The following is a 143,406-nucleotide window of genomic DNA, read 5'->3' on the forward strand; positions in this document are numbered from 1 at the left end:
GCTGGAAGGTGAGGTATCAGCCTTGTAGCAAGGTCTAAATAAAAGCCTCTCAACTGTATGTGAGTACAAATCACATGTAGCCGAGGAGAGCAGTCTCCGAGTAATGTTCGGAGAGTGGTCGGGACAGTCCCCGAGCATGAGAGTGGTCGGAAGACTATCTAGACCACCGTAGTGCTCGGGGACATTAGTATGCTGGTCGGAGCTTGATGGAAGGCGAGGTATGAGCCTTGAAGCAAGGTCTAAACGAGAAAAAATATCCTAATTGTATGCGAGTCGCCAGTCGCATATAGTTGAGACGCAAAGTCCCCGAGCTGTGGTCGGAGAGTGGTCGAGGCAGTCCCCGAGCATAGGTCGAGGGGCGAGCGGCGAAGTCCCCGAGCTGTGGTCGAAGAGTCATCAAGGCAGTCCCCGAGCACAGGTTGAGGGGTGAGCAGAGAAGTCCCCGAGCTGTGGTCGGAGAGTAGACGAGGCAGTCCCCAAGCACCGGTCGAGGAGCGAGCGGCGAAGTCCCCGAGCATAGCTCGAAATTCCTGCAATATAAATATGTAGAATGGTAGTACATGATATACAAAGTAATAAATTATGGAGAAAAAATCAGCAGTGAAGAAATAGCGTATGACGCTCAACAGTCATTTGCAAATGAGCATGATGTGACAAAGCAGTTGGTGCTTTGTAAACATCAGTGTTAATGTGAAGTTTGTGTTTATACTTAATATAAACTGTCCGACCAGTTAGTATGTAGTTGAGTCTCCAGCCCTAGCTAGCCCGTGAACCATAATGCGGGGCGCGAAGCCCGTGCACGTGTAGGAAGAACAAAGCGTCGCTAAGGAGCCGCTGTCGACCACCCATAACGCAGAGGGCAGACGCTCGTGCACGTGTAGGGAGGAGCCAGAGACAGGGCCATTTTTGGAGACATCGAGCATCAACATGACTGGTCGAGGATTTGTATTAAGTATAGCTATATGTTATCTTTAAGATGGTATACATGGACAAGCGTTATTTGAAGAATAATCATAATGAGGACGTTGTGGAGAAACGTCGTAATGAAAATTATGTTAAATATAAATATTAGAAGTGTACTTATCTTTGGATAGAAATCTGGTCGATGGCGATAAAGTTGTCCGATCCTCGTATTTTTTGGCCTGTTGTGACGGTGGTCGCGGTTGTCATAGCGCCGTTCTTCGTGGCGATCATCATTGCGACATGGTCTGGTGGTCGAGGTGGTCGGAGCTCGGCGAAGCCGCTCAGGACATGGTCGACGTGGTCTGGTGGTCGAGGTGGTCGGAGCTCGGCGGAGCCGCTCGGGACGTGGTCTTGTTGTGCATGGCATGGCTCTGTAGATTGCATGTACACCTGGTTCTTGGTTTGGCATTATTGGATCTTTGGCCAAATAAACACAGACACATGACCAATTACCGCCGCATGCCTGCATGATTAATCCTGTACATCATGCATCTGTAGTCCGTATGGTGGTTCTTGCTTGTCACGTACTAGATCGTACACCTCCTTTTTTTTAATTGCTTGGAGCTTTCCTTGACCACACATTGCGGCGTCGTGAAGATCTGGCATGGAGAATTTGGTCTTGCATGCTGGTCGGAGTTGACAGAGGCTGAACGCCGGGATCGATCTTGACTAGGATAGATCGTTGCGGCAGCTGAAGTCACCACGGGTGGTGTTGATAAAGAGGATCCCATCTGATTCGCCGGAAGATCAGCACGCACAACCCCTAAAAGGGGACCCCTACCTGGCGCGCCACTGTCGACGAAATATGGTCGGCAGTCCATCTAGGGGTATGCCCATGATGGTAGATTGTCGGTAGACGATACGTGTAATCAGGAACCAGATGGTTACAGAGGCACAAGACACAAGATTTATACAGGTTCGGCCGCCGTATTGGCGTAATACCTACGTCCCGTGTCTCATTATTCTGTATTGATTGAGGTGAGATCTGTTATGATCTATATAATCTAGATGATCTGTCTTCTAGGGGGACCCTTGTCCCTCCTTATATACTCCGAAGGGACAAGATTACAAGTAAAGTATCCAATTTGGTACAATTACAATGTAGCGTGCTTCGCACGCTTTATCTTGCGGACTGGGCCACCTCCGGTGGTGCGACCCATGTATACCCATGAGGGTATAGGGGGTCTATTCCCCTACACCATCTTTCTCCTTCTCGTTTGTAACTCCACTGCAAACTTCGAGCACCTGGGCTCAGGAATAAAGTCACCGACCGACTCAAACTGGACGTAGGGCACGTTGCCTGAACCAGTATAAACCCTGTGTCATTGAGTGCTAGGCCACCTCCAATCACAACGTATGGCAAAACTACAAATATTTACGTGTTAGTCATTTTCTGCACCGACAACATGTTTACTGTAGCACCATATTGTCAAATCATGGTCTAATTAGGCTTAAAAGATTCGTCTCGTAAATTAGTCATAATATGTATAATTAATTATTTTTTAATCTATATTTAATACTTTATGCATGTATCATCCGATGTGATAGAGGAAGACCTAAGACGAGGAGCAGAAGCTCTACCTATGCGGCACTAGTACGTAGAGACGGTTAGGGTGTGACTCATCATCCAAAGTAAAGCAAGCGAGCTACGTATGACAAGGTGACGAGCCTGAGTTGCCAATTTCCAATTAAGCCCTTATTTAGTTCCACCCCAACTTCCAAAAGGTTGCTACAATACCTGTCACATCGAATATTTGCGGCCCGTGCATGGAGCATTAAATGTAGACGAAAAGAAAAACTAATTGCACAGTTTGGTGGAAAATTGCGAGACGAACGTTTTGAGCATAATTAGTCCATGTTTAAACACTATTTACCAAATAAAAACAAACATGCTACAATAGCCCCAAAATCCAAATTCCTACGACTAAACACAGCCCAAATCAAAGTTGTCGTTGGAGGATTTGGTAACGCTGTGTGCTGACAACGATGTTTGCGGCTTATATATAGTTACTGTCAGTGCGTGCGGGTTTGAATGGTTGACGGCGACCGAGTGAGAGCGCTGTCCGCCAACGTGCTGAAAGAGTCGCCGTGATCCGTAAACGCTCCTGAGCCCTGTGAAATCTATCACAGTATCACTTGCCACGTAGTTTGGTTAAAAAAATCCATCAGGTACGCATATATACCACTTCTCATTCTGAAACACTGTATTGGAACTGCACGCGTGCAACACTTGTGCACCAAATTTTTTTTTTTGCACTGCACTGTGGCCCCATAAGATGGTTGTGACAGAAAGGACACCAGGTGCAGGAGGGAGGAACCGAGAAGGTCCGCACGCACAGATGCCGTTTTAATCTGACATATAGAACGAGGTGATGGTAATCTATTCTTACCTCTTGACAATTACCCTGCAGTGAAATGTGCTCTCTTACTTACCTCTAGTGACGGGAGGGAGGGACTAGTATGGTCTGCAGTCTGCTCTAGCTCTAGAAATCGTTACATAAAAGAACGTAAAGAACGACAGAGGAAGTGTCTGCGAGTGTGTGATAACGGAGTCTGGAGCACTGTCTCCTCTCTAGTATGTTGGATTGCTTGCCGCCGTCGCCGGTTCTCTCATTACATAGCGTGTTTTTGTCAACAAAATGGAAATGGGGACCCGGTCTTGAGAAAAGAGAGGACATTCTCCCTATCTCTTACGTTCGCCTATTGTGGTGTTGTGGTTGAATCCTAGTCCTGTTGTGCTCAGCCCTGAGCGCGAGTGCCTGACTGCGTCAAACAGCTTTTAGAAATTCCCTGCAGGCCCAGTACCGAAAATAATGGCATCACTAAATTTTATAATAATTTTAGAAAAAATATATAAAAATCCGTGTCAAGTCGACGTGAATAAGTTTAATCACAAATATGGCTAAGCTACACTTAGTTCACAGAAAGACATCGACCTTCGTAATAACTATTTTGGTACCTATATGGATTAAAATAAAAAAAGTTACTTTATAAAGTTGTAGATACCATCACGGTATCCAATTTTCGTGTAAATTTTATCATCAGACAAGTTTGTACGGACAACAATTAGCTTCTAAAACTATGTTGACCTTGGAGCACGCATCATAGCTCGCTGAATCATAAGTCGAGAAGCATAAGAAAATGACACGTGGCATGCGATAAGTCACCATTAATGCGTGTAGTTGGGGATGAAAATGGACAAAATCATAGAGGATAATGCTTTCTTCATATTCTAATTCATTTTCCTTTGTCGGATTCGTAGCGAAGTGGATGTTAAATAAATTCAGTTGTGAATATAGATTGCTCAGTTGGATCGATGTCAGAGCAAAAATGGACTTGAATAATTAGATAAGACATAGTTACGTGTGGTTTTTATTGCGGTGGTTGTCATGTTGTTGCTTTCACCGTATGGCTGGTTTTTTATGTATTTTTATTGTATGATGCTTCTTCTTTATTAATATATATGCCCGATAATTTTCGTGCATGGATAGCTTTTTGAAAAAAGGTGACGCGTGTCTTTTTATGATGAGAATCAATCCATAGCCGGAGTCATAAAGCAATAGCAGAACACATAACTTGTTTTAGTCCTAGCCACCATGTCTCATAATTTATAAGAGCCAAGATAACTAGACATACATGATACATGTTGTGAAGATGGCTACAAAATAATACTTGTAGGGGGTAGCTAGACTTAGAGCAAAACTAATGATGTAGCCTATTACTGGCTATAAAGTTTCTTGGTTTGTATGCATACAAGCCGACTGTGAACTTACAACTCGCTTTTCTCATCTCTCATCTCTCCTCTTATCCACATCAATATATGGCCCACTTACAACTCTTTACAGTACTTGCTTTTAAAACGTTGAACATGTAGACTCTTTAAAGTAGTTGACTATTCTATATAGGCCAGGGACTCTTAGGTGCCGTTCGGCTGGTGCAAAAACGAGCCAGAATTCACTGTTCATGGCTGAAAATACTGTTCATGCTCTCACAAATTCCTCCAGATTCATCCAGATTCCTCTAAATTCCTCCGAGCGAACAGGGCCTTAAAGCGTTGAACACGTAGACTTTTTAAAATAGTTGACTATTTTATATAGGCCTTGGATAATCCGTATTCATTTGATTTTACCAATTCTATATCCTACTTGCATCTGCATACAAATCAAATTTGGATTAACTGTATCCACACATTTCTCCATGATTATAATTCACACCTTTCTCCATTTTTAAAATTCAAATTCGAATAGGAGAATTATCAATGTGAGTTGCATCCCTAAGATTAACGGTGAGCCCACTATTTCGCCATTTCATATGGAAATTTTAATAAATCTCAAACTAAAACAACGATATTTACATATCACTGTTTCAATTGGCGAGGAAGGTATATTATTTCTGATATTTTGGTTCGAAGAACTATTTCTACAAAAAAAAAAATGAGAAAACGACGCCTTTGTTTGGTGTCCACCTCAAATTGGGCTAAGCAATGCTGTTTGGTCACATAGGGTATATTTGGTTGTATGATCAATCCCTAGCCTAGTTCCCAGGAGCTAATTTTAACACGTTTGGTTAGCCGCAAAGAGCCCCCTGACTAGGACTAGCCATCCGTGTCCCGATTGAACACTCCAATTGTTCGTTCCGTCGGGCACACCTCAAGGGAGAACCCGAAAATTCATATTTTTTCATCAGGATCACAAATGAGAGAATAAAGCTTACATCATTCTTAACCATTTCTTACATCACTTTTAATACAATATTAGAGTATAATATTTATTATTATAATAGCAGAATGTAATCATATTATCAGAGTTATGAACAATTTAATGTAACAGCGGAATATACACATGTGATCAGAATTACAGCGGAAATAATTATCTATTAATGGCATGATGAAGCATTGATATGTAAACTATGACAACAAATTATAAACTTTTATTTATAAAAACATTTAGTGAGAGTTATAAATAAAAACTATGATCGCAACATAAAGAAAATCCTCTCTGAGCCCATCAGGAGGAATCCACACACAAGGGTCAGCCCTAGCATCCACCTGTCACCTGCAACAGGGAGAAATAAAACCCTGAGTACTCAATTATACTCAGCAAGACTTACCCGACAGGAGGAAAGAAAAGACTCCAAGAATATGCAAGGCTATCTGACTTGTGAGTTTATTGCATCTGCAGGAAGCATTACTAAATGTGTGTTCTTATATTTGATTTTTATTAGCAGTGCATTAGTTCATTAACTAACCATTCTATGTAAACACATGTACTACTTTTAAGCCGATGATAAGCAATCAGAGTTCCTTTTTTCATCTTTCATCTTTCAGTTTTTACTACGATGCTAGAGTTAAGACAAGTCGTACCGACACGGCGGCGATTCATGAATTAATGTCCCCAGCTGGATACCCCAAAACACACACCTCGTTTGTACCCTAGGCACAAGCAGAACCAACCCACTACCCTCCTGTCACAGGGTTCAGGTCCCCGTCCAAACTAGGAAGCCTCCGCCCCTGAGTCCTGGACTCAGTGCGGTGCAAGGACCTCCTAACCTAAAAACCACCGAGACAGTCAGTCCAAAAAGAGTCAAAACCCATAACAAGAGAGTAACAAGTCTTTCCAGCGCCCATACACAAGTATGTGCTTAGGATAATAAATCTGTGACTTGCCTAGCGTCTTATGCAATGGCCAGTCCTTAATCGACACAGACAGGGAAAGTAGTGTAACCAAGCTATGTCCCATTGGCCGCATGACACAACCTCTTACACCCACCAATACCCAAACCATATCTCTGCCCGGTTACCATTTTTCTTTCCACCATTTATATTTTCTAAGTGATAATAATATAATATAATAATATATTTCCTATATCTCGTGACTGACAGACAATCACTCGATTTCTACCGGAGTCATGTAGCATAGCAATCTACACGATCCTGTCATACTAGTAAGACTCATAGGATAAAGATATATTTATGCAAGTGGGTTTCATTCAACTCCTACAAATTTAATGCACAAATACAATTTAAAGTGCAAAAAAGTAGGGGTTATGCACCAGCGCTTGTCTGGGTAAGATTTAATCAGAAGTTAGCTTTCCATTTTGGCGACACGATCCTTAGCACCATCGATTCACCGTCGTTGTTCCTATTATGATATGCAATGCAATACAGAGATGATGTAATAGTTAATTAACACGACAACAACAACTCTTAAACAGAGTACATACTGCGACCTAACAAGCTAGCTCTAATAACTAACGTACTAATCTATGTATCAACATCGTCAAGAAAGGCGTCATTTTCCAAATAGTATTTCAGTTATACAAACCCCGTTGTTTCGTTGTTTCATTCTATCGATTTAATCTTTATTCGAAATAGGGCATCATTATCTACCAAGCGAACTAATTACTCTGGAGCTATAAAAATTACAGTGAGCAGCTAATAATATTAGTAATTTACTGTAAAAATTTTAGAGCTAACACTATCACCGATTTATCACGAAAATTCCTACAATTTTATATTTTTACAATATTAAATATCTCAATTTAATTATATAGCTTCCAAAAATATTATCAGACTATATGAACAAAATATACTATCAGATATATCATAATTTTAGGAACTTAACAAAATTAGTTTTATTATTTTTGGATACCTATACAATTTTATTTTAAATTTACAAATTTACCTTGTAAGCTAAATTAGAAATTGCTCTACAAATTGAAAAGGGCCGGCGCCAAAGTCCTTGGCCCAAAGCGAACCGCGCGCACATAGCCTAGGAGGCCAGCGGCCCACGCAGACTATTTAGGCGCGCAGCAAGCTGGACCAACGAACGGCCCTGGCGGGGCGCCGAGCAGGCCAGTCCAGCGCGCAGCGCGGGCAGCCCAGGCACGACGGCCACTGGTCGGCCCAGCACGCGAGCGCAAGCGGCCCAGCAAGCCAGCCCACGCACGGCCTGCCCAACCGACCTGGCAATCTCACAAAAACGACCCTGCGTTTGTCCTTATTTAACCCGAGATCCAGAGCACTATTCAAATGAGTCACGTATTTTGCACCTAGAACCCTGAACAAAAATTCTACTTCGATTCTTACCCTTCTCTTCATCCTCAAAAGTAGAGGACAGACAGGGGAGCACCGATTGGTGGCGGGAACGGCGCATCCCGGCGTGGTGGCTGCGCAACGGCAGCACGCACGGGGGGAGGAGTGCGTTGCCAGGTGGTGGCGACCACGGCTCATCGGGGTGGTTGCGGGGCACGGCGGTTGGCGAAGCAAGCTCCTTGGCACCGGTGGCCATGGCGTGCGCCGACTCGTCGAGGCTAGCGGCGGGAGGCGAGCAGCTGTGGTCAGCCGGCAGCTAGGCAATTGCGCCCAGCGCGAACGACGGTGGAGGAGGAGCCGTGGAGCAACAGGGCAGCGCTGCGGGCACGGGCGCGACCAAGGAGCAGCGGGCCTAGCGTAGGATGGGGGGTACGTGTGCGCTCGCGCGGGGAAGGGCCGGCACCAGACGCCATGGTACGACTGTAGTGGCGGTGATGGCGCTGTGGTTGCGGCGCTAAGGGGACACAATGGGGCTGGGGAAAGAGCACGGAAGGGATGGTGCTCCAGCACGACCGTGGGACCTGTGCGCTCGCGCGCGCATGTGAAGGGAAACGATGGGCGGGCGGCGCGTGGGGCGTCGGCGGGCTCGGCCCTAGGCGGGTGCTGTAGGGCAGCGGCAATGGAGGGGAAGAGGCACGACAACACGACCTAGGTGCGCTCGTGAGGGACCGGCGGCGGACGGCTTGGCCACAAAGACGTTGGTGACGTCCGGGTGAGGCTGCGCTGGTGGAGGAGCGTGGCGGGGCGCCTTGGAGGGCGCGAATTGTGGCTCTAGAACAAGGAAAAGGGAGGCGGGGTTACGGAGCTTGCGCGCAAGCGCACGCACACGCGAAGGGGTAGCGGTGATGCGATGAACGACAGCGTGGGGGAGAAGCGGGCCGGAGATGCGCGTGGCGCCGTGGAGCTACAGCGTGCGGAAGAGGTGCCTGGGAGGGCAACGCCACGGAGCAGCGGGTCCAGCGTGGGCCACGGGGCTCGCGCGGGCGCGAGGCAGGATGGGGGAAAGGGACCGGTGACGTCGGTGCTAGGCAAGCAGCGGAGAGGAGCTGAGCGAGAGAGCAAGCGAGCAGGGTGGGGGCGCCTCCCTACGGCAGCAGAAAAAAGGGAGGAGGAGCATCGCTGGGGGAAACTGACGACGGTGGACATAACCAAAGCTGGTGCTCAGCTCGAAAGAGAAATCAGAGACAGAGACAGACAGGGGCAGGGAAAAGCGACACAAGCATTAAAGACAGGCTCAGTGGTGGCAATCAAACCAGCGTACACAGCGACGGGGCCGACACCGCGGCGCGACGCTAATAAACCAGAGCTGATTGATTTTGAGCAAGGGGAACGTACCACCGACGTCTCGCGACAACACAGGGCAGGGAGATGTCCCGTCCTCGCTGTGGACGAACCACCGATTGAACGCAATAGCAGAGGACGCGGGTAGGCGCGAGGTAGGTAAAACGAGTGGCCAGCGGCATTTTCGTTTTTGTTTTTGTTTCATTCCTATTTATTTTTGTTTCGTTCCTATTTATTTTTAACTAACAAACATCACACTGACACTCGAACAAGTATACCAACATATTCACTATGTTCATACCTTACTAATAATATAATTTTTCCTGTTTATAATTTATATTATTCTAACTTCCAATTTTTTGTCAGTTTACTAATTTAGACAATTAGTAATATCTAGGCAATATATATATCGTTCTATTTATTAATGGCTTTTTTATTTATAAAAGTTGTTTTTTATGCTTAATCTAATAGAACAAACCGTTCGATATCTATTGGCTAGAATTGTTGCCCGATATTCCTAAATATCTTTACGCACTGAGTAACTTAACTTGGACATGTATTTGAGTCCCCAAAACTGAGTCATACAGGATTCGCTTAACATTTCAAGTATGTTTTAAATAAAAAATCCGAGAAACTCGTTTCAAAAATTTTACTTAGACCTAAATCATAGTGCTAAACAAGATCGTAACACCAGAGTTACACGACTGGGTGGAGAATGAGCGTTGCCGCAAGGGGAAGACGCCGATCGTGAACGATGAAGACGACGCGTGCGTAGCGGTCACTTGCCGGCCTCTTGCTGGATCCGGACTTGGCAAGCTCCTGAACCATTCAGAACGAAGCCCATGGAGCCACGAACGAAACCCAAGAAGCCAAAGAAACCATGAACGAAACCCAAGAACAAGTGTCGTGCATCGTGAGTGGCAGGCTACGGACCACTGCGGTGATGGCTGATGGCGCCGTGCTCGCCATGGTGTTGGCTGCCGCTCTGTGCTCACTGCCTCTGGGCTACCCTCATGCTCGCCGTGCTCGCCGTGGTGATGCCCACCGTCCTCGGCGTGGTGATGGCTGCCGCGCCGTGCTCATCCTGCTGCTCACCAAGGATGAGCACCACCTGTTCGATGCTCAAAAGGGGTAACCGATTCTACATGAAACAAACCAGGCAACCAAATAGAGCCATTTGCTAGCCATGCTTCGATAATACAAGAAATCAAACAACTAGCGATTGCTTGTTGGAAACAGGGTAAAGCTTCCCAGGCTTAGATTATAGCCATGCTGCTAGAACTAAGCTTCCGAGGATCGTAGCCACGCTAGAAATAGGCCATGAAACCAAATGCACACGTAGACCCCACAAAACAAAGACCCATAATTTGGGCCCATTCACCGTAAGGCACAGTCCGAGAGGGGCACTGGCAGAGACCGGGATCACAACGATTCGCGCGTGTGGCGACGGTGGTGGCGGCCGATCGGTGTGATGGCGTGTGGGCACTGGGCAGGACGAGGAGGGAGGTGGTTCAGGGCCGTCGGGGCGTACGTCGGCGCTCCACCACGAGCGTGTCGATCAGGGGAAGCCGACGCGCGACGCGCGACGCGGCGAGGGCACGATGAGGCTAGTGCGCGGCGCCTGCGTCCCATCAGGTCCTATGCTCACCACCAGGCTCCTAGTTCTAGGTGGGCGGCACTGCCAAGTCGTCAACAGTGTACATCATCGACTAGGAAGAGAAGCGCCGTCGCGGTGATGGCGGGCGACAGAGAGGGAGCCGCGAGCTCCACCGCCGACGAGCGGTAGGGCGTGCCCTTCGCTCTGGGCGGCCCAGTGTTCGTGTTGGATTTATTATGGGCTACGCCCATTTATATATTTAATAAATCAATAACTCTATGGCTTGTAATTGTGGGTATTATTATTTGTACCGGATTGGAAGTTAAAAGGACGTTGACTCAACTTAAATGATTGGAATTAATCCGTCTAATTTGAGAAGTTGAGAAACGAACAAAGGCGTGCCACGCGCGCGCGCGCCGCCGCCGCTGCCGGCCGAGCCGGGCTTGGGCTCGGGGCGTGTTAACTTTTTAGCACCCACTAACCATGGGAGTTTCAACTAAAAGCCGACCTGACTCCTGATCTCCCGAGGTCTCTCTGTCTTCCCAGCGCATGCCTCTCCGATTTCCCTGCGAGTCTTCCAACTCCAGTTAAAGAGAGAACACACGCATTCCGGAAGATTGATTCAGTTGCTTGATGGCTTTCCTCATCTCGTAACTCTACGCGCACGGAGGAGCGAGAGGGCAGGTGCCTCCAAAGCCCTTGTCGTTCGGGACCTTGCATGGGGGATCGACAATCAGGTTTTTAGGGAGCGTCTACGCGACTGCCCGAAGAGCCGCCGTCACCAGTCACCATACGCCGTCTTCTTCCTGATCGCTGATGGAGGGAACACCTTCTTCTTCTATGGCATGTCGAGGGAAGTTGCTGGAACTTCAGAATTGTGGATGGGAGGGTATGATCATTTCATCTCCTCTCTGTTTTACGTTCTACATGTTTCAGTAGTTCATCAGTTTATTTCATATGTTCAGTCATGTCAGTTCATAAGATATCTTATGTCTGTTCCTGCTAGATATATGCTCTATGTATGTGTTTCCTGTTTATAGTCCTGTTGTTTCGTATGTAGCTTTATGCTTGTTGCAGATATGAAATATATATCTTTCCATGTATTTCTCTTTGTTATGTTTCATGATCTTCATATGTTTCACATGATATATGATCTAGCATGTATTTTTATCATGGATATAATCAATATCATAATTTCAATGATTAATAATTCTTTATATATCATCATCATGCTGTTAATTTATGGAATTAAAATGACATGGAAAATGCCTATTATCCTAACCATGGGAGTTTCAACTAAAAGTCGGCCTGACTCCTGATCTCCCGGGGTCTCTCTGTCTTCCCAACGCATGCCTCTCCGATTTCCCTGCGAGTCTTTCAACTCCAGTTAAAGAGAGAACACACGCATTCTGGAAGATTGATTCAGTTGCTTGATGGCTTTCCTCATCTCGTAACTCTGCTCGCACGGAGGAGCGAGAGGGCAGGTGCCTTCGAAGCCCTTGTCGTTCGGGACCTTGCACAGGGGATCGGCAATTAGGTTTTTGGGGAGCGTCTACGCGACTACCCGAAGAGCCGCCGTCACCAGTCACCATACGTCGTCTTCTTCCCGATCACTGATGGAGAGAACACCTTCTTCTTCTACAGCATGTCGAGGGAAGTTGCTGGAACTTCGGAATTGCGGATGGGAGGGTATGATCATTTCACCTTCTCTCTGTTTTACGTTCTACATGTTTCAGTAGTTCATCAGTTTATTTCATATGTTCAGTCATGTCAGTTCATAAGATATCTTATGTCTGTTCCTGCTAGATATATGCTCTACGTATGTGTTTCCTATTTATAGTCCTGTTGTTTCATATGTAGCTTTATGCTTATTGCAGATATGAAATATATATCTTTCCATGTGTTTCTCTTTGTTATGTTTCATGATCTTCATATGTTTCATATGATATATGATCTAGCATGTATTTTTATCATGGATATAATCGATATCATGATTTTAATGATTAATAATTCTTTATATGTCATCATCATGCTGTTAATTTATGGAATTAAAATGACATGGAAATTACCTATTATCCTAACAATCCAAAAACCTAGTTTTAGGCATTTTTCTGTCAGAGGTTTTGCTGTTGTGTTAAAGCCTGATCCTTTTGATGGTAAAAACTTCTTGATTTGGAGAGCTAAGATGGAATTGTGGCTCACCGCAATGTCATGTTATCATATCTCTGATGGTAAACCTGCTAACTTGCCTCCTGAGGATGAGGCTAAGTTTAAGGCTAATGACAACCTCTTTTGAGGTGCAGTGATTAGCGCACTTGATCCAAAATTCCAGAAAAGCTATATCATCCTTCCTACAGGGTAAGAGCTATGGGATGCACTTGTGGGAAAGTTTGGAGTTACCGATGCTGGTAGCGAGCTGTACCTCATGGAGCAGCTGTATGACTACAAGGTGGTTGAGAACCGATCTGTAGTGGAACAGGCTCATGAGATTCAGGCACTAGCTAAGGAATTTGAGCTCTTTCCATGTGTCTTACCTAACAAGTTTGTGATTGGCGGTATAATCGCCAAGTTACCACCTTCTTGGAAGGACTTTGCTACCTCACTCAAACATAAGAGACAAGAGTTCAATGTTGAAGAGCTCATTGGTACTCTTGATGTTGAAGAGAGAGCGAGAGCAAAAGACAATGGAAAGAGTGTTAAGACCTCTACTGCTAATGTGGTACAGAAGAGAAACTCTGGATTCCGCAAGTATAAAAAGAAGAAAAACCAGAACAAGCAAGAGAACACAACTAAGCCTGTTCAAATAGCACAGTTTAAAAAGAAGAACAACAATAAGAGAGATGGAGGCTGCTTTGTTTATGGCAGTGAACAGCACTGGGCAAGTGGGTGCCCTGAGCGCAAGTTCAAGCAGGAAAAGAAATCAACAAATGTTGTCACTACTGATACTGGAGAAGGAGCATCTAGGTATGGTAATTCTTTACCATTTGTTCTTTCAGTATGTAATTCACCTGAGTGGTAGATGGATAGTAGTGTAAATATTCATGTGTGTGCTGATGTTTCTCTGTTTTCTTCCTACCAGGTCAAGAGGTCTGGCGCCTTGTTGATGGGAAATGGGTCGTGTGCTCATGTTCTTAGTGTTGGTACGGTCATTCTGAAGTTTACTTTAGGAAAGACAGTGCCATTAAAGAGCGTGCAACATGTGCCTTCTATCAAGAAGAATCTTGTTAGTGCGTCTATGCTATGTCGAGATGGCTACAAAATTGTTCTAGAGTCGAATAAATATGTTGTGTCGAAACATGGTTCCTTTGTTGGTAAAGGATATGATTGCAGAGGCTTGTTCCGCTTATCACTGCATGATGTGTGTAATAAAATGGTGAATTATGTTAATATTTCTGATGAGTCGGATTTATGGCATTCACGTTTCTGTCATGCAAGTTTTGACTGTCTTATGCGGTTAGCAAATCTAAATTTAATTCCTAAATTCAATTTGGTCAAAAAGTCTAAGTGCCATGTATGTGTTGAATCAAAACAACCCCACAAGCCTCACAAGGCTGCTGAGGCGAGGAATTTAGCACCTCTAGAACTTGTCTATTCTGATTTATGCGAAATGAATGAAATTTTGACTAAAGGCAGTAAAAGATACTTCCTCACGTTTATAGATGACTCCACCAGGTTTTGCTATGTGTATCTCTTAAAAACAAAAGATGAAGCGTTTAATTATTTTAAGACCTATAAAGCTGAAGTTGAGAACCAACTTAAGAGGAAAATAAAGCGGTTAAGGTTCGATCGAGGTGGAGAATATTTCTCTAATGTTTTCGATGAGTTCTGTGTGGAACATGGTATTATTCATGAAAGGATACCGCCATTCTCACCACAATCCAATGGGGTTGCTGAAAGGAAAAACCGCACTCTAACAGAGTTAGTGAATGCCATGTTGAGTACTGCGGGATTATCCAAGGAATGGTGGGGTGAGGCGATTTTGATAGCATGTCATGTCCTGAACAGAGTTCCAACAAAGAACAAAGAGATCACACCATTTGAGGAATGGGAAAAGAGAAGATTAAATCTCTCATATTTGTGCACTTAGGGTTGCTTGGCTAAAGTAAATGTGCCAATCAACAAAAAGTGTAAACTTGGGCCTAAAACTGTTGATTGTATTTTCCTTGGCTATGCCTTTCATAACATTGGGTATAGGTTCTTAATTATAAAGTCTGAAGTTCCTGATATGTATGTTGATACAATCATAGAATCCAGAGACGCTACATTCTTTGAGAATGAATTCCCAATGAAGAATACACCTAGTGAAACAAGTCATGAGACTAATTCCCCATGAACATGAACTGTCTATTCTAATAGACCATGCTGAAGAATCTCATGTATACATCCTTGAGGAGGATGACACTATAGTCACTCGAAAGAGTAAGAGACAGAGGGTTGCAAAATTCTTTGGTGATGACTATTTAGTGTACCTTGTGGAAGACATACCAACCACCATTAGAGAGGCATATTCTTCTCCTGATGTTGACTTGTGGAAGGAAGCAGTAAGGAGTGAGATGGATTCTATTATGTCTAATGGAACTTGGGAGGTCGTTGACCGTCCTTATGGGTGTCAACCTATAGGTTGCAAATAGATTTTTAAGAAAAAACTTAGGCCTGATGGTACAATTGAGAGGTACAAGGCAAGGCTTATGGCCAAATGATATACCCAAAAAGAGGGTGAAGATTTCTTTGACACCTATTCACCAGTTGCTCGATTGACTACAATTTGCATCTTAATTACCGTGGCTGCCTCTTATGGTCTTATCATTCATCAGATGAATGTTAAGACAGCTTTCCTGAATGAAGAGTTAGAAGAGGAGATCTATATGGATCAGTTAGAAGGGTTCATTGTGGATGGTCAAGAGAACAAGGTGTGCAGGTTGTTAAAATCATTATATGGCCTAAAACAAGCACCTAAGCAATGGCATGAAAGGTTTGATAATACTTTAACATCTAACGGTTTTTTATGAATGAAGATAACACGTGTGTGTATTATCGATATGGTGGGGGTGAAGCTGTTATGCTGTGCCTATATGTTGATGACATCCTGATCTTTGGATCAAATCTCAATGTGATTAAGGAAGTAAAGAAACTTCTATCGAGCAATTTTGAAATGAAAAATTTGGGAGAAGCTAATGTTATTTTAAACATCAAGCTTATTAGAGAAGGTGATGGTGGGGTAACTCTATTACAATCCTACTATGTGGAAAAGGTATTAAGTCGCTTTAGTTTTAGTGACTGTGATCTTGCTCCCACGCCTTATGATCCTAGCGTGCTATTAAGGAAAAATCAAAGAATAGCTAGGGATCAACTAACATACTCCCAGATCATTGGCTCACTCATGTACCTTGTAAGTGCGACAAGGCCTGACATCTCATATGCTATGAGCAAGCTGAGCCGGTTTGTGTCAAACTCAGGAGATGATCACTGGCGTGCTCTTGAGAGTGTTGTGTTATCTGAAAGGTACTATGACTTATGGTATTCATTATACCGGACATCCAAAAGTGTTGGAAGGCTATTGTGATGCCAACTGGATTTCTGATGCTAATGAGCTTTATGCCACGAGTGGATATGTGTTTCTGCTTGGAGGTGGAGCTGTTTCCTGGAAGTCTTGCAAGCAGACTATCTTAACGAAGTCTACAATAGAAACAGAACTCACTGCATTGGACACTGCTGGAGCTGAGGCCAAGTGGCTTCATGATTTCCTGTTGGATTTACCGATAGTTGAAAAACCGATACCGGTTATCTCAATGAACTGTGACAACTAGACTGTGATCACAAAAGTCAATAGTTCCAGGAATAACATGAAGTCCACAAGGCATGTTAAAAGAAGACTAAAGACTGTCAAAAAGTTGAAAACCTCTGGAGTTATAACGTTGTACTATGTCCACACGTCGAATAATCTGGCAGATCAATTCACTAAGGGGCTGTCACGAAATATGATAGAAAGTGCATCGAGAGAGATGAGTATGAGACCCATGTGAAAGTCTACTGTAGTGGTAACCTGCTCTATGTGATCGGAGATCCCGTGAAGTAGAGTGGTGAAACAAGCTATAAGTAGATTGAGACGAAAGTTCCCTACGAATCTATCTCTGATGCATATCTTTCTTTCTGTAAGGTAGGATGGTATCTACCTTAATGTATTTCGAGAGTCTCATAAAGATAAGATGTTGTCCTACAGAACATCTTTTGAGAAGTACACCTATATGAGTCAGACTGCTAGTCACAGTCTATGGGACCTGGGTTATCCCTAAACACTCATGAAAGGCATAGAAGTGTGACTTATATGCTTCAAACAGCGGGGATGCTTGTTGCAACCTAGTACCAGCGAAGGATTTGAGTGAATCTCACCTCACATAAAACTGTCAATTCAAGGTATAGTCCATTGTTCAGTTGTGACTGAGTGAAACACTTGTTCTAGGTAGATGTTCAACTTAACAGTCTCCATCAAAACACTGGTATATCAAAGAATTGTGATTCTGAAACTATACAGTTACAAACCCTAGAGTTTGGTGGGGATTATTGGATTTATTATGGGCTAGGCCCATTTATATATTTAATAAATCAATAACTCTATGGCTTGTAATTGTGGGTATTATTATTTGTACCGGATTGAAAGTTAAAAGGACGTTGACTCAACTTAAATGATTGAAATTAATCCGTCTAATTTGAGAGGTTGAGAAACGGACAAAAGCGTGCCACACGTGCACGCGCGCCACCGCCGCCGCCGGCCGGGCTTGGGCTCGGGCTCAAGGCGGGGCGTGGCGTGTTAACTTTTTAGCACCCACTAACCACGGGAGTTTCAACTAAAAGTCGGCCTGACTCCTGATCTCCCGGGGTCTCTCTGTCTTCCCAACGCATGCCTCTCCGATTTCCCTGCGAGTCTTTCAACTCCAGTTAAAGAGAGAACACACGCATTCTGGAAGATTGATTCAGTTGCTTGATGGCTTTCCTCATCTCGTAACTCTGCTCGCACGGAGGAGCGAGAGGGCAGGTGCCTTCGAAGCCCTTGTCGTTCGGGACCTTGCACGAGGGATCGGCAATTAGGTTTTTGGGGAGCGTCTACGCGACTACCCGAAGAGCCGCCGTCACCAGTCACCATACGTCGTCTTCTTCCCGATCGCTGATGGAGAGAACACCTTCTTCTTCTACAGCATGTCGAGGGAAGTTGCTGGAACTTCGGAATTGCGGATGGGAGGGTATGATCGTTTCACCTTCTCTCTGTTTTACGTTCTACATGTTTCAGTAGTTCATCAGTTTATTTCATATGTTCAGTCATGTCAGTTCATAAGATATCTTATGTCTGTTCCTGCTAGATATATGCTCTACGTATGTGTTTCCTGTTTATAGTCCTGTTGTTTCGTATGTAGCTTTATGCTTGTTGCAGATATGAAATATATATCTTTCCATGTGTTTCTCTTTGTTATGTTTCATGATCTTCATATGTTTCACATGATATATGATCTAGCATGTATTTTTATCATGGATATAATCAATATCATGATTTCAATGATTAATAATTCTTTATATATCATCATCATGCTGTTAATTTATGGAATTAAAATGACATGGAAAATGCCTATTATCCTAACAGTTCGTCCCCTTCATGGTGGGCCCCATCTCCACCGTACCAGAGTTCATGTCCTCCGCCCTGCACGAGCTCCAGGTGCGAACCGAGCCTGCTTGCAACTATTCTAAAACCCTAACCAACCTTTATATTTCCCCCAGAACCTTGGGTATGATTCCCTCCTCTTTCGTTTGTATCCAGGCCTTGGAAGACGAATTGGGAGACCCCGGCGACGAATTCGACGATGAGCTTTGGTAATCCCATGATTCATTCTGTTGTGTCGAAGTAACAATCCTTTTCCCTGTGCCTATTAATGTGTGGATGTGTTTTTGCAGTGTCGATGAGCTCAAGGTGCTCTCTGAGGAGGAGTTGGTGGAGCGCGCCCTCCAGGAGGCTATGGAGGTCGCCTCTACTGATAATCAGCTTCCTTTAATCACTTTGTTTTGGATTGCATTTTCATTTGAAGCTTTGATGTTTTTTTCTTTCTTTCTAGGACTCCGATTCTGGCACTCAGCCACAATCAGAGGATCAAACACTTGATGGAGGGTAAGTGGCTGCTTTGACCATTGCTGGTTGGTCCACTTTGTGGTTCATTTGTTATGTTGTTATGGTCATTTAGGCAAGTCATAGATGCAACATTGGCATAGGACCTTCATTAGCAGCTAATAGTTCACAGCTAATATTAGCTGGCTACCTATTAGCTTGGTATTGTTTGATTCCACTAGCTAAAAGGTGGATGCATTAGTGATTTTGTCTATAATTTCCTTCCTTTTCCATTTGCTATTGGTAGGGCATGTGGATAGAAGTAGGTGAGAGAACAATAGTGCCTTTTTGCAATCTATTAGCTGCTATTAGATGAGTTGGGACTTGGGATAGCTAGTGAGATAATTGTTAGATGGGTGCCGAGCTAACAATCAGTTGACCTTTTAGCTAGGTTCATTTGGATCCACCCAGCTAATTTTTAGCAGATAACTATTAGCTGGTGGATCCAAACAGGGTTTTAATGCCAGTCATTTTGGCATTTGTGTCCAGTCTCTTTCTCATGATGTGTTATTTGGCTGTTAGAATCTGATGTATCCTTGGATTTGCCATATACAGAATGTCAGCGAATCCAACACCTACAAATGAGGCCCTCACACTAAGCCCATCGGCTGAAAGAGAGAGCTCTGGATTGCCTGCTGAAGATGTGGCGGCCGTATTAAATGAACCACAAAGCAGCAATGGCAAGCCCAGAGGCAAAAAGGCAAAAGCCAGATGCAGAAAGGGGAAAACTGGAACCATCACACTAGATTCTCCGGTCGAAGGAGAGCGCCATGGATCAGCTATTGACATGTCAATTGTACCATTTGAACCAGAAGGTAGTGAGGGAAATGGAATGGTGCCTTCAAATCCACCAGCTGAAAATGGTGCCTCTGAATCACCTGTTGATGGTATGTCAATTGTTCCAGAGGGAACTAACGGACAAACAACATGTAGGAAGGGCAAAAAGAGAGGCAGACATTTTGATAGAGAGGTTCGAGCAGAGATTTTACATGTACGTCTATGTCTTTTGACCACCTTTTGTTTTTGTTAACAGCAATTGTTTGAGAATTCTTCTAACGCAGCTGCAGAATTGTTACATTAATTTTTCTCCATCCTGAACGAATTATGTTCATTATACATGTAACCTGTATTTGAGTAAGGTGCTATTGCTGATTAATCCATTCATCCATGTCCCTTGTCACTGATACAAATGCATATAGGACTAGTCTATTTAGGTAACACAGCCATCTGGCTACGAAAATTAATTTTGCAGTTACTCCTAATCTGTAAATCTGAAGACACTAGAAACCACAAGTCCATGGTAGATGTAAATGCTATAGTTTGTTGTTACTGTAATAGATGCAATATTCACAAGTTAAATTGTAAGGTATGCTTTTATTGAAGATTAGGTCTATTTTTGTATTAGTATCTGTATCCTTTATATTCTTCTATGCAAGTGGAACCTGCGATTTCTGTCATTTAACGTTGAAGTACATATGCCACCTCTGTAAAAAAAAATTTATGTTTTTGCATAATTATATCTTTTTGTTATTTCCATGTATCAGGGAAGCTATCTTACTAAAGCAGAGAAGTGGGTACAAATCAAGGTCAAGCAAGACGAAGACAAATTTGCAGCAAGGCTGCATTCTTTTAGGTGAGGCCGTTAAAAATCCATCACTGCATATTGTTAACAATCATATATCACGATTCTAGTGTAGTAGTGCACATACTTATTTGTTGGTTTTTAGTTATTCTTGATCAAATCTGGAATGTTATTATGCAAGCCATGATGAGTTGGCAATAAGATTCTAGAACAGATTAGAACTTTTGCATGTTTTTATCATTATGCACTTGACACCATGAATAAGTCTATTTCATTTTATCTCTTGCCACAATTTTATATGAATATGATTCTTTGGTTCAGTGGCAATTCTGTGAAGCCCAAAGGTTCCAAGTCATCATCTGAGCGTGATCTCTTAAACTAATCGGTGCACCTTGGAAGGTTTGAACCATCTCAGTTCATCTTAGCACCCATTTACACAAGCTCCTGTCTTTGGAATTTTAGTCTTACAATCTATTTTGTTCCCAGAACAAAGCTTTAAGATCTGACGAGCACAGACCTGTGGTCCATCCAGAAGTAATTCTTTGTGTTGAAATTTATCAGAAGACATATGCCTCTGTTAAGGTATACCTTATCCTTCAGTTACACATATTTATTGTTAATGTGAAGGCCTTAATTTTATGGTCACTACCATGCCTTGCAGTCCCAGGAACTTCTTGTGCTGGGAAGCCAATTCCTTATCGATCTGAGGGACAACATTTGTTGTTTGACTGAGAAGCTGATGAAGGTGGCTGGGCAACACGATCATTCTGGCTATTTCCTTATCGAGGTATGCTTTTCCTTTTTTGAAAATTGAATACGTTTCTGGATATTTGTTCTTGAAGAACTGTGGATAATTTTGGAATCTCCACTTTCTATGTCAGGACACGTTCTACAATGATACAAGACATTATTCTGCCACTGATTACAGTAAGCCTATACTAGATTGGCTTGAGAATTCCAGTGATGAGGTAGCAGAGAAGTGGGATGCTATAACATCTGGTGTTTTGAAGAAACGGCAAAAGGACTTGCTGAGTGTTTTTTTAGTATTTCTAATGTGTCTGAATTTAAATCTGAAAAAATGCAAATGACTCGTTTCTGTGACCTGCACTTCCGGCCTGGTGCTGGGTACCTCTACTGCCATCAGGTTCTCATCTTCTTTTGTCTTACTGTTTCAGATAATTTCATTTTCCTTGGTGAAAAGTTTGTGTGGTGGATCTGATTTTCTTCGTTTTTCCAGATCTTTTATATTAAAATTTTTATTTGGCTGTCATATCTCATATGTTGAAGTTGAATGTTTGTCGATCACAATATGAGATATGAAAACATTGGGCAGGGGTGCTTTATGGCACATTGCGCTAACCAGACAGGCTTGGTTCTTGTCTTTATTTACTTTCAAGAAAAAAAGATAAAAAGGATAGAATGTGATTATAAGTTGCTTTCTTATGCTATGTTTTTTATGGAATCTAACATTTATTATCTGAACTGCAATGCGTATGATTCTCCATGTTTGCTCATTGCTAATTTTAACTGCACTGCATTATTCATGGTGCAGCCCTACGGGGCCGGCAGCAAAACAAAGATATCAGATCGTTCAACCATGTTTCTTTCTGATATCTTGTTGCACGTTTTCAGGGCAACTGCAAGCACACAATCGTGATAAGGGACATGAGGTTGATCCACCCAGATGACACACAGAACCAAGCGGAATACCCTCTCCAGACATTCCAGTTGCAGAAGTGCTCGGTGTGCCAGATCTATCTCGCGACGAAGGTGACGGTCGACAATAAGTGGGCTCTGAACAACCCCTGCTACTTCTGCATCAAATCCTACTACCTCCATTACAAGGAGGACAGCACACTGCTATATCCTCACACTGTATATGATTTCATCCAAGAGTAACGTTTCTCCTTTTTTTTGTCGGGAAACAGTCTATAGTTTGTACTAGACTGTACATTCTTGGCTGCAAGAAATCCACGCGGAGTTATCAAGGTCTTGTTTATTTTCTCTCCTAAAGTTTACTTCCTATCCCATCGAATGTTTGGACATATGCATGGAGTATTAAATATAGACTAAAAATAACTAATTTCACAGTTTGTGACTAATTTGCGAGACGAATCTTTTAAGTCTAATTAAGCTATGATTTGATAATGTGGTGCTATAGGTTTAATAAATTCGTCTCGTGGATTACTGTAGACTTCTGTAATTTGTTTTATTATTAGCATCCGAACACTCTCACGTGATAACCCAAAACTTTACATTCTGGATTTAAACAAGGCATAAATGACTAGATGACTTGTAACTGGGTCAGATTTCCGTGTTCCAAACCAAACATTGGCGTGCGCTGGCAGTACTTTTATCGAGGGCTTAGGGCTCGAGGCTTTGCGCTGTCAAGCTCTGACGACCTGAATACTCGTTATCTGACGAAACTGAAGAGATGTTAGAGACTTTAAGCTGGGAAGACAGTAAAGATCAATGAACGGATGTGATGCGTCTAGGTTGTCGATGATCTGCCCGATCAATGCATGTCTGGCCGCATGTTGTATGAAAATCAGAAAAGTGGCACTAGCTTTTAAATACATTGGTATTTTTCCGAACTACTGGAGTACTCCGGATTTACGAAGAGAATGGGAAGTTGGGCTGAGAAGAAAGCACGCTCACTAGAAAATGCTAAAAAGCTGCGTCCATTTTCCCACGAAAAATAGGCCGTTGGGCGGGCAGCGCAGCGCGGAGGCCAGGCGAGCACGCAAACGAGAGGCCGTGGCGCGCCGCGGCCTTATCCGCAGTGGCCAACCCCCGCGCGGCCGCGCGTCTTCACGCCGCGCCACGCCGTCCGCGCCATGGGCCACCAATGGCCACCCCCACCGCCACCGCGCTCACCTGCTCCTGCCGCCCCTCGCCCTCGTCCCCCGCCGCCTTCCACCGGCTGAACATCTTCGCCCCCGTCTCTCCTCGCCGCCGCCTCCGTCTCCCGCCGTTGCACGGTGAGTCCCAAACCAGACCTTCGCGCGAGCCTTCCCTCCCTGACGAGTGACCCGTGCCGCGACGTGTGTTCGTGCGTGCGTGCTGACGACGCGTTGAACCGTGTGCGCAGTCGGCGATGACTCCAAGGAGGTGGAGGCGACGGCTGCCGCCTGTCTCCCCGAGGAGAGGTCTCAGGCGGATAAGATGGTCGACGGCATGGACTTCGGGGTGCTCTGCAACGACTTTGAATGCATAAGCAGCCCCTACGTGGAGTCCACGGCGAGGCAGATCGCGCGGGACATCCTCGAGCTGCGCGAGGACAACCGCGCATTCAACAGCTACGCCGTCTCCGTCAAATATAAGGTGCTGATCATTGCTCATGTGATCCCGTCTCATCAGTCGCTCTGCTACGCGAATTATTTTACATTTCATGAACACGGCTCTGAGACTTTCAATTCGAGTTCTCTTACATCAATATTCACTTCGGATTTTTGCACTTGAAAACTTGAAGGCGGTCGTTTCCTTAATGAAGATTTTTGCACTTTGGGTTTCAACTCTAGCCTACCCCAATTTGTTTGGGACTTAAAGGCTTTGTTGTTGTTGTTGTTGTTGTTTTCCTTAATGAAGTTGAGAGCATAAACGAAGTGTCAAAATTTCAACTACGTAATGTTAGACAGGAGATCGTTTGTCGTTACTAGTAGTTGACAGTGACTGATCACTTCGTAGCAAATCCTATGTTAGTATGTTACCTCTTTGCCTTCGTGCATAAGTTTTTTGTAAGGTAATTGCTCGTATTGGTTGAGTGGAACAATTAGAACATGGAAATAGGCAAAACACTAAGACGTTAGTAATTATGTGTTCGTTCCTTTCCATGGAAGAGAACATATTACCTGCCTGTCTCTCAATTTGCCGATGGCCTAATTTCATCCTTCAGATGCTTGTATGCATGCTTCATGCTTATACTTGCTGTGCATATCTTCTTTCAGGACCCACTCAGGACATTTGTTGGGCGTGAGAAGTACAAGAGGCCATTATGGATCACTAAGGCATTGGAAAAGCCTGTAGTGGTAAGAATCGATCAGATTGTGATAGTGTCTACGACTCATATCATTGATCATTAGACTGGTTCCAGATAATCCTGCGGAATTAGATACTTCAATCCAGGATCTTAACCCAAATTTGTTGCACAACATGCCATCATCTTAAATGTTGGATACTTCAATCCAGTATCTTAACCCAACCTTGTTGCACAACATGTCATCATGTTAAATGTTAGATACTTCAATCCAGTATCTTAACCCAAACTTGTTGCACAACATGTCATCATGTTAAATGTTTCCAGCATGCCCCTCTACAACATTCAGAAGCATCTAATCAACACTCTTATTATTGTGTCAGACAGTCCAGGAAATGTCAATGCAATCGACAAGCAATCTGACCATTAAATGGGCATTCAGAGGGAAGCCTAAGAATCCATTCTTTGCAACCATGGGAGGAAATGTCATTGTCCGTGTTGAATCGCAGTTCGTCCTGAACCAGATAAGTGGACAAGTACTAGAACAGGTCGACTCCTGGGACCTCTCTGCCTCGTCTCTTCCAGCTCAAGCATATTTTTGGCTGTCCAGAAGGGTTTACTCCACTGTTGAGTCCGGGAAGGATACAATCGAAGCTGCTAAGAGCACGGCATCTGGGCTAACAAAGGGAGATCAGAATTTCGAGGCTTATCCAGATCCTTCTAGTGATCCTACAAAGGTACATGAACCTTTTCAGTTTCATAATTGTGCTGCTACATCACCAATCTCCAGATTATTTGGCTATCCTCGCTTCTGATACTCCAAAATTCTGATGAGGTCAGTTCAGTTACGCTACGCCAGTTATTCATTGCGTTGTTTTGGTTTTATTGGTGCAGTTCTTTGAAAGGCCAGATGATGGCTTCAATCAGGACGTGTACCAGATTGGGCTTCTCCTGGCCGTGATCTACTTCATTGTACAGTTTTTGAGAACGACTCTGTGACTGCGGACCAACTTCATCGTGAGTCGCAACCTGTCGAATCCTCCGCATGTAGCCTGTGTGTATGTATACATATATGCATGTAGATGCAGTTGTGTCTAGCAAAATAATATCATACAAGCATTCTGCCATCTGACCTGCAAGAGATTTGTGAGCTTCACTGCAGTTGATCTATTTCTGCTGATATTAGTTTGGCACGCCTTCCCTTTTTTTTTTTTTGTAGAGATATTTGAAAGAGAATATAATTGGAGGAATATTAATATATTGCATTGGGCCCCATGGCCTGATTATATAGAGTACATGGGACTAACATCTCACATGATTAGGCAATGTGGTACTATTCCTAATACTCTAACAGCCCCTAGGCTACCAGCCGAACAGGCTTGGTGCCGGCCCATAGCCGGCCCCTTAGGCGTCTATTCTAACACACCCCCTCAGTTGAAACGTCAGCCACTCTGCACGTTTAGACTGGACCTGAACTCCGTGAACACTGAAGTAGGCAGCCCCTTGGTGAAGATGTCTGCATATTGCGAGGCAGTAGGAACATGCAGAACACGAAGATCACCAATAGCAACTCGCTCCCGGACGAAGTGAAGATCAATCTCAATGTGCTTGGTACGCTTATGTTGCACCGGATTGGAGGACATGTAGACGGCACTGATGTTGTCGCAGTACACCAGTGTGGCGCGCCGAAGAGGGGCACGTAGCTCCAAGAGAAGCTGTCGCAGCCAAGTCGCCTCTGCAACTCCGTTAGCCACTGCGCGATACTCGGCTTCACCACTTGATCTTGACACTGTATTCTGGCGCTTGGATGACCACGAAACAAGATTGTCGCCGAGGAACACTGCATAGCCCGAGGTGGACCTGCGAGTGTCCGGACAACCAGCCCAGTCAGCGTCGGTGTAGACAACAAGATCAGTCAAAGTAGACGATCGCAGCAGAAGACCGAGGTGGAGTGTGCCCCGAACATAGCGAAGAATCCGCTTCAGGGCAGCAAGGTGAGGCTCTCGAGAGTCATGCATGTGAAGGCAAACCTGCTGAACAACATATGCAATATCTGGGCGAGTGAATGTCAAGTACTGAAGAGCTCCTGCAAGACTACGAAAGTCTGTAGCATCAGACACTGGGCCCCCCCTCAGCTGCAGCAACCTTAGAGTTGGTGTCAACTGGAGTAGAGCACGGCTTGCACTTAGCCATCCCGGCGCGATCTAAGATATCCAGCATGTACTGTCGCTGTGAGAGCAGAAGTCCATCGCCGCATCGTTGAACATGCATCCCGAGGAAGTGATGTAGTTCACCAAGATCTTTCATGGCGAACTCCCGCTGAAGAGCTGAGATGATCCGCCGAAGAGAATCTGAAGATGAAGCTGTGAGGACAATATCATCAACGTAAAGCAACAGGTAGGCTGTGTCTGATCCGCGCTGATAGATGAAGAGAGAAGTGTCTAACTTGGCTTCAACAAACCCAATGGACAGCAAGTAAGAAGCCATCCGACTGTACCAAGCACGAGGAGCCTGCTTCAAGCCATAGAGTGACTTCTTCAGAAGACAGACAAAGTCAGGATGAGCTGCATCTTCAAATCCAGACGGCTGCTGACAATACACTGTCTCGGTCAAGTCGCCATGAAGGAAGACGTTCTTCACATCCAGCTGGTGAATGGGCCAGCGGCGACAGAGCGCCAAGGAGAGCACCGTGCGAACAGTGGCAGGCTTCACGACAGGGCTAAAGGTTTCATCAAAATCCACACCAGGCCGTTGGGTAAAACCACGAAGAACCCAACGCGCCTTATACCGCTCGAGGGAGCCATCAGACTGAAACTTGTGCTTGAAGATCCACTTCCCAGTGACAACATTGGCCCGAGGCGGACGAGGCACAAGGTCCCAAGTGCAGTTCTATAGGAGAGCACTGTGTTCTTCTTCCATAGCTGCTCTCCAATTGGGGTCGGCAAGAGCACTACGGAAGGTCTTCGGCACCGGTGAGAGAGGCACGACGTGGTAGATAGAAGGCATCCTGAAGCCGCTCTTCGATCGTGTGCCCATGGAGTGCTGGTTGGCTGTCGGAGGAGCAGGAACCGCCCCTTTGGGCAGTGGGGCATCGGTAGCAGCAGTGGGGGCGGCCGGTGCAGCAGCCGGGCCGGCTGGGGCCGTAGTCGGGGCAGTCGGCAGCTCCCGTTGTCGACGACTGTAGACGTACGTGAAGTCGCTGGGCGGCCGGGGTGTCCGGAGGGGTGGAAAACCTGGTGGTGGCCCACGGGGTGCCTGAAGAGACACCAGAGAACCCGAGGAAGACGAGCCTGCACGCAGCGCGTCGGGCAGCTCTAGGGCCACGCGTGGCGCGGAAGAGAGACTCCTGGTGGCCGCGTGTGGCGCGGTAGATGTCCCTGACACCCGTAGGGCGGGGGGAACGTAGAGTGCGGGCGTCCGAGGATCCTCAGCATCCTCGGGAGGCTCCAAGGGCGCCCCAGGCACGGCCGCACGGGGACCGGCAGGGGCGCGGGTGGCGTCGAAGGTGCTGGAGGGAGTCCCTGTAGGTAAACACTTGTGCGACGGTCCAATAGGAGCGGGCACAATATCAGTACTGTCATCGGCAAGAAACTCGAGGTCTACTGGAGTACTAGGACCATGACGCTCAGTGAAAGGGAAGGCCGTTTCATCGAAGATGACGTGTCGGGAGATGATGACTCTATTGGATGATAGGTCAAGGCAGCGGTACCCTTTATGATGAGCTGAATAGCCTAGGAAGACACACAGGACAGACCTAGGAGCAAGCTTGTGAATAGTAGTGGCGGACATGTTGGGGTAGCATTTGCAACCGAAAACTCGCAGATGATCATATGTGGGTGGCTTGCCAAACAAGGCAAGATGAGGTGTGGAGAACTCTAGAGTCTTGGTGGGCAATATGTTGAGGAGAACAGTCGCCGTGGAGAGAGCCTCCGCCCAGTAGGAGGGAGGCATGGACGCCTGAAAGAGTAGGGAGCGAACAACATTATTTGTAGAGCGAATAATGCGCTCAGCTTTACCGTTCTGAGGCAAGGTGTAAGGGCAGAACATGCGAAGGTGGATGCCCTGGGTGAGGAAGAAGTGGCGGGTGCTGGAGTTGTCAAACTCTTTCCCGTTGTCGCACTGGATGGCTTTGACGTGGGCGCCAAACTGAGTGGAGGCGTGGGCGATGAAGTGAGCAAGCGTGCTGAAAGTGTCAGATTTAAGTCGTAAAGGAAATGTCCACAGATAATGAGTGCAATCATTAAGTATAACCAAATAGTATTTATAACCAGAGATGCTGACAACTGGAGAGGTCTATAAATCATAGTGAATAAGATCAAACTTGCTAGACGCACGAGAGGTGGACACATGAAAAGGTAGACGAACATGACGTCCTAGCTGACAAGCATGACATAAATCTGAACAATCCTGAATAGAAAAAGACACACTAGACACTAGCTTTGACAAGGCCTCATGACCGGGATGCCCAAGACACCGATGCCACAGTGGAGAGGAGCCCTGAGCGGCAAAGGAGAGTGCTAGTGGAAGGCGAAGTGGGTACAGTGGCCCGGAGCTATTACACCTGACGATCTCTTTCCGAGACGGAAGAACCTTCACAGAACAACCAGCGGGGTCAAACTCAACAGAACAATTATTGTCAATAGTGAATTGGCGAACAGAGATAAGATTCTTAATAATTTGTGGCGACACAAGAACATTATTAAGACGTAGAGAAGGTGATAACTCTGTGGAGCCAGTTGCAATGACAGGAATAAGGGAGCCATTACCGACAATAATAGATGAAGGGTTAGGGTACCGCAAAGGTTGAATATGTGAAAGAGAAGAAGACTGAGCTGTCATGTGTGAAGAAGCACCTGAGTCGAAGTACCACTCATTGTTCGAAGGAGGGGTCAGCGACGTCGTGCTGAATGATGCCGCGAGGTCCGTCGGGTCCCAGGAGGGGAGACCGGTCATAGGGTTGTAATACCCCAGAGCGACCCACTGACCGGCAGCCTGCTGGTGGGCAGCAACAAGCGCCCACTGCTGCTGCTGGTGTTGTGCCTGCTGCTGCGCCTGGAGGTGAGGAGGCACCGGGATAGGCGCCAGAGGTGGTTGAGGGCCCCCTGGCCACATCTGGATGGAGCTGGACCAGGGGTTGTAGAAGCTCGGCCAAGGGCGCCCCCCTCCGGCCTACTGCTGCTGCTGTCCAGCAGCTTGCTGCTGCTGGTTGTTGCTGGTAGGAGCCTTGGAACCCTGTCCTAAAGAGCCGCTGCTGCCCTGACCTTTGCCGCCGCCGCCGCGCTTGTTGCGGCGGTTGTTGGAAGGCTTGGAGCCCCCGCCATCGCCTCTAGAACCGGTGCTGGACGAAGGAGGAGCTACTGTAGGAGTCGTAGTGGCAGCAAGGGCAGCTGCTGGAGTCTCCTTGCGGTTTGCCATGGTGAGTTCCTCGAGGATGAGGTCCTCATGGGCCTCCACGAACGTGGGGAAGGGCTTGGCGCGGTGTAGTAGGGTGCCGACGTGGGCGAAGCGCTCGTTGAGGCCGCGGATGACGTTGAGGACAAGGGTACGGTCGGTGATGACCTCGTCGAGGGCCGTGAGATCATCGACCATCTTCTTCAGCTTGCGGCAGAAATCGGTGACGGAGAGGTCGCCTTGGACGAAGTTGCGGAACTGCGTCTCCAGCTGAATGGAGCGGGCCTCCCGATTTCCGAGGAACTGCGACTCGACGGCGAGCCAGGCGTGACGAGCTGTGGAGCCCTGGGCACGGATGATCTCGCCAAGATCGTCCGTGAGCGTGGCGATGATCTAAGACTGGAGGCTCTTCGCGGACATGGCCCTGAAGCGAAAACTTGCCGAGGATGAGCAGGAATTGATCGCACCAACGGTTGAAGTTACCGGAGTCGACGTCGAGGACAGTGGTGACGTGGTTCCGGATGTTGCCGACGGCGACAACCTGGGAGTGAAGCTGGAGCAGCGCCACAGCCTCGTGGTGGAGCATGGCCGCTCGGAGATCGGCTGACATAGAGGCGCCTCCAGGCGGTGGAGAGGCGCCGCCCGATGGCTCAGGTGCGAGTGCAGCAGCGGCGGCTGCGCGTTCCATGGCCGCGTGCGCAAGGGCTTCGCTGGCGCGCAGGGCGGCGTCATCTCGCTCCTTGGCTGCGGCTGCGGCCTGCTGCTCGGCCTCGAGAGCGCGTGCCAGAGCAGCATCACGCGCCTCCTCCTTGGCCATGCGCTTACGCTCCAGGCGCTGCGCGGTGGCGGCGGCTTCGCTGGCCTGCTCATTGGCGAGGCGCCGAGCGACCTCGTCACCCTGGAGCGAGGTGGCGGAGCTATCTTCGTCGCCCTTGGGGGTTGGTGGAGAGGACGACCCCATGGGCGGGCTGCGCGGCTGTTTGCTAGCGCGCGAGGGCGCTGCGCGGCTGGTGCCAACGCACGTGGGGTGGGGTGGGCAGCGGAAGACCTAACCTAGTCTGATACCATAAAAGAGAATATAATTGGAGGAATATTAATATATTGCATTGGGCCTCGTGGGCTGATTATATAGAGTACATGGGACTAACATCTCACATGATTAGGCAATGTGGTACTATTCCTAATACTCTAACAGCCCCTAGGCTACCAGCCGAACAGGCTTGGTGCCGGCCCATAGCAGGCCCCTTAGGCGTCTATTCTAACAATATTAATTGGGCACTCAATATTTCAAGTTGCCAATTTACAGTTTTTTTTAATCCTCAACTCTTTTAGTTAGGTTCTTTTTTATGGAACATATCCATCAAAGTTTAATTTTCAACTCAACACGTGTGTTTATATTTATGGTTAATTATTTTTATACTTTTAAGTGGCAGATGGTGTGCTTACCGGCAATGAGGTGTCTAGTGGCATTTTGTCTACCTCAAGATCCCTTGGAGTCATAGGCTCTGTTCGTGTGCCTTTAAACTCGGTTTGATCTGTTTATTTTTTTTCATCTGGAACAATATTTTTCTCTTACAAATTCCTCTACCATTCCTTCAAACCATTTCCTCCAGAATTCAGACAAGCGAACAGGCCCACAGAGGTAGGGTGAATGTGTGCGTGTCCGTATGAGCAAGTGTACGGTGTATGTAGCTTTTGCATGTGTACTGTATTTGAATTAGTAATATAGGCCTTGTTCACATGTCCTTAAACCTGGTTTGATACACTTCTTTTTTCATCCGGAACAATGTTTTCTTCTCACAAATTCCTCCAGATTCATCCGGATTCCTCTAGAATTCCTCCAAGCGAACTAGGACATAATATAATAAAGTTGCGGTGCGTTGGTGAAAATCCGAGCGTGTACAAAATGACTTAGGCCTCGTTCGTTTCACGTCGTTCCTGTCAGGAACGATTCCTGGGAAGCTTGGCCTATACAAATTGTGTAAGCGTTCCGGCCAGGAACGGTTCCATGAAGTCATTCCCTGCGTACCGAACGTGGCCTTAATCGGGTTTTCAAACTATAGTAAGCTGACATTTTTGTTGCCTCGGAACATACGGATGCAAATAATCTCTTCCTTTCAAATCCTGAGCCAAGCTCGAGCACCCGCTTAGGCCACGTCGCCACTCGCCAGTTAGCCTACTAACTGTTGGATCCGGCAGGCAAGCAATGTGCTCCGTCCGATGCTTCAGCGGTTCGGGTCTCTGCCCGCTACTATGCCCATCCGACAGCTCGCGATGTTTCTCGGGCCGTTGGCCCGTCGTGCTCCCTGGTACCCTGCCCCCCTTCTCGATGCAGGGGAGAGCGGGCGGCAGCGAGGGCGCGGCGACCTTGCGAGGAGACGCGAACGCGTCCAGCCTAGGGCACGGGCGCCGCCGCCACAGGTGGCGCCTGACCGTTGGCCACCACTCAGCTCAGCTGCCTCGCGCGCCCCCCTCGCCAGTGCCCGCGCGGCGCCGGCCGTCAAATCTCGAGTCACACGCCACAGCGAGGACCTACAGCGGCGCGCGCTCCTTCCCCGCGGCCTGGTGCGGGGCCAAGAGGGCCGCGAGAAGCACCCTGTGCTGTATAGACGCGAGCGCGGCGGCGGCAGAAAGCGCGCCGAATCACGCCTCGAGCGCCGCCACCCCCCGCTCCTCGGCGTGAGGCGACGGGCAAGGCCGCTTCCGAGTCACAGCAAGAGGACCAAAAGACCACGAAGGGCTTACAGTACTCCATCGTCACCTTCGCCGAAGATCACGCCCACAGAGAGCTCTGCGCTCCTTCAACAAGGTAATCTCTAGCCAAATCCCTCCTATATGGCTATATCTAGCTCCTTCAGCTGGTTGCGCATCCCGTTTCTTGATGTGGATCTATGGCAGGTGTGGTTCTTTCTTCTCTCTATGGTTTTGCTGCTACGACAAGAAGATGAACAGTACAAGCTAATAAGAACTCGCACATTTGGCACTAATCCATGCAGAAACTTGTGAAAATTATAGGAAAAATAACTATAGATCCAAATATTGTGAAATTAATTTTGTTAGATTCATAACATAATCCTGTACCTTTTTAAAATATGTTTGCACATGTTACTCTAACCATGGCTCAGGATTCGTATTAAAGAGATTATAATGCGCACAACTTGAAAAGATGCAAAATAAATTGCCGAGGTCTCTACATATTTCAACACCAATTTTATTGGATCTGTTGTGATATGCCCTTAGCTTGAGATATCCATATGCACATGTATCTTTATGTTACAATGATTTATGTGCTTTAGTTGCCTTATTTTGGCTGGTTCATGTTCAAGTGTACAATATCTCTCTCTGAACATTGCAAATCTCATAGTATTATCTTTCAGAAGAATAGAGTTCTCTTTTGATTATGACATCAAGATTCAGGAATAAAACCTGCCTCGTACCTTTTTGATTGATTTATTAATAGGTCCACATGTATCAACAGTGGTACTTTACTATCTACCTAAGCTGGCATAGGACTACACAATTGCCTACATTTTACCAAAATCAATAAATACTTAACTATGCCATAGTTTACCATCAAATTTTTTATTTCTTTAGTTTCAGACAATTTGCAATTGTCGAATTCTCTTCTTCTTTATATTATTTATATTCTGCATATATTCTTAAGATATTTGCACTAGAACTAGAAGGCATTCGTGCGAGGAGCGAAAAAGCCCCTTGAACTCTTAAATTTCAACCTTAATTACCACATGCTGATGCTAATGATGTTGTTGCTTTGATGGTTGCTAATTTGATAATTGTGCAACTTGTTCTTGCTGGGAGTAGTCGTACTCATGTTGCAGCAGCAGGTGCCACTACTTTCTTGACCTTGGTATAAATTTTCAGATTGATCTCATGAATATGACTAATTTGGATGATGGCTGATCGTTTATGTCATATATGAAAACTAAGATTTGTTTCTATTTATGTGATACTACGAACTCCAGTATCATTTAGATTTTTATATAATTTTTCGGGTTATCTGAGAGAATTTGTCATGAAAATAGTTATAGGCAGAATAATATGATCTTGTGGTTAAAACACTATTTTTTTTCATTACAACCACACTTATGCCCTATTGAATGATTTGACAAAGGACCATACTCTGATCTACAGCCGATTTGTTTATAAAAGTGGATTGGTTTAGCAAGTATAGAAGTAGAACCTAGGTAACAGAGTTAAGTTCTAGCTTACCTCCTGGAACTTTGCTTTTCCTGTCAGTTGATGCTAACTTTTATTTTCTTTAACTGTAGACTGCATCTAAAAACTGATTGCTTCTTGGTGTGATCATATGTGAATGATTATTTTTGCCTATGCCATTTTGTATTTCAAGCTATCGTCCCATTGTCGTGACAGGTCAAACAAGGATGATGATGAATCGGAGAGTATGAAGGACAGTGAAGCTGACCTGGACAATGCTTGTCTTTGCACTATGGTACTGAAGTTGCATCACTGAAATCTTCCTCTCGGCCATGCCTTGTTCTTGATTAAAAAATCTTAATTGCTGAATTTTGCAGAAAGAAAAAGACACTGAAGATTTAAACATGTTCCATCATTACAGTGCCTGGGCAACGCCATATGAACTAGGGTCTAGGAGGGACAGATACTATGTCAAGCGCATTTTTAAAAGCACTCATAAAATCATTTGGGTTGAATTGTTGATCACTTGAGATTGCATTTAATGGCATGCTTTTAAACAGAGATGAAGATCCTATGTAAAGTACATTAGGCACTGATTTGTGCCCATGTAAAACCATTTGTATCTGTGATTGCATTTGACTACCTATTACTTTCAGTCATCAATATTGGTGTCTATCTACTTCAACTTTCATTTATGGATTCCTAGTAAGATTTTCACGGTTTGTGTTTGGTTACTTTGTTACACTGAGTCAAATATCGACATTTATCAGAGGATGATTCTATGAACAATTGCCCAGTTTGTTGCAAAAATCAGAGTTGTAAGGTTCCTCTGCAGATGGACATAATTAGAGACTTCAAAGACAACAAGTCTCGGACAGTAAAATTTATGCTGGTGGTTAACTTTTGCTACCTTCCGGATCAAGGCATTTTATTATATGTTAATATGTGTGCACCTGCCTTTTGCTCCCTTGGCTCAAATAATTGCACCAAGAGTATGCTACTCCATTTGCAATATTCAGGCATACAATATATATGTTTTAATATGTCTTAAGATCAGACAAAGCATTTGTGTCGAACACCACTGGCCCCATGCAGAGTAAGCGCGGCCGCGCGCATTTCTAGTTTATAATGTATTTGTATCTTCAATAAGTTATTGTTTATGGTCTGATTCCAGACAAATTTCCTTTTAAAATCCATATGAATTATGATGGCTCCAACAAGAATTGGATCTTGGCCATAGTGAGTACTGTCATGGGTGACTATGTTCGCCGGTGCTTCGAAAACAGCTTCCAGGCTGAATTCATCAGAAATTCTGCCAAACAGTAGCTAGGCGCTCTATCAAACAGGTTGTAAGCCGAATTCTCCTGGGCCTGGCCTTATCGATATCCTCCAGGGGGTGCATATGTGACGTTCTTTTGAGAATCCAAGGACACTTTACGCAACCTGATGCGAACAGGGTGTCTGCTGAGTTTGACTTGATGTGAGAATAAACTTTGGCTCCGTTCTCGTGCCCTTAAATCCGGCTTGATCTACTTCTTTTTTCATCTGAAACAGTATTTTCCTCTCACAAATTCCTCCAGATTTCTCCTAACGAACGGGGCCATTGTACAGAGTCTATGATGCGGATTGATTTTCCATGTTCAGTTAGTTGGCCATGCGCGGCGCGTCGAACGGCACCTCTCTAGGCCTCTTGCGTTTGGGGATGGCGCGCATGTGGGGCCGAGTGGCCATGGTCTCTTATAATTGTTGCTTATTTCAACATTATTTTTTGAACGGAAATGCATGAGACTGCCGATTTCTACTTTCTATTAGTCTAGTAATAATAAATAAGAATAGTTACAAAGTTTGCTAAGCCTGGGAGGTCAGAAGCCGTATAATTCAACAAGTGTAGTCACAGAAAAATTGTCCATTGCAGCACCAAAAACAGCAAGTTCGTGAGCGAGTTCTTCATCAGAGCTCGTGTGTTTGTGTGCGTGAGCTGAGAGTTCGCCGGCGACGTCGAACCGTCGTCACTCCGGCGTTGTCCGACAAGAGAAAGTTGTCGGCCTCACCATGTACACTCAATGGTATATTGTCTGAGCTCTACCAATCTCTTCTTTGTTTCAGTCCTTCAACAAGTGGAAAATAGATCTCACCTCATTGCAGACTGTAGAATTTGATGATTGTTTGGCACTCCTGTTTGCAGGTGCGGGCCTTGTTGCAAAGTCATGGCACCGGAATTTCAGTAAACGTCAGAGAAGAACCTCAATGTTGTGTTCCTCAAGCTCGATTGCAACGAGGACAGCAAAGTCGGTTGGGATTACTTTGCTCTCTCTTGTGTATTCACGACGCTGGTCTGTGCTCCGTGGAATATGGCATGCTGAAAAGCTCCTGCGCATGCTACTTGGGTAAAGGTTGCACCAACAATCAAGATCCTCGAGGACGGGAATGATGTCAAGGAGGTCATTGCTCCCAAGATCGATGAATTAGCTCGTGCTATCGAGACAGTGAGGTCAAGCCGAGAAATGACCTGAAAAATATACACGGATTAGCATAGTACAGCTAATGTACACTGTGAATGAGGCACAAAAAAAAAACCCTCCCTCTCTATGGAAGCGGATACTCAACATGCAGAATAGAGCTATTCTAGTTGTAAATAACCATTTCATGCAGTGAATGTGCTCATAATTTATCAGTCATCAAGACCAATGTATACTCATTGATATGGAGTGTTTGTCCTAAAAAAACTTTCCTACTTCATGAGGATACTGATTTTTTTTTAATGTTGTGATCCTAGTCTTCTGAAAACTATATCTCGGCATGCTTTGAAAACTATATATCAAGAGGTTATCTTGCTGAGATCTTTGAGCTACAACCACTAAGGTAGCAATTCCTATTACTAAATGCTAAGGGAATGATATCTTGGAATCCCTTGCTACAACACCTATTCTATATATGTGGAACTTTATTGTAAGCTACCTATGTACATTGGGAGATACTGTATGGATCAAAAAATTACCACAGTATGTTTTGGACATGACATGAACTGCAAAGAGCTGAAGAACCTTAGTGGCAAGCTGATACGAAGCCCCTGCTTTGCCAACTGTTAAATAGCTATGTTTTCAGCCTTCCTAGCTTCCACCATCTCCATATACAACAGTGGTGTTTCTGCTCGTTCTACATCTTGGCTTGCTCCCTCTGCCGATCCTCAAACCAAGTAGATCCAGGATTTTTAAATGGCAATTTTGTTCTCATCAGTGATCTGACCCTTTCTGCCTCCTCCCACAGTTCTTTCCCAGCATATATGTTTGACAAAAGTATATAGTTCCCGGTGTTCCAAGGTTCCAACTCAAATAGCTTGTTTGCAACAATTTCTGCAATCTCAACATTCTCATATGTCTTGCAGGCACTCAGGAGTGCACCAAGGGCCCCAGGATGTGGCCCCATTGGCATCGTCTGAACCATCTCGAAAGCCTCCTCAATCCTCCCTGCACGGCCAAGCATGTCAATGACACAGGCATAGTGATCCGCACGCCGCTCAATTCCATAATCGTGCACCATTGCCTCCCAATACTCCAGTCCCTTATCAACAAGCCCTGTATGGCTGCATGCAGTAAGCACACCAACGAAAGTGATCGGGTCAGGCTTGACAGCTTGAGCCTGCATCCTTTCGAACACTGAAAGTGCCAGCTTTTCATGCCCGTGAGTTGCCAGGCCACTAATCAGTGCTGTGTATGGATACGCATCAGGCTGTGAGATCTCCCTGAAAGCACTCAGTGCCTGCTCGATGTTGCCACACTTTGCATGCATATCTACTAATGCTGTAAGAACCTTCACATTCCTTTCGATCTTCTTCCTGTCAACATAAGCTCCAACCCACCCAGCCAACTCCGTGCTGCCTATCTGTGAAACCGCAGAGATAACACCAACCATTGTGGCTCCATCAGGCTCAATTCCAGCAGCCTCCAGATCCCTAAAGAGAGCAAGTGCTGCCTTTGACCGCCCAGTCTGTGCATAACCATTAATCATTGCCGTTCGGGCCACGAGATTCTTTGATGGCATTTTGTCAAACAGCTCGCGCGCATTCTGCACCAGCCCACCCTTGCAATACCCAGCAATGAGCACCGACCACGAGGCCGTATCCCTCGTCGGCATTTCGTCAAACACGCGGCGAGCGGAAACGAGGTCACCATCGCTGACGTAGAGGACCACCATGGCGTTCCATGAGACCTGGGTCCTGCCGGGCATGGCGGCGAAGAGGGACTCGGCGGGACGCACGGAGGCGTTGCGAGCGTGCGCGCAGAGGAGGGAGTTGAAGGAGACCGCGTCGGGCGCCGGGATGTGCGCCAGCGCGGCGTGAGCGGCGGGAAATTCCTCGCACTTGGCGTAGAGGTCGACGAGCGCGTTGGCGACGGGGAGGCGGAGCGGGAGGAGTGCGAGGCGGAAGGCGACAGCGTGCAGGGAGGCGCCGAGCGGGAGGAGGCGGAGCGACGCGGCGGCGTTGAGCGCGAAGGGGAGCGTGAAGTGGTCTGGGCGGACGGGCAGGCGCGGCATGAGGAGGAGCAGGCCAAGCGCGTCGCGCGGGCGCGGCTTGGAGAGGCGGCTGATGGCGCCGTTGACGAGCGAGCGGACGAGGTTCGGCGCGGTGGCCGCGGCGTGGGAGCGGAGGAGGTGCGCGTGCAGCGCGGCGGGGGGCGGTGGCGGGTGGTCGGAGGCGAGCGCGCGGGCCATGCGGTCGAAGTGCGCCTTGCGGATGGGCTGGGCCGCCATGCGTGATGGGGGAAAGAGGTAAGCGTTTGGGTTGCTTTTATACATCGGAGTTTTGAACTTCTGGGCTGGGCTCCTCTTTCAATCTGGGGTTGAGGTTTGCGGCCCAGTTTTGGGCCATCAGTGAATTCAGCCCAAACTTTGAGTTTTTTTTTTTGCGACGAAGCCCAAACTTTGAGTTATTGCTGCTCTTTTGTTTTGTTTTGTTTTCCTTTCCTTTAATTTCCTTTTACAACTTTCATTTTTTTTTCCCCTCAGCCAGGTGGCCTCTGCGTAGCACTACAATCAGATTATGGAGAGTACATTTCACCTCTAAGAGCAATCAAGTTCCAACATAAAAACTATCCGGAAGAAGCCTCTAGAGCACACCTCAATGCCACGTTGTCAGTTGTCAAGTTGACTGGGCTCCTACCTAAAACAGTCGATAGTGTGATCAGCCGGAACTGTCCTCCTTGACCTCTTGACCTCCTTGTCACGTTGGTGAGCTGATGAGGTGATCGTGACCAGGTGGTGGCCGAGCATTGGTGCTCGAATTGTCCCGGGGCAACCGGGCAAACGGCAGCGGCAATGGCACGTTGGCATGGCCAGCAGCAGCTGCACCTTGCACCTACTGCACCAACCAACCCCGGCAGCTGCAGGAAGGGCGCTGCAGTTGATACGCTTGTCTCTTTCCCGTCATCATTAGCTTCTTCACCCTCGCACATGCGCCCCCTGCCCCCCTTGCCTTCCCGGTTCCCGCTCGCTAATCGCGTCGCGTCCGGTCACGTCGCTGTTACCTGTGAGGCTGTACGTGACCTGTCACTCCCCACTCCAGCACTGACACGTAGGACGTACCATGCGCCTCACCTGGACCCACGTGTCAGCATCTCAGCAGTTATCTTTTCCGGGAGCAGTGGTCACACAAGGTTTAACCTTTAGGGCGCGTTTAGTCGGAAAAAGAAATTGGTTTTTGGCTATTGTAGCACTTTCGTTTGTATTTGACAATTAGTGTTTAATTATGAACTAATTAGGTTTGAAAGTTTCGTCTCGCGATTTCTCATCCAACTGTACAATTAGTTTTGTTTTTCGTCTACATTTAATACTCCATGCATGTGCCGTAAGATTTGATGTGATATTTTAGGGTAAAAATTTTTGAAATCTAAACCGGGCCTTAGTTTATACAAAAATCCGGTCAAGTTTAGACTGCGAATCAGTCATCAGTGCAACTACACTTCCTACACCCCCGGGGAACAAGGGGTGATACGATGTGTGGCATCACCTGCGATCCAGATATTCCTGAGCTGTCGGGTTAGACTTGTTTAGTTCCAAACTAAAACTTTACACCATATCACATTGAATATTTGAACACATACATGAAGTATTAAATATATAATAAAAAATAATTAATTACACAATTTACGACTAATTTACGAGATGAATCTTTTAAGCATAATTAGTCCATAATTTGACAATAAAGTACTACAGTAACACATGTGCTAATGATCATTTTATTATGCTTAATAAATTCATCTCGTGATTTACCGACGGATTCTGTAATTTTTTATTAGTATCTGAACGCACACCCCTCATATAACATATGATGTGACACCCTAAAACTTTACATGCTGGATGTAAATAAGGCATAGTCGAACAGGGGATCTTGGAAGAGCCCGTCAGGGGCATGTTTGTTTCACTAAAAAAACAAATCGAAATATTATTCTGGTTGATTTGTTGTGAGAAAAAAATATTATTTTAATTAAAAAAAAGTTGAAAAGTACGAATTAAAAGAGAAAGGTACATGGCCAGGGTCTCCATGCGCATCATCCTGTCCGCTTGTGACCAGGAATTATTGCCCAGGCCGGACTCGTTACATGTGTGTACCAGAGCCATCAGCCATTCCAACCAATCATGCACACTCGCCGCGATCAATGGTCACCAGATTTACAATTGGGCCTCGTTTAGATTGTAAATTTTTGCAATCTGGACACTATAGCACGTTTCGTTTGTATTTGACAAACTTTGTTCGATCATGGACTAACTAGGCTCAAAAGATTTGTCTCGTGATTTACAACCAAACTGTGCAATTAGTTATTTTTTTACCTACATTTAATGCTTCATGCATGCGTCCAAAAAAAATTGATGTGACGAAGAAAGAGTGAAAAAATTTGGAATTTGAAGGTGATCTAAACAGGGCCCTAGTTTCGACTACTAGCAAATAAACTATAGCACTAGTACTTTGGTTATTGGAGAGAGAAAAACAATTAAAGATTCCACCGAGTTAGTTAGCAAAACTGCAGCCGGTAGGCGGACGAGGCATCTTCTGCAGACATGGAGAACTGGAGTGTGACCATCCACCCAGACCCAGCAGACACCATTGCTCCTTCCCTGTAGTGTGGTGACCGGTCCAATCACCTCCGCAAAGCGACTGCGCTTTTCTTGGCTAGACACATCAGGATCCGCATCAGGCCGTGGCACTAATCGGAGAGAGAGAGAGAGAGAGAGAGAGAGAGGAGGGGACTGGTCAGCATCCGCCGTGGCGAATCATGGAACTTTCTCAGGCGACCTTTCTCTCTCTCTCTCCGGCCAGTGGCCACTCGGCAGAGCAACAAGCGACGGCACCGTGAAGCCGTGGCAGCAGCGAAGGGGACGGGATCCCATTGGACGCCACGATGGAACGGACAGAGACGGCGTCACGGGCCTCGCTGCTACGACGACGACGGCGACGGATGCAGGCATCAGCGAGACAACGACGCTGCGATGCAAGAGTGCTCTGAATCGCAGATGAACCAGCCAGCGGATTGGACATTTGGGCAGGGGAAGAAAGAAGCGTGGTAGGATTCCATTCCAGCCAGATTTGTTTCGTCACGACGCGAGTGCGCGGCCGCAGCTCTCCACAAGGCGACGGAATCATCGTCCCAGACGCGCTTGACACGTACAAGAACCATCCATCCATTACCGCGAAAAATATCGCCGGCGGTCGCCGCCGCTACGGCAACCGGCGGATTCCGGCCGAAAAGGACACGGGGATGAACGAAAGACAACAAGAGTAGCTAGGAAGTAGGGAAAAAAAACAGAATGGAAATGCCCACGCTATCTATGTGCATCGAAGAAGGCCGGCCGTCGGCGGCGCCCGACCGGCGATCGTTCGTTCTCCTCTCAAAACTGCGCTTGTGATCCTGGCTCGCCGGCGCCGTCGAACCCTCCTGCGTCTCCACCCATCATCGCCGGGACGCCGCCGCAGCGCCCGTGGCCAATCCGTCCTCGCCGACGTCCTCCAGCCGCTGCGGCGCCGGGGAAGAACTCATCAGGACTCTTTGAAAAATAATAAGCGAGCCATACTAACAGAAAAAAAACATCGAGAGACGGTGGATGGACCGGTGTTTACCTGCGGGACGTTGCGGAGGAGGAACGGGTCGGGCGTGCAGGCCGGCGGCGCGTCGAAGACGGCGAGCGGGAGGTGCTTCTTGACGACGCCGACGTTGAAGTAGATGACGCCGGAGGAAGGGATGTCGACCTTGATGTCGTGGACGGGGAACCACATGAAGAGGTCCTGCGCGTCGACGCCCGAGATGGCGGCGATCTGGCCGGGGCTGATGACCCCGGTGACGGTGGCGTTGTAGCGCAGGCCGACCTCGAAGCGCGCGGTGCAGGGCGCCTCCAGCTGGGCCTCGAACCGCCCCGTGGCCGCGTCGTGACGGAACGCCGTGATCCCCGCCGGCAGCAGGCCCCCCGGCAGCTGGTGCGCGCGGAGCACCTCGTTCGCCGCCTCCGCCGCCGCCGTCGCCGTCACCCCCGCCGCCACGCGCCCCTCCGTCGCAAACGCTACCGCCGCCGACAGAGCCACCAGCGTCCACAGCGCGGCCGCCATTCCCGACGCCCACCGATGCGAGGAGATGGGACGGGAGAGGAGGAGGAGAGGGGATGGGTGGCAATAATTGAGGTTGAGAACGGGCGCCGGAATGGGAAATAGCGATCGGGGGAAGAAAAGGAGGGAGGGGCGGGGTAGGGAGGCAGAGGAAACGGATGGGGACGCGCCGCGCGGGATGGGCCCGCGTGCCTGTGACTTGAAAGTGGCGCGATTAGGATTAATACACGTTTTAATTACGAAAATTACAGTGTATCGAGCAAATATCACGGGCAGGCAGGTTGGACAGAGGATGACTTGGCTGGCTTTTGCCGCTTTGGGCGCGGGGCGTTGCGAAGTGCCGGCGCACACCACTGGCTTCGTGCCCTCGCGATGCGCCGCGCCGTTTCGGCCGTTCTGGGAGGTTGCCAGCAGGATACCGCAAGCCCAGCCGCGCCACACCTGAAGTCCAGAACTGTTACGCATGGGACAGGGAAGTGACGGAGAAGTGTTGGCACTGGCGAGTCAAACAAGCAGGAACCAACTGAAAGGAGCGCAAAAGCAGGAGACGAAGAGCGTGATCGCCGCGCATGACCAACTGAACAGAACCGAGTCTGGTGCCAGCGCAAGTGCCGCCGTGTGGATTCAGCGTGGCGCCCGTTGTCCAGGGCACGGAGTTGCGGGGAGTCTTGTTTTCATTTGTCCTGTTCCCCTGCGGCATTGCCGCATTGGTGTGGGTGCTGCCTTTCTCCGTCCTGGTCCTGGACGTCCCCGCGCGTAGGCCGCAGGTGTTACGATCCCGAGAACGTGAGGCGTGACGGCATCAGCAGCAGCAGGCCTGAACAACGCAAGTACTCCCCCCCCCCCCCCCCCGCCCCCCTACACGTGAATGTTCTCGGTAGACGATACACGTGATGGAATACGTGAATGATGGGGGCCTGTTCTTCTTCCGAGCGTTGGTTCGTTTATAGAATGATAAGTCCAACGAGTGTTGATTTATCGTGAAAAAAAACACTGTTCACTGATTTATAAGCCTTGAACTGAAACCAACGAACCCTCAGTTCTCTCCTCTCTGTCTCGAGCTCCCCTCTCTGTCTCGAGAAATAAATGCATTGCTTCCGCATTTTGAGGCTGCCCTCCTACACGGCACGTGCTCCTTCTCCCATACACGCTCTGACATCTCAGTACCCTGGCCTTATTTAGTTTCAAAAAGTTTTTCCAAAAAGTGCTACAGTAGCCATCGCATTGAATCTTACGATACGTGCATGAAATATTAAATGTAGATAGAAAAAGAACTAATTGCACGGTTTGGTTGTAAATCGCGAGACGAACGTTTTGAGCCTAATTAGTCCATGATTGAATACTAATTGCCAAAAAAAAAAACGAAAATACTACAGTAGCCAATTTCCCAAATTTCACCCAACTAAACACAGCCAAGGGTTTTTTCCACCGCCCAACTCAAAACAATGCCAGGATTCATTCGTTTGCACAAGGAAAAACAAAACTAGCCAGTTCGGTCACCTTTCCCGTACTGATCGATCATTGATCAAAACAGTGGGCAGAGAAAAACACCATGCCATGTTTACAGGCCAGGACACACCAGACTTAAAGATTAAGAAATGAACAGGTACACAACAGTTCTGGGACCGTGGACTGTGAAGCGATGGAGGTGTTCTTCGTTCGCCAACCAGCAGAGGCAGCAGCAAGCAGCGGCTTACTGTACAGTAAAGTGAAGCGAACAGGTAATGTGCACTGAATTAGTGGTCTGGCACTTGCAGCCCAGCCGCCACTGTCGAGGCTGCTGCAGTGCGGAGATTGAGCTGACGACCACAGGCTGAAACTGTCGGGGGAGCAGCATAATAGCAGTGGGGATCGATCCCGGCGCGCGGCCGGCGCGAAAACCATACGGGATTCACACGCCAACGGCTGGCAAAACAAAAGGAAATTTCCTCCCGCACACACGCGGAAATCTGGCAGCTTGTAGCCTTCTTCAGCCTTCAGCTATAGTAGCTCCGGCGACAGAGCAGATTAGCAGCAGCGATCGAGCGGCTTTCCATTCCATGGGCTCTCGATGGGCGACATCTTTGTCGCGTGTGCTGTCGCAAACCCTTGTGCCTCCTCCATCTCTTGATTCTCTCGCCCCGTTCCTTTCTGCTTTTCCACCAATCCTGTCATGCCCGTACGATCCATGCATATTGAAATATTATATATAGTAAGTACTGTATGTGTGCATATGCTCCAAACTTCAGAGTTTCGTTCGTTCAAGAATCAAGATGGAGGAGCACTGAAAGGGAATGTATTTTTTTTTTGCCCTATTCATTTATGCTAAAATTTAGCTTATGCTGATATTGTGAGCGAAAAATATTATTTCATGGCTGAAAAGTGGCTTAAACGAATGGGCCTTTTTTTTCTCCACTTGAAACACACAAAAGTGCAAATGAATGATCTGGCTGGCCTCTGGGTCTTTCTCTTTCTGTATATATCCAGCAGGTTCCTTGTTGAATGACTCGACGCCGCCTTTTGTTCACCAAGCTAGCTAGGCCTGGTTTGTATTTGACAAACTTTTGTCCGATCATAGACTAACTAGGCTCAAAAGATTCGTCTCGTGATTTACAACCAAACTGTACAATTAGTTATTTTTTTATCTACATTTAATGCTCCATGCATATGTCCAAAAATTGATGTGATGGATAGAGAGTGAAAAAACTTAGAATTTTGAGGTAATCTAAAGAGTAAATTGCACCGTAGGTACCTAAACTATTGGATGTTTCACAGATGGGTACTCCAACTAAAAAACGTAACTTCTAGGTACTGGAACTATACTTTTTGATATCCAATGGTACAAACTTGGCCACGCAGGCACCAGCATCCGACGTGGACACGCCACCGTGGACAGTAGATGCTGGCCCCTTGGCATTTTTGTGATAACCCCCTCCCCCAATCCTGACTCTTCTCACTCACTCTCTCACTTCCCGTCGTCTCTTTCCCCAATCTCCCTCGGCGCTTGAGCAGAGAGAGGAAGCCGCCGGGTCCTTGAGGATCACGTCGTGGTCGGTGCCGAGCGTGGCCGTCAGCGCCGCCGGACTCCGCACCTAGAGCGCGCAGCAGTCCATGTTGGCGAGGAGCCACCTGTGTGGGTTGGTGCTGAACGAGTCCACGGCCTCGGCGCCCACGACGACATGGCGGAGCTCCGGGCACACGCTCGCGACGCTTGGTAGGCCGCGTCCACGTGCACCCACACGCCGCGCCACGCCATGGCGGCGCACAGCCCGCGGAGAGGGTCGACCGCCGCAGTCGGGGTGGTCCCCACAGTCGCGAACAGGAACAGCGGGATCCTGCCCGTGGCCTCATCGGGGCGCACCGCCATGGCCAGCGCCCTGGGCGAGAGAGCGAAGCCAGTCTCCCTAGACATTGGTATCTCGCGGCAGTTTCCCCGACAAATGCTAGCGATGCGCACGACCTTCTGGAACGAGAAGTGGATGCCGCGCGGGTCACCGACGGACGCAGCCCGCAACAATTCCTTCTCCGGGCCGTCCAAGGAGCAATGGGTGCCAGGGAGCAGTGCAGTGGCGGTGGCGTTTCCGCCGATCCAGGCAGAGGCAGGCGCACGAACCTGGCGGGTGCGATGAAGGAGGAGACGAAGGCGGCGAGGCAGGGGACAGGAAGAGGTGGTGCCGCGACCTCGGCGAGGGCAGCCACCGGCGGGGCCCTGGCGCGCGCTGCGCGGCCGCAGGTAGGGCGTGGTTCCCCACGGCAGCTCGCCTGCGGCGGCGTGCGCGGTGCGTGCGAGCGGGAGCTCTGCTCCGCCTGTCCCATGGCGAGCAAGCGCTGCCGCCGTCGACGTGGGCGCGGTGCTGCAGGGAGCTGCGCGTGCACCTACATCTGCTCGCCGGGGCACCGCCGCCTCGCCCGCAAGCCCAGGCTTTTCTTCCCGCGCTGCCTCCCTCTGCTCCTCCCCACGCAGGCTCCCGTGCCCGCCTCCTGCTTCCCCGACGCCGCCGCTGCGGCCTACGGCGCAGCACCCGGCCGATGGGGCCGCCCCGGGCGTCATCGCGCGCCTCATGGGCCTGGACTCCTGGCCAGCCACCGCCGCGCCGCTGAGACCGCAGAAGCAGAAGAAGGTGGCGTCACGCCTAGATTGGGGGAGGGGGTTATCACAAAAATGCCAAGGGGCCAGCGTCCATTGTCCACGGTGGCGTGCCCACGTCGGATGCTAGCACCTGCGTGACCAGGTTTGGACCGTTGGATACCAAAAAGTATAGTTCCAGTACCCAGAAGTTACGTTTTTTAGTTGGAGTACCCATCTGTGAAACACCAAATAGTTTAGGTACCTGTAGTGCAATTTACTCTAATCTAAACAAGGCCCTAACTGCCCTGCACTGCATGCACGAATGATTTTGGGGCAAAAGGGCGGGAATCATTGTCAAGGCACCAGGCAGAGCCGTCGCCTGTGCCCATCATGCGTGCATGTACCTGCAACATAATCAGACAACCTGGATGCTGTTCGCCGCCTGTACCATGTAACCCATAGAGAAATCGCTCGGCCGGAGCACTCGCTCCTCCCAAAATAAGTGCTCATCCCATATTTCCAGGAGCCAAACAATCTTAAGTTTGATTAAATATATACACAAAAGTAACAATGGTTATAATACAAAATACATATATCATTAGATTAATTTCGTCATATATTTTCATAGTTAACCTATTTAGAGATATAAATGTTAATACTGTTTTTTATAAATCCAGCTAAACTTTAGATTAATTGACTCCTCAAAATACGAGATGAGCACTTATTTTAGAACGGAGAGAGTAGTTAATAAGCATGGTTTAATTAATACTATCTCCATTTTCGTTTACTTGTCACTGAATTTTTACTATAACAATTTTGACCATACGTTTTTTTCTGCAAAAGATTTTTAGATACATCAAATTTTCACATATATGATTCTTTATTGAACATACTTCATTAGTGTTATATACATTGAAGTATCTAAAATTTTTTTAGAAGAAAAAACATATGATTAAATTTGCTACAGTAAAAAAAATGTTGATAAGTAAACACAAACGGAGGGAAGTAATATTGCTCCTTGGCTGGCAGGCTGTAGGTGAACTTAATCCATACCCTAACTACTTTCAGATTTATGTAATTATGGCTGATGCTGGATTAAAATATGGCTGACATGATGCTGGCTGCTCCACGTCGTAGATCTCCATGCATGTAGATTTGACAGCTGACCACATACACTAGCTACCTTGATAGGGGGAAAACTTGCATTATTAATGCATGCATGCTTAATATAGGCTGTGTTTAGTTGGACGAAATTTAGAAATTTGATACGGTAGTACTTTCGTTTTTATTTGACAATTAGTATTCAATTATGGACTAATTAGGCTCAAAACGTTCGTCTCGCGATTTCTAACTAAATTGTATAATTAGTTTTTTTTCGTCTATATTTAATGCTCTATGCACGTATCGTAAGATTCGATGCGATGGCTATTGTAGCACTTGTTGGAAAAACTTTTTGGAACTAAACAAGGCTATAGTAGGTTTTTGGACTGATAAATTCAACTGATATTGATTTGTTGTGAGAGAAAAATATTCTGGGCTGACTGATAAATAAACCCTGACCGAAGTATCGAGACTACGGGGTCACGTCACCTCAGGGTTGGTGAAACACACTGGACGGGGCGGTGATGCATGCATGGATCATGGATGCCATTGCCATGCCAAGGACAAGGAGAGGCAAGGACGGGACGTACACCAAGTTGTGTGCGAGCAATGATCATCGCCCTGTTCGGCCGGTGAGGATAGGATCGTATACGATCGTGGATTATTATTGTTGGCTGGTTTGGTATGAGAGAAAAATATTATTTTGACTGGAAATTTATAATCGTTTACGACCAAGCGAACATGTTGCATGTCGACCTATTGGTCCCGTTCGCTTGGTGGAATTTTGGAGGAATCTGGATGAATCTGGAAGAATTTGTGAGAGAAAAACATTGTTCCGGATGAAAAAAGAAACGGATCAAGTCGGGTTTTAGGGCACGCGAAGATGGATGGAGGCCCACTGTGCTGCACAGCACAGTCGTCCGTCCATCGTCGTAGCGGCAGCAGCTTGTGCATGAATGCGGCAGGCGACTCATCTGAACATCTGATGAAACTTTCCTGCATGGATCGAGTTGGCGATCCAGCTCCAATGGAAATGGACGACCTGATGTACGAAGTACGTGTTCGCCCGTGATCCAGCCGTCTCTCCTCTGCATGCTCTCTTGCCCTCATATATAGACAATCTGATACTAACCTTTACCAATGATTAAGGTTAGTGAAGATGGATGACCTGGTTCGGCCATTTTCTGTTGGGTAGGCTAAGCTCATCCAGCATTATCAGAACATGCGCTACAGTATATGGATGGACTCTGTTTTGGAAACAAACAACTCTAAAAGCTAGACCGTCATCTATCTCACACCTAATTTCATTCGGATCCAACGAACGAAACACACCCTTACAGCACACGGCAAAGTCCCTGGCTGGGTCCCACAGTTTAGCCCACATCAGTCTCTCTACTAACTAGTCACCAGCGAATGAGCTTGTTAAGGGACGTGTAGTGTAAAGCTTGATCGAGGATTAGGGGGGCTAGTTGTTTCAACTTTTTGCTAGAGCCAGAAGCCGAAACAAACAGTTTAGCTGCTGAGCTGACTTTCAAAGGCTAGAAAGCTAACTTCTGAGAAGCTAAAAGTTGAAAAGCATACTGAGAGGAGTTTTTTCGATTTGGTACGCCGAGAAGCTAAAAATTTATTACAAAAGTCAATAATAAAAAGTAGAGGGTTAGAAAGCTAGCTTTTAAGTCAAAAATTATAGCTCAAACAAACAGACTCTAGATGTATAAGTCGGCGGCTGTCATGCATACACGCGTCATGATGGATGCATGCAACAGGAGGCACACCAAGCTTGCAGGCATTATATATCTCGCTTGATTACACTGATTTTGTTCGCTGTTAGCATGCGGTTTAGACGTACGACGGCGCCTTTTAACCTTTGCCCGTGTCATGGGACATACATCGCTTTGTTCTCCAAAGATCTCTAATAATGGCTTGCCGGCCGGATTCTTTTATTAACAAGGAGCGCTCGACATTCATGGAACATGGCTTTAGGTAAAGTGATGACGGTTGTGATTTCCTAATGGAATCGCCCTCGGCCACTCACTTGCAATCCCAAAACAAATGTGACGGTGAGAGAATCCAACAGATACAACGGCACGACAGGTTAAGGATGGATGCCCTACCGTCCACTCGGATTCAACGCTCACATTTTTCTGGACAGCAAGAAATGACACTATTAATTCAGTGATAAATTATCCGTGTTAGTTTGTCAATTTGGAATCTACATACATTGTCTTGTTAGGTTTCTTATGATAAAACTTGTCTACCTAAATTTGAGTCCTTAGCGGCACTATTCTTTCAAAAGTAGATGACCTACCCATCGACATCGAGACACTTGTGGTGGCGCTGTTAATCTTGAGATGCATCAGCTCAATCTTTCAGGATGCTTAAACTGTATTTAAAATAAGATTAAAACAATAATATGTGGAGTTTTTTTTATATATATTATCTCTTGATAGAGTGAGCGTTATTGTTTCGCATAAGTACCAGCTGATCTGTGTTTGTCAACCAGTACTGTCCCAGTATTCAAGACGTATAAACCTACAAGGTCTTATGCATGTGCTTCACTTCGATATGAAGAATCATGCCAGTTTGTAACTGCCTTGTATACTACTAGTGAGCAGTGACGGTTGCCACCACATCTTTACATGAATCAATTCAAGAAGAGTGTGTATACTGAATGGCACTCTTATTTTTTGAAAAACTTGAATGACACTCTTTTGGGATGCAGCAAACGAGACATTCGAAAAGGTGGCCTCATGCGGGGTGGCTGCAAACTTGACAACGTACCTCGTGAAACCTTCAACATCGAGCAACTCAAGGCGACAAACATAACCAACAGCATCATCTTCGCCACGCTGAACTTCACGCCATTGCTAGGTGCCTTCATCTCTGATTTTTAACTTGGAAGGTTCAAAACCAATATCCTATGGGTGCTACGCAACCCTCCTGATATTATGTCCATCAGTCCATGCCACGAGCCCACGACCAAGGCTTCTGCTCATTTCACCTGCTCGTCAACACAAAATGGAACGGAAAATCAGCTGTCATCTTTAGCATAAGGCTCAATAAAACGAAATGGCAAGCACAAGGACCCTAGGCAAAAGATTAGACTAAGTCGGTTCTATTAGTTCACAGAACTTGGTATAGCCGTTGATGGTATTTTACTGGTCCAAGATGCTGTAAGGAGTCACAGACCATAGGTCAACATATTTGCCAAAAAAATCATGCTACAGCCACCCTATGCATCCATTCATGCTCATGCCTACCATGCTGCATCCTACAGTGTTTCATGTAGATTATTAAGTGCAAATAAGCATATGATACACAATTCGATTCTTTCACGTCAAAGATGCATAATGTAGCTGGATTGCACATTTTGCACTCCGAGTTTCTTTTTTCAAAAGAATGCATGACTACCACAACTGTACTAATTTTTTTCTAATAAATGCTTGAAATATTAATAGTAGATGGAATTGTGCATTGCTTCTTTCTAATCAATGTGTTTATTTCCAACAAAAACAGGGGATACTAGGAGTGACTTTGACTGTGTCACTTCCTGCTCTTAAACCGCCAATATGCAATCAAATATCCCAAGTAGGACACTGCAATAGTTCAGCAACACTCCAGCTGCGCGTGCTATATGTTTCCCTTGGGCTCCTAACTATTGGTGCTGGAGCCATCCAGCCATGAGCTTACCTTTTGGAGTTAGACCAATTTGATCAGACTGATGAAAGAAGTCGAAAGGGCCTATATTGCTATTATAACCGGCACTTGTATAGCAGAAGTACAGCTGCCCCGGTATTGTCTATGGCTGTCATATACATCCAGATCAACATCGGCTGGGCGTGCTATACCTTTCCCTAGGCCTCCTAACTATTGGTGGTGGAGCAATCCGGTCATGCAGTTTGCCTTTCGGAGTAGACCAATTGGATCAGTCTGATAAAAGAAATTGAGCGGGCTTATATAGCTATTATAACTGGTACTATAGCACAAGTACCGCTGCCCTGCCGCTGCCCTGGTATTATCTATGACTGTCTTCTACATCCAGACCCTCAGCTGGGCACTAGGATTTGGCATACCCACATCCAGACCAACATCAGCTGGTGCCAGACTTTATGTCCATGTACCACCAGAGGGAAGCATCTTCTCTGGAATTGTGCAACTTTGTGGCATCATTTTAAAAGAGAAGACTCAAATTTCCATGCCCTCATGACATAAATCAACAAGTGCTGATGCTGTACAACCCACCCACAAGGGGCAACCGCATTTTCAGACTGCCACTTTACAATTTAGGCGAAATATGTATCACCCTGCCCCTATATATGAGCAACAGTATGGAAAAATATAAAGGTTTGACTAGGTCTAGCGAATACTGTATATCAGTACATGCACAAAAAGAACTAGCCACGATGAATCTATCGAACATATCTGAAAATATGTTTCATACTAAAATATTCCAAAAAGCAACCCTGATTCTCCCAAGCAAATTTATTGTCAATGATTGAGGCTACATTATAATATTTGCTCGCACTCTAACAAGCTGGAATTATTGTACAGCTGGATATTTCGCTAACAATGATTACGTATATCTTAATTGCAAGGGTAACTGTCTGATTAACAAACTGACATAACATTCGTTAGTTGAGGATATTAAAAGAAAATTCTCAACCAGTCTAGGAGGAACTATGTGGCACAGTAAATAAGAAGAAATTGGCACCAAAATTCGAGTCAAAGAGGACTTGAAGTCTTGAACGGACTGAGCTAATCAAATTGGTAATATCCATTTAATGGCAAATAACATACAGGCAACATAGAGAATAGACAATGTTCTATGCAAGCAGGGATGTGGACAATACATGCTTGAATGAAGTGAAAAGAAAAGCTGTGAATATGCTAGGATTATCTGGTGTATCACAATTTCCATTCATCTCAGGTTTCTGAACAAAGGTGCAATTATGCGGGATGGTGATATAAACGATGAGGGTTCTGCAAGAAACTCATGGGAAATTTGCAATATCCAGCAAATAGTGGAAGTCAAATGTTTGGTAATTATTTTGCCTATTCATTTTTCTGGAATATTATGTTTGTTACAATGCCTCAACAATTCACCTTTATAATATTGAAAGCATTTACCATGGACTGTCACCTAGGCCCACACTTTAAAATTCCTGCAGGCTCTGTTACATCCATATCCCTTATCACCCTAGCTGTGGTCATCCCCATCTACGACCGAATTATGGTACCTCTTGCTAGAAAATTCACTGGGCTGGAAGGTGGAATTACGATTCTACAGAAACAAGGTGTGAGATTGGTAATTACTCCTATTTCTATGGTGGTAGCAGAACTTGATGAGCATAAAAGGAGGAATTCAGCTTTGTCTCATGGAGGTATATCACCTATGACAGTTTTGTGGCTTGCACCCCAATTGGTTTTAATGGGATATTGTTGAGCCTTCATCATAGTTGGACAAATAAAACTTTATAATAAGCAGTTTCCAGAGCATATGCAATCTCTAGCAGGAATGCAGGATCATATGCCTATTGTTCTGTGCTATAGGCTATAGCCAGAGCAAACTATTTGTGTACTGCACTGAGCCTTATTTGTGTACTGCACTGAGCCGCTGGTAAACATCACAAGAAAGGTTACCGCCAGATATGGCCACACAAGTGGGTTAACAGACAATATTAACAATGGCAAACTTGATTTTTACTATCATTTTACTGCCATCCTGGGACTGGGAGCACTGAACCTTTTCTACTTCCTTGTATGTTCTAGCTACTATAGATATAAGGTCATGTCTCTCCATGCTGAAGAGTCCATCAAAAGTCATGCCAAAGAAGAAGCTACATAGATCAAGATAGACACAGAGGCGCATAGAAAATGATTTTTTTTCAAGGGTAATTTATATACTATACAGATTTAGTGATAATTGAGATTCAGGTTGTAAGATGCCTTATAGTAATATGTATCTTGTGAATGTTAGAGAAGAACATGTGAATTGCAATTCAGCCAGTCATGGTGACTTAACTTCATTATCCAAACAACAACTTTTTCAAAAAAACAACAACAATAAATAAGGTCTATTATCCAAACAACAACAATATATAAGGTCTATTATATTGGAACTTCATGAAGTGTGTGACAGTATATATAAATTCAATGAAGTCTTTCATACTTGAGTAGAAGCTAAGGCTCCATGTAATATGTGTAACACATAAGCACAACAATGCACCAATTTCTTCACGGACTTCACTGCATATAGTATTAGATTTCCTGTATATTGCATTGGTAGGTACTTGGGACCAGGGTTCATACTTCATACAACTAATCATAACTGACAGTTACAGGAAGTAATTGAGCAAAGCAGTCAGCTGCGGTAACATATAACCCGATACTGTGAACATCTAAAGAAGTAAATTGCCAAATTATATCAGGTTTTGAATTTAAAATTTTTAGGTGAGTACGCACAGTATGGGTAGCCGCCTATCACAGTTCACAGTATCACATACCTAAATACAAAATGCAAGTAGATCTCTCTCGAAAAGAAATAAAAAAGGAAAATAAATTCTGAGAGAACATGAAACAGCAAGCAGCTTGTTGATTACTCAGCAGTTGTTTAGCCATCAAACGGTTAATTTTTTTTTCTAAATACAATTGTAGAACTCCGCCTATATTGTCTCAACATAGCAGGTCCCAAGCCCTGGTAAAGGAGAAGGGTTGTGATAGACGTGGCGAGCCAACGTTAAATCTAGCCATTCTAATGGAGATGAAACCCGAAAGAAAACCGTTGGGGCGTAAACCTCTTAGCGACGCGTCATATCGGAACCCGGGTATGGTGTTAAATGAGCAAGGGTCGGGTCGTCACCTCCGTGACGCGCCGTGTCGCGATCTGGGCACGGTGTCAAGTGAGCAAGGATCGGGTCATCGCATCCTTAGTGGCGCGCTACATCGGCGCCCGGGTGTAGTGAAAAATGAGCAAGAGTCTTCACATCTGAGTCGACGAGTGTGAAGGGTAAGGAAGCTAGTCGAACCAACTAGAATCCGTTTAGGTAGTTAGAATGTAGGGTCGCTTACAGGTAAGTTAAGAGAATTAATTGATAGCGCAACTAGGAGGCGTGTCAATATATTATGCGTTCAAGAGACTAAATGGAAGGATTAGAAGGCGAAGGAGGTGGACAATACAGGTTTCAAGCTTTGGTACACAGGGACAGTTGCGAATAGAAATGAAGTAGGAGTTTTGATTGATAAGAGCCTCAAAAATAGTGTGGTGGGAGTGAGAAGGCAAGGAGATAGGATTATCTTAGTCAAGCTTGTCATTGGTGATATGGTCTTGAACGTAATTAGTGCGTATGTCCCCCAAATAAGCCTCGACGAGAGTGATAAGAGACAGTTCTGGGAAGACTTAGATGGCCTGATTAGAGCTGTACCTAGTAGTGAGAAGCTTTATATAGGAGGAGATCTTAATGGGCATGTAGGTACCACAAGCGTAGGTTTTGAGACAGTTCATGTAGGTTTTGGGTATGGTAGTAGGAATCAGGTGGGGGGGGGGGGGAGTTTTGGACTTCGCGGTAGCTTTTGACCTGATGATAGTCAACACTTTCTTTAGAAAGAGAGAATCTCATCTAGTGACCTTCAGTAGCGGACAACACTCTAGCCAGATTGACTTTGTCCTCACAAGAAGAAAGGACAAACGAGCGGGCTTGGGTTGCAAGGTGATACCAGGGGAGTGTGTTGTTTCTCAACATAAGCTTTTAGTGGTAGACTTTTGTTTTCAGGTGCGTGCCCATAGGGATAAACAAGCTAAGATTGAAAGAACAAAGTGGTGGAAACTGAAAGAGGAGACGTCAGAGGTATTCAGGGAAAGGGTTATCAAAGAGGGCTCTTGGAAGGAAGAAGAGGACATAAACAACATGTGGGAGAAGATGTCAACCAACATTCGGAAGGTGGCCTCAGAGGTGTGTGGAGTAACCAAAGGAAGTGAAGACGGAGCTAAAGATACTTGGTAGTAGAACGAGGAAGTCTAAAGGGCTATTAAGGAGAAGAAAGAGTACTATAGACGCTTGTACCATGACAGGAGTGTAGACAACATAGAGAAGTACAAGGTGGCAAAGAAGATTGCAAAGCGAGCTGTAAGTGTGGCAAAGGGTAGAGCGTACGAGGATCTTTACCAACATTTGAGTATGAAAGAAAGAGAGGACATTTATAGGATGGCTACGGTTCGTGAGAGAAAGACAAGGGACTTCAACCAAGTTAAGTGCATTAAGGATGAAATGGAGCATCTCTTAGTGAAGGAGAATGAGATCCGACATCGATGGCAAGAGTATTTTGACAAATTGTTCAATGGTGAGAATACGGACACAACCTTTCAGTTGGATAACTCTTTTGATGACACCAATAGGCGTTTTGTGCGGAGAATCCAAGAATCTGAGGTCAGAGAGGCGTTGAAAAGGATGAAAGGAGGTAAGGCGATGGGACCGGATGGTATCCCAATCGAGGTGTGGAAATGCCTCGGGGACATAGCTATAGTATGGCTAATCAAGCTGTTCAACCATATTTTTTGATCGAACAAGATGCCTGACGAGTGGAGAAGTATATTGATACCGATCTAAAAGAATAAAGGGGATATTCAAAGTTGTGCTAATTATCGGGGAATTAAGTTGATGAGCCATACTATGAAGCTATGGAAGAGAGTTATCGAGCATCACTTAAGAGCAATAACGCGGGTCTCTATAAATCAATTTGGTTTCATGCCCGAAAGGTCAACCATAGAAGCCATTTTCTTAATAAGACAAGTTATGGAGCGGTATAGGGAGAAGAAGACCTACACATGGTTTTTATAGACTTGGAGAAGGCTTATAATAAAATACCAAGAGATGTTATGTGGTGGGCTTTGGACAAACATAAAGTCCCAACGAAGTACGTCGGGCTCATTAAGGACATGTATAACAATGTTGTGACTAGAGTTCGAACAAGTGATGGAGACACGGATGACTTCCCGATTAGTATATAACTACATCAAGGGTCAGCTTTAAGCCCTTATTTGTTTGCCTTAGTGATGGATGAGGTCACAAGGGGCATACAAGGGGACATCCCTTGGTGTATGCTTTTCGCGGAAGATGTAGTGCTAGTTGATGAAAGCTGGACAAGAGTGAATTAGAAACTGGAGTTATTGCGGGAGACTTTGGAGTCCAAAGGTTTTAGACTCAGTAGAACTAAAACTGAGTATATGAGATGTGACTTTGGCACTACTACTCGGGAGGAGGAAGATATTAGTTTGGAAGGTCAAATAGTGCCTAGGAATGATACCTTTCGATATTTAGGATCAATGCTACAGAGAGACGGAGATATTGATGAAGATGTTAGCCATAGAATCAAAGCAGGGTGGATGAAGTGGCGGTAAGCATCTGGTGTCCTATGTGACAAAAAGGTACCACAGAAGCTAAAAGGCAAGTTTTATAGGACGACGATTAGACTTGCTATGTTGTATGGTGCAGAATGTTGGCCTACGAAAAGACAACATGTTCAACAGATAAGTGTCGCGGAAATACGTATGTTGCGTTGGATTTGCGGTCATACAAGAAGGGATCGAATTCGGAACGATAATATACGTGATAGATTAGGGGTAGCACCAATTGAAGAAAAGCTTGTCCAACACCGGTTGAGATGGTTTGGACATGTCCAACGGAGACCTCCAGAGACACCGGTGCATAGTGGAATCCTAAGCCAGGATAGTAACGTGAAGAGAGGCAGAGGAAGGCCGAAGTTGACTTGGGTAGAGGCAACAAAAAAAAGACTTGAAAGGATGGAATATACTCAAAGACTTAGCCTTAGATAGGAGTGCTTGGAAGACAGCTATCCACGTGCCTGAACCTTGATTGCTTCTGCTGGGTTTCAACTCTAGCCTACCCCAACTTGTTTGAGACTTAAAGGCTTTGTTGTTGTTGTTGTTGTTGTTCTAAATACAACTGTAGCCTGTCTCAGTGTGGCATTTCCAACCAGTTGCTAACACTCCTAGCATCAATCACTCTCAAGCTAGCTTCTAAAGCTTATGTAGGAGTGTAAAGCCAATACAAGCAGATCAACTTTAAAAAAAAAGCAACTGAACTGAGGGTCGGTCTATGAACAAGAGGCAAGAGCCAATATAATTAAACATTCAATTTTTACAATTTCCACAGATTTAATTTAACTTTTAGAAAGATTTTATATATGGAGATGACAAAAGGCCGGTAGAAGCAATATTTCTAAAGACCAACTTGTTAATAGCAGGCGTGCTTCGGTTTCCGGTAACGAAGTGAACGAACATGTCATTGTTAATTTTTTTTCTCACCGTAGAAAGTCGAGGAACAATAACTGATGCGCCACAGACTTTTCCAAGAGCAAAACTTATTCGCAATGGCCGCCCTAGCATTACCTGTAGAATTAATATAGGTCAATGCTTCATTTCTAACTGCAATAACTGACATGTTTTTGAAACAATAAGGCTGTACCTTCCCATCCATATCATCCTTGGCACACTTAGCTTCATGATCATTTGAGAAATTAACAAATCCAAAGCCTCTTGACCTTCCAGAGTTTTTGTCATACATAATTCTAACTGCAAAGCAAAAGGTCCTTTTATAACTAAATTATTTAAACCTTATAAATACAAAGTTGGTAAAAATTCGTGGGGGCAAATAGGCCAAAAACATAAAAAAGTCATTTCTTATCGCACTAGCTCAACACCAGGTAAACACAAAAATAACTTGACCTATTGGTTTTCAAGTATATGAACAATGCCATGATATGGAAGAGTAAACCCCTGACTAGGTTAACCTATAATCACATACCACAGATGAAGGGGAACAATAGCCAGAATGCATGTGCTACATGTAGCCATGACATGATAGCTACCCCTGGAGTAATACAACCATAACACTCTTAACTGTTGCTATTTTAGCGTCAACATTATTAACTATGGTTTTGTTGGTAGTAGGCTAATAGCACAGCAACATACACGATGTTAGTGTGAAAAACTTTAAAACAAGGGTGTGATCACACAATTAGTTTCATAAACAAACATCCAAACTTGTAAGTGCCTGATAAATAGGGACAGACATTTTACCTCAAGAAAAAATAGGGACAAACAAATAAGATGCAAGACATGGCAGAAACTTGCACTCTTGCAATAAACGTGATCTAGGGCTGCACAAATGAGGCACAAATTTCATAAAATATTTCAAGTAAAATCGACCTTATCTTTTTGCAATTTCCTAGGCACTACTTCAAGTAAAATGTTACATTGTCACATGGATGAGATGCACCATAATATATTTTTCAAAAGTCAAGTACTTCAGATTGTTAAGTGTATATCAAGGCCCATCCTATAGGCCCATATAGCCCATGTGGCTCTCTCTCTATATATGGCCATCTCCACTAATTGAGATATCCTCTGTCATTTCTAAGGTTAGTAACATGGTACCAGAGACATGGATTAGGGCTGGGATTAGAGCTAATCAAATTTTTAATCCCCCCACGATCCAATCCCTATCAGGCCGCCGTCGCGGTCGTCTTTCATAATCACGGTCTGTCGCTCCGCGCCGTCCGCGCGGACCGTACCTGCGCTCCCGTCCGCCTGCGACGTTCGCGCCCGTGCGTGGTGCGCCCGTGAAGTCCCGCGGCCGTCCGCCAGCGAAGTCCACGCGGTCCGCACGGCCGTCCGCCCGCGAAGTCCGCGCGGTCCGCACGGTCGTCCGCCCGCGAAGTCCGCATCCGCGCGGTCCGCACGGTCGTCCGCCTCTTCAGCGCACTCGTCCGCGTCCCATCCGACGCGCCGTCTGCGCGCATCACGTCGTCCGCTTCGTCTCTGTGGAATCAACGTCCGGGCCTGCACATCTGCACGGCTCTTCCTCGGCCCGCCTGCTGCTGCACATCGTCCGATCTCCTCCGGATCGCACAGCAGAGGAAACAGAGGACTTCTGCCCTCCGGATCGCACAGCAGAGGAAACAGAGGACTTCTGCTTCTGCAACGGTGGTGACTGATCCCTGCTTTAGTCTCCCTGTTGGTTTGCTGTCAGTCTCCCTGTTGGTTAGCGGTCAGTATCCTTTCCAACCATGTCAACATCACAGATCAATGCCATTGTTATCAACATCACTTTAGATGGTCAGAACTATCCAGAGTGGGCTTTTTGTGTTGAGACTGCATTAAGGGGTGTTGGTTTTTATTTTCATCTGACTGATGATCCGCCTGCTCGTAACCCTGATGGTAGTAATGCTGCTGCTATTAAAACCTGGGAAATCAATGATGGAAAAGTGATGGCAGCCATAGTCAATAGTGTTAAGCAAACTATGATCATGAGTCTTCGTAAGTTTAAAAGAGCGAAGCCCATGTGGTCTTATTTGAAGCAACGATATGTTCAAGATAGTGGTGCTCTTCAGCATACTCTTATGCAACAACTTCATGTCATTGAACAGAAAGATATGTCCATTGATGAGTAATAGTGGTGCTCTTCAGCATACTCTTATGCAACAACTTCATGTCATTGAACAGAAAGATATGTCCATTGATGAGTACTACTCCGCTTTTGATCGTTTGATGGGTTCTTTGATCTCCATGGTACCTCAATGCACAGCTACAGAGAATTGTACAGCACTTACTTTCATTGAGCAGTTCCTTACAGATTTGTTATGGGAGTTCGGGCAGAATATGATTCCATTCGCACTCGATTGCTTCACAATTCCTCTAATCTCACTATGGCACAGGCCTTGGCTGATTTACTTGCAGAAGAAACACGTCTTCAGTCCCTGTCTGCTTCTTCTGTGTCTGTGCCTCATAGTGTGTTGGCAGCCTCGCAGAGGTCTGGTGCACCAAAAGGCACCTCTTCAGAGCCTTGCAAGCATTGTGGCAGGACTGGTCATCCTCTAGAAAATTGTTTTGTCCAGCACCCACAGAAATTGGCCGAGTTTCGTGCCCGTCGTGCTGCCCGTGGTCGTGGTACGGGCACCACTTCTAGAGGTTCAGTCTCTATTGCTGCAGCCTCACCTGTCAGTGCTTCCTCGACGTCTTGGGTTCTTGATTCAGGCGCTTCTTTCCATGTGACATCTGATCAGTCCCACTTGGTTGCTTGCAAGTCAGTCACGGATGGTGCTTCTGTTCAGACTGCCGATGGTACATCCTGTCACATCACTCACCAGGGTTCTCTTTGCAATTCTCATTTTTCTATACCTGATGTTTCTCTTGTACCTCAGTTGAACATGAATCTTCTATCAGTAGGCCAAATTACTGATCAAAATTGCTTTGTTGGATTTGATGACTCATCTTGTTTCATTCAGGATCGTCGAAGCGGGACTGTGATTGGGACTGGCCATCGCCGTAAAGGTGCTCCTAGCCTCTACGTTTTGGACACCTTGCGCCTTCCTTCTTCAGCCACATCCACGTCTCGTGTGTCATCTGCTGCATCTTCATCCACCTCATCCTTCGCCAAGTGGCATCACCGTCTTGGTCATTTATGTGGGTCCCGTTTGTCAACATTAATAAATAAAGGTTGTCTAGGTCATGCATCTGTCGAGTCTAGTTTCCATTGTAAAGGTTGCAAGCTTGGAAAGCAAATACAACTTCCATATTCATCTAGTGTTTCACATTCTGCTAGGCCTTTTGATCTTATTCATTCAGATGTATGGGGTCCCGCACCTTTTGCTACAAAGGGTGGTCATAAATATTATGTTATTTTCATTGATGATCATTCCTATTATACTTGGATTTATTTCATGAAACATCGCTCTCAACTGTGCTCTATTTATCAATCTTTTGCGCGCATGGTTCACACTCAGTTCTCTACTCCTATCAGAGTTTTTCGTTCTGACTCTGGTGGTGAGTATTTATCTGATATTTTCCGCCTTTTTTTGACCTCCGAGGGCACCCTTGCTCAGCTCTCTTGTCCTGGCGCACATGCTCAAAATGGTGTTGCTGAACGCAAACACCGCCATCTCATAGAAACTGCCAGAACACTTCTCATTTCCTCATTTGTTCCATCACATTTCTGGGGCGAAGCTATTTCTACTGCTGTCTATCTCATCAATAGATAGCCCTCATCCAAACTGTTTGGCAAATGTCCTGGTGAAGTACTTTTTGGTACTCCTCCAAACTATGATCATCTCCGAGTCTTCGGATGTACATGCTATGTTTTGCTTCCCCCTCGTGAGCGGACCAAGTTGACCGCTCAATCTGTTGAGTGTGTCTTTCTGGGGTATAGTCCTGAGCATAAGGGTTATCGGTGTTATGATCCTACCTCTCGTCGTATACGTATCTCCCGTGATGTGAATTTTGTTGAGGATCGCCCTTTCTTTTACAACCCATCTACTAAACCTTCATATTCCCCCTCTGAGTCCACCTCCTTTCTTTGTTTTCCTACTAATTCATTTGGAGGTGATGTTCCTGCACCATCCTCCTCCATTCCACCTCATGTGATATCTACACATGAGAGTTCTCCACCTCCACCTCCACCTCCACCTCCACCTCCATCTAAACCACCTATTAAACATGTCTTCACTCGTCGTCCCAAAGGTCCCACTGCTCCTTCATCTACCTCTACCACCCTGGCCAGTCCTGACGATCCCGTTGCTGATGTTTCTAATGATGCTAATGAGTCACAAGCTTTATCTAATGAGTTACAGGTTGGTCCAAGATATAATCTTCGGGACCGTAGTACTATTGGGCCTGCTGACAAGTATGGTTTTCCATCTGTAAATGTTGTTGTTGATGAACCCTCCACGTATCAAGAAGCTTCCAGCATCCCTGAATGGCAGCTTGCAATGTGTGAGGAGCTTGCTGCCCTTGATCGTCAAGGGACCTGGGATCTTGTTCCATTACCATCACATGCAGTGCCAATCACATCTAAGTGGGTGTTCAAGATTAAGAGAAAATCTGATGGTTCTATAGAGAGATATAAAGCTAGACTTGTTGCAAGAGGTTTTCAGCAGGCTCAAGGTCGTGATTATGATGAGACATTTGCACCCGTTGCTCATATGACTACCGTTCGTACTCTGATTGCAGTGGCTGCCACTTCAAACTGGGCTATCTCTCAGATGGATGTTAAGAATGCTTTTCTTCATGGTGACTTGAATGAAGAAGTTTACATGCAGCCACCTCCAGGTGTTGATGCTCCCTTAGGATATGTTTGTCGTCTTCGTCGGGCCCTATATGGTCTCAAATAGGCTCCTCGTGCTTGGTTTGAGAGATTTGTTTCTGTGATACGAACTGCTGGTTTTTCAGCTAGTGCTCATGATCCTGCTCTATTTATTCACCTCTCTCCACGTGGGCGTACTTTGCTCCTTCTATATGTTGATGACATTTTAATTACTGGAGATGATGTGGAACATATTTCCCATGTGAAGAAGCAACTTGGTGTGCAATTTCAAATGTCTGATTTGGGTCCTCTTGGTTATTTCTTGGGCATTGAGATTTCACATTCTGCCAATGGCTATTACCTCTCTCAGTCAAAATACATACATGACCTTATTGTTCGTTCGGGCATTACTGATAATCGCACGGCTGCCACACCTATGGATATGCACTTGCAACTTCGTGCTACTGATGGAACGCCTCTTCAGGATCCTTCTCGCTATCGGCATCTTGTGGGCAGCCTTGTTTATCTTACTGTTACTCGACCTGACATTGCTCATGCTGTTCACATTCTAAGTCAGTTTGTGAGTGCTCCTACTTCTGTTCATTTTGGCCATTTGCTGCGTGTGCTACGTTATTTAAGGGGGACATCATCTCGATGCTTGTTTTATGCTTGCGATAGTCCACTTCAGCTTCATGCTTATTCAGACTCCACTTGGGCAAGTGACCCCATGGATCGCCGCTCTATCACAGGCTATTGCATTCTTCTTGGTTCTTCTCCTCTTGCATGGAAGTCCGAGAAACAAGCTGCTGTCTCTCGCTCTAGTACCGAAGCAGAACTTCGAGCACTGGCTACTACCACTGCAGAGATTGTATGGCTTCGATGGTTACTCGCTGATTTTGGTATATCTTGTGATGCACCCACACCTCTTTTGTGTGATAACACTGGAGCCATACAAATTGCCAATGACCCTGTCAAACATGAGCTTACTAAGCATATTGGTGTTGATGCCTTTTTCACTCGTTCTCACTGTCATCAGAAGACAATTGATCTTCAGTATGTACCCTCTGAGCTGCAACTGGCTGATTTTTTCACGAAAGCCCAAACTCGAGAGCAACATCGGCTTCATTTGATCAAACTCAATGCTTCAGATCCTCCGCTTCCACCTTGAGTTTGAAGGGGGGTGTTAAGTGTATATCAAGGCCCATCCTATAGGCCCATTTAGCCCATGTGGCTCTCTATATATATATGGCCATCTCCACTAATTGAGATATCCTCTGTCATTTCTAAGGTTAGTAACACAGATTATCACAGGCCTTGTGCCAACTCTTTGCAACGAAGCATGGACCATAGGCTGTATCATGTTCACGATCAGCAAATGATTGTATTCAAAGAGTGGATATAGTGAGGAGGATATTGATACAGATCAGATATGGTTAGTACTCCAAGGCAAAAGTACTAAGGAAACACAAAATGACAGATGCAATTGAACTGATGGTGTAGTCAACAAGTTTTCTATTGGGTCAGAATACCATCAGATAAACACCATACTCACATGACGTAAGGCTCCTGATTCAACCATACTAGAATCAAGATGAAAAACTCTTAGTCTATCACAATATAAAGACCAATGCAATTTTCCATTGCATCAAATGTGCTATCTGAAGCCTCATTCTTAATGTTTCTCTTTTAATCACATGGGACCTGGCTGTCTGCAAATAAAACTCCATCTTTCATGCCTAAAACAGATCTCCAATACTTTGGGACAGACAGATAGTGTATGGTAATTGTTTCATGTATCTTTTCCCTTCCATTGCAAGAAGTATAGTGGCTATCTTGTGCTGGATAGCATAACCTCAATGGAACTAAGCCCTAGAATCTTCTTTTGTGTTTGTTTTGAATAACAGGATCGGATAGATTCAGCATCACTATACTTCCCAGCAGATGCACAAGCGTTAGAAAGTAACACAACATGGCCATTATCAAATGAGTCCGCGTTCAGCACCTTCTCAGCAGCAACTTCAGTTAATTCTGTGTGACTATGCAGGTGACCTCCTCCCATCAAAGCCTTCCAAGGATTTGCTCCCTCATTGCTAGTCAAGCTAGCCACTTCTGCTGCTTCATCCAAACGACCAGCTCTTGCCAACATATCTACTAGGCATCCAATGTGCTCCTGGCATGGATTTACGTGCTTCTCATTAATCATTCTCCTGAATATGATCAACCCATCATCAACTTGTCCAGAATGGCTGCATGCCAGCATTGTGTTCAAGTATGTTACACTGTCTCGCTCTTCACTAGATTCCTCCATGTCATTAAAAAGTGCTACTGCTTGCTCTCCTTGGCCATTTATACCATAGGATAATATCAGGGTATTCCACGAGACAACATCTCGAGAAATCATGTCATCAAATACTTTATGAGCTAAACTGGCATATCCACACTTACCATAAACTGCCATGAGGGTATTAGGGACAGGTCTATACAGATACAAACCTGACTTGTAGCTATACCCATGAAGTTGAACACACAGATCAAACTTAGCAGTCTCATAGCATCCAGTCAATAAGCTGACTAATGTCACATAATCAATCACAAAAATATCTTCACGCCTCATCTTACCAAATAGATGCATCCCCTCTAGGGCTCTTCCACTTCCTATATACCCGAAACCTTTGCAGTCCATGAAACTAAGCTTTTGTTCCTCATTCCATCAAACAACACTCTAGCGGAACTTAAATCCTTGCATTTGGAATACATAGTGATTAATGAATTAACTGCAGGAAGCTCACTACTAAACCCATGGGTGATCATTTGGTTATGAACCATTTTTCCTCTCCTTGCATCACCCAGAAGTGCACAAGCTTGCACCAAACTGACCATTGCTACCCTGTCAGGAACTATGCCATTTGACCTCATCTGAACAAAGATATTTATAACTTCACCAGCATGCGCCTGCTCAAGAAGGAAACCCATCATCATTGTCCAAGTAACCACATTCCGAACAATAATTTTCCTGAAAATCTCTCTTCCAATCTCAATATCCCCAAAACTCAAGTACATGCCAAGTATTGAGTTTGTCACCGAGACATCCAAATCAAAGCCAATCTTAACTGCATAAGCATGTACACTCTTGCACATTCCAAGGTCACCACAACCAGCATACGCTTGAGCAACATTAATCACGGTCACAGCGTTATTAGGAACTGACCCAAAACAACAACACAACCTCTTGAACGCCAATACTGCTTCCTCAAACAAAACATTGTGCACTAACCCAGAGATCATCACGTTCCAGGAAACTACATTAGGATCCCTCAAACCGCTGAAAAACGCCAATGCGTTCATGGGGCACCCACATTTTGCATATGCATCCACCAGTGCGGTTGCAACAAAATGATTGGATTCCAACTGACTCTTTACAGCCCACCCATGAATGCACTCGGCAGGCACAACATCACCCAGACCAGCTGCCGCAAGCAACACACCAACCAAGGTGAACGAGTTTGGGCACACACCTGCCCTCATCATGCCGACAAACAGCCCAGCTGACTCATGAAACAACCCGCTCCTCGCATGCCGGTAGATTGCCGCTGAGCAGGTGACCACGTCCCTAACAGGAATTTCGTCGAACAGGCTGCGGGCCTGGGCACGATGGAGTGGCTCACGGTCTCCACGGCATTTGGCCGAACACCTACCCCGTGCACCATCTGACCTTGAACCGAACCCAAAAACCCCAACGCGCAGAGGTTATTAAACACAAACGAAATTGGGCATTCCTAATAAGTTCCTAGTAACAGTAGGGTTCCAGTGCGCGAATCTGTTTCGTACCTTCGGTGACGGTGCCGAAGGAGGAGAAGGCGTCCGTGAGGGAGCGCTCGTCCACGGACCACGACAACCCTGAACCCACAATCGGGAAACAGAAACGTAGTACGGTGAGAGCTATGATGCAATCGGGGATCATATGGGAGACAGACAAGGATGCGGGAGAGCAGAGCGGTACCGGCGACGAAGAGCCTGGAGTCGGAGGTCGGCGGCGGCGCGCCAGGAGGCAACTCGTCAGGAAGTTTGGCAGCGGCGGCGGAGAGAGAGCGTCGCAGGTGGTGGCCGTCGTGGAGGAGAGGGGCGAGGCGCAGGCGGGAGAGGAGCACCCGAGGCGTCATTCTGGCGAGCGGCGGTGGTGGTCGCGAATGGCAGTCGGGTAAATTTGTGTAATGGTTTTACTGGCAAAAGCTCGGATGCCCTTCTAAGCGGCTGTTGCTGCGGCTGCTTCTCACATGCTACTGTGTAGTAAACAGCAGCTGCTGCAGCAGCGAACAGGCTTATGTCGTCAAAGCATACTGCGTCAAAACCAAAACCTGACAATTTGGTGTTGAATTCATCATATTGATGGCAGGAACTGAATGTAATTTTGATTCGCTGTAATAATTTCATTAAATTGCATTATGTTATTACACTTGTACAAATTTTCTGGATCTCCAAGCTGAGCTGCTTGGTTACAAATTTCCGGCTTTCCCCTCCAAACAGACAGAACCTATTTTTGTAGATAAAGGTACAAAAGCCTCCACATCATGAGATAGTACAAGAGTTCATCTAGAACAAATGCTTATGCTTAGTACAAGAGGTTCAGGCCCTGTTAGCTTAATCTATTGATAAACTGATATCCATGGTTGGTAAACACCTCCACTGTTAGCCCATGTCCCTCCCCCTCTGGCTCTCGGTCGCACTGGCAGTGGCGACATCAGTTGAACCCGGCGGCGGCCCTTCCATCACCCAAAAATACTCTACTCCTGGATCCTGATACTGATGTCCCACGTTTGACTGGGACTGCTCTGAACTAGTACTAAACTGTGTATCAGAGCAGCTGTGACTTTGAACAAAGAGTTGAGCTCTTCCAGAGCTGCAGCCACCTGCTTCGAGATCATCATAATAGCTAATGCCTTGTGCCATATCACTGAGGTAATGCAGCGGCTCCGGCTCGTCACCAAAATGCTGGCTGGCGTCCGGGCGCTGCAAGTAATTAGCCAAGCACCCCGTCTCGTACTCGTGGCCACCTGCATCCATGAGGCTGCCGATGCCCATACTGGGGTGCTCGTGCTGCGATGGCATGTACGCCGGATTGCCGGCGATGTCCAGGGACGGGTGGTACGACGACGCCGCTGGCAAGAAGGCAACGGCACACTACAGGATTCTGGTTCTTTGCCGAGTGCAGGTCGCACTCGGCAAAGCCCGCTTTACACTCGGTAAAGGCTTTGTCGAATGCCGCACTCAACAAAGAATTCGTCGGCAAATAATTCTTTGCCGAGTGTCACTTGTCGGGCACTCGGCTTTGCCGAGTGCCATGTCAGTACTCGGCAAAGTTAACGTCCACCGTCATCTGCCGGTTTCTTTGCCGAGTGCTGACGTGGCAGACACTCGGCAAAGAGTTTTTAATTTTTTTAAAAAAATAATATTTGCCGAGTGCCGCTCTGACAGGCACTCGGCAAAGTAATTTTTTTTGAAACAATCTTTGCCGAGTGCTGACACTCGGCAAACTTATGGTCACTTTGCCGAGTGTCGTGTCAGCACTTGGCAAAGCTGTTGTGCTGGGAAAAACTTCTCCAGCTTTGCCGAGTGTTTGCACTCGGCAAATCTGGGTAAATTTTTTTCAGTTTTTTTCACATTCCATCCATGCAATATCACATATATTCAATACAAATCCATACAATATCACATATATCACATTCCATCCATACAATTCAACACAAATCCATCCACAAGTTCATCCGTAACAAATCCATCCATCCATCACAAGTACATCCATACAAATCCATCGCAAGTCCAAAAGCGAAATGAGAGGTACCTACTGCGTCCCTTGGTCCCCATAGCCCCTAGAGTGTGAAGAGCTCCCAGATGGCCACGAAGGCCACCCTTGCTGCGGAGGGCCACCCTGGAATGTCCACCCGGGCGGCGGAAGATGGCCGCCTGTCCACCCGTAGTACCCGTGCTGCGTAGACGGAGGAACGCCACCTGGCCACGTGTACTGTGGGAGTCGGGCCAATCGTGCCAACCGGCCACCCGTGCTGTGGAGAAGGGCCACCTGGAGGAGTCGGGTTCGAACCCGTCGACTGTGCCTGCACAAAGGAGAAGCGATCTCATTAGTACCTGCAGGATGGCCGCACAAGCTAAAGCAATAAACAACCATATATACTCACCAGAGTCCCTGTAAGACTAGGAGGAGGGGGTGGAGCGAACAGCGAGGGAGGCAACGGAGGCAGGACCAAACCCGGGATCTGAAGGCCCTGAAAGTAGGTCGCCACGTCCTGCAGCTGACGCGCCGAGTGCTGCTGGACAGCCTCCAGCTGCCGCTGATGGGCCTCCGCCTAGGCCATCTGCTGGGCCTGCAACTCTGCCAGCTGGGCCAATAATATTACACCCGCAAGGTTTAAACAATGAAAAGGCAGCGAGTAATAAAACCAGCAATTGCATCTACACGGCGTTCCTACCATCTAATAGGTGAAGGATAGGTCCTAATCCCACCCAAGGATATGTAGATAAGGTTAGCTTCCATGCTCCGCTCCTATCCGAGACGGAATTTCGGCAACACCTCTCCGCTGTTCTCCCGATACACGTCCTGCAAAGGAGAGTGTGTATCCGGAGAACAACGGGGAGGTGCTGCCGAAACTCCGACTCGAACGGGAGCAGAACATGGAAGCTAACCCATCACGCATCCACGGGCTATCCAAAAAATGTGGACAATCCGAAAGAAATACGGTGGGAACCGTATCTCTTTCGGATGGGAGACGTCTAACTGGGTGACGAGATCTACGACCAAGGTACAGGTACAGAGGTTATACCTAGGGTGGCGGTGCTGTGGTGAGGCGACGCTGTGCAGGGAGACCGACACAGCGCGGGGCTACTCCGGATCCGCTCTTCTCTGCAAAACAAGAAAATACTGTCATTTCCAAAAAAATCGGCAGAACCTCTCCTGCACGGTGAGGTTCCCAAAACCTGTAAAAAATCATTGGCACGATGGCCGACAACCACACAAACATCCACAAGTACACATTTAACACCACAAGCATACATCACAACCATATACTTTAATTATGAAGCCATAAAACCTCCTCCACCTCAAACTCTACATCCACCTCCATCACCACTACCACCACAACCCCCACCACCACTTCCACCTCCACAAACACCTCCATTTACTCCACCACAACCACACCACCACCTCCACCACCATCACCACCACAACACAACACAACACACGGCTACACTACTACGAGAAAGGAAAAAGGAGAAAAGAGAGTGTACCTAGGACGGCGTGGATGGACTGGTGGGCCACCGAGCGAGGTGTGGCCGACGACGTGCGAGGATGGCTGGGCGTCGGGGATGGGTTGGTTGGCGGCGCTTCCTCCTCCTCCTCCTTTTTCTCCTCCTCCTCCTCCTCTCCTTCTCCTTCTCCTTCTTCCCCCTCTTCCTTCCTCCTTCCTCTCCTTCCTCCTCTTCTTCGACCGGCCGGGGCAAGGGGCCGGGGCCGGGGGCGGCGGCGCGGTGGGGTCGGACCGGGGTGGCGACGCGACGGCGCGGCGGCGTCGGGACGGGGCCGAGGAGGCACACCGGGGCAGGGCCGGGCGGCGGGGCACGGACAGGGCGCGGTGTGGCGGCGGCGCGGCGGGGCCAGACCGGGGCGGCGCCGGGACGGGGCCGAGGCGGCGCGGCGGCGGCGGCGGCGCTGCGCGGTGGCGTGCGGCGGCAGCGGCGGCGGGCGTGCTCGCGTGTGTGTGGTCGTGCGCAGTCGGTTTTGTGGTGGGCCGCGCGCTTTGCCGAGTGCCAGATCGGCTGGCACTCGGCAAAGAGCTGCCATGTGGCCGGCTCGGGGGCCACCAGGCCGGCTCGCCTTTGCCGAGTGCCAGCCCTAGCACTCGGCAAAAAAATTTATTTATTTTTTATTTTGGCCACCAGTTTTGTTGTGAAGCATTCCTACAGTACCATGATCAACATGTTCAAATTAGGCACATTTTTAGTATATTTTGCTATATTTTTTCACTTTATTTCGATTTGTTGAATTTTTTCGGAAAATGTAGGTTTGAACTGCGGGTGCATCGAATATTCGATTTGAATGATTCAAAAAATGATATTCTTGTTTTTGAGTGTAAAGTTAGGCCAAATCCATGAACTGACCCAAAATTTCGATCAACATGCGCACGGGGCAACGCCACCATCTTCCGTGCAGGCGGTTTTTTAATTCTAAAAAATACAAACGAATTCCGAAAATCGTGAAATTTATCGAGATGTCGTGATATCGTATGCGTATGCTGTGGTCAAAATGGAAACTTTTTCAAATTTTGACCACAGCATACGCATACGATATCACGACATCTCGATAAGTTTCACGATTTTCGGAATTCGTTTGCATTTTTTAGAATTAAAAAAACCACCCACACGGAAGATGGTGGCTCGTACGTGCAACGTGCTAGAAACTTTTTCAAATTTTGACCATAGCATACGCATACGATATCATGACATCTCAACAAGTTTCGCGATTTTCGGAATTCGTTTGCATTTTTTAGAATTAAAAAACCGCCCGCACGGAAGATGGTGGCGTTGTCCCGTGCGCACGTTGATCAAAATTTTGGGTCAGTTCAATGATTTGGCCTAACTTTACACTCAAAAAACAATATCATTTTTTGAATCATTCAAATCGAATATTCGATGCACCCGCACTTCGAACCTATATTTTCCGGAAAAATTCAACAAATCGAAATAAAGTGAAAAAATATAGCAAAATGTACTAAAAATGTGCCGAATTTGAACATGTTGATCATGGTATTGTAGGAATGCTTCACAACAAAACTGGCGGCCAAAATAAAAAAAATAATTTTTTTTACCGAGTGCTAGGACTGGCACTTGACAAAGAGGTCCTTTGCCGAGTGCCGACCACGTGGCACTCGGCAAAGGCGAGCCGGCCTGGTGGCCCCTGCGCCGGCCACATGGTAGCTCTTTGCCGAGTGCCGGGGCACTCGGCAAAGGTGACGGCCATAGATGCCGTTTGCCCTCTGGCACTCTTTGCCGAGTGCCTGAGTTTGCCGAGAGTCAGGCACTCGGCAAAGCATTCTTTGTCGAGTGCTGGGTTTGACGCTCGGCAAAGTGGCTCTTTGCCGAGTGCCCGAGTTTTGCCACTCGGCAAACCTCTACACACTGGGTAAAGATCCAGTTTCCTGTAGTGGCAGCGTGGCATGACGACTCGTCGGCGCCCCACCAGGTCTGACCGTACCAGCCGTCGTAGGCATTTGCATCGCTCGGCACCGGCATATCTGAGTACTCGTCCATGTCCCCGTAGTTGTTGCCAGTGCATGGGAAGCCGTGATCAGGGTAAGAGACGGTGGTATTCGGCTGGTAGGCGTGCCATGGGAGCTGCCTACCGTAGCCGTTCTCGCCATTGCCTGGCGGCGTCTGCGCCTGGCACTGATGGTTGCTGCCCATGTCCACGTCGTTGCCGTTGTTGTACTGGATCGCGCCGGACGCAGCCTGCATCATGCTGGCATTATTCAGCGGAAGCGGCTCGGCACCGTCCCACATGAGCTCGTCGAGGTCGTCGCCGCCGACGAACGGCGGACCCCCTTGCCCAATGACCGGCACGACGGCATCCGACGACACCTGCTGCCCAAGCTGCTGGCCATCATCGTCGGCGACACCCAACGCCTTCTGCCTCTCAGCCGTGGCCAGAAGCGCCGCGTCGATGGACGCGAGCAGCTCCTCCAGGTTCAAGTCCTTCAGCACGCGAGCGCCTTGAGGCCCTGCCTCCGCTTCTTGTCGAGCCTGTGCTCCTCCTTGCCCAACTGGCCATTGATGTAGTCCAGGTGCGTGTGCTTCGCCCGCTTGTCTGCCGGCAGCCTGCGGTACCTGTCGATGACGACGCCCGGGTCCGACTCCCACACGACCGACGCGCCGCCGTCGGGGCCGGCGCAGACGACGACCGCGATGTCGACGTCGCAGAGCTTCGCGAGCTCTCGCGCCTTCTTCACAAGCCCCACCTTCCTCTGCGCGAAGGCCTTGGCGCGATCCCGTGCGTCGCCGATGAGGCTCATCTGGATCTTGCCGCGCGGCATGGACGACGGCGGGGGCGTGGTCCTGCTACGTACGTACGCGGTCGCTCGGCTCCGGCTGTGCCCGGCGGCCGGGTAGGACAGGACAGAACTACGTACGGGAGCTGTGCGATATTGTGCTTGTCCGGTCCACCGTGCACACGAGCACCGTATATATACGAAGGGACTCAGGGAGACGCACGACACGAGCACCGGCGGCGCGTATCGCGATACCGTTCCGAACACGGAAACTCCTCTTCTCCTTGTTGGATTGGAAGACCGAACACGGAGACTCGTAGTTATGGCACGCTATCCGAATCCGACTGCAACAGGACTAGTACATATAGCTGCAAGTCTGTAACATGGAGATCCAAATTGCTTAATGAGTTTAGGATAAAATGATAAATGGTGGGATCCAAATTGCTTCAGCTTGATAGGATATAGGATATACTTCCTTACATAGTAATATGCTAATAATAATAAAGAGCTGTATCATCATCACCATCTGAATCGAACCCTGACCCTTGCTCTGATGCTCTCGCCCAGGACTCTCTTGCCACCCCAACAGCATCCACGTACCGCGGTATCGGTCACCCACTCGCGGTCGTCGCCCAGACCCGTCACCGCGATCTGCCTGCGCAGGGATGGCGCGGATCATTCATACAGACGACCGCGTCAACTTTTTTTTTTGGGTCTCGAGATGAGTCGAACGCTTGCTCAGTTGGTTAGTGCATATTTGCAGTAAGACTCCGAGACCTCTCAACACAAGAGTTGAATCTGTTGTAAAACGTACGGCTCTATCTATAAGGAAAGGAGAATAAATTCTAATTCTATACCATTTGTATATGAGCTCTTACCTAACTTTTAGACTTTAGCAGGACTATATATACGTGGGAGCTCTACGTTGTAAATCACCAATATCCAGTTGAATAAAGAATAGTCTTCCTATCTCTTGTGTCTATGTGTTTTACTTTCATCTACTATGTTGATCATGAGAGACAGAGATAGTAAGGTCCTAACCGCTGGTAACATGTTTTATAACACGTTATCAGCACGACAAACTCTACGTCGACATCGTCGTTGAAGCCGTTGCCAATCTTCGATGCCGGTGCTTGTACTGCGACATCCCGCCACGAATATTTCGACGACGTTGACATCCCCAACGTTGTTAGCGGAACAGATCTAATACCCCTACCTGCTACTGATCTGAACTACATCGACATGCACCATCGCTGTCAAGCAGGCAGTTCTATGATAATGACAAATGCCCTATGCGGTATGTATCTACTAACCACTGTCCTACGCGGTATGTAAGGTAGATCAAATTGGCATCTTTTAAAAGGTATGCCCTACGCGGAACATGGGTGGACGCCGGCCCGTTCGCTTCGCTGAAAACATAAGCTGAAACACTGTTACGGGCGATTTGTTGTGAGAGAAAATATTGTTCCGGCTGAAAAGACAAGCCGAAAAGTACCAATTATAAGACAAGCGAATAGGGCCACACGTGGACATGGGTGTACAGATGTACACCCAATAATTTTGAGAAAAAATATAGGTACTATGCATATACATGTATTATACATATAAATAGACCAAACTCTGTATATATTTGATCCAAGCAAGAGTAAAAAGGCCACGTTTGTTGCCTCCTACCGTCCACCATCCAGCTGGGCCGGCCTGCTAGCCCAAGAATCAAACACACGGAGGGAACCAGCCAACCAGGAGCTATGCCCTCTGCCCGTCCGTGACGGCGCTTCTAGGGCTCGCCCCCGCCTGCTTCGACTCACCTTTCCCAATTGACCAAAAAGTCTCGTTCCCCACCTGCGCCGCGCCGCCGCCTGGGGTTTGATTTGGCCGGCATTGGGGCACAACCGGCACCAGTAGGCGGCACGGCCCACTCGCAGACACAGCGGAAACAGTTCAAACAGCAAGTTGAGAGCCACCACAGGTTGGTGTTCTAGATGTCTAGCCCTCAGTAGATAGTAGTAGTTCATCTTTGATTGGTTGTTGCAAATTTGTAATTGATTGGTAGACTGCAAGTGTTGAAAGAGCATTTGATGAACTTCATTAAAGAACAAGCTAAGAAATAGCATTGGGGATCAGTACTTGAATGATTGCTTGGTTACATTCATTGAGAAGCAATCTTTTCAACGTGTTGCTGATGAAGACATCATCTCTTGATTCCAAAAACCGTCTCGTCGAATAAATTTGTAATGTTCCTACTTCACAAATATTGCAAGTATTAATTAATTGTACTAATGTACTCTGCTCTAGTACTGTTTGCTTTGAATTGATGGACATTTAGGGTCTCTTTGGCACGGCTTATGCCGGCTTCGGCTTTATCTATTTTGCGCAAATCGAGACACTGTAGCGTGAAGCCGTTTTGTAAGCCGGGATTAAAATGAACTAGAAGCCGGGGAAAACCAGTTTTTCTGGCTTCACCGGCTTTGGCTTCACCGGTGAAGCCGTTTTGGATGAGCCGTGCCAAAGGGGGCTTTAGCTTTACATATGCCACAATGATTTGGTTCTGTATGTGTATATATGTAGCCTGTACACCCAATTTTTAATTCTTGCGTCTCCTTAATTCTTGCGTCTCCCACTGACGCGGCATGTGAGATAGATTAAATTGGCATCCTTTAAAAGGTATGGAAAAGATCTCGCAGATTGTTTGATTGTACTAGCCTTCGAGCTGGTGTATGCTTTCCAGCAATGCCATATAGAATCTGTACGCGCAGTACATATACATACATTCAAGAAGCATGACGAAGTATACATACATGCCCACGTACATGAAGTACGTTACGTGAGTTATCCTGTAAACAAACATGCAAGCGCACACACTTACATGAATACATAGCGTACGAACATGCACACACATGAACGGTACATATGTGCATGAAAACTTGTACGGTGGAGCCTAATAATTAGTACCATGTACCATCCAAATTATGATCTGAGGCAGATTCAGCAAGATCTAGTCTCATTATCGATAGCGTCGCATGCAGCAATGCTAATTGGACTCGAAGACCAATTGACACGGACTCCACGCATGTCGGCAAGAAGCCGTTTCCGAATTTCTGTCAGTGCCTGAATGCATCCAGCCAGCTTGCCGCTAGACACCGACTCACCATACAACCCGAAGTGGCCCGCACGGCTGATGCGCCATGCCCAGCTTGAAGCTACGACTCATCGTCGTCTCTGCTACGTGGCCTGTACGCCCGTGTGTATCACCGCTATTCGTTCCACAGGCCATTGTGGCCTGCACGCCATTAGCTGCTCGTCTCGAACTAAATCCTGACGGTAAGGTAGCGTCCCACATGCTGTCAGCAACCGCCCGTTGTCCAGCAGCACGGCCGCAATAGCCAGTAGCTAGCCATCGGTGGTCAGTGCACCAAAGGCTCGCTTCGCTGAAAAAATGAGTTAAATATTGTTCTGGTTGATTACTTGTGAGAGAAAAACATTGTTTCGACTAAAAAACAAGCTAAAAAGTATGACTTATAAGACAAGCGATCGGGGCCTTTGTGACGAGGACATCACTCCTTCGGATGTACCCGCTAATCCTCCAACCGTCATGCAAAGTCCAATGACCCGAGCTCGAATGCGTCAACTCAATTTAGAGGTGAGTTCGTTCTTAAGCGATCTGTCAGTGTTTTGGGTCCGGCGGATCCTCAACCGACTAGTGAAAGTGTACTGCGTGCCCCTAATCCCGGATGATGATGCAAAGAGACACAAGGTTTATACTAGTTCAGGCAATAGGTGCCCTACGTCCAGTCTGAGAGAGCGATCTTATATTCCTTGCACCGAGATGCTTGTAGTAGGGGCTTACAAGCTGAGCGAGAGAGGGAGCTAGTCCTAGGTCTCTGCGTAGAGTGGCGTAGGTTGCTTGAGATGTTGATCTCTTGCAGTGAGGGAGCGTGTGTGTTACAGAGCGTTGTGCGTTGCTTGCCCGTGTGAGTCTCATCTCCCCCTAGAAGCGGCCCTGGTCACTCCCTTTTATAGTCGAAGGGAGGCACATGGGCGGTACATGTATTTGCTACGTGACGTTTTGTGAGCAGAGGCGGTATGTCCGAGCCCTGCAACTCGTCACTGTGGCGACATGGTCGGAGGAGCGGTCTTGTCCTCGGTGCACTGGAGCGACGCATCGGTCACGCCTGATCCTATGCGACGTGGGAGCTCCTGTGGTGGCATGCACGCCTTCTTCTGTTAGAGGCGTGCTGGTCACTGTATGTTTGACCGGCGTGGAGAGCCGAGGCTGGGTAGATGCGACGGCGCGGGTGCGCTGATTCCGAGGCTACAGGAGCTTGGCCCTGTGCACGACGTGGGAGCTCCTACAGCTTGATGCAGGGCATGGCGCGTATTGCGGACGACGTGCCGGTCCCAGAGTGCTGACAACGTAGAGAGCCGAGGCCCAGTCGATGCAGAGGCTGAACCATTGTGGGGGGCTCGACGGGCGCGAGTCCCGAGGCTACAGTAGCCTAGAAGCGGATAGCCGAGGCTCGGAGGGTGCAGTTGGTCTTGTACGTCGATTCCGAGGCTATAGGGGCCTAGACTTGACTTTCTACGCAGCGCTGTCCTTGGAGCAGGGTTAGGCAGCACAGTGCAGTACGGGTGTCAGCCGTGGGCACAGTGCCGAGCATAGTGGCCTGTAACCCCTGCCCCGTCCTGTCCCGGATGGTATGGCGTCGATGTGACTCCCGTCTCGTCGGCCACTCCACTGTATCGTGCCATCGTTCGGCTGCCGTCGCGGGGGTGGTTGGACGCGTTAGTTGGATGTGACGTCCCGTCAGAGAAGTCGGTCAAGGCGGCGGTGACGGGGTTGATGCCGAGCCGGCCTCGAGCAAGCCGGTAACTGGGTGCTCGTCCGAGGCCTCATGGCGCGGGGCCTCAGGCGAGTCGGAGAATCGGTACCTTGTCCGAGGCCTTGTGGCGCGGGGCCTCGGGCGAGTCGGAGAATCGGTACCTCGTCCGAGGCCTTGTGGCGCGGGGCCTCGGGCGAGTCAGAAAACCGGTACCTCGTCCGAGGCCTCGTGGGTTCGTTCTGGGCCGAGCCCGCTTCAGGTGAGCCCGGATATTGTTCGAGGTGGGCCGGGTGGTCCAGCCGTGCCTCGGATAAGGTGAGGGTTTGCCGGTTGTTGTCTCTTGGCTTAGATATTTACAAGGTCTAAGTGATTTTTTCAGTTCTTGCTTAGGGGACCCCTTTTTATGGTACCCAACAGTAGCCCCCGAGCCTCGGGGAGAGTGTGAGCCCTCTCCCTAAGGTTTTGACGAGACTTGACTCGCGGCAGCTCCTGACGGGATGGTGTTTCGTACTCGAGGCTTCGGCGGGTGCGTGCGAGCGCACCCGCCGGGTGGAGCCCCCGAGGCCCTGGAGGAGTGGATTTATTCCTCCAGGGGCTTTTTTCATGTTGAGTGAGGGGTTTTATCATGTTTGCCGAGCCCCCAAGTGCGAGTTCGGGTCGCTAGGCCTCGGCTTGGTTGCAGGAAGAGCCCCCAAGCCTCTGCTCGGAGCAAGAGGGCGATCAGGAGTTTCCCTATATTTTTTGTGCGGCCCTCGCACATCCTTTTCGTTCGGAAGGAGGGGTGGAGTATGCCAGGCTACCCTCGGTGGGCGAGCAGTGACACCTCCAGTGAGCTATTACCGGGTAAGTCCGAGTGGAGGCCCGTGCCCCATTCGATAGGGGTCGGCTAGCGGTCTAGAGACGCACTCCAAAAGTACCAGAGGGCTTCTCTAGTGGGTCCTAGGGCCGTTCGATTGGCCCTGGGGGCTCGGTGCCTCCCTACGGTGGGATCCCATTTAGAGACCTCCCTGCCGGTCTCGGACACGACTTAGGGCATCCCAAGCAATTGCTTGCTTGGGCCTCGGCCATGTACGGGCTCGCCCATAGTCGTCCCTGACTCTATTTGTCCTGGGGCAGCTATCCAGACCCTCGGGGTCCTAGCCTTCGAACCCCTGGATCGTAACAGGCTCGGTGCCCAGTTCCTTAGTCTGAAAGGAATCCGGTGGGGGATATTCCCTTCCCATCGGCTGATGATGGCGGGTGCGCCTTTTGAGGTGGTTCCTCAGGGAGACGAAACAGCGCCTGCCGTCGCTGTGGTTGGATGCGATGCGACATCTATGGATGGGGCGTTACTGTGTGCGCGCGGTTAATAAGAAAAAGGTGGACGCGTGGGCGGTTTGGTCGGATCCGGATTAACTGCGCTAGATCTGAGGGAAACTTTCCTGGTTTTGTCGCCCGCCCATTTTACCCTCTTTCCTCCCTCATAAATACGTGACGAGCCGCGCCCCGCCCCTCCTTACCTTTTCCACCTGCGTTCGCCTTTTCTGCCCTCGAGCGGTTGCTAAGAACAGAGGAAGAGAGCGCCTGGGAGATGACGGGTGTCGGGTACCATAAAACGGGGTACCCCAAGCGCATACCAAAAGAATCACTTAAACCCCATCAATAACAGAGCCAAAGGGTAAGCCATTTGTTAAACCCCAGCCTCTTCCGGGCTCGCTAGCCCTCCGCCCCGCTCCTGGCCTCGCACGGGAGGTCTCAGCGGCCTGCCAAACCTCCGCCTCACGCGAGGCCTTGCACAGAGGGCCTCGACGGGTAACCGATTTTCCATCTCGCCCGAGGCCCCGCGCGTAAAGCCTCGGACGAGACGTCGATTCTCTATCTCGCTCGAAGCCGGCTCGGCAATAATCCGTCGCTTCTGCCTCGACCAGTCTCTCCGATAGCGCGTCGTGTCCCATTAATGCGTCAACCACTCCCATAATCTCAGCCGGACAACGGCTCGACACCGCAGAATGGCCGACGGGACGGGAAGTCACATCAACGCCATACAGACCAGGACCGGGCATGGCCGGGTTATCGGGCACTGTTCCGATGCTGTGCCCACGATCAGCACCTGCACTACACTGTGCCACGTAACTCCTGCCCCGGAGACAACGCGGCATGGGGAGTCTAGTCTGGGTCACCATAGCCTCGGAATCAGCGTACGAGATCAACTGTTCCCTCCAAGCCTCGGCAATCTACATCAGGGTCTCGGCAATCTTGGGATTCACGTCACAGTCTCGGGATTCACGTCTGGCGAGACCCCCACGATGGTTCGGCCTCAGCCCCGACTGAGCCTCGGCTTCTCGCGCAGTCAATACATAGTGACCTGCACGCCGACCGTCACGTCTGCTTCAAGGTAACACCAGAGCTCCCACGACGCACAGGATCGGATGTGATCGGCGTATCGCCCTAGTACTTTGAGGATGAGACCACTCCGTTGCCCATGCTGCCACAGTAATAGGCTACAGGGCTTGGACATGCCGCCTCCATTCACACGATGCCATGTAGCTAGCGCATGTATCACCCTTGTCCCCCCTTCAAACTATAAAAGGGAGGGACCAGGGCCGTTTCTAGGAGAGGAGACGAACGATTAGGCCTATGCCCACGCAGCGAACTCATGCATGAACACACAGATGAACGCTCGAGCTTCCCCGCTGCCTGAGATCAACATCTCAAGCAATCCACGCCACTCCACGTAGAGACCTAAGGCTAGTTCCCTCTCTCGCCCTACTTGTAACCCCCTACTACGAGCACTTCGGTGCAAGGAATACAAGATCGACCTCTCAAACTAGACATAGGTGTTCATTACCCGAACCAGTATAAACCTTGTGTCTCTTTGCATCACCATCCGGGACTAGGAACACGTAGTACAAATTTACTAGTTGGTTGAGGGCCAGTCGGTCCAAAACACCGACAGTTGGCGTACCAGGTAGGGGCCTCTGCGTGTCAGCTTTGTCATCCCAACAAGTTCTAGATGGCAGACCCCGTATGACCACTGCGTCTCGCCATGGTGGTCTAGTTTGGGAGCCTAGAGTTCATGTCTCTAGGACACAAGTACGACATGGTACTCCTCATACCCTGAGCCCCGCCTACCGATGACGACGTCACGCACCCATAGCCTAGGTGCAGGCGGTGCCCGGGCGGCCGCTCTCGTCGCGCTCGCCAGGCACGATGCGAGCGAGGCCACGCCGACACCACATGAACCTAGGGTGACACGCCGCGCTCCGCCGGTATCCCATGCCCAGCTGTTGGCACAAGGTCCCTGGTTGGGGACCTGTCTAGCCTAAGCCTAGACAAGGGAAAGATGCTGGTGGTGTGTGGCAACGCCCCATCACCAAGCTCTGCCCCGCCACCTCCTGAGGAGCCGACTTCGGCGAAGCATAACCCGGCGATGGCACCATCTCCATACCCCTTCGGGTTGAGAAATGCCACCGCCTCCTATGCTTGTGCCTATGCTTCCACTCACGCGGAGCCCTCGGGACACCACCAACATTTCGCCCTCAACTTCGGTACCGCGACTTCGACTCACTCCCACGTCGACTCCTCAGAGGTGGATGAGGCGTGGGCCGGAGCGGATTTCTCCGGGCTTCGCGACCCTGAAGCCACGCGTCGCTTCCTGGCCATGAGTGACTATTGCTTCGGCTACTCTGACTCTAACGACGAAGGTACTTACGATCCCACTCGTGAGTGCTTCCACGTTGGACTCGGGATGCCAAGCACGGGCGATGAGGACGAGGGGGCAGGCAACCGTACTCTGCTTCGCCAGGGAACGGGCGATGCCACGCCCTCACGCATTGTCCCACCGACAGCGTGGAACGAGAACCTTGCCCTCGGACAACTTCAACGCCCAGACCTAGAGTAGCTCTGTGAGCTTCAGGCCAAGGTCGAGCAAGATCGACTCCTTCTGCAACAGCTCCAAAACACTCTCGAGCAGGAGCAGCAGGGCCGCGGTGATGGCAGAGGAGCCCGGCAGCGGGCTCACGACGTCCACCACCGCATCAACGATGACGAAGGGGGCGATCATCCCCCAATCTTCAATCACGCTAGCCAGAATGTCACGGCTATGACGATGCTAGTGTGCGCGATGCCTGAGCCCTCTACCACGGAGGGGCGATGGGTCCGTGGCGAGCTCTAGGATCTCCTCGAGACCGCCGTAGTGCAGTAGGCCAAGAGTTCCACCTCTCGACAGCGCGGAGCCACCTCGGACCTCCCCTCGGCACCGCATTGGCAGGATAGGGAGGCCTCGGTTCGTCCCGAGCCTGCTCGGGCACCGACAATCAATAGGGTCCCCTTGCTGCACGACTGCCTCGATAACTAACGCGAGGCATGAGACGACCACAAGGTGGTCAGTAGGCGACGACGCGATGACAATGAGGGGCCCGCCCGTGGCTACCATCCACACCGCGGCGGCAACTACGACAGTGGGGAGGACCGCAGCCCCTCTCCTGAACCGCCTGGCCCCCCAGTTTTTAGCAGGGCCATTCGTAGCGCTCAGTTTCTAGCCCGGTTTCACCAACCGGCCAACCTCACAAAGTATAGCGGTGAGACCAATCCTAAACTTTGGCTTGCCGATTACCGCCTGGCGTGTCAGCTAAGCGGTGCGAACGATGACCTGCTCATCATCCGCAACCTCCCCTTGCTCTTGTCAGACTCGGCACGAGCCTGGCTCGAACACCTTCCTCCCTCATAGATCCACGACTGGCGTGACTTGGTTAGGATCTTCGTCAGGAATTGCTAGGGCACATACGTGCACCCTGAAAACTCCTAGGACCTAAAGAGCTATCGCTAGAAACCGGATGAGTCTCTCTGAGACTTCATCCAGCGCTTCTCCAAATAGTGCACCGAGTTGCCCAGCGTCGGTGACTCAGAAATCATCCAGGCTTTCCTCTCTGGCGCCACCTGTCGAGACTTGGTCCGAGAGTTAGGCCGAAACATGCCGCGCTCAGCTGCCGCGCTCCTCGACATCGCCACCAACTTCGCCTTGGGCAAAGAGGCAGTTCGAGCCATCTTCCCCAACAACGATGCCAAGGGGAAGCGGAGGGATGAGGCCATCAAGGCCTCGGCTCCCCGCCTCCCTAGGAAAAAGAAAAGGGTCGCCAGGGGAAGCAGGAGATCCTCGAGGCTGATCTAGTCGTGGCCGCGGAGTGTAAGATTCCCCGAGGCCCTAGGGGGCCCCAAGCTCTTTGACGACATGCTGAAGAAGCCCTGCCCTTATCACTAGGGCCTGGTGAGGCACACCCTCGAGGATTGCACCATGCTCCAGCATTATTACGCCAAGCTCGGGCTCCCCGACGACGATGCCAAGAAGAGGGGCACCGGCGACCGGGATGACGACAAGGACGAAGGGTTCCCCGAGGTGCACAATGCCTTCATGATCTTCGGTGGACCCTCGGCATGCCTTATGGCATGCCAACAAAAGAGGGAACGCTGAGAGGTCTTCTCGGTTAGGGTAGCCACTCCCCGATACCTCGACTGGTCTCGAGAGGCAATCACCTTTGATTAGGATGACCACCCCGACCATGTCCCGAATCCTAGGTAGTACCCACTCGTTGTCGACCCGATCATCGGCAACACTCGACTCACCAAGGTGTTGATGGACGGAGGCAGCGGCCTCAACATCCTCTACGCCAACACCCTAGAGCTCCTAGAGATCGACCGATCATGGCTCCGAGGTGACGCCACGCCTTTCCATGGCATCATGCCAGGGAAACGCACGCGACCCCTCAGGCACATCGACCTTCCCGTTTGCTTCGGTACCCCCCCTCCAACTACCACAAGGAGATCCTTACCTTGAGGTGGTTGGGTTCAAGGGAACCTACCACGCCATCCTGGGGCGGCCGTGCTATGCCAAGTTCATGACGGTCCCCAACTACACCTACCTCAAGCTCAAGATGCTGGGTCCCAATGGCATCATCACGATTTAGTCCACGTACAAACATGCATACAACTGCGACGTTGAGTGCATCGTGTACACCGATGCTCTCATGGAGGCCGAGACCCTCATCGTCGACCTTGACCGACTCGGTAGCCAGCTGCCCGAGCCCAAGCGTCGAGCCGGGAATTTCGAGCCCGCGGAGGCCGTCAAACTCATCCTAGTCGACCCCGTATGCCCCGATGACCGGGCGCTAAGGATCAGTGCCACTCTCAACATCAAATAGGAAGCCATGCTCATCGACTTTCTCCATGCGAATGCCGATATGTTCGCATGGAGTCCCTCAGACATGCTGGGCATACCGAGGGTGGTTGCCGAGCATGCCTTGGACATCCAGGCCAGCTCCAGGCCAGTGAAGCAGTGCCTACGCTGATTCGATGAGGAAAAACATAGGACCATCGGCAAGGAGGTGCAGAAGCTCTTGGCAGCCAGATTCATCAAGGAAGTATCCCATCCAGAGTGGTTGGCTAACCCCATGTTGGTCAAGAAGAAAAGTGGGAAGTGGAGGATGTGTGTAGACTACACCGGTTTGAATAAAGCCTGTCCAAAAGTCCCCTTCCCATTACCTCGAATCGATCAAATCATTGACTCCACTATGGGATGCGAGACCCTGTCTTTCCTTGATGCGTATTCCGGTTACCATCAAATCAAGATGAGAGAGTCCGACCAGCTCACGACTTCTTTCATCACCCCATTTGGCATGTACTACTATGTGACTATGCCTTTCGGCCTTAGAAATGCAGGGGCCACATACCAGCTGTGCTTGACCCAAGTCTTTGGTGACCACATTGGGCGAACCATCGAGGCCTATGTGGACGACATCATGGTCAAGTCCAGAAGGGCTGAGGATCTCATCGATGACCTGGAGATAGCCTTCAAATGCCTAAGAGAGAAGGGCATCAAGCTCAACCCCAAGAAGTGTGTGTTCGGAGTCCCCCGAGGCATGCTCTTGGGATTCATAGTCTCAGAACAGCGGCATCGAGGCCAACCTGGAGAAGGTCTCGGCCGTGACCAGCATGGGACCAATCCAAGACCTCAAGGGAGTGCAGAGGGTCATGGGATGCCTTGCGGCCCTGAGCCGCTTCATCTCACGCCTTGGCGAAAAAGGCTTGCCTCTGTACCGCCTCTTGAGGAAATCCAAATGCTTTTCTTGGACCCCCGGGGCCGAAGAAGCCCTCGCCAAGCTCAAGGCACTGCCTCACCAATCCTCTTGTCCTGGTACCGCTAGCCAGGGATGAGGCCCTCTTACTCTACGTCACCGCAACAACCCAAGTGGTCAGTGTGGCCATGGTAGTGAGAGGCAGGAAGAAGGGCACACTCTACCCATCCAACGACCTATTTACTTCATTAGCGAAGTGCTCTTCGAGACCAAAATGCGCTACCCCCACATCCAGAAGCTGGTCTACACCGTAGTCCTAGCCCGGCGCAAGCTGCGTCACTACTTCGAGTCCCACCTAGTGACCGTGGTATCGTCTTTCCCCTTGGGAGAGATAATCCATAACCGGGAGCCCTCGGGTAGGATAGCCAAGTGGGCCATCGAGCTTATGGGGGAAGCCTTGACTTTTGCGCCTCAGAAAGCGATTAAGTCTCAGGTCTTGGCCGATTTTGTGGCTGAGTGGACCGACACCCAACTGCCACCTGCTCAAATTCAGACAGAGTGCTGGACCATGTACTTCGATAGGTCTCTGATGAAGACCGGGGCAGGCGTAGGTCTACTCTTCATCTCACCCCTCGGAGTACAACATGCGCTACATGGTGCGGCTCCACTTCGCCGCCTCCAACAATGTGGCCGAGTATGAGGCCCTCATCAACGACTTGCAAATCGCCATCGAACTTGGGGTACGACGTCTCGATGTCCGGGGCGACTTGCAGCTCGTCGTTGATCAAGTCATGAAGGAGTCGAACTGCCTCGACCCCAAAATGGAGGCGTACTGCAAGTTGGCATGTTGCCTAGAAGACAAGTTCGACGGTCTTGAACTCAACCACATCACGCGGAAATACAATGAGGCCATGGATGAACTGGCAAAGATGGCATCGGCACGGGCTCTGGTCCCCCCAAACATCTTTGCTAGAGACCTCCACAGGCCTTCCATCGACTATGCCTTGGTAGCGGAAGAGGGCCCACTGGCCGAACCTACCGCAAGGCTCGATGCCCCCCCTGCCACTGAGACTCCTTTGGCCGAGCCCGAGGTCATGGAAGTCAACATGGAGACTCCCCAGACCGACCAAGACATGGACTGGCGAGTCCCTATTCCTTGATTGGCTCGCTCAAGGAGAGCTTCCTAGTGACAGAACCAAAGCCCGATAGCTTGCGTGACAAGCCAAAACTTACGTCCTCTGCAATGGCGAGTTGTACAGGCGAAGTCCATCTAGGCGTCCTCCAACGATGCATCACCTCGAGGCAGGCCAGGCCCTACTTTGGGACTTGCATGCAGGGGCTTGCGGGCACCATGCGGCGCCTCGGACGCTCATCGGAAATGCCTTCCGCCAAGGGTTCTACTGGCCGACAGCGGTTGCTGATGCCACCAAGTTAGTACGCTCCTGCGAAGGATGCCAGTACTACGCATGGCAGACGCACCTCCCAGCCTAGGCCCTCCAAACCATCCCCATTACATGGCCATTTGCCATATGGGGGCTCGACATGGTCGGGCCTCTGCAGAAGGCCCCTAGGGGCTACACCCATCTGCTGGTAGCAATCGATAAGTTCTCCAAATGGATCGAGGCTCACCCAATCAATCAAATCAAATCCCAGCAAGTGGTGCTATTCTTCACTGACATCATCCACAGGTTCGGGGTTCCAAACTCCATCATCACCGACAATGGGACATAGTTCACCGGCCAAAAATTCCTAACATTCTGCGACGACCACCACATCTATGTGGCCTGGTCGGCCGTAGGACACCCAAGGACAAACGACCAAGTAGAACGCGCCAACGGCATGATCCTACAAGGCCTCAAGCCAAGAATTTACAATCGATTGAAGAAGTTTGGCAAGAAATGGCTCGCCGAACTCCCATCGGTCATCTGGAGCCTGAGGAACACTCCAAGCCGAGCCACAGGGTTCACACCTTTCTTCCTAGTCTATGGAGCTGAGGCTGTCCTCCCCACTGACTTGGAATATGGTTCCCCAAGGCTATAGGCCTACAATGAGCAAAGCAACCGCACCACCCACGAAGACGCCCTCGACCAACTGGAGAAAGCCCGAGATGTGGCGCTACTACATTCGGCCAAGTACCAGCAAGCCCTACGGTGCTATCAGGCCCGGCGCATTCGAAGCCAAGACCTGAAGGTAGGCGACCTAGTGCTGAGGCTAAGGCAGAGCAACAAGGGCCGCCACAAGCTGACCCCACCGTGGGAAGGACCGTACATCGTCGTCCAAGTGCTGAAGCCCAAGACCTACAAGCTAGCCAACGAGAAGGACGAAATCCTCACCAATGCTTGGAACATAGAATAGCTACGTCGCTTTTACCCTTAAATTTCCAAGCATTGTATACATTGTTTCTCAAAATACAATTAAGAAACGTTCTTTAGTTGTTCTAATTCTTCGAGAAACCCCGTGAGCCCATCAAAGGCCTTGACATTACGATAACATCCCAAGGGAGACACAGCTCTGCTTCTGCAGAACTGAGCCTCCCTTGGGGGCTAGATGGGGGATTCCCCCCTAAGTCCCACGCACCATTTTTTAGTCGTTTTTCGAAAAAATTCCTATGCCAAAACTCTCTAGCACGCTCTGACGAATCGGTTGCGAAAAAACCCAAGGACTGAAAGTTCGTCTCAGGGCCAGAAGGCTGATAGAGTTGCGAGACAGCCTACACCTCTAGGCTACGACACTCCCTCACCACCTTTCGCCCAAGGGGCAGCTTAGGTTCCAAGGGGGCTTTTTTTGCAAAAGACATCTGATCAGAGATAATAGAGGGCAGAGGCTCGGAAATACAAGAAAAACGATTAAGAAGCATGATTACTTAAAAAAAGGCCTCGAATGCCACAAGCGTCATGATACAAAGTTAATCCCTAGTCTATTTACATGGCCTCTCGGGCCTAGGTGAAGGCTTAGGGCCTCCAGCATCGACAGACAGTGGGAGAGGGACCACCTCCTCTTCAAACAGCTTGGCCAGTGCCGTGCCAGGGCCCTCCGCCACCTCCATCAGCTTCGCAACCACCTCGTCGGCCTCCTCGTCATCGTCGGATAGGATGTAGCCATCGCTGATGGCTTGGAGGTCAACGCCAATGTAGTGCAAAGCGATGATGGGTAGCGCGCGCTTGACGCCCGTATGCAGCGCCCCTTGGAGTCGCTTGCCCACTTGACCGCTCAACGCAATTAGGCGGCTCCCAATAGAGCTTCCTGACTGGACCCCCTCGACTTCTAGGGCCTCGTAGGCGGTACGGGCGGTGCTCTTCAGCGCATCATGCTCCCCGATCTCAGTTTCAAGCACCGCCTGCACTACGGCGGAGGCCTCGGCTGCCTAGGTGACCTCCTTCTCTAGCTCTGCGCCAAACGCAACAGAACAAGGTTGAGCGCAAAGGAGTACAAGCCAGAACAAGGGCAGAAGTCTACGGAACTCACCCTCGGCCTTTTGCCCCCAACGTCGGGCCTCGACCTGAGAGGCCTCGGCTTTCTCCTTCCAACGCTGGGCCTCGACCCAAGACACCTCAGCCTTCTCCTTCAGGCGCTGGGCCTTGACCTGAGTAGCCTCGGCCACCCTGGAAGCCTCTCTCCCTAGCTCTATGTTACACCAGGGAGTTAGGGAGCGAACACAAGAAAAGCGAATAAAACGAGGGGAATAGGACTCACCCTCGGCCTTTCCCCTCCAGACCATAGCCTCGGTCTAGGAGGCCTCAGCCACCGTAAGGGCCTCATCCAAGGCGCCTTTCATCAGCTGGTGCGCACTCTGCTCTGCCCCTAGCTACCCAGCAAGGACCTTGCCTGAGGCTGTGGCTTCTCTAGCCTAGGACCTAAAGGCGTCCCGCTCACCGGCCACGCGGGTCAGCTCCTCCTCCAACTCCTTGACCCGCACCGCCAGAGGGGCGACCTACTCTTGGGCCGTGGTTGCCTCAACCTTTGCATCAGCACAACAAAGGCAGAGGTCCTCCACTTCCATGCTCCGCGCCTCCAGAAGTTCATTGGCGCTGGCAAGCAGGCCCTTCTACCGCTGGAGCTAGTCCTAGACGTCCCTCTCCCACCGGAGAAAGACTGACTTCCCAAGGGACCGGGTCTCGAGCTCTTGGGTAAGCAGAACCGGGGGCATTCACTACAAGAAAATCAGAAAAAAACAACACTACATAAGAAAAGAAAGTGCGAACCTGGGCGACTCCGGGCAGATCGTCGGCCACCATGGACAGCGCCGTCTGTAGTGACCGCTCCACTAGCTAGCGGTATTGTTCGAAGGTGTCCCAGTGCCTGCCCTCAGCCGTGTCTTTGAGGGTGAATAGAGGCTCCCCCTCAGGGTCGTCCTGGCTCTGCCATAGGACACGTGGGTGATCCCACCCGTGGGGCTTGGGTCGAACCCGCACGAGGGCCGAGCTTCCCTCGCCCGGGGTCAGAATCGGCTGCTCCATGGCGCCAGCCACCTCGGCGTCGACCACCTCCTATGCCTAGGAAGTATCATTGGAGGAGATTGGATGGACCTCCACCTCCCGGGCGCCCTCCCGCGACGACGGCGGGCCTTGAACCAAGGGTGCCACCGAGGCCTCCGCCACCTTCATCTCCACTTCTTGGGCCGATAGCCTCACCACAATCACGTTGGCCTCGGTAGTCCCAGGGGCTCCGGCCTCCGCCATCATGGCCTCGGTGGTCCCGGGGGCTCCAGCCTCTGCCATCATGGCCTCAGTGGTCGCGGGGGCTCCGGCCACCGCCGCTGCGGCCTCGGCGGTCCTAGGCACCCCGACCTCCGTTGCCTCGGCCTCCAAGACCCCGAGGACCTCGATCGTGGTGGCCTCAGCAACTGAGGGCACCTCGGCCCCATCTGACTCACGGGCCTCGCCATCGCGGGGTGGAGGTGCTTCCTCCCCCGTCTGTGTCGGGGCCGCGCTGGCAGCCCCTCCTTGGGTGGCCGGCTCCTTTGGGTCGGCCCTCGCCGATGCCACGCCACATTGTAGGGCGGCCTGCACCTCCGCCACCTAGTGGACGGTGGAGCCGGGGTTCACCTTGAGTGCCTTAAGGGGCACAAAGGTGGGCACCTCCGCCGGACGCTTCCGGCTAAGGACAAAACATTTACATGGTCAGCACGAGACAAAGGAACGAATGGAAAACTCTGCGGCTCCACCAAAAATACACTTACCTCGAGCGGGGCTACAACCGCTTTGGCATGGTGACCCTCGTCTACAAAGGCGATGGCGGCGGCAGAGGCACGGCCTCTGTATCCGTCGGCACCGGCCGGTCCTCGATGGACCCCGGCGCCCCCTCAGTCCTCTACGGGGGCACTTGTGTCACCCCCACCGCCACCTGCTCCACCACTGCCATCGAGCCCACCAGGCTAACAGCACGCTTTCCCCATGCCCGTGCCTCAGGCGTGTCAGCCTCGGCCCTAAGGCAGGCAATCGCCGACCCTAGGGCAGCTCCTCCTCCTCCTGGGAGCGCCGGGCTGCTTGATGATGCCTCGGGCACTGTCTCCTCAATGTTGGGGAGATGGTCTAGGGGACCCCGCCCCATCTCGCCCTCATCATCTCTATCCAAGGCATCCGTCGATAGCAACGGTGACGGGGACTCCTCTAAGGGGAGACCATCCTTCCTTTGCTGCCGGCGGCGCTTATCTAGCTCCTCACGCGTGAGGATCTTCTTCGTGCGCTTCGCCACCTTGGCGTCCTTACGCCTTTTCTGTGCCTTGGCGTGCGCCTAGTTGACCACCCGCCACCTCACGTCCTTGGGAACAGGCGGCGGGGAGGCTCGCACGTCCCTCATCCCCTGTAGGAACAGCGGACATGGGTAAGGGAACAAGAAACAATGAGAAACAGGGAGGCCTTGGGGCTGTAGAGGCACGTGACTTACCAGCGAGAGGAACCCCCACGATGGGCGCATCGCGAAGGGGGTCAGGCCACCGCCCCTCAGCTTCGCCTTCACCATCTCCCTCACCCGGCGAAGAATTTCCTCGTCGAAAAGGGTGGAGGCAGACATCCGGATGCCCTCGATTGGCTCATCTGGCCTCATCTCGAACAGGCACCACCGCCGAGCCATCAGCGGCAGCACCCTCCCACGGTGGAAGGCGGCCACGACCATAGCCACAGTAAGGCCGTGGTCTCGTAGCCTCTCTAGCCCCCCCCAAGAGCGGCTACAGCTTGGGCTGATCCTCCCTCGGGATGCCATACTTCCACCTCTCCAGGCAGCTCCCCACGATCCGCCCAGTGTAGGGGGGAAGTCCATCATTGTCGTTGCGAAGATAGAACCAGCTCGTGTACCATCAGCGATTGGTCGACGCGAGCTGGGCTGATATGTAGAGGTGCTGACGGTCCTGGCGCACTTGGAGAGTGCAGCCACCGGCCCTCACCGCCTTCCTCGTGCCCGATGTACCTGCTGGCTTGGTGGTGTGCCCCACATGGAAGAGGTGGAGCCATAGCTCCCAATGGGGAGCAATCCCTAGATACCCCTCACAGATAGCGACGAAGATGGCCACCTACGTGATGGAATTGGGGTTGAAATTGTGGAGCTCCATGCCATAGTAGTGTGGGAGCGCCCGCATGAACCGGTCCACCGGAAGGCCGTGGCCGCGCTCATGAAAAGACACAAAGCTCACGACGTAATTGTCGTGAGGCCTCAGCTCCGGCTCGCCCGACGAAGCGATCCACTCCGGCCTGTTGGGGTCGGTAACCGGATGAAGAAGCCCGCCGTCGATGAGCGACTGAAGCATCTCCACGGTGACATCGGATGGACCCCAAGGGTCCACCTCGATGACAACAATGTCGCTGGCCATGAGTGTGGTGGAGTGTTCGACTATGGCGGTGAGTCCCTCTCTCCCTCTCTCTCTCTCTCTCCGCCTTGCCTCTCTCCCTTCTTCCTCCTGGGGCTCTCTGCTCTAGCGACGGCTCAAAGACGGCAAAGCTAATGCGGGCAAGGTAAGGAGGGGAGGGGTGAGGCTCATTGCGTATTTATGCAAGATGAAGGTGAAATGGACGGGCGATGAAATCGGGGAAGTTTCCCTCAGATCCGGCGCGGTTAATCCCGATCCGATTTTACCACCCACGTGCCCACCTTTTCCTCATTAATCGTGGGAACAATTACATCCCATCCAGTGACATCACGTCGTGTCCGACCGCTACAGCAGCAGGCATTGTTCCACCTCCCCGAGAAAATTGCCTCAAAAGGCGTGCCAGCCGTTGTCGAGCCAATGGGGGAGATATCCCCCTAGCCTATTCCTTTCAGATGTAGGAACTGGGCGTCGAGCCCATTACGGTCTAGGGGTTCGAAGGCTAGGCTCCTAAGGGTTTCGATAGCCACCCTAGGGCAACAGAGTCAGGGACGACAGCGGGCGAGCCCACATGGGGTCGAGGCCCAAGCAAGCGAAACGCTTGGGACGCCCTAAGTCATGTCCGAGACCAGCAAGGAGGTCTCCGAATGGGATCCCACCGTAGGGAGGCACCGAGCCACTAGGGCCCAGCGAACGGCCTCGGCACCCACTAGAGAAACCCTCTGGTACTCTTGGAGTGCGTCTCTGGACCGCTAGCCGACCCCTAGCGAACGGGGCATGGGCCTCCACTCGGACTCACCCGATAACAGCTCGCCGAAAATGCCACCGCTCGCGCCCATCAAGGGTAGCTTGGCATAATCCACCCCTCCTTCCGAATGAAAAGGAAGCACGAGGGTCATTCAAAAAGCCAGGGGAACTTCTGATGGTCCTCTCGCTCTGTGCAGAGGCTAGGGAGCTCTTCCTACAGATAAGCCGAGACCCCATGACCCAGGCTCACACCCAAGGAGGGCTCAACAAACAAATCCTCACGCGCGAGGGGCATACAAAAAGCCAGGGGAACTCCTAATCGCTCTCTTGCTCCATGTAGAGGCTCAGGGGCTCTCCCTGCAATTTTGCCGAGACCCAGCGACCTAGGGTCGCACACGAGTGGACTCGGCAAAAAACCCCTCGGTCCGAACGAAAAGGATGTGCGAGGGTCGAACAAAAAAGTCAGAGGGACCCCTGACCACCCTCTCACTATGTGCAGAGGCCTGAGGGCTCCTGCTGCACCCAAGACAAAGACAAGTGACCCAAGCCCGCACTTGAAACTCGAGAAAAACACGATAAAGGGCATCGAGCCCGTTACGGTCTAGGGGTTCAAAGGCTGGGCCCCTAAGGGTTTTGACAGCCGCCCTAGGGCAACAGAGTCAGAGATGACTATGGGCGAGCCCGTATGAGGCCAAGGCCCATGCAAACAAAATGCTTGGGATGCTCTAAGTTGTGTCTGAGACCGGTAGGGAGGTCTTCGAATGGGATCCCACCATAGAGAGGCACCGAGCCACTAGGGCCCAGCGAACGGCCCCGGCACCCACTAGAGAAACCCTGTAGTACTCTTGGAGTATGTCTCTAGACCACTAGCCGACCCCTAGCGAATGGGGCACAGGCCTCCACACGGACTTACCTGATAACAGCTCGCCGGAAGTGTCACCACTCGCGCCCACCGAGGGTAGCTTGGCATATTCCACCCCTCCTTCCAAGTGAAAAGGAAGCACGAGGGTCACACAAAAAGTTAGGAGGACTCCTGATCGCCCTCTCGCTTTGTGCAGAGGCTCGGGGGTTCTTCCTACGATCTTGCTGAGGCCCCATGACCTAAACTCGCACTTGTGGGCTCGGCAAATACGATAACATCCCTCGATCAACGTGAGAAAAAGACCCTAGAGGAATAAATCCACTCCCCCAGGGCCTCGGGGGCTACACCCGGCGGGTGCGCTCGCGCGCACCCACCGAGGCCTCAAAGTATGAAACACTATTTCACCAGGAGCTACCGCAAGTCAAGCCTCGTCAAAACCTCAAGAAGAGCGCTCACACTCTCCCTGAGGCTCAGGGGCTACTGTCGGGTACCATAAAATGGGGTACCCCGAGTGCATACCAAAAGAATCACTTAAACCCCATCAATAACAGAGCCAAAGGGTAAACCATTTGTTAAACCCTGGCCTCGTTCGAGCCCGCCAGCCCTCCGCCTCGCTCCTAGCCTCGCACGGGAGGTCTCGGCGGCCTGCAAAACCTCCGCCTCGCGCGAGGCCTTGCACAGAGGGCCTCGATGGGGAACCGATTTTCTGTCTCACCCGAGGCCCCACGCGTAAAGCCTCGGATGAGACATTGATTCTCTGTCTCGCTCGAAGCCGGCTCGGCAATAATCTGCCACTTCCGCCTCGACCAGTCTCTCCGACAGCGCGTCGTGTCCCATTAATGCGTCAACCACTCCCGCAATCTCAGCCGAACGATGGCTCGACACCATAGAATGGCTGATGGGACAAGAAGTCACATCAACGCCATACTGACCAGGACCAGGCGCGGCTAGGGTTACCGGCCACTGTTCTGGTGCTGTGCCCATGATCAGCGCATGCACTACACTATGCCACATAACTCTCGCCCCGGAGACAACGCGGCATGGGGAGTCTAGTCTGGGTCACCATAGCCTCAAAATCAGTGTACGAGATCAATTGTTCCCTCCAAGCCTCGGCAATCTACATCAGGGTCTCAGCAATCTCGAGATTCATGTCACAATCTTAGGATTCACGTCTACCGAGACCCCCACGATGGTTCGGCCTCGGCCCCGATTGAGCCTCGGCTTCTCGCGTAGTCAATACACAGTGACCCGCATGCCGACCGTCATGTTCGCTTCGAGGTAACACTGGAGCTCCCACGACGCATAGGATCTGATGTGACCGGCGCATCGCCCCAGTACTTCGAGGACGAGACCACTCCGTCGCCCACGCCGCCATAGTAATATGATACAGGGCTCGGACATGCCACCTCCATTCGCACGATGCCATGTAGCTAGCACATGTATCACCCTTGTCCCCCCTTCAAACTATAAAAGGGAGGGACCAGGGCCGTTTCTAGGAGAGGAGATGAATGATTAGGCCTATGCCCACGCAGCGAACTCACGCATGAACACACAGACGAACGCTCGAGCTTCCCCGCTGCCTGAGATCAACATGTCAAGCAATCCATGCCACTCCACGTAGAGACCTAGGGCTAGTTCCCTCTCTCGCCCTGCTTGTAAACCCCTACTACGAGCACTTCGGTGCAAGGAATACAAGATCAACCTCTCAAACTGGACGTAGGATGTTCATTACCCAAACCAGTATAAACCTTATGTCTCTTTGCATCACCATCCGGGACTGGGAACACGCAGTACAAATTTACTAGTTGGTTGAGGGCCGGCCGGTCCAAAACATCGACAACGGGAGAAGGGGGAGGAAAGGAGAGAGAGAGAGAGAGAGAGATAGCGAGAGCACGCCTTACCACCATAGCCACATTCTCCACCGCACCCATGGCCGGCGGTGCTGTTGTCCTCTAGGCAGATCCTTGGGGTCCGTTCGACGTGTCCATGGTGATGCTACAGTCGCTCGTCGACGACGGTCTTCTCCGCCCGGTCACCGACCCCAATAGATCAGAGTGGATTGCTCTGAGGGATGAGCCAGAGTTGAGGCCACATGATGGCTACATCGTGAGCTTCATGGACTTCCACGAGCGCGGCCTCGGCTTGCCGGCAGACCGGTTCATGCGGGCGCTCCCACATTACTATGGCGTGGAGCTCCACAACTTTAACCCCAACTCCATCACGTAGGCGGCCATCTTCATCGCCGTCCACGAGGGGTACCTGGGCATTGCCCCCCACTAGGAGCTATGGCTCCACTTCTTTCGGGCGGGGCTCACCACCAAGCTGGCGGGCACGATGGGCACACGGAAGGCGTTGAGGGCCGGTGGCTGCACTCTCCAAGTGCGCCAAGATCGGTAGCCCTTCTACATCCCGGCCCAGCTCGCGTTGTCCAACCACCGTTGGTACAACAGCTGGTTCTACCTTCGTAATGATGATGGCCAGCTTCCCCCCCTATACCGAGCGGGTCGTGGAGAGCCAGCTGGAGAGGTGGAGGTACGGTGTCCTATTGGCTGATCAGTCCAAGCTGTAGCCACTCCTGAGGGCGCTGGAGAGGCTGCGCAGCCATGGCCTTACGGCGGCCATGGTCGTGGCGGCCTTCCATCGCCGGAGGGTGCTACCGCTGATGGCTTGGTGACAATGCCTGTTCGAGATGACACCGGGTGAGCCGATCGACGGCATCTGGTTATCCACCGTCGCCCTTTCTAACGAAAAGATTCTACGTCGGGTGAGAGAGACGATGGAGGGGCAGCAGAGGAGCAGTGATCTGACCCCGTTCCCAATGCACCCGTCATGCGGGTACATCTCTCTGGTGAGTCACGCATCACTGCGGCCCCTGAGGCTTCCTTGGTCCTTACATTTTCAATCTGTTCCCTTATTTGTGTTTGTCATTCCTGTAGGGGATGAGGGATGTGCGAGCCTCCCTGCCGCCCGTTCCCAAGGATGCAGAGCGGCGAGCGGAGAACAAGGCACACGCCGAGGCGTACAAGGAGCGGAAGGACACTGAGGAGGCAAGGAGCAAGAGGAAGAGCCTCGAGCGCAACAAGCTAGAGAAATGTCACCGGCAACAGGGGCGCGACGGTCTCCTAGAGGAGCTGTCTCCGTCATCATCGTCGATGGATTTTTCGAGCGATGACGATGAGAGCGAGGTGGGGCAGGGTCCCCTGGACCACCTCCCTGATGTTAGGGAGACAGCGCTCGGGGCATCGGCGAGTGGCCTAGCGTCTCTAGGAGGAGGAGGAGAGGGTGCCTTGGGGTTGGCGATCGCCCGCCCCGGGGCTGAGGCTGACACGCCCGAGACACGAGCGTCGGAGAAGCGCGCCGTCAGCCCGATGGGCTCGACGGCGGAGGTGGAGTGGGCAACAGCGGGGATGACTCAACCTCCTTCGCAGAGGGCCAGGGGGGCGTTGGAGTCCAGCGAGGGCCGGCCGGTACCGACAGACACGGGGGCCTTGCCACTGCCACCACCACTGCCATTACCGAGGATGAGGGACACGGTGTGGAAGCTATTGCTTCCCCGTTCGAGGTAAGTGTTTTGTCAGTAGAGTTTGCAGCATCTCCCACTCGTTCTTTGGTCGTATGCTGACCTCGTGAGTGTTTTGTCTTTAGCCGGAAGTGTCAGGCGGAAGCGCCTGCCCTGGCACCACTTAAGGCGCTCAAGGTGAGCACTAGCTCCACCGCCCGATGGGTGGTGGACGCGTAGGCCACCATGTAGCATGGCACGACGTCGGCTAGGGCCGAACCGAAGGAGCCGGTCGCCCAAGGAGAGGCTACCAAGGCAGCCATGAAGCAGGCAGGGGAGGAGGCGCCTAAGCCCTGCGAGGCCAGGGCCCTCGAGTCAGGTGAAGCCAAGGCGCCTTCAATCGCTGAGGCTACCGAGGTCGAGGGCGAGGCCCCTAGGACCTTCGAGGCCAAGGTGGCGGAGGCTGAGGCTTCCAGGGCTTTCGAAGCCGAGGTGGTGGAGGCCGGCTTGGGTGTGGTGGAGTCGATGGCCTAGGATGCAGAGACGGAGGCAGGGCAAGCTTCGGTACCGCCCCCGGTCCAAGACCCGCCGCCATCGTAGGAGAGCACCCGGGAGGCGGAGGTTCATTCAATCTCCTCCAACGATACTTCTCGAGGGAAGGAGGTGGTAGATGCCAAGGCGGCCAGCACCACAGAGTAGCCGACTCTGACTTCTGGCGAGGGGAGCTCGACCCTCGTCCGGGTATGACTTGAGCCCCGCGGGTGGGATAGCCCGCGTGTCTTGTGGTAGAGTCAGAACGACCCTGAGGGGAAGCCTTTGTTCGCCCTCGAGGATGCGGACGAGGGGGGCATTGGGGCTCCCTCGAGCAATTCTGCCATCTAGCAGAGCGATCACTGCGGACAGCGCTGTCCGTCATGGCTGACAACCTGCCCGGCGTTGCCTAGGTACGCGCTTTCTTTTCTCATGCTGTGTCGTCTTTTTCCTGAGTTTTCTCGTAGTGCTTGACATTTGTTCTACCTATTTAGGAGCTCGAGGCCTAGTCCCTCAAGAAGTCGATGTTCCTCTGGCAGGGGAGGGACATCTAGGACCAGCTCCGGCAGTAGAAGGTCTTGCTCACCAATGCTAATGAGCTTTTGTCAATGCAGAGCACAGAGGTGGAGGACCTCCGCCTTCGCTGTGCTGACATGAAGGTCAAGGCAGCCATGGCTCAAGAGTGGGCCGCCCCTTTGGCGGTGCGGATCTAGGAGCTAGAGGAGGAGCTGACCCGGGTGGCCGGCAAGCGGGACACCTTCAGGTCCTGGGCCGAACAAGAGGCGGCCTCTGCTAAGGCCATCACCGAGCAGCTAGTGGCAGAGCAGGGCGCGCACCTGCTAATGAAAGGTGCCCTAGTGGAGGCTGTCAAGGTGGCCGAGGCCTCCCAGGTCGAGGCCTTAGCCTAGAAGGAAAAGGCCGAGGGTGAGTCCTATTGAGCCACGCCCCTTGTTTTATTTGTTTTTCTTGCGTTCGACCCCTAACTCCCCGATGTGATGCAGAGCTAGAGAGAGAGGCTTCTAGGGCGGTCGAGGCCTCTTGGGTCAAGGTCCAAAACTAGAGGGAGAAAGTCGAGGGTGAGTCTCATAGGCTTGCGCCCCTGTTTGGCTTGTTTTCTTTCGTGCTTAACCCCATCCCGCTTGTCTTGGCGCAGGGTTGAAGAAGGAGGCCTCCCAGGCAGCTAAGGCCTCCGTCGCAGTGCAGGCGGTGCTTGAGGCTGAGATTTGAGAGCACAACATGCTGCAGAGCGCTACCCATACCACCTACGAGGCCCTGGAGGTCGGGGGGGTCGAGTCAGGCAGCTCCCTTGGGAGCCACTTGATCGCGTTGAGCGGCCGAGTCCATGAGCGGCTCTAGGGGGCGCTACATATGGGCATCAAGCGTGCCCTGGCCGTCGTCTCCTCGCACTACACCGGCATCGACCTCGAGGCCGTTAGCGAAAGTTATGTCATGGCTGAGGATGATAAGAAGGCCGAGGAGGAGGTCATGAAGCTAGTGGAGGCGACTGAGGCCCCTGGCATGGCACTGGCTAGGTTGTTCGAAGAGGAGGTGGTTCCTCCTACGCCGACCGCCGACGTTGGCGACCCTGAGTTTTGACCTAGGCCAAAGGGGCCATGTAAATAGATTAGGACTTACATCATTGTACCATGACGCTTGTGGCCATCGAGGCCTTTTAAAGTACTTGTGTGTATATGCTTTTAATTGTTTTTTTATTGTATTTCTGAGCCTCTGCCCTCTGTCTCGTCTTTGAACATATCTCTTGCAAAAAACTTCCTCGGAGCCTAAGCTACCCTTCGAGCAAAAGGTGGTGAGGGAGTTGCCGTAGCCTAGAGGCGTAGGCCATCTCGTGGCTCGGTCGGCCTTTTAGCCCTGAGACAGACTTTTGGTCCTTAGGTTTTTTACAATCGATTTGTTAGAGTACGCGAGAGAGTTTGGCGTAGAAATGTTTTTGAAAAACGACTAAAAATGGTGTTTGGGACTTAGGGGGGGTCCCCTCTTCTAGCCCCCGAGGGAGGCTCGGTTCTACTAAGGCAGAGCTGAGTCTCCCTTATAGCGTTATCGTAACGTCGATCCCCCATCGATGGGCTCGAGGGGTTTCTCAAAAAATTAGAACAACTAAAGAACGCTTCTTTATTGTATTTCGAGAAACAATGTATACAATTCTTGGGAATTTAAGGGTAGAAGCGACGTAGCTGTTCTATGTTCCAAGCGTTGGTGAGGATTTTGCCCTTCTCGTTGGCTAGCTTGTAGGTCCCGGGCTTTAGCACTTGGGCGACGATGTACGGCCCTTCCCATGGTGAGGTCAGCTTGTGGTGGCCCTTATTGCTCTGCCTCAGTCTCAGCACTAGGTCGCCCACTTTTAGGTCTCAGCTTCGAATGCGCTGGGCTTGATAGCATCATAGGGCTTGCTGGTACTTGGCCGAGTGTAGCAGCGCAATGTCTCAGGCTTCCTCCAGTTGGTCGAGGGCGTCCTCGTGGGCGGTGCGGTTGCTTTGCTCGTTGTAGGCTTGTAGCCTCGGGGAACCGTACTCCAAGTCAGTGGGGAGGATGGCCTTGGCTCCATAGACTAGGAAGAATGGTGTGAACCCCATGGCTCGGCTCGGAGTGTTCCTCAGGCTCCAGATGACTGACGGTAGTTTGGCAAGCCATTTCTTACCAAATTTCTTCAACCAGTTGTATATTCTTGGCTTGAGACCCTGTAGGATCATGCTGTTGGCACGTTCTACTTGGCCGTTTGTCCTAGGGTGTCCTACGGCCGACCAAGCCACATGGATGTGGTGGTCGTCGTAGAACATTAGGAACTTGTGGCCGGTGAATTGTGTCCCATTGTCAGTGATGATGGTGTTTGGAACCCCAAACCTGTGGATGATATCAGTGAAGAACAGCACCGCTTGCTTGGATTTGATTCGAGTGATCGAACAAGCCTCGATCCACTTGGAGAACTTGTCAATAGCTACCAGCAAATGGGTATAGCCCCCGGGGGCCTTCTATAGAGGCCCAACCATGTCTAGCCCCCACACGGCGAATGGCCATGTAATGGGGATGGTTTGGAGGGCTTGGGCTGGGAGGTGCGTCTACCGCGCATAGTACTGGCATCCCTCGCTGGAGCATACTAGCTTGGTGGCGTCAGCAACCGCCGTTGGCCAGTAGAACCCTTGGCAGAAGGCATTTCCGATGAGCATGAGCGGAAGCGTAGGCGGCGGTGGCATTGCCCAACCCAAAGGGGTACAGGGATGGTGTCGTCGCCGAGCTCTGCTCCACCGAAGTTGACTCCTCAGGAGGTGGCAGGGCAGAGCTTGATGACGGGGCATTGCTGTGTGCCACTAGCGTCTTACCCTTGCCAAGGCTTAAGCTAGACAGGTCCCCAGCCAGGGACTCTGTACCAATAGTCGGGTATGGGATACTGGCAGAGCACGATGCATCGCCCTAAGCTCGCGTGGTGTCGGGGTGGTCCCGCCTGTGTCGTGCCTGGTGAGCATGATGAGAGCGGCGGCCCGGGCGCCGCCTACGCCTAGGCTGCTGGTGCATGATGTTGTCATCAGTCCATGGGGCTCTGGGTGGGAGGAGTACCATATCTACTCATATCCTAGAGACATGAACTCTAGGTTCCCGAACCAGATCACCGTGCCGAGACACAGTGGTCGCATGGGGTCTGCCATTCGGAACTTGTTGGGATGACTAAGCTGACATGCAGTATGGCCCCTACCCGGCGCACCAACTATCGGTGTTTTGGGTCCGGCGGATCCTCAACCGACTAGTGAAAGTGTACTGCGTGCCCCTAATCCTGGATGGTGATGCAAAGAGACACAAGGTTTATACTAGTTTAGGCAATAGGTGCCCTACGTCTAGTCTGAGAGAGCAATCTTGTATTCCTTGCACCGAGGTGCTTGTAGTAGGGGCTTACAAGCTAAGCGAGAGAGGGAGCTAGTCCTAGGTCTCTACGTAGAGTGGCGTATGTTGCTTGAGATGTTGATCTCTTACAGTGAGGGAGCGTGTGTGTTACAGAGCGTTGTGCGGTGCTTGCCCATGTGAGTCTCATCTCCCCCTAGAAGCGGCCTGGTCACTCCCTTTTATAGTCGAAGGGAGGCACAGGGGCGGTACATGTATTTGCTACGTGGCATTTTGTGAGTAGAGGTGGTATGTCCGAGCCCTGCAGCTCGTCACTATGGTGACATGGTCGGTGGAGCGGTCTTGTCCTCGGTGCACTAGAGCAACACACCGGTCACTCCTAATCCTGTGTGACATGGGAGCTCCTGTGGTGGCATGCGCGCCTTCTTCTATTGGAGGCATGCTGGTCACTGTATGTTTGACCAATGCGGAGAGCTGAGGCTAGGTAGATGCGATAGTGCAGGTGCGCTGATTCTGAGGCTATAGGAGCTTGGCCCTATGCATGATGTGGGAGCTCCTGTAGCTTGATGCAGGGCATGGCGCGTACTACGGACGACATGTCGGTCCTAGAGTGTTGACAACGTAGAGAGCCGAGGCCCAGTCGGTGTAGAGGCTGAACCATTATGGGGGGCTCGATGGGCATGAGTCCCGAGGCTATAGGAGCCCAGAAGTGGATAGCCAAGGCTCAGAGGGTGCATTTGGTCTTGTACATCGATTCTAAGGCTACAGGGGCCCAGACTTGACTTTCTACGCCGCGCTGTCCTTGGAGCAGGGGTTAGGCAGCACAGTGCAGCACGGGTGTTAGCCGTGGGCACAGTGCTGAGCACAGCGGCCTGTAACCCCTGCCCTATCCTGTCTCAAATGGCATGGCGTCGATGTGACTCCCGTCTCGTCGGCCACTCCGCTGTATCATGCCATCATTCGGCTGATGTCGTGGGAGTGGTTGGACGCGTTAGTTGGATGTGACGTCCCGTCAGAGAAGTCGGTCAAGGCGGTGGTGATGGGGTTGATGCCGAGCCGGCCTCGAGCGAGCCGGTAACTGGGTGCTCATCCGAGGCCTCATGGAGCGAGGCCTCAGGCGAGTCGAAGAATCGGTACCTCATCCGAGGCCTTGTGGTGCGGGGCCTCGGGCGAGTCAGAGAATCGGTACCTTGTCCGAGGCCTTGTGGCGTGGGGCCTCGGGCGAGTCGGAAAACCAGTACCTCGTTCGAGGCCTCGTGGTTTCGTTCTGGACCGAGCCCGCTTCGGGTGAGCCCGGATATTGTTTGAGGTGGGCCGGGTGGTCTAGCTGGGCCTCGGATAAGGTGGGGGTTTGCCGGTGGTTGTCTCTTGGCTTTGATATTTACAAGGTCTAAGCGATTTTTTCAGTTCTTGCTTAGGGGGCCCCTTTTTATGGTACCCGACATGATTGTTTTCATATTTTTGAGAATAGACTACTACATAATGATGTTATCTTGCTTAGGAACATTGGAGAGGGGCATGAGGGACTTGGAGGAAGAGGTGGAAGCATTGATGACCAGCAAGGACATTCAACATAAACCGAAGCCCCGGTCCAATTTGATTTCGAGTCTGCTTCGGCCTCCAGGACCAGTCTACCTTAAACTAGTCACCCAGGACGTATCTAGACTCTATTTTTGACGATCCACATATGGTTGGAAAGCTAATTTGATATGGAAGTCAATCCAAGTGGTCTCATATCAAAGGCATTCAGAATCAATGGGAATCATCGAAACAAGTCAGCATTCAGAATCTGCCAGGGTGCTGCGACACCGTCTTTTGGTTCGTTGGATCGTGTATCATGTTTGGGCCCATTAGAAGGCGTGTCCAGGGTAGGCGATGACCCTAAGACCTTTATAATCATACGCCGCTGCCATCATTAGGTTTTGGGTTTTGCTTAGATTAATCTGTTAAGAACAGTTTCGCCCTTCATCGGTTTGTGAGACCCAAACTTTGTGAGATTAATCATTCATCTGCAATTTGGTTGCTTTCTTTCTTGTTCTTGCTTGTGTTCTTCATTGCGCAGGTAGGGATTAGCCTTCTTGGTGAGGTCAACTAGATCCGTGTCTCAGTTGATAACCAGAGGAGTTGTGGTGCTAAGATTGCAGGGTTTGATCTTTTGATTTGAAGCCGGATCAGTGTGTCATTCTCTGCCACAACGATAGTTACCTATACCTGATGGAAGGTCGGGATCCCCATCCCCATTAAGTGGTAATCAGAGCTAAGGTATACCGTCAGGTTCATATTTATCCCCTAGTTTGGAGTGTTTTGCATTCGTCCTATAGTCCAGTGCCATATTTTTTTCCTGTCCAAGAACCTTCCATGCCATAGCCTTTGCATATTTCAGTTTCAGATTCCGTCGTGTTGAGTTTGTGTCATGGTTGAGGTCTTGTTGTTGGTTAGGTCGTATTAGAGTCCAGTTCGTGTGTTTTCCCTATCGTTTCCATCAAATTTTTGCTTCCGTAACCAATTTTGCGCACATTGTTCCTGTTTTGTCCTCTAATTCGGAGCCAATTCTTAAAACTGGTCTAGTTTTCATATACAAACTTAGATTTTGATGTTCCATATATCAGAATTGATCAGAATTTTTTTTTGAATCCGTCCATCCCCAGTCTTATCGGGGTTGGAAAATTTTAATTTGGTAAAAAATTGGTCACAAGATCCTCTTTTCGTAGTCACAAGCTTTTTGTCGATTTTGAGCACGTCTTCTAAAATTTCCACAGGCCACACCTTTCACTTGTTAAAGCTCATATTTTCTATGGTTACTTCTTTTGTGCTCCTAAGTGAAGAAAAAATATCAAAAAAAGAAAAAGAAAAGGTTGAAATTTCCCAAATAAACAACGACAACAAAAAAATAGAAAAAAGAGAGGCAAAAGAGGAATAATATCTAGAGGAGCACATAGAGAAGACCAAAGTGAGCTGTGTTAGCGTGTGCTATCTGGTTTCTTGTTTGTGTTGCTATTGCCATCCACCATACTTGTTTTTCACACACCTATCACCTTGCTATCCACTATACTTGTTTGTCACACACCTGGTACTTGAAACATTTTAGACCAGCAACGAGAACAAATACTTTGGACTATAATTTAGCATTACTTTCTGTTACTGATTTGTGTGCTAGATATACATATTATTCTTTGTGTGCCTTCCAAGTTCCACAAACTCTTCAGATCAGTACAGAAAAAGGGCCTTACAATCTCGGTACCACTGCCTCACAGGTATCACAAACCAGCCGCCGGTTGTACCATCCACTGCTTGTGTTGGTAAGAACTTTGTAAGAGCTTGGTAAGACACTTTCACTTGCTGTGAAAAGTGACACCACTACAACCATGTAGTCATTTGGTAGGGATAACTTTCATCGTTTGTTCATGTTTTTGTGTTTACAATGGCAGGAGGTGATCAGACTGGAGATAACAATCCTAAGGGTTTCAACGAGTGTGTCAGCCAAGAGCAATACAAGCTATTGTAGAGGATGACCAAAAAAGGATGAATGAGGCCGTCAGGAAGGCCGTCACTGACGCACTCATTGAACTCAACATTGGTAATAGCATGGAGAGATTGGACAAGCGAATTTCTATGCAAACCGACAAGGTTACTGAGCTAGAAACCTTGGTGGCGGTCAACAACGATGACGTCTCTAGTAGCAACAACGATGGTCTCTTGACAGAAGACATGATGCATGATGCTGCTGGGAACATAGATCGAGCAGCCTTTCGACAAGCAAGATAATGATGACGTCTTCACTGCAACATGACAGGTATGGGTGGTGTCCACCACCATCAAGGTAATAATCACCATGTGCCCGATGATCCTTATGCTGAGATTAAGTTCACAATACCATCTTTTTTGGGTCATTATGATGCTGAGGGATATCTTGATTGGGAGATGACAGTAGAACAAAAGTTTAGCACTCACCTTGTGCCTAAGCATCATAGAGTTCGACAAGCTACTAGTGAGTTTAAGGATTTTGCCATTATTTGGTGGAATGGGCTAGCTGCATAGGATGCTTTACCCGATTCGTGGGAAGAACTTAAGATAGCTATGCATGATCTTTTTGTTCCTCCTTATCATAGAGACTTGCATAAGAAATTGATGCGTTTAGAACAAGAAGAAAAATCTGTACATGATTACTATGGTGAGCTCCAAAATGGATTGATGTGTTATAGTGTTGTGGAGGGGAACGAAGATTCCATTTGTCATTTTTATTTGGGTTTGAGGCGTGAGATTCAGGACATTGTTGATTATAAAGAATTTAACACTGTTAACCAGTTGTTTTAGTTTGCTATGCTTGCAGAAAAGGAATTGCAGGGGCATGAACAACAGAGCAAGGGCAAGGTCGGCACCACATACATGCCACGATCGACACCATCTTCGGGGCTGACCAAGCCAACCACTTTTTGGCCACCTCCACCAGCAAGCAAGCGACCAACAGCCTCTGGAGTTACCGCTACACCTAAGGCACCTCCCGCATGACCTTCAGATTCAGGTAAAAATTCTTTGCAGGTGCCTACCAAGAGTGCCTCATCCGTTGCATCGATGGGACACACTTCGGGCATTCAGTGCCACCGTTGCCATGGCATTGGCCATGTGCAAAAGGATTTCCCAAGTCAGCAGGCATATATTGCTACAGAAGATGGTTACATCAGCACCTCTGACATTGAGGATGAAGAAGACCAAAATGCAGATGAGGAGGACGACAAAGTCCTTAGTGACGAGGCCACGATGTCCTATAGGAGCATCATTGTATAGCGGGTGCTCAGCTCACAAGTACAGCAACCTGAGAAGCTACAACGCCATAACTTGTTCTAGATTTCCTTCGTCATCAGCAACCATCGAGCATGTGTCATTATTGATGGAGGTAGCTGCAATAATTTGGTGAGTTTTGAATTGGTCAAGAAGCTTGGCTTGACCACACGCCCGCACCCACGTCTATACCATATTCAGTGGCTAAATGATTCTGGTAAAGCAAAGGTAACAAAAACTTGCAGAGTATCATTTTTCATTGGTTCTTATGCTGATTCTGTTGATTGTGATGTGGTACCTATGCAAGCTTGTTCATATTGGGTCATCCTTGGGAACATGATAATGATGCTACACACCATGGTAGAAGTAATAAATACACCTTTGTGCATAAAGAAAAGAAAATTACTTTGGTACCTTTGATCCCTGCTCAAATTATACAAGCTGATAGAGAACATGCTGCTAGTTTGAATGATGTCCAATCTAAAAATTAGCAAGTTGCTAATTCTATTCTCCCACCTAAAAAGGATATGTCTACATCTATTTCTAGGGTCGAAGGGATTAAATTGAAGGGTGGTGTTATGCTTGCAACAAAATATGACTTTGCTGAAATTTCTGATGATGATATTTGCTGTGCTTTGGTATGCAAATGAGCTATGTATTCGCTTGATGATATTGTTAGCTCGGTGCCTCCTGTTGTCACTAACCTTTTATAGGAGTATGAGGACATTTTTGCAGCTGAGATACCCCCAGAGCTGCCACCTATGAGAGGGATAGAGCATCAAATCGATTTGATTCTAGGAGCAACCTTGTCCAACCGAGCAACCTATCGAACCAATCCCGAGGAGACTAAGGAAATTCAGCGGCAAGTTCAAGACCTTTTGGACCACGGGTATGTACATGAAAGCATTAGTCCTTGTGTCATTCCTGTACTTTTGGTTCCTAAGAAAGATGGAACTTGGCATATGTGTGTTGATTGTAGAGCCATTAATAATATTACTATTTAGTATCGTCACCCTATTCCTAGGCTAGATGACATGCTTGATGAGTTGTGTGATTCTATAATTTTCACCAAGATTGACTTGCGAAGTGGCTACCACCAAATTAGAATGAAACTTGGAGATGAATGGAAAACCGTGTTTAAAACCAAATTTGGGTTGTATGAGTGGTTAGTAATGCCTTTTGGTTTGACCAATGCACCTAGCACTTTCATGCGATTAATGAATGAGGTTTTGAGAGCTTTTATTGGTCGTTTTGTGGTAGTTTACTTTGATGATATATTGATTTATAGCAAGTCTTTTGATGAACATATGGATCACTTACGTGCTGTTTTTAATGCTTTACATGATGCACATTTATTTGGTAACCTTGAGAAGTGTATCTTTTGCATGGATTAAGTTTCTTTTCTTGGCTATGTTGTAACTCCACAGGGAATTGAGATGGACGAGATGAAAATTGAAGCCATAAAGAGCTGGCCGATTTCCCAAATCGTCACACAGGTGAGGAGTTTTCTTGGTCTTGCAGGATTCTACCGCCGCTTCATCAAAGATTTCAGCACCATTGCTGTCCTGTTGCATCAGTTGATGAAGAAAGGGGTGGTGTTTCATTGGAGAAAGGCACATGAGGAGTCCTTTGACACTTTGAAGGAGAAGCTCACACATGCACCATTGCTACAACTTCTAAATTTTGGTAAGACTTTTGAGCTAGAATGTGATGCTAGTAGAGTTGGCATTGGGGGTGTTTTGATGCAAGATGGTAAACCCATTGCTTACTTTAGTGAAAAATTGCATGGTCCTGTTCTTAATTATTCCACGTATGATAAGGAATTGTATGCACTTGTCCGTTCTTTAGAGACGCGGCGTCATTATTTGTGGCCTAAAGAATTTGTTATTCATTCTGATTATGAATCACTTAAGTATCTTTGCTCTCAACATAATCTAAATCATAGGCATGCTAAATAGGTTGAATTTATTGAATCTTTTCCTTATATTATCAAACACAAGAAAGGGAAGGATAATGTGATTGCTGATGCTTTGTCTAGACAATATACATTACTGTCCCAACTTGATTGTTGGATTTTTAGGCTTGAATCAGTAAAAGAACAATATGCGCTTGATCCTGATTTTAAGGACGTGTTGCTAAATTGTATAGAAGGACATACATGGAATAAGTTTATGATCAATGATGGGTTTTTATTTAGAGCTAACTGTCTATGCATTCTAGTTGGCTCCGTTCGTCTTTTGTTGTTGCAGGAGGCACATGGAGGCGGATTGATAGGACATTTTGGAGCCAAGAAGACAGAGGATGTGTTGTCCACACATTTCTTTTGGCCTAGGATGAGGCAAGATGTAGAACGGTACGTGGCTCGGTGCACCACATGTCAAAAAGCTAAGTCACGGTTGAACCCACATGGTTTGTATATGCCTCTTTCTGTTCCTTCTACTCCTTGGACTGATATATCTATGGATTTTATGTTGGGTTTGCCAAGGACTAAAAGGGAGAGGGATAATATTTTTGTGGTGGTTGATTGTTTTTCTAAGATGACACATTTTATTCCTTGTCACAAGAGCGACGATGTTGTTCATATTGTTGACCTTTTCTTTCAAAAAATCATTCGCTTGCATGGTATGCCTTCTACTATTGTTTCAGATCGTGATGCAAAATTCTTATGTCATTTTTGGTGCACTTTGTGGAATAAATTAGGGACCAAGCTGCTGTTTTGTATATGTCATCCCCAAACTAATGGGCAAACTGAGGTAGTGAATCGAACATTGTCCACCGTGTTGAGAGCAATTTTGAAGCGCAATTTGAAGATGTGGGAAGAGTGTTTGCCACATGCGGAGTTTGCATATAACAGGGTAGAACATTCCACCACCAAGGTAAGTCCTTTTCAGGTAGTGTATGGTTTTAACCCTCACGCTCGTATTGATCTTTTGCCTTTACCTACCACTGAGAGAACATATAGTGATGCTAGAGAGCATGCTGAATTCATTTGTAAGTTGCATGAAACAACTAAAGCAAATATTGAAAGAATGAATGAAAAGTATAGAATTGCTGGTAGTAAAGGTAGAAAAGAAATTAAACTTGAACCGGGTGATTTGGTTTGGTTACATTTGAGAAAAGATAGATTTCTCGAGCTGCGTAAGTCTAAATTAATGCTAAGAGCAGCTGGTCCTTATAAGATAATTGAGAAAATAAATGATAATGCCTACAAGCTTGAGTTGCCACCCGAGTTCGGGGTTAGTCCCACCTTTAACATTGTAGATTTGAAGCCTTATTTCAGAGAAGAAGATGAGCTTGAGTCGAGGACGACTCAGTTTCAAGAGGGGGAGGATGATGAGGACATCACTCCTTCGGATGTACCCGCTGATCCTCCAAACGTCATGCAAGGTCCAATGACCCAAGCTCGAATACGTCAACTCAATTTAGAGGTGAGCTCGTTCTTAAGCGATCCTTTTCATATTTTTTAGAATAGACTACTACATAATGTTGTTATCTTGCTTAGGAACATTAGAGAGGGTCATGAGGGACTTAGACGAAGAGGTGGAAGCATTGATGACCAGCAAGGACGTTCAATAGAAACCGGAGGCCTGGTCCAACATGATTTCGAGGCTGCCTCGGCCTCCAGGACCAGTCTGCCTTAAATTGGTCACCCAGGATACATCCGGACTCCGTTTTTTATGATCCATATATGGTTGGAAATCTAATTTGATAAGGAAGCCAATCCAAGTGGTCTCACATCAAAAGTCCTTCAGAATCAATAGAAATCATCAAAACAAGTCAGCGTCTAGAATCTGCCAGGGTGCTGCGACACCGTCTTTTGGTCCGTTGGACCGTGTATCGTGTTTAGGCCCATTAGGGGGCATGTCCAGGGTGATTTTTTTTAATTTTAACACTTTTTGGAAATTAATTTTAAATCTAACACCACCGTTTTTTTAAAACTAACACTTTTGGCCACGCCTATTGCCCTGGCGTGGCCAAATGCCTGTGTCGCGCCATGCATGGTGGCGCGGTAGAGGGCTGACGTGGCGGCGACCAGGAACGCTGACCGCTGATGGGGCAGGGCTTACCGCACCACTGATCTTGGGATAGCACAGCCGCGCCCTGATTCGTGGCACGGCAGAGCCGAATAATGGCGTGCAGTGGCAGAAGGCAGCCTTGGCGCAGTAGCTAGGCCTGCGGCCCCGCCAGGTGGAGGTGTGGTTCTAGAACAGGCGTGCTAGGTATGAAACGCACATGCGATATGTCGTCGTTGCACAGCTTCAATTTCACACACAGCTAGCCGCTCTATAGCTAGCATGCTGCGTATTCTGATGAACCTCTAATCAGCATGCACACTTTTCCCTCTTTTCTACCCTTCCTGGCCTCCTCATGTAGGACGAAGCTGAAGCAGATGGAGGTGGACTGCGAGTACCTGAAGCGCTGCTGTGAGACGCTGACGGAGGAAACCGGCGACTGCACAAGGAGGTGTAGGAGCTCCACGCGCTCAAGCTCGTCTCGCCGCACCTCTACATGCACATGTCCCCGCCCACCACCCTCACCGTGTGCCGCTCCTGCTAGCACGTCTCCTATGGCAGAACCTCCTAAATTATAGGACCCACATGCACTTATCACTGTCCAACGACCTTTGACAACTATGCATATGTTCCTGGTAATTTAAGAAGTCTGTCGGGTGTCCTCGGGGAACCCCGAATCATCCACGATTTCTGAGTAGGATCACATTACAAAGTCATTGCAGTATTACAACATTTATTCAAATATCAACACCAGAGTAAAAATAGTGGAAGTCTTACGGTAACATAGTTTACAAACTAGTTGTTTCAAACCTTACAAACTAAGTTCAATAATTATTACAAACCATAGTAGTAGTGGAGTGGCATAATTAACATATACATAACACACAAATTAAACATCCTGCCCAAGGATCATATATTTACTTCTCATCGTCAGAACGAACAATAGTCATGCAGCACGATCCAAAACAGATCTGCTCATGAGGCTCACCTGCAACAAGGGTCAACGAACCCTGAGTACAAAAGTACTCAAGAAGACTTAACCAAAATATTAACTGATAAACTTAGGAATGCAGGCTCAGGGATTCAAGGTATAGCTTTATAATGATCAAAGTTCTTTTGCGTAAAAGCTCTTTTAACAAAATTCTTTATATAGAAAACTTCATAAGAGTTATATACAAAGCTGACACGATCCGTGCTGAGATCATGAAACTTCATATCCAACACCTTCACAAGCCTTATTCAAGTTCTAGTTATTAATTCTACAATGATGAACAGTGAGTTGAGTCTCCATAACCGAGGAGCAACGACGATTCGAACCGATTAAGACCCAGCTGGGGATTCTAGACCACATGACATATGCAGGTCCTTGACTTACATATACCAACCCGCACTCAGATCCTCTAAAACAAGAATGGGTTTGCGCCACCCGAGAATACAGTACTCCACCAATCCAGCCCATTGCCACGTGGGTACACGCTATTTTCGCCATCTCTCCACTCCCAGTGCGCGAGTAGCCATTCTCATAATAGAATAGCCGAGTAAAGGCTTACCGGAGTATGTGGTTAGTACTACAAATTCTCACCTCATGCAATTCAACAACGGACGTGCCTTAATCGACACAGGCGGAATGAACCCGCTCACAAGACCTCCATGTCTTGTGGCTCACACACACCGAGTCCGCCCGGTCTAGATTTATTACTCCACATTCCCATATCACATGCTAACATAATTAACCAATGTTCCATTTAAAACTTGCAGGTGGCAGGTAGTCACCCGACTTTCATCGTTCTACGCATAGCTAAGCAAAACTAGGCATATACGAGTTTAAAATTGGTAATATGGTAAATATGAAATAACAAGGGTGGTAATGCACCAATTAGGCTCTTACTTAACTCCTAATCACTTAATGCAGTAACGGAAAGCAAAAGCGAAATTAATTTATAAAACACAAGGTAGGGTTGTATGCATCCGGGGCTTGCCTTCGTTGATGGAAAAGTCTAGTTCTTGAGACGTTTCACAAGTATTCGATCCGACCTCAACAGATGGATTAACCTCCTCAACAACTTGATTAACTACCACATGTTCACCTTCATTCACTACACATAATAACAATGTCATGTTTAACATGATGCGGAATATGAAACATGATGTTCGATGAGGGATGCAAAAATTAACAATTTGAATACAACTTTCCTTCGCGGTACAGTTGCAAGTCAAACAAACTACAATCTTTTTCGTAGCACATACATCAATTGCCAAGGATCATTATCAACTAATGACCCAAGGTCATCACTCAATCCAAAATTTCAAACAAAACCTAAGTCATTAAAGGTTACTATTTGCTTTTATGAATTAATTATTTAATTCAAAATTATGAAATAAATCAACTTATTCGAATTGAGCTCAAAATTTTAGTATATGTTTATTACATGATAAGTAAGTGGCAAAACAAATTTCATAATTTTTGGACAACTAAATAAGCCTAGAAAAATCATGGAAATCCATTTATTAATAAATTGAGCAATTTTTATCACATTCAAAAAGTGCTGCAAAACAATATTTCATATTTTTCTTAAATAATATACATCACAGAGGAGTCACACAAAAATTTTCATAATTTTTGGAGCTCTAAATAAATCTACACAAAAATAACAAAAACAGATACTATTCAATCAAATCTGAAAAACAGAAAAAAAATCCATTTGAACGCTGAGTCACTAACAACGGGTCTCACCTGTCATCCCTAAGCTCGCGTGTTTGGCCACGATGGTGACGGCGCTGACCGACGTAAACTCGTCGACGGTGAGTCCAACGGCGACGACCAACGTACCAAAATGATCACCAAGACTAGGCGCATCGATTAACGTCCCTATCAATACTGTTTATGGCCCTATACTAGCTCGTCGTCGGCCATGGCGGACGCGGTGGCACGGTAGCGCTACGCCGGCGGTGTGCGACAGGTAGAGCTCAAACAAGGGATCTAGGAAGCACCAGTGGCTCACCCCAAACGCATTGAAGCAAGGAGCGAGGTCGGAGAAGCAACAGAGAGGCGTGACGACGATCACGGTGATCACGGCGGAGCAAAGATCGTCGATGAGGAAGAACCAGTGACTGTAGTGATCATAACGAGCAAGCAACATAGGATTAAGCACCACAGCATCGAGACGAAGCCGTAGGTACACCGATCAAGGCCAACGGCTCACCAGAGTAGGCTGGCCGCGGTGAAACGGAGTCTCGGGTGAGGTTGTCGGCCGCGAGGAAGAAAGCGACGAACGGCGAACTCACGATGAAATCAATCGACCAGAGCTAGCTGGCTAGGTGCGCAAGGAAACTACGAAGCTATCTAGCACTATGCCGCGACGACGTAGACGCAGGTTCGACGGCGAGGGCTCAACGGAGCTACGGCGGCGGTGACTGGAAAACAGAGGAGAAGAGAAAGCGAAGAACGACGACGGTGGCTGGCTTATAACGCGACCAAGGAAGCGCAAAGAAGCCACACGGAAGCCTTCGCTGTGCCAACATGACGCCGAGACGGCCACGCGCGTGACTAGAAGCTAACCGAAGCTCGGCGGCGGTGTAGCGCAAGCGGTGAACACTGTTCATCGAAATTACAGAATTGCCATTCGCCAAATTTCACAAATTACTCCCAAATTTTCATAACAACTCAAAAATCTCCAAAAACAAAAGTTGTTCAAAATCAAAAGTTCTACAACTTTGCTTTTATAACCATCTCCTAATTCGGTCTAGATTTTGAAATGAACTTTTGAATTTGAATAGGGAAATTTAACGAATTACGCCTTTTTGAATTACTCAAAATTTTTCTAAACAACTTGAAAAACTCCAAAAACAAACTTTGTATAACTTGCCAAGCTCTACACTTTTGCTTTTGGGCTCAACCCCAAAATATGCTTAAATTTTGAAATGGATTTTTAGGGTAGGATTCAAATGCTAAAAAGCGGGATTTTCTCGAAAAATTCAAAATCCAAACAAACTTTGAACTTGAGTCAAACAATACAATGCAACACATACCACATAAATATAAACTCGTATTAGTGTATGCATCTCAAAGTTTTCACCAAATGCCAAATGCTTTGCAATGCATATGATGACATGTCAGATTTTAATATTTAAACACCCGAGGTGTTACAATTCTTCCCCCTAAAAGAAATCTCGCCCCGAGATTCAAAGCCATAGGGTAAGTAATGGAAAAGGAAATGTGTCGCAAGAACACATACAAAATCTGTCCATAAAACAGCTGAGGTACCTTTACAAAACACAATTTGTAGCAACCGAGCTCAACTAACATTACTCTATTCTATATTGACGCTAGAAACTCTGGAAACTTTTCTAACAAGTAGTCTTCTGATTCCCAAGTAGCTTCCTCTTCTGAATGTTGATTCCATTGTATTTTATAGAACTTGATTGTCCTTCTTCGAGTAACATGATCTTTCTGATCTAACACTCGGATAGGATATTCGGAATAAGTTAAATCCGGTTCTAGTTCCATGCCTTCAACTTCAACATTCTGTTCAGGCACTCGGAGACACTTCTTCAATTGAGAAACATGGAACACATCATGCACAGCTACGAGATGTTCAGGTAACTTCAAGCGATATGCCACTTTTCCATATCTCTCCAAAATTTGATATGGTCCAATATATCGGGGTGCCAACTTTCCTTTAACACTAAAATGGGTAACTCCCTTCATTGGTGATACTTTCAGATATACAAAATCTCCTTTGTTAAATACCAATGGTCTCCATCTTCTATCCGCATAACTCTTTTGTTGGGATTGAGCTATCTTCAAATTACTCTGTATTTGCCTAACCTTGTCTTCTGTTTCTTTCACAAGGTCAACTCCAAAGAATCTTCTTTCTCCAGGCTCAGACCAACTCAACGATGTTCTGCATCTACGACCATAGAGTGCTTCAAATGGAGCCATTCTAATGCTTTCCTGATAACTATTGTTGTATGAGAACTCAGCCAAAGGTAAGCACTCATCCCACTTAGTGGAATAGTTAAGGACACAACACCTTAACATATCTTCAAGCACCTGATTAACTCTTTCAGTTTGTCCATCAGTCTGCGGATGATAAGCTGTACTATATAGTAGTTTGGTACCCAATGAAGAATGCAATTGTTTCCAAAAATTGGAGACAAACTGTGTACCCCTATCTGACACAATAGTCTTGGGTATTCCATGGAGACTCATGATTCTTGCTAAATACATCTTGGCATATTGGATCGTAGGATATATTGTCTTGACTGGAAGAAAATGTGCTGACTTAATGAGTCGATCTATAATAACCCATACTGAGTCAAATCCCTTTGATGTCTTGGGTAGACCAACAATAAAGTCCATACTTATGTCCTCCCACTTCCAAGATGGAATAGGTAATGGTTGTAATTCACCAGCAGACCTCAAATGTATAGCTTTCACCTTTTGACAAGTATCACACTTTGCTATAAATCTAGCAATCTCTATTTTCATTTTAGTCCACCAGAATCTTTGCTTCAAGTCATGGTACATCTTGTTACTTCCTGGATGGATAGATAACCTAGTAGCATGTGCCTCTTCTAGAATTGACTGTCGCAACTCAGGAACTTTTGGTACCACCAGGCGATCCTTGAACCATAGCACACCTTCATCATCTATGCTAAAACATTCTGCTTTTCCATTCCTGACTCTTTCCTTGATATGGGCTATACCCTTGTTTTCCTTCTGAGCAGCAATAACTTGATCTCGAATAGTAGCTTCAACAATTATGTTGGTCAAACTTCCTTGTTGAATTACTTCTACATTCAACTTTTCCAATTCTTGACATAAATTCAAACCCATTATTCTCACTGTCAGACAATTGCAATAACTTTTGCGACTGAGGGCATCTGCAACCACATTTGCTTTACCAGGGTGATAATGTACTTCCAAATCATAATCCTTAATCAGTTCTAACCATCTTCTTTGTCGCATGTTTAACTCTGACTGAGTAAAGATATACTTTAAGCTCTTGTGGTCTGTATACATATGGCACGTATTACCAAGCAGGTAATGCCACCAAATCTTTAGAGCATGAACCAAGCTGCTAACTCCAGATCATGAGTTGGATAGTGTTCTTCATGCTGCTTAAGTTGCCTAGATGCATAGGCAATGACTCGGCCTTCTTGCATCAACACACATCCAATACCAATACCTGAAGCATCACAATAGACATCAAACGGCTTCTCGATATCAGGTTGGGCTAACACTGGTGCGGTAGTCAACAGTCTCTTCAAAGTCTGGAAAGCCTCCTCACAATCTGATGACTAGACAAACTTAACTTGGTTCTTCAATAATTCAGTTATGGACTTTGATATTTTTGAGAAATCTAGAATAAACCGATGGTAATACCCCGCCAATCCTAGAAAACTCCAAACTTGATGAACTATGGCTGGCGGTTTCCAATCAAGCACATCCTTCACTTTGCTAGAATCAACTGCAACTCCTTCGGCTGACAAGACATGTCCAAGAAATTGCACTTTCTTAAGCCAAAAATCACACTTGCTAAACTTGGCATATAGTTGATGTTCTCTCAAGTGGGTCAGAACAATTCTGAGATGTTCCGCATGTTCTTTCTTATTCTTGGAATATACTAAAATATCATCAATAAACACCACTACAAACTTGTCTAGCTCAGGCATGAATACTAAGTTCATTAGATACATGAAATGAGCTAGAGCATTTGTCAAACCAAAAGACATTACCAAGTATTCATATAATCCATATCTTGTGGTAAATGCCGTTTTGGGAATATCTTCAGGCTTTATCTTGATTTGGTGATATCCTGATCTCAAATCTATCTTGGAGAAAACTTTGGCTCCGGCCAATTGATCAAAAAGCAAATCTATCCGAGGTAATGGATACTTATTCTTGATGGTCACTTCATTCAATGGACGATAGTCAACACATAACCTCAGGGTCTCATCTTTCTTTTTCACAAAAATTGCCGGACATCCCTAAGGTGAGGAACTAGGTTGGATAAACCCTTTCTCAATCAATTCTTGTAACTGAGTCTTCAACTCGGCCAATTCCTTAGGTGGCATCCTATAAGCTCTCCGAGAAATCAGAGCTGTTCCAGGTTGTAATTCTATATTAAACTGTACATCCCTATCAGGTGGTAGACCGGGTAAATCTTCAGGAAACACATCCGAAAATTCACACACTACCGGAATATCTCTAATCTCTTTAACAGCAGTTGCACAAATCTTGCCCACTGATCTTCTTAGGGTTGGAAGTTGGATGAGAAGTTGAGAATTACTATCAGGCAAACTTACTCTTAATGTCCTATTCAAAGCATCTATAACAGCCTTATGCTGATACATCCAATTTATTCCCAAGATTACATCTATATCCTGATCCTTAAGGATAATCATGGTAGTGGGAAAAATATGCCCACCCAGGTTTATGGGTACCTGGTATACCATTTCCTTAGTACACAGGCGTCCCCCGGGCGACTGTATAAAGAAACTTTCCTTTGTTGCCCCAATTGAAATTTCATACTTCATGACAAATGTTCTATTGATGAATGAATGTGATGTGCTAGAATTAAAAAGTATAACTGTAGGGTGATTGGCAACAGGAAACATACCCATCATCACTGGCTCCCCCTCCGGAATTTCTCCAGCTTGAATATAGAACACCTGTCCTGTCTTCCTCTCATCTTTGCCCTTCTGAGCATTCTGATTGGGGTTCTTGTTTGGTGTCTGACCCTATTGTTGATTAGCAGGGGTCTTCTGATAATTTTGATTAGCCTGCCTAGGATATGGACATTCCCTAGAGAAATGACCAGTCCTTCCACAATTGTAACACGGATAGTTGTGACCCTGGGACATTGGAGCATTGGTTGACTGTGAATTCAGATAGGTTATAGCAGGACGGACATTTGACTATTGCCTAGCTTGGAACTGCGGCGGACGATAAGGAGGACGATTATGATGTACTGGATGATAAATCACCCTCTGCCTCTTCTGATTTCCTCCAAAAGATCCAAACGGCACACTCTTTTTCTTTTTGAGCTCCTTATGCTGCCGATACTTTGACTCTAAAGCAATTGTAATATTTACTGCCTCATGATAAGTAACATTGGTGCAAGTGGTCATCATAGTCTGCAACTTGGTATTCAGGCCTCTCATAAGCCACCTCTTCTTCTTGGCATCAGTATTGACATGTTCTGATGCATATTGGGACAGATGATTAAATCTTCCCACATACTGCATCACAGTTTGATCTCCTTGCTTCAAAGCAAGGAATTCATCTATCTTCATAGCCATCACTCCTTTAGGGATATAATGGGCTCTGAAGGCAGTATAGAACTCAGCCCAAGTTATTGGAATGTCAGCTGGTTGCATAGCCACTAAGTTTGCCCACCAAGCACTTGCTGCTCCTCTAAGTTGCTGGGCGGCAAAAGCAGGTTTCTGATATTCCGTGCATGAAATAAGGTCAAATTTCTGCTCCATGGTTCGAAGCCAGTCATCAGCCTCCAATGGTTCATCTGCCTTGGTGAACACCGGTGGTCTTGTGTCTATGAAATCAACATATGTAGCCTCCTATCTATTATGGTGGCGACCACGGTTTCCTTGCATCTGATTCTGATTACTCTAAGCCATCTCATAAAGCAAACGAGAATTTTCAGCTGTCACATTGACAAGTGTGGTTATAACATCAACTAAATTTGTTGGAACTGGTGGCGGATCTGGAATATCGTCCTCATCTTGTGAAGTTCCAGGAATATACAAACCCCGCGTACGACGCATCTACTCATAACAAACCAAACTTTATTCACATGTCTTTATTGAATTGTACCAAAGTTTACTCTAGACATATTACATAGAGTTTACTAATGTACAAACAAACCCACGAGTACGAAAACAAAACTACATAACTTGACTAGAGCTACTATTATACAACTCTACTCCTTTTCTCAATTACTTCAAACTTCAGGCTCAGTATCCATTCCAGAATTATTACCGCCTTCGTCATCACTTTCATTGATCATTATTAATTCTTCAGGATCTTCTTCTTCTTCCTCTCCCGATTCATCATCATCGGCAAGGATGACACCGGGGTCCATGACATCAGCTTGAGGCTCATGATTCGGATTTAGTAGATTGCTAAGCCTATGAACTTCCTCATGTAGATAGGTATTATGTTCTTCTAAATCTTCTACATAGAATTCTAGCTCATGAGTTCTAGCTCTAGCTACATTTTCCCTCTGCCAAGCTTCATTTCTTCCCTCCACCGTACGAACCAACATACGTTCACAGTTCCTATGTGCGGTGGTGAGATGCCTCAATTGACCCTGTAATTCTCCTACTTGTATAGCATCTAAAGCCCTATCTCTAGTAGCTTGTGCTAACTATACAGAAATCCTCTGTATCTCTGCCAAGGGATCAGGCCTAGCACTGCTACTACTAGCACCATCATTTCTAGGGGCAAGTTAGTGACGAGGAACTCCTTTGGGTCCGGTGGACTTACGGGGCGTCATCTTGGCACGAGCCATACTGTAGGAAGCCAATTTAATCCAAGTAAGACCATTTGATCAAAGTCTAAAGAGCAGTTATGATGGGTTACATTACTCAAACCAGTCTCACTACTCAACTCTAGACTAAGAGGTGAAGGAAGTAACGAGTGAATTAATCATGATGCATGAATCGTTCTTACGAACAAAAACATCAAAGTTTATAATGCACATAAACAACATTTATTTTTATATAGGGCATAGTAAGATTACTACTCCACCACACAAAACCTTTTTTAATCAAATATGGAATGGTGAGAAAGAAATAAGATAAGTCAGAAGCAATTTGGACCAAATTATCAAGTTAAATTTAGTCATCCCAAATCATTTTGAAGTTTTTGTAAAACAATACAACAAAAACCTTGTAACGATCGCTCTGATACCATTCTGTGGCAGAACCTCCTAAATTATAGGACCCACATGCACTTATCACTGTCCAACGACCTTTGACAACTATGCATATGTTCCTGGTAATTTAAGAAGTCTGTCGGGTGTCCTCGGGGAACCCCGAATCATCCACGATTTCTGAGCAGGATCACATTACAGAGTCATTGCAGTATTACAACATTTATTCAAATATCAACACCAGAGTAAAAACAGCGGAAGTCTTATGGTAACATAGTTTACAAACTAGTTGTTTCAAACCTTACAAACTAAGTTCGATAATTATGACAAACCATAGTAGTAGTGGAGTGGCATAATTAACATATACATAACACACAAATTAAACATCCTGCCCAAGGATCACATATTTACTTCTCATCGTCAGAACGAACAATAGTCATGCAGCACGATCCAAAACAGATCTGCTCATGAGGCTCACCTGCAACAAGGGTCAACAAACCCTGAGTACAAAAGTACTCAACAAGACTTAACCAAAATATTAACTGATAAACTTAGGAATGCAGGCTCAGGGATTCAAGGTATAGCTTTATAATGATCAAAGTTCTTTTGCATAAAAGCTCTTTTAACAAAATTCTTTATATAGAAAACTTCATAAGAATTATATACAAAGCTGACATGATCCGTGCTGAGATCATGAAACTTCATATCCAACACCTTCACAAGCCTTATTCAAGTTCCAGTTATTAATTCTACGATGATGAACAGTGAGTTGAGTCTCCATAACCGAGGAGCAACGACGATTCGAACCGATTAAGACCCAGCTGGGGATTCCAGACCACACGACATATGCAGGTCCTCGACTTACATATACCAACCTGTACTCAGATCCTCTAAAACAAGAACGGGTTTGCGCCACTCGAGAATACAGTACTCTACCAATCCAGCCCATTGCCACGTGGGTACACGCTATTCCTGCCATCTCTCCACTCCCAGTGCGCGAGTAGCCATTCTCATAATAGAATAGCCGAGTAAAGGCTTACCGGAGTACGTGGTTAGTACTACAAATTCTCACCTCATGCAATTCAATAACGGACGTGCCTTAATCGACATAGGCGGAAAGAACCCGCTCACAAGACCTCCATGTCTTATGGCTCACACACACCGAGTCCGCCTGGTCTAGATTTATTACTCCACATTCCCATATCACATGCTAACATAATTAACCAATGTTCCATTTAAAATTTGCGGATGGTAGGTAGTCACACGACTTTCATCGTTCTACGCATAGCTAAGCAAAACTAGGCATATACGAGTTTAAAATTGGTAATATGGTAAATATGGAATAACAAGGGTGGTAATGCACCAATTAGGCTCTTACTTAACTCCTAATCACTTAATGCAGTAACGGAAAGTAAAAGCGAAATTAATTTGTAAAACACAAGGTAGGGTTGTATGCATCCGGGACTTGCCTTCGTTGACGGAAAAGTCTGGTTCCTACGACGTTTCACAAGTATTCGATCCGACCTCAACAGACGGATTAACCTCCTCAACAACTTGATTAACTACCACATGTTCACCTTCCTTCACTACACGTAATAACAATGCCATGTTTAACATGATGCGGAATATGAAACATGATGTTCGATGAGGGATGCAAAAATTAACAATTTGAATACAACTTTCCTTCGCGATATAGTTGCAAGTCAAACAAACTATAATCTTTTTCGTAGCACATACATCAATTGCCAAGGATCATTATCAACTAATGACCCAAGATCATCACTCAATCCAAAATTTCAAACAAAACCTAAGTCATTAAATGTTACTATTTGCTTTTATGAATTAATTATTTAATTCAAAATTATGAAATAAATCAACTTATTCTAATTGAGCTCAAAATTTTAGTATATGTTTATTACATGATAAGTAAGTGGCAAAACAAATTTCATAATTTTTGGACAATTAAATAAGCCTAGAAAAATCATGGAAATCCATTTATTAATAAATTGAGCAATTTTTATCACATTCAAAAAGTGCTGCAAAACAATATTTCATATTTTTCTTAAATACTATACATCACAGAGGAGTCACACAAAAATTTTCATAATTTTTGGAGCTCTAAATAAATCTACACAAAAATAACAAAAATAGACACTATTCAATTAAATCTGAAAAATAGAAAAAATCCATTTGAACGCTGAGTCACTGACAACGGGTCTCACCTGTCATTGCTAACCTTGCGCGTTTGACCACGACGGCGACGGCGCTGACCGACGTAAACTCGTCGATGGTGAGTCCAACGGCGACGACCAACGTACCAAAATGATCACCAAGACTAGGCGCATCGATTGACGTCCCTATCAACACTGTTTACGGCCCTATACTAGCTCGTCGTCGGCCATGGCGGACGCGGTGGCATGACAACGCTATGCCGGCGGTGTGCGATCGATAGAGCTCAAACAAGGGATCCAGGAAGCACCAGTGGCTCACCCCGAACGCGTTGAAGCAAGGAGCGAAGTCGGAGAAGCAACAGAGAGGCGTGACGACGATCACGGTGATCATGGCGGAGCAAAGATCGTCGGTGAGGAAGAACTGGCGACTGTAGTGATCATAACAAGCAAGCAACACAGGATTAAGCACCACAGCATCGAGACGAAGCCGTAGGTACACCGATCAAGGCCAACGGCTCACCGGAGTAGGCTAGCCGCGGTGAAACAGAGTCTCGGGTGAGGTTGCTGGCCGTGAGGAAGAAAGCGATGAACGGCGAACTCATGGCGAAATCAATCGACCAGAGCTAGCTGGCTGGGTGTGCAAGGAAACTGCAAAGCTATCTAGCACTATGCCGCGACGATGTAGACGCAGGTTCGACGGCGAGGGCTCAACGGAGCTGCGACGACGGTGACTGGAAAACAGAGGAGAAGAGAAAGCGAAGAACGGCGACGGTGGCTGGCTTATAATGCGACCAAGGAAGCGCAAAGAACCAACGCGGAAGCCTTCGCTGTGCCAACGCGACACCCAGACGGCCACGCGCGCGACTGGAAGCTAACCGAAGCTCGGCGGCAGTGTAGCGCAAGCGGTGAACACTGTTCATCGAAATTACAGAATTGCCATTCACCAAATTTCACAAATTACTCCCAAATTTTCATAATAACTCAAAAATCTCCTAAAACAAAAGTTGTTCAAAATCAAAAGTTCTACAACTTTGCTTTTATAACCATCTCCTAATTCGGTCTAGATTTTGAAACGAACTTTTGAATTTGAATAGGGAAATTTAACGAATTACGCCTTTTTGAATTACTCGAAATTTTTCTAAACAACTTGAAAAACTCCAAAAACAAACTTTGTATAACTTGCCAAGCTCTACACTTTTGCTTTTGGGCTTAACCCCAAAATATGCTTAAATTTTGAAATGGATTTTCAGGGTAGGATTTAAATGCTGAAAAGCGGGGTTTTCTCGAAAAATTCAAAATCCAAACAAACTTTGAACTTGAGTCAAACAATACAATGCAACACATACCACATAAATATAAACTCATATTAGTGTATGCATCTCAAAGTTTTCACCAAATGCCAAATGCTTTGCAATGCATATGATGACATGTTATATTTTAATATTTAAACACCCGAGGTGTTACATCTCCTCCTCTTCGTCCAACAACGGCAACTCAGCCGCCGCTGTCGCCGACCGCAACAACGTGCTTTAGTTTCAGGCCACAGATTATTAAGCAGCTAGATTAAGCTGTGAGTGCACGTCGAATCGAATTAAGTAATACAATTAAGCCGCCTGCACAGCACGAGACCTATCACAAAGAGTGATTAGAGAGATGGAACATGGCTATCATCCCTGTTAATTAACAATGCTAGCTAGGATCAGGCTTCAGGAACATGGCCATCCGGTCTAGCAAGCTCTCGCCAAACCGATGGACCGCGACCTCTCTGCAGCTGGTGCATCATCGCCGACTGTCATCATCACCGTCGTGCGATGGCGTGGTCGGTGTTACAGTCTGTGATGGGCTAGCTTTCAGCTGTTTGGCGCTGCGCCACGAGGCTGACGTGATGGAGGTGAGTGCAGTGCAGTGACAAGAAAGGAGGCGCCTTAGCGCAATGAAATCGACAGCAGCAGCAGGCGCCTCCTCCGCCTCTCCTGGCGCCACCGACAGCAGCAGCAGGCGCCTTGAAGTCAAAAATGAAATTTATCTAAGCCCCTTGACTACTGCATCTACTGCATGATTTGACAATAGGGCTAGGTGTACACGATGCTACTGCTCAACAGCTGCTGAAAATGAAATGACCGATGCTGCACAGGTGAAGGTGAAGTGAAGGGAGACTACTATAGTGTGGTGTGTAGGAGCAGGCATTGCCAATCAGATAGAGCAGCTACTACTACTACAGGTAGTGAGTGATGAAGTAATGCTACTGCACATACAGATATAGTACTATGCGAACCAATAATCGATCTGTTTACTCCGATCAGCCACACCCACACCACAGGATAGGATCGTGTCTGCCATCAAGACGGACGCATGATCGACGATCGACGAGTACTGCTTGTGAAGGTGCCTTGTAGTATGTCAGGAGGACTTATGGCTACTGTTAAACCAACACCAAGTGCCGTGCAAGCGCACAGGCCAGTCCGTCGCCCACGGATTTTGTGCAAGGTATAGCTTTCCCATTTTTTTAACCGGGGATTTTGCGCACAGGGAGAGGCAGGCGAGCCATCCCGCCTCGTCCCATCGCTGCCTACGCCTCTACGCGTGCTGCTTGCTCCATTTCCTTCTTGTGAGAGAGCACCTAGAATAGCCGCGGGGCCCGCTTGCATGCTGCTGCTCCTTTGACTTTTGTGAGAAAGAGTGGCTTGCACTCTGTGAGAGAGGGAGAGCCGCGCAGGACAGGAGAGCGTGCATGCGCTGGGGACCGTAGGGTGTGTGCTGTCGACCACATATTGGCTAGCTTTGCTTTTCGCCTGGCCACGCTCGACCGACAGAGAAAGAATGGGAGGCGCACAGTTGCAGCAGCAGTGGAGAGCAGTCGACTAATCGCAGCAGTGGCGCTGCTGGTGCTAGCTAGCTGCGTGGGTGTATGTATGCATGTGTGGTTGTGTCTATAGTGGCATACAATAGCTAGTACTATAGTGAGCCAGTGCACAAGTTTATTCGGCTCTGCCGCGCCACGGATCAGGGCGCGGCAGTGCCGCACCAAGATCAGTGGCGCGGCAGGCCCTGCTCCGTCAGCGGTCAGCGCTCCTGGTTGCCGCCATGTCAACCCTCTGCCGCGCCACCATGCATGGCACGGCACAGGCATTTGGCCACTCCAGGGCAATAGACGTGGCCAAAAGTGTTAGTTTAAAAAAACCCGGCGGTGTTAGATTTAAAATTAATTTCCAAAAAGTGTTAAAATTAAAAAAAATTCTCCAGGGTAGGCGACGACCCTAAGACCTTTATAATCATATGCCTCGCCATCATTAGGTTTTGGGTTTTGCTTAGATTAATCTGTCAAGAACAGTTTTGCCGTTCATCAGTTTGTGAGACCCCAACTTCATAAGATTAGTCATTCATCTGTAATTTGGTTGCTTTCTTTTTTATTCTTGCTTGTGTTCTTCATTGCACAGGCAGGGGGAAGCCTTCTTGGCGAGGTCAATCGTATCTGTGTCTTGGTTGATAACCAGATGAGTTGTGGTGCTAAGATTGCAGGGTTCGATCTTTCGATCTAAAGCCAGATCGGTGTGTCATTCTCTGCTACAACGATAGTTACCTATACCTAATGGAAGATTGGGATCCCTGTCCCCATTACTTTGTGCCACCGCACCTTATACCGTGAGCTGGACGCCTGGACATGCATGCCTAGGCTCTCATGTGGCCACCGCTGTAGCTAGGACGAAGAGAGACATCAGTTAGAGTTTCGGTTGAGCCATGTAGGCTTTCAGATCGGGAATCATTGATCCATATTTATTTTGAAAATTGTATGGAGCGAAGCATCAAATTAAGTTTATAAACCTTGGAAACATAGAAATTCCTGCAGAATCGTGTGTGTTGGCATTTCAACAGTAAATTCCTTCCATCTGTATGCATGCATAGTATCTTCATGTATACGTACCATGCGTTGATATTTGTATGCTCTTTTCGATGCATTTATTTATCACACATTATGAATTTTCTATCATGTAATTGGCAAGAATAAAATTTTGAATGATTACACTAGAAACATGGTATAAGGTATATGAGCTCTCTAAATCCTGTAGATCTTAGACTTATCACCTTTGAGAGACTCATATTTATTTTTCCTAGCATAAGAATTTTTTGGATCAACAAATGCTTGGTATTAATTCTGAAAATTTACATATACCATAATCCTAAAAAATGCTAGGATGCTTCTAAGATTATTTTGAATAACCGTCCACTATGTTTTTGCACCTTGCTACTTGTTTACATGTAGTAAACTTATATGCATATGGTCCAATTTATGTTAATATGCATGCCTTAAGGAAGAAGAATATCCTAGAATTACTCTGAATAGTAGAATTGTTTGTTATAGGTCATTATTAACTCTATGTAGGATATTTTGCTACTATTGAAGTATAGTGAATCTAGGATATATATATATATATATATATATATATATATATATATATATATATATATATATATATATCCTGAATTACTCTCTAGAATAAGTACATGGCCGAGAGAAATAACAAATGCGTTCTGGGACTCACTGCATGAGAAAAATCCCAAATTATCATTATAGAATATCATATTGCATTGAAAGTCCGAATTTCAAGCTTGTGTTCCTATAGATTAAGGTATAATGCTTGCTCTATAAACAATAGCTTGAAGCTTTGTATTGAATGTCTAGAAGACAAGATGGTAATAAGATTTTATCAATATATATTCTTGAAGAAATGTCTCTTGTGTTTAGAATATCTAAGAGCAATCTAATACATGAAGTATTTGAATTTACCATTAGAAATTATTCAAATAGAAATTGAGTTGAAATTTTTAGATAGCTTTATAAACTAGGATATTGTCAGTTGCAATAACTTTGAATACGTGGCTCGCATATGTTACACCCCTTGAAGGCAATATCGTAAATATTGAATAAAACCTAAGCTACCGCCTGTCATGTATAGAAGTTAAGCCATGCGAGAATGGATATTATTTAGAATATTTAAAGGGTTTTTCTTGAAGAAGAGCTTAAATCATGTGCTTACATATTTGTTTTGTCTTTGAAATTACTATCTAGAAGTATTAGTAGTAGCGGTGGTGCATTAAGTTTTAATTTTCGTTGAATTAAGTGGTTCTCGTATACTCATAAAAGAGTTAATGGTTAATCTATTAGCTTGAAGACTAATATGAAGCATTTAATCTTCTTAGTTGCAATTCTTACTTGTAGTAATATGTGTCAATCTTGCATGAAATAAATAATATTTATATGTTTCACATATAAATAATTGTCTATTTTTGCCTATCTAAATATTTTTGCAATAATTTTATCCACAAAGAAGCCTCAATGAACCATGAAGGTTATAAAACTAAGTATTTAATACTTTAGACAAAAAACTAGAAGTTTATGTCCTATACCCCTAATATGTTGTTGTACACTAAATAGTACACTGGATATGTGAATTTCATGCCACAACCAATGAATACTAAAAGTATGATTGGATTCTATGAATCATTATAAATGATTATTCATAATGATGCATGAAGCATATTACTACCTAAAGTAATTATGGCATGTGGGGGAGGAATTTTTGATAAAGGACATAAAAAATGTGGATAATATATATTTAGTAGGCATAGCCTTCCTAAATCTATCTTTAAGTGCTTGTATCGAAGACTTGAAGTCCTAGTCATGTCCCTTTTCAGGCCGAGTTAACTTTTTCTGCATTGCACTAATTGCAAGCAAGCTTGTAGGTTTGCATTTAGTTGTTATCTATGACATTGGATTGAATACCAACTATTCACTATTACACTTGAATGTGTATCACTATGTTGTGCTCTCGTCGAGCTGCAACTATCTCCACTCCTACATGAATATTAACATAGAAGCTATATTTGTAGCTAGTAGCTACGTTGCACTTCCCCTGTAATTAGATTGGCTAGCTAGTACTCTATGTCTATAGTTTTCCTTAAACTAAGAATATCTTGCTTTCAATGGATTGCATGATAAGCAATAAATTAGTCTAGGGCCAAGTAGCCTAAGATTAGGGTGAGTTACTTAAATTGAAATTAGCTAAATAGAGAAGTGACCCAATTGAATGGGATGGATTATAATGAAAATTGAGTTGATAGATAAAACACTTATAATGATTTGGGATTTAAGAAGAAAAGACATTTGGGGAATTTTGTATTAATGGCAATTAAAAAATTCTAGAAGAAATTCGATGTGAATTTGAATGTTGCGTATTTTATATGTATGATGAAGTATATGTTCTAATTTTTTATATATATGGTATGAGTATTTGGATCATTTTTTGGCTAAACAATAAAGAAGCTAGATAATGAAATAGTTTTCTAAACTATATGTGCAAATCAGGGGGAGATCCCTGAGTTTGTAGGAATGCTGAACATTCTTAGGTACACTTTATATATTCTAGCTCGCTGCATTTAATGTGTAATAACCTCCAATTTAAATATGTGCATGAATATTTCTCATAAAATTTCATCATAGCATACAAGAATGGGCCTCCACTTGTAGTTGGAGATACATGAATTTGAATTATTTTAAACCCATCATAGGGGATATCTTTTGAAGTATGCTATTAAAGATCTAATATTAGCATTAGGGGAGAGAAAGCCTATGTTGAATGCCAACTATTATTTCCATAGAAGAAGAATTATCTTAAGAGAAACATACCCTTGAAGCTTAAAGCAGGAATAGTATCACGCACTAAATCAAACAATAGTTTGACTAATACTCTTGTGAAGCATGAAGCGGAGCATATGCTAGATATTTTTAAAAATGAGAGGAGTAACTTAAAGTTATAAATCAGAAAGTGTGTTTACTAGTAGTAAATTAAATGTTGTATACTATCAAGGTAAAATCCACGGGACGCCTGTGGGTTCTAGTTTAGTGTATACTTGTTGAATAGAAATAAAATAAGAACAAACTACTCTATTCTCATGAAGAGAACATCTATGAAGAAGGTCAAGCACCTCATGAAGATGATCATCACGAAGATAATATCCAACACACTAAGCGCATGCATCATAGTGTTGGGTACACAGAATAATAAATTTTCTCTTGTTTGGGAAATGACAAAGAGATAGAATAATCTCATATTGTATGAATATTAAGAGAAAATAATAGTTGTCGACAATGCTACCTCTAGAATTGTAAATGTTTCTCTTATGAGAACTCAGATCCAGAAAACAAAAGTCAATGGCAAAGTCATCTATAGCGATTATATCGGGTCAATGAAGAAAGCAATTGAGGTTGAATCTCCTACTAAGAAGAAATAAATGTTCTGCTATATCGCTGGCAAATGAAATAAATGAATATGAAATATGCAGTTAATAAACGGATTATGAAGATCCGTATAGTTCCTGAAGAATATAAATCGCAACATATGAAAAATAAATCTCATACCAAGTATTAAGAAGTCTAAGGTACAATATATTCTTGAATGAATATTGAAAGTCTCAAGAAGAGCATAGTTCTAGAAGAAATAGTCATTGAATGACTTAGTAGTGAATAACTATCTCGTTATGGATATCACATAATAATCTCTCATGTAGTAGAGAATATATCTCATAGAAGAGAAATGTTATTCACCGAAAATGATAACATCCTTGAAGGAGTTAATCCATGAAGGATATACCAGTCGATTCTTGAATAAGCACCAGTAATCCCTGAAGTGAATATAGACCCGAGAAAGAAAATGAAGCAATTCTAAACACCATGAAGGTTTCATACAAATACTCAGAAGTGTATATTGTAAAGCTAGCAATGAAATGTTGATATCCTCTAAATACCATAGAATGTATAAGAATAATGGTGATTTTAGCAATTGAATTAGTCCCCTAAATGCCAAATGTAAGACTGCATTTATTATTTAGTGGTACAATCGAAGTCCTGAAGATTTGTAGAACATATAATTTGAAAATTGCAATAAGGAAGAATCGTAAGTATTCAAACTCCAGTATAAGTTTGATGCACTATCTAGAAGATATTGAATATTGTAAACTATTTAACTCCATAATCCTCTAAAAGGATTTATTATTCTGAAGGATAAATTTATTAGGTTTGCACTAACTAATAAGTAGTCATTTATGCATGAAGCATATTGCTTCTTGTTTACTCATATTATAATTCATAGAAGAATTACGAGCCAATATTTTGAAAGATATAGTATTGTGGTACTAGCATACCATTATTAAACACATATTTATGAAAAAGTGTGGTTTGAACAATAAAGTTCAAAGGATGGCTTTATGAGGAGGAGCAATTTATTTGAATCTACATCGAATGTAATTAAACCACTAGAATTATCAAGATCAAGTAGATCATATTTGCTAAAAATGTTGAAGTTTTTGCATTTATCATGAAGATAAATATCTATTCATGAAGAATAGAATATTCTGAAGAATATATGACCAAGAAGATTAAATATTGTACTCTTTTTTCTATGTGAGTTTTTACTTGAAGGTTTCTCGCACGAGGTTTTTAATGAGACAACATGTGCAATGTAATTAACGAATGTAACGTACTCTTTTCTCCAAGAATCGTTTTTTTCCACTGGATTTTCGGATGAAGTTTTTAATGAGGCATGTGTATATCGTGGTAATCGCCCAAGGGGAAGTGTTGTAAAACATACGGACTCTATCTTAGAAGGAAATGAGAAGGAGAAATCCTAATTCTAATCCGTTTGTATGTGGACTCTTACCAAACTCTTAGGCTTTGGTAGGACTATATATACGTGGGAGCTCTATGTTGTAAATCACCAATATTTAGAGGAATAAAGAATAGTCTCCCTATCTCTTGTGTCTATGTGTTCTACTTTCATCTACTATGTTAATCATGAGAGACCAAGAGGGTAAGGTTCTAACCGCCGACAACATGTTTTATAACAGAATCGATGTGCCAGAGTACTATGTTTGGAATTACTTACAGCCTAGGTTTATTTTATTTTCACTAGCATAGTAGCATTGTTGAAACGAGCCGAGAAACTCAAGTTTATTTTTTCCGGCCCAAACCTCACCTGGGCCTCACATCGGACCAAAATTTATAGCGCTCGTCACTGACGGATGTGTTTGGGTCAGGTTTCTTGGGGGGAAATTGTAGCTCGTGCCTAGTATCATGGTTATTGTTGTCTGAAAAGCATGAACCCAGCTTATGTGCTGATAGAGTTAGGCTTTTTAGTCTCAACTCTCAGGTTAGGTCGATCGGCCCAAGATAACGTCTTGAAGGATGGAGGGGATGAGAGAGAGGAGAGGTTGTGGCAAGTTTGTTGCCTAGTAAAGTGTGAGAGATAAGGAGAGAGAAGAGAAAAGACAAATGGGAACATAGTTTAGCTACAACTATTATTGTTGAATCGTTATATGGCTTGTCTATTACAACGAGGACTTGAATAGTTTTACAAGAGCTTGGCTGAATCATTGAACTTGCCCTAACAAGTCTTGCTGAAGACATTAGTTAATCAAGGTTGATTTTGTACCTAGTAGGTTCCGGAATCAGAAAATTAACGATATCAGATAAGATAATATTGTAATCCCAGTTTGATTTTTTTTACCGCTCTTTGCCCTAGCTGCTTTAAGATGTACTAGTAAAAAAAAAGTGAGGTAGTAAAGCAACACCGGTAAAGATGGAATGCAAGTGTTACATTCAAACGAGTGCAAAAGCAGTAGTAAGTTTCCATTAATTCCATATTAGCGTAGACACTATACAACTCTCCGGAGCACCAACCAAAGCAAACTCCCCAGAAACTTGTAAAGCTCTGCATCTCTCAGGCGATGCAGCTCAGGCCCAGGCACCCTCCCAGCAAATTCCTCAGCAGCTTCTTCTGCAACACAAAACAAAAGATCATGAGAATAAAATCCTCTCCTAAATCTTGCTAGAATTTACAGTCCAGCTAGCTTTATTAGGGAAAAATATAGCTCCACTCGCTGTGAGAAATGAAGTGCTTAAGCTTTTGAAAAAAAGGTCACATCTTTGACAAATATAGCTGTTCTAGTGTTATCCTAACAAAAGCTACTTACAAAGGGTCAGCTTAGGCTAGATAAAGGTTTGTTTCAATCACATGATGAGAACTAGATAAAAAGTAAACCCACTTAGCTACACGTGGGTGCAACAAGAGACGCACTGATCTGAGAGCAAACGGGGATTACAGGGTACTTGCCTTCTTCACCCTGCACAGAAGCTGCGGGGAAATCTTGTACAGGTCCTCGTCCACAGCTCCCTTGGGCTTCCACTTCTGCTGCTCGTTCACGTAGCGCCTCCTGCCTCCCTTCCTCGCCGGCACAGCGTTTTCTTTCTCCCCCTTCACTCGAACAACGCACTGCACATCAACCACATAATCGTCAGTATCTTTGTTATAGCTAGTGCAGACTGGGTATGGAAGTGAAAATTGAAATGAAAATAGTATGAAACAGTGCTAAACTGCTAACGGACTCGATGAAAGAAATGCAGTGTTCTTTCACCTTCTTGTAGCTGTAGGGCTTGGCAGGGAACTGGGGCACCTTGAAGAGATCCTCGTCGTCCTTCTCCGCCGGCGCGGCGAAGAAGAAGGTCCCTGCCTGGAAGTACTGGGTGACGGGCATGTCGTCCCACAGGTTCCAGTCGCCGAACGCCGGGATCTGGCGCCACTTGCAGTCGTCTTGAGCCTGTCAGAAAAACGAAACGAAACTTTTTACTCCTCTGGTGTGCGACTGAACAGTACGTGCATAGTTAGAGTGTAGGAAGCAGACATATTATCGGCATGACAAAGCTTCGTCGACTGAAGAATGCAATATGTGTAATCCTGTTCTCTGAAAGTTTGGAAGCAAGAAAAACAGTATGTGAATGTAGGACACGTACGTGCTTGCTTAAAAAGAAAACAAACACTGTTACGAGCATAGTATATTTCAGATTCACAGTAGATAACTACTACTATATAGGACGAGGATATTCCAACTGCCATGGCATGTTTCTCTGTTAGCAAGGACATGGTTTATAGTTCAGTTTCGTTGTTGCAAAAGGATGCAGATATCTGACAAAAAAAAACAAGAGAAGAAAAACAACAAAGACGCTTTCTTGGCTCACCTCCATCTCGCTCGCAGTTGCCGAAGCAGGCGCCGATGTGCGAGAAGAAGAGGAGGAGGAACAGGGGGAAAGGAACTGAGCAGCAAGCAATGCAAGGGCAGTCAAAGCTGAGTTGGAATTGGGCAGCAGAGGGTTGCTCCTCTATACATAGCCGAGCGCCCGAGCGCACAAAGGCTTGGCCGAAGAGAATGTGGGGGCACACGTACCCAAACTTTTCAGAAAGCCGTCGAGGAAAAGCGAGCGCCCAAAGCAGCAGCTAGCGTTCAGCTGTTACTGATGAGCCGAGCCCGGGCAGGCAGGCAGGCAATGAGTACTAGCAACCCACAGTCACTGAGTCACTCATGCGCCGTGCATGCTGTGCAGGGCCAGAGGCGAACAGCGGCACAGGCCACCAGCACCACCCCTTGCTTTCCGAGTTCCTAGTGTCCGTAGCGCTAGCGCAGTGATGATGCTCTTCTTTTCTGTGCTCGCTGCCTCACTGCCCACTGGGCCAGATGCCCAGATTAGTTACCTATATCTCTCTGTCTCTCAAGCAAGTCTCTCTGCCTGCGTGCCTGTGTAGCGTCTCCGTCTGCGTCTCTCTCTCCATCTCCAGTAACGACTGTAAAGTTGCCGGCTTTTGGCACCAAGTCCTTGCCACCGCATGATAAACAATGAGTGTCTGTTGTGTGTGTGCGTGCCTGTCGCGCGCGTGCCCTTGTCGAACACACACACACACCCGCGGATGGCGCCGGTCGTCGCGCTCGCCAGCAGACTCCCCTCCCCGGCCGGCACCCGGCAGCCGAGCAGCTCCTCGATCAGCCGCGGCTCTCAAGGAAGGCCTGGCCGGCCGCGCATGGTGGGAGCGGGAAAAAGCGGCAAAAGCCACCCGCTTTTGCACGGAACAATGGCAAAACCACAATGATTCCAGCGGTTCCGCCCCGCGCTGCACGCCGCGCCCGCGCGGCTCGCTTTTTACTTCCCCGCCGCCGAGAGCTTTCCACCGCCGTCGCCATCGCCCGGTGACGAGGAAGGAAAAGGGCCAGTGGCTGGCTGGCGCCGAACACCGAACCCTCCCGTCTAATCGTGTACTTGACACGCTCGCTTTTCGTTGGAAAACTGACCGTAATTGAAACGGAAGAAAGAATACGTGACTTGGACCGGTCGGTCGTCGGTCATGTTACCGTGGACGTAAAAAGTCGCTGGCTGATGGGCCCTTTCGTCTTCTCTGCTCTGTTATGTGTGCATGTCACCTCCCTTTTACTACAAGTCATTCCGTGTGTCACTGCTGCTACTCACCACATGGATTGAACACGTAGACGTTATTATGAGTTATCATGACGCCAAGCTTGCTAAACGACGGGGTTCTCCGCTTCTGAAAGACAATAATTTGCCATGATTTCAAATCCTTTGCAAGAACACACATGTTTACTGGAAAGGATTACTTTGCTCTAGTACAAATTTCTTCGCACTGATGACTGGCCAGTAGTTGCTGTGAAATTATTACAAGTACCAGGCTACCAGCGACAGTGATAATGTTCACTCAAAGTGAATAAGCCCCTGCCCCTGTTTGCTAATGCAAAGGCACAGTGTCCTAAAGCTATGTTGAGTGCAGCCGAAGAAAGAAGAAAAAAACAGGATGGACCAGGCCTTCTGGTACAATCGTATATGCACGCATATACGGATGGCCTTTTTGTTGGGCCAGCTAAGAACCTTTCGGAATCTACTGCTTTGATTGACGACGACGAAGGAAAAAAAACAAACAAAAGACGGGAGCACCAGGAAGCTGGCGAATTTTCTGAATCCCGGCCCGCATAGGCGAGCTTCTCCTCCTCCTCTTCTCTTTTTGCCCCTTTATCTTTTTCCAGGTTTTTACCAGGCCCTCTGCTCCTTTTGATTAAAAGCGTGTTTGCTGCTGCCTCTCTTTTGTGTTAAGTTAGGCTTTTGATGTAAGCTAGCTTAGGGACAGTACACATGTCCGCCGTCCCGGCTGAATTGACGCGTCAAGATCTGCTTTTTATATCCATGCCTGCGTGCGGCAAAGCTTCATCCTTCTGGGCGTTCCTGCTTCTTCCTCTGCTCATCAGACGAGACAGTCGAACTGTGGAAGTCGACGCTGTAATTAATCGCAAGTCGTCTGGGTCATGGAATGCAGTCGTCTGGGTCATGGAATGCAGCACAGGTTCACCGCCAAGCCAACCATAGAAGAGAATTCTGAAGCGAATTCAGTTGACTTCGAAGCCTTTTCACAGTGTATTCTATCATCTCTGGCTCTTCCAGTTGTGTGATTTTACTGTATAATTTCGGTAGTACTCCCTCCCTCCGGTCGGAAATTTACGCCGGTTTTGCCCTGCGCGAAGTACAAAATCGGAAACCACAGCCCTGTTTGCTTAGGCTACTTTTCAGCCATAGAACAATATTTTTCTCTCACAATATTTTAGTATAAGTATCAGCATAAGCTAAATTTCTAGCATAGGCGAACACGGTGAGCAACTAGCAGTACTAGTATTTACCTGTACAAAAAAAAATCTTGGGTGTCATACGGACTACAGAGAATTGAAGTGCAGGGAGGTGGTTTTGCGTGAAACTCCAGGAGCGGTTCTGGTGCAAGCTGCAAGGGGAAGGGCTCAAAACCGCCGAAGGGGCGGCAGCCCGGCAGAACGTACGAGCGGACATTTGGGACCACGGCTCAGTCGGCTCTGCATGCATTGTCTCTGTAGTTCTGCAGACATGAAATGCCTGGTTTGTTGCTTTCCAAGTTTGAAAAAAAAAACTATGGGTGGCCTGTGGCCTACTCCTACGTTCACCTCACGAACGTAAGCATTTGTAGCCTAATAATCCACACCTCCCCCATAATTAATCATTGCTTATATCATTATTGCCATTTTTTCTGAACGCGATTACTGGCATTGGTCATCTCGGTTAATTTATCCTAAAAATCTTAGAAATACTTATGTTTGTGGGCAGATGGAGTAGAGAGAGCGGGACAATCTAATGCAATGATCGTGTAAGATATGGAATAATAAGAATGTAGTGTAAAAATAGGAGATAGTGACGTATGGGCTGAAAATTGCTAGGTCTTGGCTATGTTTTATGGGGCTAGAATCACTCAGCATGGTTGGATTTGTTGGATTGTGAGGGGGATATAGGGGGCCAAGGACTTCGCAGAGCAAAGTCACGGTGTCTTGCTCTGCCGGAGGCTGCAGCTCATCATAGTCAACCAGAAACTTATTAGGAGAGTAGAGCTTATAGAGGGGAAGCTGTTAGGATCTGTGTATCGTACTAGGGATAGATCCGAGGGGTTACTAGCTTTTGAATAGCATCACTGAACCTAGAACGCCTACTAGAGCATGTAGAACGAGAGACAGAGAGGGAAGGGAGAAGGTGCCGAACCTGACACCGCAGAGGGGGAAGGTTCAGCGGACGTCATCGGGTTCGTTGGTGATGTCTGCGCACGGACAGTGATGGTTGGTGAAGAGGGCGATGAAGACTGTCGTCGTCGATGGAGCCGGGCGGCGCGGCTGGTGGCTTCCCGTCACTAGGCTACGCCCCTCTCTGATCGAATTAGGGTTTAGATGTCGGTGGGGGGCTCGACTCAGGTCAACCTCGTGATAAGAGTCGCCGGCCCCCACCTCTTTTTATAGCGCAGGGTGACAGGGGCCCTCCAGCCATGGTGGGCTAGGCGCCTCCGATCAGGGCGCGAATCAAAGGTCCAACTGGGCCGTTGGGTCCTAGTTAGGTTAGAGATCAATCTAACAATCTCTCCCTTGATCTCTTTCCATCTTTCACTTTCATATCATTTACTTTTGTTCATTCCATTACAGATTAGCGCATAGAGCATGTCTCATCGTCACGGTCCTATTGCCGATAGATTTAACAGCTACAACACTACTACTCTGTTCTGAAATAGATACTTATCTTTGGGCCTTCTTTTGTCTAGGAAATTATAGGCTTTCCCTTAAACCCATGCCGGCTACATGTTCTCTAAACACGTTGGGTGGTAAGCCTTTTGTAAGCGGATCCGTGAGCATCTTTACTGTACTTATATGTTCAAGACTTATGACTTGGATCTCAAACTTTATCTTTCACAACATAATACTTTATGTCAATGTGTTTGGCAAGCACCACTTGATTTATTGTTATGAGCATACTGTACTGTTGGATTATTATCGCAGTATAACTTAAGTGGTCTATAGATGTCGTCAACCACCTTCAAACCGGGTACGAACTTCTTTAGCCAGTTCACCTGCCATGTTGCCTCATAACACGCTACAAACTCGGCATACATTGTGGACGATGTAGTGACGGTTTGCTTTGAGCTTTTCCATGAAATAGCTCCCCCTACGAGAGTGAATACATATCCAGACATGGATTTTCTATCATCTCCCGCGTAATCAGAATTTGAATATCCGACTATATGGAGTGAATCAGGTCTTCTATACGTCATCATGAGGTCATTTCGTTCCTTGCAAATAACGTAAGACTTTCTTTACTAATTTCCAGTGTTCTATTCTAGGATTGCTCTGGAATCTGCCAAGTAACCGAGTAACAAATGCCAAGTCAGGGCATGTACATACTTGAGCATATTGCAAGCTTCCGACAGCTGAAGCATAGTGGAACCGCTTTCATTTGATCGATCTCATATTGGTTCCCTGGGGCATTGAAAATCCTCATATCTATCGCCCTTGACTATAGGAGCCAGGTGAGGGACTACAGTTGTGCATACTGAATTTCTTTAAGATTTTCTCTATGTATGCCTTTTGTGACAGTTCTAATACCCCTTTACTTCTATCTCGGTGAATCTCGATCCCTAGAACGAAACGAAGCTTCACCAAGATCTTTCATATCAAATTTTGAGGATAAAAACTTCTTTGTCTCTAGTAGTAGACTGACATCACTACTAGCAAGTAAGATATCATCCACATATAGGACAAGGAAGATGAACTTCCCATTCTTAAACTTTATATAGACACAATTGTCCTCTACATTCTCTTTAAACTCAAAATTTCTTATTGTCTGATCAAACTTTAAGTACCACTGTCTTGACGCTTGTTTTAATCCATAAATGGATTTCTTTAGGCGGCATCCCATTCGTTCTTTTCCTTTCAAGACAAAACCTTTTGATTGTGCCATGTAAACATTTTTCTCTAAGTCCCCGTTGAGAAATATCGTCTTTACATCCATCTGATGTAATTCTAAATCGTAATGTGCCACTAATGCCATTATGATTCTGAAGGAATCCTTATATGAGACTGGAGAAAAGGTCTCATTGTAATCAATCCCTTCTCTTTGCGTAAAGCCTTTTGCCATAAGTCAGGCTTTATATCTCTCTATATTCCCTTGAGAGTTAAGTTTTATTTTGTAGACCCATTTACAGCCTACTGTTTTGGCTCCTTTAGGAATTATCTCCAAATCCCAAACCTTATTGGCATTCGTAGATTTCATTTCATCTTCCATGGCCTCAAGCCACTTTGATGAATGATCACTTCTCATGGCTTCTTCAAATGAGGTGGGATCATCCTCTATTTGAAATTACTCAGTGTTGTACACTTCATAATCAGAAGGAATAGCTGATTTTCTAACTCTTTGAGACCTTCTAGGAGCCTCCACATTTGGCACATCTTATGTTTGAGGTTGTTGTTGCTCCCCCTCATGTGTGGCAATTGGTTCTATAGGATCCTGAAGAAAAGGTTCCTCATCATCATTCATTATTGTCACAGACAGAATAACAACAGGTGCTGGCACCATAGTATCTTGTACTGTCGGTGCAGCGACAACAGGTAGTGAGAAAAATAGCTCATGAATCATCGGAGTGGGCGCATACACCCGCTTCTCTTCAAGGTCAATTTCTTGAGCTACAATGCTCCCCTTCATCAATTCATCCTCTAGGAAGACAGTGTGTCTCATTTCCACAAACTTTATATGTCTATCTAGATAGTAGAAACGAAAACCTTTTGACTTTTCTAGGTACCTAATGAAATGGCAACTTACTGTTTTGGGATCTAGCTTCCCAATGTTTGGGTTAAATACTTTAGCCTCAATAGGACTTTCTCATACACGTAAGTGGTTTAGTGAGGGTACTTTTCCTGTCCACAACTCATACGATGTTTTAGGCACCGACTTACTTGGTACTCTATTGAGAATATGAATGGCGGTTCTTAACATCTCCATCCACAGGCTCATCGGTAAGGTGGAGTAACTTATCATACTGCGCACCATATCCATCAGGGTACGATTGTGCCTTTCAGCTACTCCATTCTACTGAGGTTCACCCGGTGTAGAATACTAGGCTACTATGCCATTCTCCTATAAAAACCTTACAAAAGGTCCAAGAACTTGGCCATATGGGGTATGCCGACCGTAGTACTCCCCCCCCACGGTCGGACCTGACTATCTTAATCTTTAAATTGTGTTGGTTTTCAACTTCTGCCTTAAATATCTTAAATTTATCCAATGCTTCTGTTCTTTCTTTGATTGGATAAATATAGCCATAACGGGAGTAATCATCTGTGAATGTTATGAATGAATCATAACCATCCACACTCTTTATAGGAAAGGGACCACAGATGTCTATGTGAATAATCTATAGAATTCATGCGCTTCATTTGATATCTTTCTTAATTTTCTTTACATACTTTCCTTGTATGCAATCTCTGCATTGTTCTAAATCTGAGAGCTCTAATGGAGGAAGAATATTATTCTTAACTAGTCTTTCTATTCTCCCCTCGAAATATGGCCTAAACAACAGTGCCATAATTTCGACAACGCATCATGAGCTCTCTTTCGTTTTCTGTTTACATCCACAGACAAGGATACATTCACATTGTTGCACGTAATGTTCCCATCATCGCATATAACATTCTCATCATCACGTAGTGATAATAAATAAAGCTCATTTTGTAAGATAGCAAGACCAACACATACATCATTAAATGTTATCTTACATTTGTCATTTCCAAAATGGCAATCATATCTATCGTTGTCCAAACATGAAACATTAATCAAGTTCCTCTGTAACGAGGGAACATAAAGAACATCTCTAAGTATAAGTTTAAAATAATCAGCAAGCTCTAGAGAAAGATTGCCAACGACTTCAACTTCTGCTCGGACTCCATTTGTGACTTTAACGTGTCTTTCGCTTCTTTGCGTAGTCCTCGTCGAACGGAATCCCTGTAAAGAATTAGCAACATGAATAGTTACACCTGAGTCAATCCACCAAGTAGATTTCGAATACTATACATACAGGGATTCATTTATGAACGTAATAATGTTCTCACCTTTCTTTGCCATGATCATCTTTAGGTAACCGGGACAATCTTTCTTATAATATCACATCTTCTTGCAGTAGAGACATTGATCTTTCTCTACTGTAAACTTGTTTTGCTGAGGCTGATGCAGCATGGGACCCTTTCCCTTTGACTTTGAGGAGAAGTTAGCATTAGGATTCTTTTTCTTATTGTCTTTCAAATAATTGATAGAGCCACCATTGGCAACTTTCATTCTCTTCTCTTCTTGCACACACATAGTCATGAGCCTCTCCATGTCCCATTTCTCGGACTGTATGTTGTAGTTGACAACAAAAGTGTCAAACTCTTTTGGCAAGGAAGCAAAAATCAGATGGATAAGGAACTCATCCTTGAGAGCCAGATCCATTGATTTTAGCTTGGATGCCAAATTGCTCATCCTTAATATGTGCTCTCTAATGCCACCATTATCTGAGTACCTCTTGTTACCAGCTGCTTTATCAGCTAGGTAGCATATGTCTTTGAAGAGCCAGTGAACTGACTCTTTATTCTTTCGAGATACTCGGTGATGGTGTCACACTCTGAGATTGAGCCCACAATTACAGGCTCAATCGTGTTCTTTATCACAGCCAAACATTTTTTGTTGACAGTGACACACTTCCTATGCTCAAGGTCATAGGACATTCTTTGGGATGCAAAATCTCTCTCTCTGGTTGCCTAAGCGGCATCAGCCTCGTTTGTCTCCCTCACCGGTGCCATAGGATCTGTGGGATACATTGTGGTGACTACCCAGTCCACCTCAGCCAAGATGAAGGCTAGGTCAATCTTTTTTTCCACTCAATGTAGTTATCACCTTTAAGAGTGGGCATCTCTTTGATACAACTCATCAAGTTGTATCCGCCTGAAAACATAACTCAAATAGAGTGAGAACATAAATAATAACAATAACAATTGCATGCCTTAGTTTCAACGTTGGTCAAAATTAAAACATACAATTGCTCTATACACTAATTCTACATCACCGTTGGATAGAAATAGAATTAATGCATGACAAAACATCATAATATTGCCATTAATCAACGTTGGTCAGAATAATAACAATATTATGATCAATTAAAACATACCATTTTCAAAATTAAATTCTCCCATTGGTTCGAATTTAATAATGAAAATAACATCTTTAAATATGCAGCGGAATAAATGAACTCATTTTTTTGAATTTTACCCACAGGGAAAAATACTTTTTCTATTTTCTTTTGAGCCAATTTCTATTTTTCAATTTTGCTGGAAAAAGAAAAATATGAAACCGGGCTCTTTCTTTATTGTTACTGGGCCCAAAACCGGCAATTCAGCTTGGCCCACACCACTGTGCGGCGCCCGGCCGCACCCAGGCCGCAACCTGGGCTTGGGCCGGCAAAGTCGCTCGGCCGCGCGCGCCCGCCTGGGCCGCGAGTTGGCCCGCTCTATCTCGGCCGTCCGTCCAGATCCAACGGCCACGCGCGCGTTTCGCTCGGAATAAAAAACCCGACGCCGCGCGCCCCCGAGGAAACCCTAGAGGTCATTCGGCTCTTTCCTCTCTCTCTCTTCGCTGCTCTCTCTTCTCTCCTCAGCACAGCAGTACCGAGCGAGCAACCGAGAGCGATGACGGTGGAGCGATGGCGCCGTCGCCGGCCCCCTCGCCAGCGTGCGCGCTCCCCGGCGGGTGAGCGCGCTGCCGTCGAGCGGCCTGGCTGCGGCGCCCCCTTGGCCAGAGCCCGGCGAGCAGCGTCCCGACTCGGTGTTCTTTTCCCCGCGCGCCGACGAGGCAGTATCGCTGCGCAGTGGCGAGGTAGGCCACCCCTTCCCCTTCTTCCCCTTTGGCTTTGCTTCTCTGTTGGTGCTCGGATTCAACCGATTTGGGAAGGGGATCAAAGTTAGGGTTAGGGTTTTACTGTTGTTCTTTTTCCTGAATTGATAGCGGGTTTTAGAGTTCGGTTTAAACGTGAATCCGAGCCCTCCTTCTTCTTTCTTTAACCCAGTTAGGGTGAGGGTTCATCCGAACCCTCCTTTCTTTAACCCAGTTAGAGTTAGGGTTCGGCTTTCTTCCGAGACCCCTTCTTTTCTCAGATCCGAAAGGATCTAAACTGATAAGCTAGATCTATACCTAAACCTCGCTCTGGTACCATTGTTAGAATCTGTGGATCATACTAGGGATAGATCCGAGAGGCTACTGGCTTTTGAATAGCATCACTGAACCTAGAACGCCTACTAGAGCATGTAGAACGAGAGACAGAGAGGGAAGAGAGAATGTGCCGAACCTGACACCGCAGAGGGGGAAGGTTCAGCGGACGCCATCGGGTTCGTTGGTGATGTCTGCGCATGGACAGCGACGGTCGGTGAAGAGGGCGATGAAGACGTCGTCGTCGATGGAGCGGGAGGCGCGGCTGGTGGCTTCCTGTCACTGGCTGCGCCCCTCTCTGATCGGATTAGGGTTTAGATGTCGGTGGGGGGCTCGGCTTAGGTCAACCTCGTGATAAGAGCCGCCGGCCCCCACCTCTTTTTACAGCACAGGTGACAGAGGCCCTCCAGCCATGGTGGGGTGGGCACCCTCGATTAGGGCGTGAATCAAAGGCCTGTCTGGGCCGTTAGGTCCAGTTAGGTTAGAGATCAATCTAACAGAAGCATCCAATATTCCCAATTCCCAACCGATCACGTCCTTAGTCAACCGTATTAAACTCGTTCTACGTACGCCTACAAAGTACATATACGTATAATTTAAGGCTGCTACAACGGCGCCCGCCAGCCCGTCAGCCGCCGCTGCTGACCACGTCGACGTACGCGTACTTTTGCGCACATTCTTCGCCGTGTAGTAGTATCGTCTCCACAGCCCACAGGTCGAGCAGCGGCGGCTACTTGCTGCGGCGGTCTGGCCGTTGACCTCGAACCGATGAGACCCCGACGGCGAGTTGGCGATTTGCTCGCGCGCGCGCGAGCACATTTGCACATGCATGCACGGCGCTGGCCACG

At 47.3% G+C, this 143,406-nt stretch overlaps 5 protein-coding genes and 3 pseudogenes across 17 annotated transcripts; 4 read left to right on the forward strand and 4 right to left on the reverse strand.

Moving 5' to 3' along the window:
* Nucleotides 1-18,572: 18,572 nt before the first annotated feature.
* LOC136453848 (snRNA-activating protein complex subunit-like) lies at nucleotides 18,573-22,699 on the forward strand (annotated as a pseudogene).
* A 677-nt stretch (nucleotides 22,700-23,376) lies between these two features.
* On the forward strand, nucleotides 23,377-34,503 carry LOC136450966 (uncharacterized). 10 transcript variants are annotated; one of them, XR_010758497.1, is made up of 8 exons: nucleotides 23,377-23,646; nucleotides 23,757-23,989; nucleotides 24,613-24,693; nucleotides 25,025-25,378; nucleotides 25,536-25,658; nucleotides 32,232-32,841; nucleotides 32,931-33,900; nucleotides 34,425-34,503. XR_010758497.1 is itself a non-coding variant. In XM_066451672.1 (6 exons), the coding sequence occupies exons 1-5, from the start codon at nucleotides 23,514-23,516 to the stop codon at nucleotides 25,638-25,640; spliced, it is 906 nt and encodes a 301-aa protein (XP_066307769.1). In that variant the 5' UTR covers nucleotides 23,377-23,513; the 3' UTR covers nucleotides 25,641-25,658; nucleotides 34,425-34,503. The 10 variants fall into 10 exon arrangements, 4 of the variants coding, with proteins under 4 accessions (XP_066307769.1, XP_066307771.1, XP_066307770.1 ...); XR_010758494.1 differs by having other exon boundaries at nucleotides 32,931-33,877; XR_010758496.1 differs by having other exon boundaries at nucleotides 32,977-33,877.
* A 2,087-nt stretch (nucleotides 34,504-36,590) lies between these two features.
* LOC136450965 (putative pentatricopeptide repeat-containing protein At5g37570) lies at nucleotides 36,591-38,957 on the reverse strand. The gene is made up of 2 exons (XM_066451669.1): nucleotides 37,207-38,957; nucleotides 36,591-36,717 (listed from the first exon to the last, which is right to left on the reverse strand). The coding sequence occupies exon 1, from the start codon at nucleotides 38,955-38,957 to the stop codon at nucleotides 37,365-37,367; it is 1,593 nt and encodes a 530-aa protein (XP_066307766.1). The 3' UTR covers nucleotides 36,591-36,717; nucleotides 37,207-37,364.
* A 2,901-nt stretch (nucleotides 38,958-41,858) lies between these two features.
* On the reverse strand, nucleotides 41,859-42,912 carry LOC136450967 (uncharacterized protein At5g01610-like). The gene is made up of 2 exons (XM_066451675.1): nucleotides 42,319-42,912; nucleotides 41,859-42,214 (listed from the first exon to the last, which is right to left on the reverse strand). The coding sequence occupies exons 1-2, from the start codon at nucleotides 42,799-42,801 to the stop codon at nucleotides 42,152-42,154; spliced, it is 546 nt and encodes a 181-aa protein (XP_066307772.1). The 5' UTR covers nucleotides 42,802-42,912; the 3' UTR covers nucleotides 41,859-42,151.
* A 7,735-nt stretch (nucleotides 42,913-50,647) lies between these two features.
* LOC136453850 (protein NRT1/ PTR FAMILY 2.13-like) lies at nucleotides 50,648-53,825 on the forward strand (annotated as a pseudogene).
* On the reverse strand, nucleotides 50,713-67,270 carry LOC136453852 (glycine-rich RNA-binding protein 4, mitochondrial-like). 3 transcript variants are annotated; one of them, XM_066454400.1, is made up of 6 exons: nucleotides 67,043-67,270; nucleotides 66,871-66,939; nucleotides 66,558-66,749; nucleotides 58,429-58,535; nucleotides 58,269-58,352; nucleotides 50,713-50,948 (listed from the first exon to the last, which is right to left on the reverse strand). In XM_066454400.1, exons 1-6 carry the CDS (start codon nucleotides 67,200-67,202, stop codon nucleotides 50,940-50,942), a joined length of 621 nt encoding a protein of 206 aa, XP_066310497.1. In that variant the 5' UTR covers nucleotides 67,203-67,270; the 3' UTR covers nucleotides 50,713-50,939. The 3 variants fall into 3 exon arrangements, with proteins under 3 accessions (XP_066310497.1, XP_066310499.1, XP_066310498.1); XM_066454402.1 differs by lacking the exon at nucleotides 66,558-66,749; XM_066454401.1 differs by lacking the exons at nucleotides 50,713-50,948; nucleotides 66,558-66,749; nucleotides 66,871-66,939; nucleotides 67,043-67,270 and adding an exon at nucleotides 65,045-65,527 and having other exon boundaries at nucleotides 58,336-58,352.
* On the forward strand, nucleotides 60,441-61,577 carry LOC136453849 (uncharacterized; annotated as a pseudogene).
* Nucleotides 67,271-131,755: 64,485 nt separating the features above from the next.
* LOC136453853 (uncharacterized) lies at nucleotides 131,756-133,355 on the reverse strand. Of its 2 annotated transcripts, XM_066454407.1 has the most exons (5): nucleotides 133,178-133,355; nucleotides 132,844-132,903; nucleotides 132,577-132,759; nucleotides 132,276-132,434; nucleotides 131,756-131,939 (listed from the first exon to the last, which is right to left on the reverse strand). In XM_066454407.1, the coding sequence occupies exons 3-5, from the start codon at nucleotides 132,694-132,696 to the stop codon at nucleotides 131,883-131,885; spliced, it is 336 nt and encodes a 111-aa protein (XP_066310504.1). In that variant the 5' UTR covers nucleotides 132,697-132,759; nucleotides 132,844-132,903; nucleotides 133,178-133,355; the 3' UTR covers nucleotides 131,756-131,882. The 2 variants fall into 2 exon arrangements, with proteins under 2 accessions (XP_066310504.1, XP_066310503.1); XM_066454406.1 differs by lacking the exon at nucleotides 132,844-132,903 and having other exon boundaries at nucleotides 133,178-133,354.
* Nucleotides 133,356-143,406: the final 10,051 nt, after the last annotated feature.

Source organism: Miscanthus floridulus, chromosome 5, assembly GCF_019320115.1.
Source record: "Miscanthus floridulus cultivar M001 chromosome 5, ASM1932011v1, whole genome shotgun sequence".
Taxonomy (NCBI): Eukaryota; Viridiplantae; Streptophyta; class Magnoliopsida; order Poales; family Poaceae; genus Miscanthus; species Miscanthus floridulus.

What these genes read in the sequence shown, in the direction of transcription:
- LOC136453853 (XM_066454406.1), bottom strand. An exon ending in AGCCCTACAGCTACAAGAAG is followed by an intron (nt 132,435 to 132,576) that starts GTGAAAGAACAC and finishes GTTGATGTGCAG; the next exon opens with TGCGTTGTTCGAGTGAAGGG. An exon ending in TTCTGTGCAGGGTGAAGAAG is followed by an intron (nt 131,940 to 132,275) that starts GCAAGTACCCTG and finishes TTTGTGTTGCAG; the next exon opens with AAGAAGCTGCTGAGGAATTT.
- LOC136450965 (XM_066451669.1), bottom strand. Translation starts at nt 38,957, where the DNA reads ATGGCGGCCCAGCCCATCCGCAAGGCGCACTTCGACCGCATGGCCCGC.
- LOC136450966 (XM_066451672.1), top strand. Translation starts at nt 23,514, where the DNA reads ATGGCCACCCCCACCGCCACCGCGCTCACCTGCTCCTGCCGCCCCTCG. An exon ending in CATTGGAAAAGCCTGTAGTG is followed by an intron (nt 24,694 to 25,024) that starts GTAAGAATCGAT and finishes TTATTGTGTCAG; the next exon opens with ACAGTCCAGGAAATGTCAAT. An exon ending in CTTCTAGTGATCCTACAAAG is followed by an intron (nt 25,379 to 25,535) that starts GTACATGAACCT and finishes TTATTGGTGCAG; the next exon opens with TTCTTTGAAAGGCCAGATGA.
- LOC136453852 (XM_066454400.1), bottom strand. Translation starts at nt 67,202, where the DNA reads ATGACGCCTCGGGTGCTCCTCTCCCGCCTGCGCCTCGCCCCTCTCCTC. An exon ending in CTCCAGGCTCTTCGTCGCCG is followed by an intron (nt 66,940 to 67,042) that starts GTACCGCTCTGC and finishes TTGTGGGTTCAG; the next exon opens with GGTTGTCGTGGTCCGTGGAC. An exon ending in TGTCGGCATGATGAGGGCAG is followed by an intron (nt 58,536 to 66,557) that starts GTGTGTGCCCAA and finishes TTTGCTTTGCAG; the next exon opens with TTAGAATTATGTATGACAAA.
- LOC136450967 (XM_066451675.1), bottom strand. Translation starts at nt 42,801, where the DNA reads ATGGCGGCCGCGCTGTGGACGCTGGTGGCTCTGTCGGCGGCGGTAGCG. An exon ending in TCCTCCGCAACGTCCCGCAG is followed by an intron (nt 42,215 to 42,318) that starts GTAAACACCGGT and finishes CCGGCGCCGCAG; the next exon opens with CGGCTGGAGGACGTCGGCGA.